General features: G+C 61.9%; 4 protein-coding genes across 5 annotated transcripts in view; 2 read left to right on the forward strand and 2 right to left on the reverse strand.

Annotated features, from left to right (window-relative positions):
- Positions 1–18,872: 18,872 nt before the first annotated feature.
- GAL (galanin and GMAP prepropeptide) lies at positions 18,873–23,846 on the forward strand. The gene is made up of 6 exons (XM_036027599.1): positions 18,873–19,009; positions 19,233–19,313; positions 20,015–20,069; positions 21,898–21,984; positions 22,311–22,394; positions 23,608–23,846. The coding sequence occupies exons 2-6, from the start codon at positions 19,233–19,235 to the stop codon at positions 23,718–23,720; spliced, it is 420 nt and encodes a 139-aa protein (XP_035883492.1). The 5' UTR covers positions 18,873–19,009; the 3' UTR covers positions 23,721–23,846.
- A 1,968-nt stretch (positions 23,847–25,814) lies between these two features.
- Positions 25,815–39,842, reverse strand: TESMIN (testis expressed metallothionein like protein). The gene is made up of 13 exons (XM_036030027.1): positions 39,713–39,842; positions 39,030–39,564; positions 37,240–37,386; positions 35,201–35,321; positions 33,372–33,445; positions 32,103–32,341; positions 31,867–31,983; positions 31,182–31,284; positions 29,797–29,949; positions 29,420–29,642; positions 28,557–28,645; positions 27,789–27,934; positions 25,815–26,483 (listed from the first exon to the last, which is right to left on the reverse strand). Exons 2-13 carry the CDS (start codon positions 39,501–39,503, stop codon positions 26,294–26,296), a joined length of 2,076 nt encoding a protein of 691 aa, XP_035885920.1. The 5' UTR covers positions 39,504–39,564; positions 39,713–39,842; the 3' UTR covers positions 25,815–26,293.
- A 2,322-nt stretch (positions 39,843–42,164) lies between these two features.
- On the reverse strand, positions 42,165–89,165 carry CPT1A (carnitine palmitoyltransferase 1A). 2 transcript variants are annotated; one of them, XM_028515390.2, is made up of 19 exons: positions 89,016–89,165; positions 77,176–77,329; positions 74,691–74,830; positions 71,337–71,508; positions 69,119–69,220; positions 68,135–68,272; positions 67,628–67,705; positions 65,477–65,584; positions 64,715–64,802; positions 63,521–63,716; positions 61,457–61,645; positions 60,816–60,921; positions 55,894–56,010; positions 54,294–54,458; positions 48,954–49,088; positions 47,370–47,522; positions 46,429–46,542; positions 45,464–45,556; positions 42,165–44,352 (listed from the first exon to the last, which is right to left on the reverse strand). In XM_028515390.2, exons 2-19 carry the CDS (start codon positions 77,314–77,316, stop codon positions 44,266–44,268), a joined length of 2,322 nt encoding a protein of 773 aa, XP_028371191.1. In that variant the 5' UTR covers positions 77,317–77,329; positions 89,016–89,165; the 3' UTR covers positions 42,165–44,265. The 2 variants fall into 2 exon arrangements, with proteins under 2 accessions (XP_028371191.1, XP_028371192.1); XM_028515391.2 differs by having other exon boundaries at positions 77,176–77,326; positions 89,016–89,149.
- Positions 89,166–104,645: 15,480 nt separating this feature from the next.
- Positions 104,646–107,385, forward strand: part of IGHMBP2 (immunoglobulin mu DNA binding protein 2) — a 5,037-nt gene continuing 2,297 nt past the window's right edge. The window contains exon 1 of the mRNA XM_036030028.1: positions 104,646–104,720. Coding sequence (XP_035885921.1) covers positions 104,646–104,720 — 75 coding nt within the window. The remainder of the gene's footprint in view (positions 104,721–107,385) is intronic.

Genomic DNA, 107,385 nt, shown 5'->3' on the forward strand with positions numbered 1-107,385 from the left:
GGGGGGGTGTGACCCAGAGATGGGGAGGGAGCGAGACCCTGGTGCCACCGAGTGCTCCCAGCCCCCCGACAGGCCAAGGGAGGTGAAGGGACAGTGTCCCACACACCCACCCCCACCCCCAGAGGGAGGCCAGGAACCAGCCCAGCTGGGGGCCCGAGGCAGATCCCGTGGGTCCTGGGCCTGGCCGGGGCCTGCAGCCGCCACGTCTGGGTGCCTGTGGGTCACAGTCCAGAGCAGGCGCACGACGCTGCCCCTATCACCGCCCTGTCCAGGGAACATGCCCCCGGGACTGACCTCCCCAGTGGTGGCACGGGTCCAGCCCTCTGCTCCGCGTTAGGGACTCTGGGCCTCCCGCCAGGGCCGGCCGGTTTCCCGGGGACATCCCCACTGGCCCTGGGAAGTGCCCGCCCTGTTTTGTGCCCGTTCCACGGGGCCCACCTCCCTGGTTTGCAGGACGGCCTCGCAGCCCCGGCTCAGACCCGCTGGCAGCTGCTCGTGTTGGAGCATCTCCCAACGGCCGCTTTGTCCTGTGGCGCCTTTTGATGACGCGGAGTTCGTACCACCGAGCACATGTGTCGACGCGCGTGTGTCCGTGTGTGCCGGGAGTTCTCAGGGGTCAAGTTCACACTGCAGTCGGTCTGCACAGGCACGGCACCCACATCCGGGCTGGCTCGCCCCGACCTTGAAGGCCACCGTTCCCTCCTCTGGTCCCTGTCGCCGGTGGAGGCTGGTGTCAGTCTGACTCTTGTTTACGACTGTACGTGTTTTCTCTTCTCTGGAAGCTTCTGGAATGTTCTCCCTGTTCTCAGGGTCTGCAAGTCCTCTCCGTGTCCAGGTGCGGGTTTGTCCAGGAGGCGGCTTCCCTGGGGCTCGTGGCCGTTCCCGTCCCGGAACCCAGGCGTCCGCTCTGTCCGTGGAAGTCTGTCTCGAAGTGACTGGGAGTGCGAAATGGCGCGGCCTCTTCGGGAGAAATCCTGGCCGTTCCTCACAAGGTTGACGACCGTGGATTTGCCCCGCGAGCCAGCGATGCCCGCCCTACGGGTAGACCTGAGAAAACTCAAAATGTGAATCCACGCGAACACTTGTCCGTGGCAGCGTTATTCACGGGAGACAAAAGCAGAAGCAGCCCAGACGTGCAAATGCACGGAGAAGCAAAGCATGACCTAACCACACGACGCGGCATTCACTGGCCACAGAAGGAATAAAGTGAACAATAACAAGAAAACCAACAACCGGGTTTGAAAACGAGCAGAGGGCCCGGGCGGGCGTTCCTGCGAAGAAGGCGTGCGCGTGGCCGATGCGCCCGTGAGCAGACGCGCGCGTCCGTCAGCAGTTGCTGGGGAGACGCAGACCTGACCCCGAGGAGACGCCGTATCGCGCCCCTTGGTTTGGCCGCCGCCCAGACGGAAGGGCGAGGGCGGACGGCAAGGACACAGCAAGCGGCGGTGAGGACGGGGCGCCCCGGGTGGCCGGTGCACAGGGCTCACGGCGCCACCGCGGCGGGGGGGAGACAGACGGGCGGTTCCTCGGAAAACACACGTAGAGCGCCCCCCCAGCGGGAGCCAGCGATCCCACTTCGGGGCGCAGACGAGAACTGCAAACAGGGTTAGCGGAACACTTGCACACCCCGTTCACGAGAGCATTCCTCGGAACGGATAGGGCACAGAGGCAGCCGGGGTCCACCGCGCCCCCCACGCACAGCGGGGTGCCGCTCGGCCTCAGGCCGGGAGGGAGACCCGGCGCCGGCTGGCACGTGGAGGGCGCACGAGGGCGGCAGGAGCCGCCAGGCAGGCAGGCCCGGACGGACCCTGGGTGTGAGCCGCCGCGGCCCCTCGGAGCGGAGCCGCGCCCCGTGCTGCCCGCCCTCCTCCAGGCGGCCCTCCCTGGGCACCCCCCCCCCCCCCCCCCCGCTCCAGAACATTCCCAGCTCACGTCCTTCATTCTGGCAGATAGTCTTCAGATGCGTTTTTAATGGCGTCAAATGAAATTTAAATCTCGTTAGGCGACGCCAGAGCCGATTGATCGGAGTATCCATCTCCATTTGCCTTAGCGTCTTCGAATATTGAAGTCACCGCGGGGAGCAGAGTAAAGGAATGAAAATGCAAATGGCGTGGCTGGAGGCGTGCGCACGGGCGGTGGCGGCAGGTCCCCCTCCCGTCGCCCGGAGCCCGGCCCCTGGCGCGCCCTCGGCCCTGCGGGTCAGCCTGTGGCCAGCGCCCGCACTTCTAGGAGGACGCGGAGGAGTTCGGACAGACTCACAGCCGCGGAGGAGCCCGTGTCTCAGCCTCTGACACGGGAAAACCGCGCCCGCGTGTGACCGCGGAAACGGCCGCCCCAGAGCGTCCGCCTGTGTCCCGGGCGCGGGGAGGGCAGCCGTGGTCGGCCCACCGGCTCCGATGGTTTCAGCACAGACAGGCCACGGGGGGCTTTCCCCTGCCGATGGAGGGGGAGCTCGGACAGAGCCCCATCTCCAGGCACGGGCGGCGTCGGTCGATGTTGGTGCGCGAGAGGTCCCTAGCTTCTCTCTGGGAGGTGGGGGGGGGGGGGCTGCTGCTCAGCCTGCTGTGCCCCCGGCTGGGGCTGCAGGCAGCCCCCAGGGGTCTCCAGGACCGCGTCACCAGGCCACAGCTCAGCGGGACAGAGGCTCTGCAGCGGCCCTGACGAGATCCGTGGAGCCCGTGACATGACGGGGGGCGCTGCCCTTCGGGGCTCCCTGGGGTGGGGTGACAAACACACAGGTCAGGCGTCTGCAGGAGCAGGAGTGGCTCCTGGGGACAGGGACAACGCAGGGGCAGAGACGTGCAGCTGTGGCTGTGTGCTCTGGATGGAGTAGGTGCCCCCCCCACCCCTGCACCCCAGGGCGAGGGCACTTGCAGTAGATGGGGCTTTGGGAGGGATCAGAGCTGGTTGGGGGTCCTGGGGCAGGGCCCCGTCATGGGCTCGATGACGTCGTTAGAAGAGACCCCCTCAGGGAGCCTGCTGTCACTTGCTCCTGCTGGCCCAGACGGTCCCTGCACCCACAGGGCGGCCACCCGCCCACTGAGAGAAGAGGCCTCAGCACGAAACTACCCTAAAGCACCTTGACCCTGGACTCCGGCCTCCAGGCCTGTGAGAAACGGACACCTGCTGGTTTCAGCCCCAGACGAAGACTCTACTCTGTGGGGTGGTGGGCCTGGGCACCTGGCCCAGGGGGCCAGCCCGAGCTCGGGGTCCCTGTTTCTGCAAAAGCCCTGGGGCCTGGCTGTGGCCAGCTGCCCAGCCCACCACAGGGGGTGGGAAACACCCCAGGGGGGCATGGCCTTGGGCGGGGGGGGGGGGGCCGGGGACGAGGGGCTGCCCTTGCCAGGAAGCAACCCTTCCCCACACAGGCAGTGGGGTGTCTTTAGCCAGAATGAGTCCTTGTTGCTCTAAACGACCCCCTGTGGCCTGCGGGGCTGTGAGGTGTGGGGGCGTCTCTCAGAGAGGGTGGGCTCAGCCAGTCAGGGCAGAAGGCAGGCAGAAGCATCTCCCCGCTTCATGACGCTTTCAGGCAATTGGCTTTTTTAAAAAATAAAAGTTCATTTGCTACATATGATTCAATTAGGAGCCCTACCAGGCATGGTGATGCTTTTTTAAAAGGGCAAAAATAACCCAATAAGTCAAATTCGATTTGGCAAACTGAGTTCGTATGTTCTGCAGAGTGGTGCGGCCGACAGCTGCGGGCAAGGCTGGGGCAGGCGTCGTGCAAGAGAGCACAGGACTGGGGCTGGGTGGGCAGGGGCCCTGGGGCCAGGGGGACGGCAGGGCCACCGGTTGGAAAAAGGGAAAGAGCCACTCGGACCTCCAGTCCCTGCACAGGTGACATGCAGGAGACACCCCCCCCCGCCCCTCCCTGGGCAGGTCCCAGCTCAGGATCCTGAGATCGGGGGGCAGAGACCCAGGCAGGGCCTTGGGACAGAAAGGGTCTGTCACACCCAGAGACACACACCAGACAAGCGCATGCACACCAGCACACATGCAGACACGCACACACATGACACCAGCACAGCCACGTGTGTGCATGTGCTCACGGGGGTGAACATGCACACGCCCATGCGTGCCGGGGGGTGTGTCCGTGCGCACTCACACGGGCGGGCAGGGCTCTCCTCCCGTCTGATCTGAAACGGCCTGGGGACCGAGCTAACACCTGCGTCTGCCTCTGTGTCTCAGCCGCATGGGGACTGTCTTGTGGCTGCAGGTGACATCTGTCATGGTGGGAAGGGGGCCGGGTTTGGGCCTGGAAGCCAGCCGCTGGGCCCGGCCTCAGCTTCCCCGCCCGACACGCCGTGGGCAGCAGCAGCGTCCCGGGGCCCCGTCAGCCTAGAACGTCAAGGAGCCGGATGGGACGGGCCTCTCCCACTGGGAGCCCCAGGACTCATGTCTGTGAAATGTCGGACACCCGTCCTGGGGATGTCGTGCCTGAGCAAGCAGAGCCGATGTCCCCGAAGACACACTCTCTCAGCAGGCTCCCGGCTGCCTGGGCTCAACCAGTGATCCTGGGCTCAACCAGTGATCCAGGGCAGGTGGCAGAGCCGGGACAGACCCCGGGGTGGGGCGTTGGCAAGGCCAGGGGAGGCGGCGGGCTGACCTGCTGTGTGCGCCCCCACCAGCACTCCCCCGCCTGAGGGCCTGGCTGTGAGTCCTGGCTCCGCCCTCTCTGGCTGGTGACCCCTGGCAAGTCACTCCACTTCCCTGAGCCTCTGCGCCCTCACTGCTGAAGCAGGTTAATGGTTTCAGCTCCGAGTTGCTTGGAGTCTCAGGGGGTTGTAACAAATGGACTTGAGGTAACAGGTTAAAAAGGAGGTGCTGTTCAGGGTGAGTTTCTGGGACCTCAGGGACAAGAGAGCAGCGGGGCCTCGGGTAGCCCTGCAGTCGGGGACACAGGAATCCCCAGCACTTGTTCTGTCCCTGGTCTCTTACCTTCCTCCCTGCGGCTCCATTGCTGCCGTCCCCTCCCAGCCTCCTGAAGGGCAGGAGGTGGCATTCCTAGCAGGGAGCTTTCATTCTTCGGACTTGGCCTCTTGACCTTAGTCCCAGTCCCAAATTCTGAGGGAGGAGGTCTGAACCCAGTATGAGTGAGGTGCCTGACATACCCAGACTCCTCCCATGACTCCTGATTTGGGGGGACCTCATGACACAAAAAGGCTGCCGGGCACCGGCCCAAGCAGGTGAAGAGGGTAGGACATGGGGTCACTGAACTGGCGGGTAGCCCACACAGCGTATGAGATTCAGAATTTGAGCACAAGTCGGAGTAAGTCCAAACTCTCGGCTTTTAACTCCTGCCCTGGGCTAGGTTCCCTCCTGTGGCAGCCGGTTATTGAGGGAGAAACCTTGGGAGGAACCTGAAAGGAAGTGAGGGAAGCAGACGGGGCTGGCGAAGAGGCCAGGTGAGCCTCAGCCTGGTCCATGGGGGCTCTGAGGCATCAGTGGCCTCACAGGGTTATCCCATCCCCGAGGAAGAAGTTGAATGTCGGTCCCTATTAGGGTCGAGCAGAGAAGCAGGTGGGCCTCCCGGCCTCTCTGAGCTGGGCAGGCCCCAGTGGCAGCGAGCAATTCTGCAGGAAGGGGGCAGCAGCGAGCCGGAGCACTGGAGGCTGGGATGCGCGCACCGCGGGTGTGGTGTTCCCGCCCTCAGCTCCCAGGCCTGGGGCTGCAGATGGCGGCTGAGGGACCGGTGGCCGAATTGTGCCGGGGGCTGGGGACCATGGGTCGGTGCTGGGCCCCATGGGTCGGTGTTGGGCCAGAGCGGGGAGGAGAGGAGGGAGAGGGTTCTGCACTTGGTTTGATCTGGGGAGCCCTCCCCTGCCCCATTCTAACGTCGGTGTGCCCCCAACTCACCATGGTCCCCAGCCCCCAGGGAGAGGGACCCTGGGAGAAGGGCACATGCCCAACCCCGGGACTAACCACCCCAAGAAAACAGAGACCCACGCCCCGCGCCCTGGGCCTGTCTGAGCAGGACAGCCCCTCATTCGGATGGAGCGCGCAGGGGCGAGGGGTGAGGTGGGGAGCTCGGCGGCTGCAGATCTGAGCCGCAGCCCTCACTCGACAGCGCTTCCGCCGCAGCGCGCGGGCTGAGCCTCGCCCCAGCCGCAGGGGGCGTGATGCGGGGGGCTTGACGCCGCTGGCGGGGTCGCGCCACCCGCGTGCCTCTCCGGCGGGCGCGAGGTTCTGGAATAATGGGGAAGCATTTGGGTCGTTAAAGGGCCCAGGCGCCGCGGATCATCCACGCTGTGTCCGGCTCCTGGCCCGTCCTTGCTTTCCACCTGGAAGGTGGTTTCGGAAACCTGCAGAAACGGTCCTCCAAACGCCTTTATGGGGGGGGGGCGGGGGGGCGGATTTGTAGGGGATTGCTGGACTTTGAGGATAGTTATTCTTTCTGGTCATTTATTTTCACTTTAAAACTTCGTGGTGAAATATATGCCTCATAGAACTGACTGCCGGATGCATCTCCAAGTGCACGGCGCGCTGGCGTTAAGCACGCCCACTCACACCGCTCTGAGACTGTCCCCACCATCATCTCCAGAACGTTCCATTTTCCCAGACCAAACCTCTGCCCCCATTAAACACCCATTCCCCGGCCCGCCGTTCTGTCTCTGTGGATCTGACCACTCGAGGGGCCTCGCAGGAGCAGAGTCCTGCAGTATTTGCCCTTGGCCGTCGGTCCGTCTCACTCCGCGTGACGTCCTCAGGCCCCGCCCCCGAAGCCGGTGGTGCGATCCCCTCCCCATTTCGGGCTGACAGTCCGCTGGGTGGACGGGCTGCCGTGCGTCCGTCCGTTCTCTGCCCGCGGACACGTGGTCGTTCCCACCTCTGGGCTCCGGGCGAGCGCACCCTGCCGTGCGGGCGGTGCCGAGTGCCGGGCCCACGTGGTGGCAGGCCCCTGCGCCCTCTCTCTTCACCGCGAGGCACTTTGCCAGCTGAAGGGGAGTTTCTCCAACGAGCTACAAACTGGCAACATGGCTTTGCAACCCGGTTTCGCGATAGAGCGAGCCATCTGCCGCATTTGGGACCAGAGGGCAGCCCCCGCCCCTTGGAAGCTCCCCCACGTGAGGGAGCCTGCACCCCCTTCCCATTCCCAGGCCACCCCGGCTCCAGAGGCCGGCCGGCCGGCCAGCGCCTGCCCCCACCGGCCACCTCGGCCCCTCCTGGCTCATCAGCCCCTCGGGCTGGATCCGCAAAGGAGCCCTCAGATGAAAGGGCCTCTAATGGACCCCCTCATGCCCGCCCCCCCGCCCCGGCCGGGGGAGGGAGATCAAACTAGAGTGGCCAAAGGAGCCAGATTACTGTAGTTGAGACACAGAACAAAGAAAGCAGCCGCTAATGCGACTCCAGCGAACTGCACCCGAACGAGCACGGTGGGTGCCCTTGGACTTGGGCGGCCGCGTGGCTTTCATCTGTCTGGAACCTCTACTGGTCCCCGCGGGGCTGGGCTGCCAAGGGCCGGCTGGTTTCCTCCGGCCCCTCCTGCCCCTCCACGCCCCCCCCACACCCCCGCATGCCCCTCCTCCTGCCCCCTCGTGGCCCCCTCCCTGGGGTCTCCCCTTGGAGGGGTCCAGTCTCACTGTCTCATTGTCATGCGTTCTCCTTCTAAGAACGTTCCTTTCTGGACATTTTATCCTTGATGAAAATGCGACTTCATTACTGTATGCTGTTTCCTGGGAGAGGAAGCATTTCAAGATAATTTTGAAACGCGTCCTTGGTTAACAGGCTATAATGCTAACAGTCATGTTCAAGGCTGAACTGTTTTTCAAAAGGAGGAAATAAATGCTCCTTTCCCCCTTGTCACAGCGCCGAGGCTTCAGGTAAGACGGAAGTACCTGGAGGGGACCGTGACACTGTTAGTTATTGAAGCTAATCACCGTTTTTACCAAACGCCTTCTCGTGGCTCAAAACTGGGAATAGCAAACGAGCCTAAATGGGCCGATTCCCGCTGATCCCGCCGTGTTTGGAGGCTGGTGAGCCTGAGGACGCAGAGGGGGGCCTCCCCCCGTGACTGCTCGGCGGTGGGAGCATCGGGGGTGTGCGGCGCCCCCCAGTGGCGGTGGGCCCTGCACCGCACTGTCACGGGGCCACGTGCCGGGCCATGACCGCGAGATGCTTCCAGAGCAGAGACGTAGACACGCCTCCCTGCGTGGTCCCTTCGGGTCCTCATGTCGGGACCCGGGGTGTGGGGGAGGCGCTTCCACCAGGAGGCAGCGGGCGCCCAAGAAACCAAGAGAGGCTGGCAACGCAGCCCCGATGCCCCCGCTCCGCTGGCCTGACTCTGAGGCCCGCGCCCCCTGCAGAGGGGGTGCGCATAGGCTGGGACCAGCCAAGAGCGGGGCCTGTCTCTGGATCCCCCGCTGCTCTAGACCGGAAGTCCAAGTGCTCCGCCCGCAGGGGGCAGCGGACGCTCAGGCCCCAGGGTGTCCTGGGAAAGCGGGGCCCAGGCAGGTGTCATCAGCAGGGGGCAGGCCGCACCAACCAAGGTCCGGCACAGAGCGGGAGGCTGCTCTCCACAGTCCAACGTGGGAACTCCCGGTGCCCCGGGGGAGCGGAAACCAGCAGGTGGACGGCGCCTCTGCCTGGCCCTGCCCAGCTCCTGACCCCGCCCCTGCATCCAGGAAGCCCGGCCAGGCGGCCTCGAGTGGCGAGTGGCGGGGTCCGCGCAGAGCCAGCGCTCGCTGCTGGCTGGGGACACCGGAGGGGGGTCTGTCGCGGGCACCTTTCATATCAGTGTTGATTTTTGAATGCATCATCCACCCACGAAGCTGCGGTTTTGTTTTTTTAATAAAAGAGGTAAAACCTTGGCCCGTTGTTACCTGGATGGTTTCTGTTCTGATTTCATCACTGAGAATCAAAATAAATGAGAGGGGGAGAAGAACCCTCAAACATCAAAAAATAATTTTATTTTCCTGTTTTTATTTTTACAAAGAGTTTATTTATCTTTTACAGAGAAGGGAAGACGGAAAGAGAGGGAGAGAAACAGCCATTAGTTGTCCCTCGCACGCCCCCAGTGGGGGCCCTGGCCCCACAACCCAGGCCTGCGCCCTGACCGGGAACCGAACCAGCAACCTTTGGGTTTGAAGGCCGGCACTCAGCCCACTGAGCCACACCAGCCAGGGCACAATAATTTCATCTTCTGAATGCACACGGGATAATAAGTGACTCGGCGGGGGCGGCGGGCGGGGAGGGGGAAGGCCGGCGAGCAGGCCGTCAGCTCGGACGGCCTCCCTCGTGAGCTGAGCCCGCAGGAGCACGTGCCGCGCGTGCAGGTCTCCAGCATGTCAGCAACACGTGAGTGGGCGTGGCCACGCTAGCGTCCCGGGGGACGCGCCCTGCACGTCTGACGCCTCAAACCTGGAAGGTCACGCAGCAAAATAACCTCCGGACAGGCCTACAGCAACGTCCCGGAGAAGCCCCTGAACTGGGTGACAGCTGCGGGGCGTTAAAAATCACAAACGCTTCCACACCTGCCGGCCGACAGGTGGGGCCCATTGCACCGCCCTTGCATGGGGGCGGAGCCTGTGACCCTGTAACCATGTGGGCCCATTGAACAGGCCCATCGAGTGGGCCAGGTGCGGCTCTGCCAGGCGCAGGCCTCTCCTCCCTCCGGGACTCGGGCTCCGAACTGAGAGGAAGCCCCGGCAGGCAGCCGCGGGGGGCGCGGCCTGGCCCGTGAGTCCGTGGTGTCAAAGTGGATGCACCTGCCCCGGTTGAGCCACCAGGCGAGGCTTCAGGCCCCAGAGACCAGCAGTCCCTGCCGGATGCCACCCGCGCTGCAAACCCCGAGCAAATAAAGCTTGCTTTAAGCCACGAAGTCCGGGGGTCGTGTGTTACGTGGCAACGAGTAGCCGGGAACTCTCTGGCCACGGGAGGCTGGGGAGCAGATTCGGCTGGACTCCGGGATGAGCAGTTGCTGGGACCAGCCTGGCGGCCGGGACCCCCGGGGGGAAGGTGCTGCTCCCCCCCCCCCGTGTTTCTGCCCAAACCACAGCAGCGCCCACACCCACCCCACGGCCATGCATGGCCTCCCCCACAGACTGTCAGCGGGGGACCGGGGTCCTCAGCGGGGGTAGGGGGGGGCCGCTGCCACCTGGGCAGCTGGCAGGACAGCTGTGTGGCGCTCTGGGAAAGATGGCCTTGGCCATGGTAATTGGCGTGTCCTTCCTTTGGGGAGTCATCCTGCCTCTTCAAATATAATCACGGGGCTGGAGAATTCGATTGTTGTGCCTCGTCAGTGTGTGGCGGGGGGAGAGCTCTCCCCGCAAAGGACCTGTCCGCCGACTTCCTCCCAATTCGCGCTCCCGTCCGCTCCCCCACCCCATCTGGCTTCTTCTAAACCATATGGCGCGCACGGTGGCCTCTCATTTCCTCAGAACGGGACTCGACAGCTCACCCCGTGACGAGAAGCTCGGCCCTGGAGGACGGGGGCCCCCACAGGCCCCACCGAACCCTGGCCGCTAGGGTTGCCCACGGATGCCGGGCACCGGTGAAATCTGAATCTCAGATAACAGTAAAGAACATGTTAGGGTAACGTGCCCCAAATACTGCATGGGACGCACTTATTGTACTCGGAGCTTAGTTGTGGTCCATCCGAGACTCCAATGTAACAGTGGGTCCTGTGCCTTTGCTCCCCAGGGGTGCCTGAGGGGCCGTTTGGGGCAGGGGGGGCCGGAGCAGGTGCGGGGCAAGTCCGGGAGGGCCCGACGGGGGCGGGGCGTGGGCTGGGACAGCTCCACCAGGCGGGCGGAGGGCGAGGGGCAGCAGCTGGCAAAGACATGGTGAGAACAGAGCGACCGGCCGTCCTGGTTTGCTCAGCACGTCCTGGGGACCCCTCAGCCTCACACACACCGGGATGGTCGGTCACCCTAAGTGGAAGGACAGTCTAGAGCAAGGAGTCAGCAAGTGCAAAACCACGGAGGTGAGTTTGCCTCCCAGAAACGCCCTGGACCGTCCCCTCCCCCCGCCGGTCAGACCCTCCCTGCAGGACCAGGACCGGGGCAAGGCGGGGGGAGGGGGTTGGGGGGTGGTCACTGCCTCGGACACACAATGCTGGGCAGGGTGGGGGGGGTGCCGAAAATCAAGAAAAATATTTCAGTGCAATACTTGCAAATGGAAACAAATGTACAATATCCATGATGACCAAAATGTCAAACGTAATAAAGTCCTTCAAAAAGTTCAGTGTGGACTCACCGCAGGACCCAGTGATTCAGCTCCTAGACAGACACCCAACGGGCGGAAAACGGGTGCCCCGGCCGTCCGTGGTGGTGGCGGCGCTCACAGCCGCCAGAAGCCGGGAACAGCCCGCGTGCCCAGCAGCCAAGGCACTCATGCCTGTGGCCCTCCCGCAAAGCGCAATGTCCTTCAGCCAAAAAGAAAAAAAAAGGGGGGGAACGAGGCCCTGACACCCAGGACGAACCGTGACACCACACTCCGCTCCTCGGCAAGAGCCAGACCCGGAAGGCGCCCCCCACCCCGCACTGGGAAGGGTCCCCTGAAATGCCCAGAACAGGCAAGTGGGCGGGTGGCCCCCCGCAGCCCGCAGAGCCCCCGGAAGCGAGCTGGTTTTCCTGCGGTGGACACGGCCTGGAGTGTGGGGGGTTGACAAGCAGCCCCGGTGAACGAGCGTGGGGAAGGCTCGCCGGCAGCCAGCCCGGGTTCGGGGCGAAGGGCCCCCGGGCGGGGCCGAGCCCTTCCAGCAGGAGACTCGGTGTTCGCAAGGAGCCGAGATGCCCACAGCCCGGGTCCCCTGTCCCCGCTGCCAGCTCTCCATGGCGCCTGACTCCGGACGGCGTGGCAGGGGGGGTTCGTTCGGCCCCAGGACACGGACGCTGCCGGTGCCTGTCCCTGCCCAGGGACGGTCGGCAGGGTTGTGTGCCTGACCACAGGGGACAGTGGGGGTCCTGCTCCAGAGAGACCGCTGGGACGCACCAACGACAGCGACCAGGTGCGAGGAAAGAGCACAGCAGCCGTTTGGCCTGCTTTTTCTTTTTTATTGCGTGTGTCGCTGCAGTGAAAACGGAAACACCGGGGAGAGAACACGGGTGCCCGGCTGCTGGGGTCCCTTCTGGGAGCAGGGGAGACAGAACTGGCGTTCCTCACTTTAAAAGCTCTCCAAAAAGTGATATGATGGTGGGTGAAGGGCACTGCTTCGCCCTGCTGTGCCTCCTGCAAACACGACACCCCGGCACTGAGCACTGAGGGCTGGGTGCTGGGGGCCTTCGAAAGGGCGCGCTCGGGCCTCAGCGGGGCAGCTCACCCAGCTGGAGCAGCTCCCCAGCACGCCAAGGGTGAGGGCTCGATCGCCGGTTGGGGCACATGCGAGAATCCACCAGTGAGCCCTGGCTGGTGCGGCTCAGGGGACTGAGCGCCAGCCTGCAAACCGAAAGGTCGCTGGTTCAGTTCTCAGTCAGGGTACATGCCTGGGTTGGATTGTGCAGGAAGCAACCAACTGATGTTTCTCTCCCTCCCTTTGTCTCTCCTTTCCCCTCTCTCTGAAAATAAATAAATAACATGTTTAAAAAACAGTAATCAGCCCTGGCTGGCGTAGCTCAGTGGATTGAGCGCGGGCTGTGAACCAAAGTGTCGCAGGCTCGATTCCCAGTCAGGGCGCATGCCTGGGTTGCGGGCCATGACCCCCAGCGACCGCACATTGATATTTCTCTCTCTCTCTCTCTATCTCCCTCCTTTCCCTCTCTAAAAATAAATAAAATCTTTAAAAATATATTAAAAATGTTTAAACAGTAACCAATGAATGCAAAAGTGAGTGGAACAACAAGTTGATGTCTCTCTCTCCCCTCCCTCTCTCTAAAATCAACAAATGTAAGAAAGAGAGATAGGGGTTGTCTGCCAGGGCCCAGTCCCTTCTGCATCAAGTCCCGGGAGCTGCAGCCCGGCCCCACCCCCGGCAGGCGGGAGGGGAGGGGGGCCAGGAGGGCTGGTGGCAGATTCCAGGCCACACGGCTCACAAAGAGGCCCCACCTCCGCACTGGTCTCCTCGTTCCCCCAGAACCACCTGCAGGCGAACCTGCGCGGAGGCAGACCGGCGGCCGACCCGGCAGGGACCTCCCGCCCCTGCGGGGACACAGAGCCCGTGGGGAGGGAGCTCTCCCAGCCAGCTGGCTCCCCAGCAGCTTGAGCCAACAGCCGCCAGCGGGCCGCTGCTGTCTCAGGGACGGAGCACTGAGCTGGCCACAGGCCAGACTCGGTCACCCTCTGACTGGCCCTGGCCACGGCGGACGCAGGCGGGTGCCCTCGGCTCACAGAGACACGAAGCCACACGAGGAGGCTCAGAGCAAAGGGGAGGAGGGAGCAGACGCTGAAGAGACACGCAGGACCCGCGGACACAGACCTCACTGCTGCTGGGGTCCCCCGGGGGTGGCAGGCAGTGACGGGGAAGGCACAGCCTACCCTGACTGGGCGCTGGGGGGGGGGGTCCGTGTTTGTGCCAGCGCCCGGCCCGCCCAGTGCTCACTGTGCCCCTCTGCACGTGGGTTCCTCCTCCTCCCCCAGGCTGTTGCGGGTCCCAGCGGGCAGCGGGACGAGGCTGCCTTTCCACAGAGCTCAGGCCCCAGGGGTGAATGGCCCCTTCTTCTGACACGGCTGCCCCCCTCTGCCCACCCCGCCCCCTGCCCTCTCCCTGCGCACCCACCTCCCGTCAGCCTGCCGCGGGCCTGACTCAGAGCCAGGGACAGGTGCAGCCACCCAGGGCCCGCGGCTGAGTCACCAGCTCCCGGCACCCTGGCTCCATCCCGCCTGAGCCACCAGGAAAAACCCGGTGTGTGAGTCACCCCGGGGCGAGCTGGATTCCTGGACTCCCAGCAACAAGGCCCCCTGGGAAGCTTGTCTGGATAGGGGGGAGGGGCCAGAGGGGTGGGGCGGGGCGGGGCCCCCAGGGGCAGGTGTGAGGGCAGAGCCGCGGGCAGCACTGGAGGACAGGGCGGGGGTGGGGAGCAGGGAGAAGAGGGTGCTGTGGGTGGGTTAGGGGAGAGAGAGGTTGGTGGCTGGGGGTGGGGGCGGCCAGGGTGCCTCAGCCAGGGCCTGGGACACGTACAATCACCTTCCAGGACAAGGGCCCCTCTCTGCTCACCCGAGGGTTCACACGGAGTCTGTGTGGGGTGGGGTCGGTGCAGGGTGGTGGGCTCCGAGAGAGGTCCAGTGGCCCCCAGCACAGCTGCCGTCCCTGAGTCCTCCCCGGGCCCCCGGGCCCCGTTCACACATCGCCCCGGGAGGGGCCAGCAACTCTGCCGGCCCATTCAGTCCCGTCTCGGTGCCAGGGCGGCAGGCACCGTGGGTGGGGGTGCTCCGGACAGCACCCCAGGGGACACGGCCTCGAGATGAGCGGGCCCCACGGAACACCGACGATCCAGGTCCTCCACGCGGCTTCTCCCGGGGGAGCCCGGAAACGCCGGCCGTGTCCAGCGGGCCGCCAGGCGCTGGGCAGGGTGAGGAGACTCGGGGTCTGGACCCAGTGTGCCCGTGGCTTATTCCAAGTCCTGCAAAACCGGGCAACCGAGGGGACGGTCGCCTTGGGGACCCTGGACCCTGATCTCAGGGGAGGGGCACCCCGAACCCTGATCTCAGCGTCCATAAAAAGGCCCCATCTGCAGCTGGACGTGACTGTGCCCAGCAAGGTGTCTGAAGAAGCGGCAGGAGGGGTGTCCCCAAAGGCCACCTAAAGGGAGGAGAGAATTCTCTCACCAAGTGTCCCCAAAGCACTGATGCCTGCGGTCCTACCCCGCCCCCTCCTCAGCCTGCACCCTCGTAAAAGCGCCCGACCCTTTGGGTCGGCTGGGGGAGCATGTATTCACACGGATCGTGGACCCCGCAGCGGAGTCGCGAAGAAGAACCCGTCACTCCAAAACCCACGCAGGGCATTAAAGGGGCCCCCACGGCAGCCACCCCCTCATGGCGCTGTTTCTGAGCCGCAGCTCAGGGCACGCTCGTGCCGACGCCGACCCCATCAGTGGAGTGGGGGGGGGCGGGGTCAGCGGGAGGGAAGTCAGGGAGGGGAGGCTCAAGGACACGCAGACCTCGCCGGGTCCCAGACCAGCCGGCTCTGGGTCGTTGTGACCGTTGGGCCGTTTCCCCACCTCTCCAGTCCTGGGGGGGTGGAGCGGCAGTAGGCAGTGCCCATCCACCATCCACTCTTCCGAGCCTCCCCCTTTTTGAGCTCCTCACCAGCACCGGAGGAGGGGGCCTCCCTCCATTCATTCACGTTCACTCATTCACTCATCGAACACGCGTGGCCGGCTCTGCCTGAAACACCGCCCTAAACACGCATTGTTCCAACTGCACGTAATAGAAAACCCCGCACAACAGCGGCGTCAACGCCTGGAGGGGGCAGCCTGGGACCCAGCCTCCCTCGGCCTCGCTGTCATTCAAGATCATCACCTTGTGGCCCAAAATGGCTGCTCAGCCCCGGCCCTCACACCCGCCTTCCAGGCGGCCGGAAGGAGGAAGGGAAAAGGACCTGAATGGGCACCTAGCCCTCTGTGCTGGGCCCCACGGGGCCAATCCTGTTCACCTGTCAGGTCAGGCTGCCTGGATCAACAGACCTTCCCGCGACAACAGGGCGGTTATTTGCACAGTTGCTTTTCCGTGTCTGGGTCTCCCCGCTGCAGTCCAGCGGGCAGAACAGGCGGCAGCTCTTTGGGTCTCTCCGCACCCTCGCCCTTCCTGCCCCCGCCCCCCCCCCCCGCCGGCTTTCTCCGCGGGAGTGAACGGGACTTCCAGGGGGAGGCGGGCCGCCTCAGCGCGCCCGGGGAAATCACGCTTTCTGCTTGATCTCCATTACGCTAATGGCGACCCATTTTGTCTGTGACACACCGGGCCGTCTTCGAGAGGACACGCTGACGGCGACTCCGGCGGGGTCATCGCCGAGCGCACGGAGCCCATTAGCACGCGGCCGCGGGTCCCCGCACAGCCTGTGCCGGAAGCCGGCCAGACGCCCGCCCCCTCCTTCGTCTGGAGCCGCAGCGCCTCCTCGCTGGGTCGTGCCGCCCCTCCCCCGCCCCTCCCCGGCCAGGGTCCCCACACAGCCCAGGCGCAGGGAGAGGCGGCGACTGTGGTGTCCCCCAGAGAGGGTCACGGTGAAAGCCCGCGTGGACGGAGAGGAAGCAGCTTGGTTTTGAGCTCGGCTGTGTTACTGTTCGGTGTGGCTTTGTCCACCGGACCCACCGTGCCCGTGTTCCTGCGACACGCGGGAACAGCGGCCAGAGGCGGCGGCCGGTCACTGCGCGTTCTCCTTCTCCAGCTTGCGGCCACGCCCCTCGGGTCTGTGCAGCGCCCCCGCCGGCTCCCGGGCAGTGCCTGCCGGGCACTCTGGAGCCTTCCGCCTCCGGGAGGAGGTCTGGGGCTGTTTGGAGAAAATTTGGACGTCGCTTGACCAGGGTGGGACGAGTGTCCTGCTTGTGGGCAGGGACCACCGCCTCACCCCCTGTGAGATCTGAAGGTTGGGGCGGGGGCGTTTCCGGACCCAAGTTTTCAGGTGCAGAATTCTGCTCCTTCAGACTGAGTGGCCGGTCCCTGGACAAGGACACGGAGAGCAGAGGGGGCCTCCAGCTCTCACTGATGGCGGGGAGCATGCACCCTGGGACCTAGGGGAAGGAGAAATGGCCGAGGGGGACCGACGGGCACGGGACGAATGTGCTCTTGATAGGGGACTCAAAACTTGGAAAATTTTAGCTTAAGGTAAATAGCCATAAATCTAGCAAGTAATATGTATGTGAAGCTCTTTGTTTCAGAAACTACAGATAAGGCCCATCTGGCGCCCGAGAAGCAGCGGCTGACCTCCTGGGGTGCTGGCTAGATATTACCACCTGGGGACATCCGTCCAGGGAAGAAGCAGGTGACTACCCCTGCCCCTTGGAGACAGCGAGTTGCCGTGGATAAAAGTGCTGCAGCTGCGAACTTCAAGGACTCTCTCTCACTGACTTCTTTTTTTGTCTTCCTCAACCCCCCTTATAAAAGATCTGGCCAGGAAAGAAAGGGGAAGATGGGTTTGTTAGGGTAGGAACCCGCCATCTTCTCGGATCGCCCGCCATCTGAATAAAGCACCTATAAAAGACTCAATCGCTGTCATTGTTTATTGGGTTTGGTAGTGACGGACAGCCCGAACGCCGGTGCCTTTTCCGGTTACACTCTCAGAAGAGCAGCGAGTGTTCCGGGGTGACGGCAGGACCCACCCACCCCCAACATCCGACCGGCAGTTCTCGAGAGGTGGTGGCCTTTGTCAGGAGTTCGGGCACCCGTGCCTGGCCCCTGCCCACTTCCCGAGGCCACCTACGTCCGAGGGCACAGGGCATGACAGGGCGTCACCTTCACGTCACTGATGAACCGCAGAAAACTGCCCTCCACTGCCCTCCCAGTGCGGGGTGGGGGGGGTGCCCCGGATTGGCCGTGGGCTTCTGGAACCAGCCTGTGAGTCCCGGTCAGGCCCCCCGCCCCTGACTGTCCTCCCAACTCAGGCTGCCAGAAAAGGGAGTGACTGGGAGTCAGGCCGTGCCCTTGAGAGCAACCCCATCGCCCCCGTGGCAGCCAGGACCCCGGTCCTGGGACCCCCCCCCCACCAAGCCAGTCTCCCGGCCAGCACCCCTCCTTGCCCGCTAGCACCCCAGGCAGGGCCTGCTCCCTCCCAGCCAGCCAGCCGGCCTAGACCAAAGTCCTCGAGCACCCGTGCCCTCCCTCACCCACATGGAGGCCGATGGCTCCCCCTGGGGGTGGCTGGAGCTGTCGGCACAAAGGGTTGGTGAGAGTGACACGTGGGAGAGGTGCAGGGCAGCGTCACAGCCCCAGTCCCGGACCCCATGCGCGCCCGGTCCCCGACGACACCCGTCAATCGCACGCCCTGCGCGCCGCGGCCTTCCGGTAACCGGCTGACTGCTGAGCTCAGGCAGCGTTCCGCCCGCTGGCCTCATCCTTCGCGAGAAGCCTGGGTGCCCGGTGTCTGTGAGCCAGCCGGGCAGGGCCCCCGAGGGAAGCCCAGGAGGGCCGGTTGCTGCCTGATTCCTGGGCCACCGGCCACCGCCTCTTCCTGCTGCCCTGCCCACCTGCCTACCCCTTGGTCACCCTGTGCACCTCCCCCCGCCAGCCCCCCCAGGGCTCGACCACTACCCAGCCCTGCTCAAAACAGCTCTGTGTCCTGAGCCCGGGCACCAGAGGGAGAACACTGGCAGGCACCCGTTCTGAGCCAGCAGTGCCCATGGGGTGCAGGGGCTGTGGGAGGGGATGGTCTCCCAGTGCCCACAGCCCAACAGCCATGGCTAGTTTGCCGCCTTTTAGCAAACCAGGACCGGGGTTTGGGCACCTGAAGTCCACTGGGCACCTAGAGGTGGAAAAGCCAGGTGCGAGCAGGCAGACGGGGTGCCCCGGCTCTCCCGCTGGGCCTGGTGCGACTGGGGGGTGGTCCTGCCCTGCCTTCCAGGGTCCCTGGCCCTGCTGCTGGTGGCTTTCCTGGCAGGGGGAGCTGTGTTGGGCTAGGGGCCTCTGTCCCGGCGGGGACCAGGGTCCTGGTGATGGGAGGGGGCTCCCCGCCACAGCAGTGATGCAGGATGTCCAGGCCTCTCCAGGGCGGGTTGGGGGGCTTTCTGTCTGGGCCCATAGGGGTTCTCCATTTAGAGTGACGGGGTCTCTACCGCGAGGGGCTTGGGCAGGGGGTCTCTCCGCCATGCCCGCCACCCTTCCTCTCAATACAGACCACTGCGCGGCCCTCCCGCGAAGCTTGGAGCCCCCCTAAAGAGCCATTGCGGGCACTCCCGCCCCCATCGGGCTGCGGTGAGGAAGGCGGGAACTGAGCCCCATGACGTGGCCGCGGGGCCCGGGAACGCGCCGCTAATGCCGCATAAATAGCAGCCCCAGCGGCTGCGGGCCCGACACGTCGAGGGAGCCCGAGGCCGTGACCTGCGGTGAGCGCCCCCAGCCCGGCCCTATTTGACCCACGACTCGACTCCGGGACCGCCGACACCCCGCCGCCAGGATACAGACACAGCCCAGACCGCCGCCGTTCAAGGTACCCAGTGCCCTCGGGGGCCCAGCGGGGGGCGCCCCCTTTCTTCCAGCCTGCCGGCGGACGCTCTTGGGAGCGCGGCGCCTCTGCCCCGTCCCCTGCCCCTGTCCGGGCACCAGCCGCAGGGGGCGCAGTCACAAACCGCTCCGTCCTCATTGCCCTGGGTCCCGCCCGGGTGGGCTAGGTCCGAGCTCCGCCCGACGTGCCCGCGCGTCTTCCCCTGCAGATGGCCAGAGGCGGCGCCCCCCTGCTCGCCTCCCTGCTCCTCGCCGCGGCCCTTTCGGCCTCCCTGGGGCTCGGGTCACCGGTAAGTGCAGGGCGGGGACAAACGTTGGCCCCCCAAATCGTGTACCTTCTCAGGGAAGGGGGGCGATCAAATTAGCAGCAGACAGGGCAGCGCGTGGGCGCTTCGTGCCAGGAGCGGAAAGTCCGGCTTCGGGCGTTGGGCTTGGGGGGAGGGGCACGGAAGATCCAGGCCCGGCGGAGACGCCCCCTCCTCCGGTCCCCGCCGCGCCTCCCCCGGCACAGACAGCGCCGCTGCGAGCCAGGCTGCACTCCCCGAGGGTCCCTTCCGCGGCGTGGAGCCCGAGCCGGCCGCGCGTGCTCCGCACCACTTGACGCGAGCGAGGAGCCTGTGGTCAATGGGTCACTGGGCAAAGCAGCTACGAGTCCGAGTGCCATGTCGCAGAGAGCGTTTGGGGGGCGCACCTGGAATGCTGGCCGTTTCCCTAAGTGCACGCGCTGCTCTAATTCCTGCCTCTTGCCGGGAAAGCCGGTGGGCTCAGGCCCCGCCCCCCGCCCCCCGCGCCCCGCAGTGCCACTCAGCTCACCGCGAGCAGGCACGACTCCCGCACATTTGCGGTCCCAGTCTCGCGGTTGCTGCGGGTCGGTGACTCCCCGGGGACCCTGCTGGGCGGTGCGAGCAGAAGCTGCCTCCGGGGCTTCTGTGGGCGCCCCCAGCCCGGGCCCGGCACAGCCCCGCCATCGGACCCCTGTCTCCCGCTTCAGGTGAAGGAAAAGAGGGGCTGGACCCTGAACAGCGCCGGCTACCTTCTTGGTCCACGTAAGTGACGCTGCGCCCAGGTACCTCGCGACACTGGCCCGGCTCTGCCGGCTGCCCCCATTTGTGTTCGCTGCGCTCCTTCTGGAAGGTGCGCGGCCAGGCGTCCCTCTGATCCTGCGCCGTCGCTGCGTCGGTGGGACCGAGGGAGACGCGGCGGTCTCCGCACTTTGAGGACGGGTTGAACCGCGTAGGTTAATGAGCGGTGCACCTGGCGGCCCCTAGGGGGCGCCCGTCCCCGCTCTGGAAGGCGGCCGGCTCTGCCTCGGGTTCTGCAGCAGGTCCCCGGGCTGTGCTCCTCGCCCCCTGTACTCAGCTCCCTCCTTCCCTGGCTCCGGGAGGAATTCCTGGCATTCCTGGCCGTGACCCCATCTGCCCCACCCCCAGCCTGGAGGCACCTGGCTTGGCCTTGAACCCTGACGGGTCCTGCAGCGCCTTTGCTCCCATCCCCCAGGGCTGCCTCTGCGTTTAAACCGCTCCGGGAGCTCTGAGCTCCCAATCCCGCGTTTAAACACGAACTTTCTCCAGCCGCGGAGGGTTGTCAGCCCTCGCCCGGGGCGGCGGGGGAGGGCCGTTGAGGGCGCGGAGATGACGAACACTAGATGCGTCACAGGCAGGATCTGCGGCGTGTTTGGTCTCAGGTCCCACGGGGTCTTTTCACTGGTTCCGGGGGCGCACGTTTTCCTGAACCCTTTGCAGCCCCAAGCTCTCCCCCTCAGAAAGCACCTCGTCCCTGGGTGCCACTGACGCAGACAACAGCAGGAACCCTTCAACCGAAACGCTTCACCGTGTGCCTTTGGAATATTGAACAGTCACGGGGAAGGCTTTGCCTCCTGAACGAGGGAACGGACCCTTCCCCACCGCTGAGTTTACCGCCCCCTCCCCCGCCCAGGGGCTGGGCTGCCAGGACCTGTCCCCTAGACTAGCTACTTGCCAGAAGTCTGTACAACTTAACAGTCTGCCCTTGACCTCTACGGTCCACAGGGACACAGTGGCAAGCAGAACGGTTCGCAGCAGACACCCCACCCGCTGTCGGACGGGCGGGCTCACTTAGCCGTTCTTCCAGACCGAGTGCCAAGGAGGACGATGCCTCTGGGGAAAGCAGCATCTTCCTTTGTCCGCCGCGCATACAGGAACTCAGGCGCCCGCCCTCACCCCGCTCTCCTCCTTGGTCCCCCGGCCCACCGCCCCGGGTCTAGCCCCTTCTCCTCACTGCAGGCCACTTGGTTGGTTGAGAGCCCTCATTCTTTCTTCCAATAGTTTCTCTTAAAAATTCATTTGTTGATTTGAGAGAGAGAGGGAGAGAATGGGAGGGAGAAACATGGATTTGTCGTTCCACTTAACCACGGGCGGATGCTTGCGCGTGCCCTGGCTGGGATGGGAGCCACAACCGTGACGTGTCCGGCGACACGCAGCCAGCTGACTGCCTGGCCCGGGCCCCCCCCCCCCCCCCGCACTGTCTCCGTCTCTCTGTCTCTCCCCGGGCCCCACCGGGCCGCCAGAGTGGTCTTTGGGAAGTAACAACCTGATTACATCAGAACCTCAAACCCTCCCGTGGGCCCCCTTGTTTTCGGGGATGTAGGGCCTCAGCCCCTGTCGTCTGCCGGTGCCTCCTGGGGCTCCTGCTGCCCCAGGCCCGAGTTCCCCGGGCACCCCCCCCCCCACCGTGGACCACGTCCTTGCCTCTCCCGTGGCCCCCACGCCGTGGCCCCAGTTCTGCAGGCGGCTCTGTGAGCGCTGTGGGGGCCGGCAGCCCTGCGTCCCCCTGGGGGCGGGGAGGGTGTGAGCACGTGACAGCCTTCAGCAGCTGTCCTCTCTGGTCTGGGTGCAGATGCCATCGACAACCACAGGTCCTTCCACGACAAGCTCGGCCTCACTGGCAAGCGGGAGCTCCAGCCTGAGGTCGCCGCCAGGTCAGGTGAGAGGACGCCAGCCCCGGGGCACCGAGTCGCTCCTCCGTCCGTGGCCTCCAGGCCCCACGGGGCGGTGGTCCCAGGCTGGCCCTGCCACAGCTGCCCGCTGCCGGGAACAGAGACCACAGCGCCTGGGAGTGAGGTCTCGGGAAGCACGGGGACAGCGGAGAGTCCTTCTAGACTTGGGACCCCAGGAGAGGGACCCCGGCACCACGGAGATGCCTTCCCTCGAGGGGGACTCCCTGACCTGGGTGGGGGGCTGTGGACAGTGCTGGCGTGAGCCCCAGAGCACCGGGGTGGGGGGGGGGGTTGTGAAAGGCGTCCCTTTCAGGTTTAGGAAGCCCAGACAGGCGGCTGCCCGAGGGCGAGGCTATGCGTGCCTTAATGGAGTTCCTGACGTTCTTGCACCTCAAAGGTGAGTGGATCACGACTGATTTACATTCCCCTCTGGGGACCCTGGGCTCCCCAAAAGGAAGCCGGTCTGGGAAGCGTTCCCCTGACTTCGGTGACCAGTGACCCCGTACGCGTGAGGTCACCCTCTGGGCTGGTGTCACAGGGCTTGGGAACTGGGACCAGGCACTACGGGCTGGGGTTGCTGCCGCTCCCGCACTGTCCCTGGGGAGGGTCATCCGACCACCTGGCACCAGGGAGAGAGGGCCTCGGGGTTCAGCTCACGCCGTGGGATTTCTGGCGTGGCCACAGCCGCCGTGGCTGCGTGGCCGTGGTACCCACAGGTGCTGTACACCAACAGGTGCCCAGATGTCAGGGTTCGATTTCTCCTTGCACCTGGGGCAGGCTGCATTGAAATGAGTGGCTCTGGACCCTGCAGATGCCGTGGGCGACGAGGCCTCCCCGTGGGCCCCTTCATCCCCCACATTTTTGTCTGAGCTTGATGCTTATCGCCCCTGCAGCAGCGAGGGTCTGGCCTCAGCCAGGTCATCTCAGGTCACACCACCCCCCAGGGCTCGGCCAGCCGGGTGGGGACAACGGGGAGAGGGCTCTCTGATGCTCTGGGGGGAGAGACATTTGGTTGTCAGGGCCCACTGGGCGCAATTCGGGGTGAGTGTGTGCGAGTCAAGGCTGACTCTCCGTTCTGTCTTGAGACCTTTGTGTCCCAGCCGCACTGCCTGGGTTGAAAGTGGGAGAGGGAGGCGGGCAGGTGGGGGAGGACCCTTAAGGCCCAGTTGCTCTTCCTTGGGAGAGGGGGGCTGGGGAGAAGGGCGTAGAAATCTCGGGATGGAGTCCCCACGTCCCTCTGCGGGAGCCGGTGGGGCCCCCGGGGAGACTTGCATCATGGATCCCAGCAGCGGCCCACCGACTGACTCTTCCTGGGCTTACTGTGCTTTCCTCTGTTTGGTGTTTTGAGTTTTGTAACGTGGAACTTTTTTCATGAGGAGATGCCAGCTTTTATTGCTCAGGCAGGAAGTAGGCTTCCTCAAAGCGTGACTCTCAAACTCTGAGAGTTGGGAATGCATGCTAAGTGGGCGGGTGCGGGCGGCAGGCAGGGAGTGGGAAAGACCAGCCGGGACCTGGGGTCCGAGCCACAGGAGCCCTGTGACATCCGGCTGTCCTCTGGGCGGCCGCAGGGGGCGCCTCACCGGGGTGTCCCATCCCTCCTCCCTTTGCAGAGGCCGAGGACGCGGTGCCCGCGCTCCCAGCGGCCGAGTCCTCGGAAGACACGGAGCAGGCAGTCCCGCGGTCGCCGGGCAAGCTCATCAAGTCCAGTGAGGTCGGACTTTAGGGGCCGGGCCCGCGGGCCCACTGGCCCGCTGGCCCGCTGGCGCAGGGGGACGTCCGTGCTGCCTGCTCTGGAGCTGTGTGGTCACCCCCTCGACGCTCCCTTTGCTAATTACTTTGAGCAGCAAAATAAAAACCAGCAAGTGCTCTCGCGGTCTCTTCTTCCCCGCGCCGGTCTCGCCCCGCCCCCGCCCCGCCCCCGCGCTTTCACGGAGGAGCCCAACTGCGACCACATGTGTTCGATCGGAGTCTCAACAACAGACCCCGCCACCGAGAGCCTCCCCGACACCCCTGCTCTGGTCTCCGCGGGTCCGGGAGCGTGGGGCCCTGTCCCCGCGCAGGCGGCACACACAGAGCCGTGCAGGTGAGCCGGTCCCTGGGGCGGAAGCGCAGAGCGGGCTGCACCCCGCGCCCGCGGGGGGCGCTGAGGCTTCAGGGAGAGGGCGCGCCGCAGCGCGGCGGAGGAGGGGTCGGTCGGCGTCGTGAGGGGGCAAGTGAGGAGCAGAAAAGAGGGAGCAGGCAGGGTGGAGGCCGGGAGTGGGGGTGCGCGGGGCCCAGGTGGGACGGCGTGTGTGCCGAAGACCTGAGCTGTTCCGTAGACCGGAGACGCGCGCCACTCCGGGGTGCGGGAAGCTAGCACGTGGGGACGCCTCCACGGCGGGCAGCGAGTGGCGCGTCCCCTGCGAAGGATGACAGTCACACCCCAGACCCGTCCCACGGTCGGTCGGAGCCGCAGGCCCTCTGTCGGGTCACGTGACGACGGGGGCTCCCTGGGTTGGGCGCAACCGAATGTCCTTGCGCCGGGGCGGCCCGCAGACTGCGGCGCTGGGCGTCTGCGGACCAGGCCTCCAGCGCGCCCCCGGCGACTCCGGTATGGCCCCGGCCTGAGGACGGCGTCCGAGACTGCTCTGCTCCTGGAGGGTGGGCACGGGGTGGGGGCCTGAGCCCTTGACCCCCTGCCCCTGGTCCCTGACACCAGGCAGCATTCCCTCCTCCCACGGCCGCTCCGGGCGAGCTCCGCCCCCCTGCCCTTTCCCTAGACGGCGGGCTGTGTGGTCCAGAATCCGCACTCCGGCCGGGGCCACACCTCCTGCGCCCGGTCTGGCCCAGACCCGCAGCCTTCCGGCGCTCCCTCCAGCCCTGTCCCTCTGCTTACTGTACCCAGTGTGTCACCTGACCCCGGCTCAGCTGGTTGGAGTGTCGACCCATAAACCAAAATATTTCGGGTTCAATTCCCAGGCAGGGCACGTGCCTGAGTTACGGGTTTGGTCCCTGTGGGGGCAGGCGTGTGGGAGAGGCGACTGTCGGATGGTTCCCCCCACATGGGTGTTTCTGTCTCCCTCCCTCCCTCCCTGCCCCCCTCTCTCGAATCAGTGAGCCTGTTCTCAGGGGAGGATAAAAATAACATAAGTTAACTAGAAACTTTTAATGTCCTGTGTGGCCAGCAGGTGTGGCCGTTAGCAGCACTGTGGGGAAGCCCCCATTCCCGGGTCCTCTTCCGGCCCCAAGGGCGAGGGGGTAGGTGGCCAGGGCAGCAGCCTGTCCTACTCTGTACTGGCTGCTGGGGGAGGAGGGGCTCCCGGAGCCACGGGCCCCGCCCCCAAGAGCCCACCTTCTCACACTGCCGTCTCCACCCTGGCCTTGGCCTCAGAGTCCGCGTTGGGACAGGAGAGGGGGCCCAAACAGAAGAATCAGGTGCCGGGACTCAGCTGTTCCCAGTGCAGCTCCGCCCGCCCCCTCGTGCAGCTCCCGCTCACCCTCGGGTGGGCCGGCGCTGCCGCTGCTCCGTCCGTCCCACTGTGGGTGGAAGGGGCGTCCCGGCGTCGCCTGAGGGGCCAGCGCTAGTCCTTTACTTCGGGAATCATGACAACGAGACATTTGAAACTTTTATTCCTCTTCGCTTTACAACAGAACCGAAAGGGTCACCTCACTAGCCAATCTTACCTGCTGGCTTCGCAAACTAGTTACTTGAACCACACCCGCCAACAACAACACTGTTACAATGGTCATTATGGGGCGTTCGAGTGGGCGCTGGTTGGGGAACCGGGTGATTCAGCCCCACACCCCAGACACTGCCGGGGCGGCCGTGCGCGAGGGTCCCTGCCTCTCTGGGGACGTGTCTGCACGCAGATCCTGCGGGTGTGCAGCCGTCCCCTGGGGGTTTCAAGCCGTGTCTCAGCGGCCCATCGGGGGACTTGGTTTCTAAATAATTTGGGGGAAATCATATGGCTTTTCATGCAGAGACACGTCCAGAGGAAAACTCCCGAGGGGGACGCGGTCAGTAGGGCCGGGCTCGCCCCCACCCCTGGGCCCCAGGCCCACCCGCCAGCCTCCGGGGTCGGTGCAGACACGTCGCCCAGCCCACGGGGCCCACACTCCCCGCCGTGGCCCCACAACAACGGCCGGGTCGTGCCTGCCCTCACACAGGGGCCCCGGGGGGCTGGCCCCTGGGAGACCGAGTCTTTGTGTCCCCGGTGCGGAGGGGGAGCCTGACCTCGCTGGTGTGGCCGCTCCCCCAGACCTGGCCTCCGTCCTCGATGCGCCCCCTGCTGGCACCGCGTCCCACCGGGCTCTGCTCTACTCCATGGTCAGCCCTTTGGACTTGAACTCGGTGTGGAGGATCTGCGACAGGCACCTCCCGAACTCCTCCAGGATCATCTGCTGGGCCAGGCCCTCCGGGCGCTGCGCCCGCTCGGCCTCCTCGCCCTGGGCCAGCAGGCAGGCGCAGGTGGCCTCCACCACCTCCCAGGAGATGCACGAGGACCGCCTGTGGGGATGCGCCTGTGAGCCCTGCGGCAGGGGCTCCGCCGCGTTCAGACACTGTACGTGCGAGGGGACAGGCCTGTCTCGGCACTTTAGAGCATGGCACTGGCCAAAGTCGAATGGTGCCTCCCTAATACTGGAAGCTATTCCCGGGAATAACATCAAGCATTACTTTTAGAGGAAAAACATAGAGGAAGGGAAATCTGTCAGCTTCTTGACATCCCTCTCGAGGTAGATCCGCCCACAAACCCTGAGGCCCTGGCCCCGGGCTGGGCAGGAGGAGCCCTGCAGACGCACCCTGGGCCCGGGCCGGCTCAGGGTCTGCACGGCCAGGCTGGGCATAGGCCTCCCACCGCCCCACCCCCGGGGCCCAGGAGCCAGGGAGCCCCAGGAGCCCTGAGGCCACCCTCGTCTGCCACTCCTGGGGACACACCGGCCTCCGAGGGCCCCGAGGAGCCCTGCACAGGGGCCCACAGGCAGCTGTGGTTGATCCCATAGGACGGGCGATGCCCCCGCCCCCACCCCAGCCCCCTCCGGCTGTGTGAGCGCCGGAGCGCTCCGGGAGAATGCCCACAGGGGGCTGGGCAGAGCCGGGCTGCGGCAGCAGTCAGTTGGTCACCGGGACTGGCTCGGGTCTCCCCGTCCAGCCCGTCCCGACACCACGCACGGGCGTGTGCCGAGGGCGGGAGAACGGGGCGCCCCTAGTGGAGAGGCCCGCGGGAGGCGGCGACACTGCCACGCGCCACCTCACGGGACGTGCAGCCACGTCTCGGCCAGCGTTCACAGACAAAGGCCCCGCAGGCTGTGGTGGTGCGTGCTGCGGGCGTCTCTCTAACCGACCCTGAGCTTGGCTCTTCGACAACGACGTGAGTCAATGGCATCTGCGTGCAGAGCCGTTCTTTAAAGTGGACGGTCTGGTCCAACACGGTAAGACCCCTGGCCAGCCTTGAGGCCGTGAGGACCACCACAAGGCTGCCGACTAGGACAGCGGGGACACCTGCAGCCCGTGTCCCTGCGGCCCTGAGCCGTGGCTGCAGGCGGCGAGGGGTGGCCAGGGTCTGCTGTCTGGAGGCCACACCCTCGCCACCGGGGAGCCCTGCAGGGCCCCCGCTGAGAGGACAAGCAGGACAGGGCCGCGGGGCCTCCGAGGGAGCTGCCGGGTGGTCAGTGTCGGTCTGGCGGGGGCCCCGGGGCCCTGCCCCCCTCCCCGGCGTGGCCCCGCACACTCGCCCCCCACCCCACCCGCACAGACAGACTCTCCTCCCAAGGCAGCCGCCTCCCCACAAGGAGGGCCGCTCAGGGCGCCCACCTCTCGGCTCTGCATGGCGGCCGGCCGCCCTCGGCGCCTCCGGTCTCCGCGCAGGCAGGCACGGCCGCCGGTGCTCTCCGCTCTGGGCTCTCCGGGTAGCTCCTGCAGCCGACGCACTTGCAGACCGAAGAGCACATCACTGTGGCCTGGTGGCAGAAAACGCTTCCGTGAAGCGAGGCTGCCCTGCTGGTCATCAAACAATGAACCGATTCTATCTGGGCTAAGTAACTGTTTATAGTCTATATTTACACGTGTGCAGTTCCCACACCAAAGAAGGCCCTCGTGTGCGGAGGGCAAAGAGCACGTCCCCACGTCCCCACGTGGCACCGTTGTGGGGACGCACTGGCGTGCCGACGAGGGGGTGGGGAGGGGCTTTGGAAGGCTGGGTGACGTGGGTGGGAGTCCCCAGGGTGCTCTCTGCCTCCGCTGGGCACTCAGGGGAAGCACCCCCCCCAGAACGGGGTTCGAAGGGAGTGCGCGTGCGGCAGCTGGCGCGCCGTCCCAGCCGGGGCTCACCTCTTCCCCCTGCTGCGGGGGCTGTGCGGCCCCAGAACACGAACCCACGGGGGGGCGGGGCGGCTCCCGGCTGAGCCCCACAAGCCTGGGTCCAAGCCTTCGCCCACGCTGGCCCCGGGGGCTCCTGTGGCCTCGCCGTCCCCACCCTGGCGCTCCCCGCGCAGCCCCGCGTCTCAGCGGGGGGCCCGGTGTCCTGAGCGGAAAGCTCCTCTGGGAGCTCTGGTTGCTCTGCTGCCAGGGGCCGCGGCTCACCCACGCCTCTCGGCGTCCTGGCTCTGCCCAGGTCTCGGCTGCGCTTTCCAAGTCCGAGCCGGGGCACAGTGGGACCTGCTTGCGCAGATCTCTGGGCACAGGCTCCAGAGCCGGTGCGGGGGGGGGGGGGGCCCCCGTCCGAAGCCTGACCGTCCACGACCCCCTTCTAGAGGGAGACCCACAGCTTCCCTGCTGAGAGGCCGACGCAGCCGAGAGACAGCCCCTGCAGGCGGTGTCTCTGCCCAGCGCCAGCAGGCCCGAGGGTCCTGCCTCTTCCTCTTCCCTCAACAGGAAGAACAGAGGGAGACAAGGGAGGGGAGACGCTGAAGGGAAAGCAAGCCCCCCACGGCCACGCGGTCTCCGGGGAAAAGCTCGCGGCCGTCCAGGAGCCGGTCTGCCCCCGGGAAGGCCCCCCCGCTTCTCGCCTCTGAGGGGCCGCGAGCCGGGCTGAGCCGCCCACCCACTCCGAGCACCGCCTGGCGTCCGCCTGGGCACATGTCCCCCCACTCTGCTCAGGGAGGGGGAGGCCCACCGCTGGAGGCACCGGTCTGCCGGCCATCGTGTGTGGCTCCCAGGGCCAGAGCCACAGCCACGGGGCAGACTCCCACGGGCCACCTGGGCCCGTCTGCTTGATCTCTGAGGCACGTAATCTCCGTTACAGAAATGAGTCCGCCCGGCCGGGTGGCTCAGGGGCTGGGTGTCGCCCTGCAAACCGGCTGTTCGTTCCCGTCAGACTTCCCTGTGGCCGCCGCCCCTGGGACAGAAGTGGCTCCTCCCCGTGACGGGAGCACGTGGCCCTGCTTGTCCCCTCCCGACGGCCACCGCACTGCCAGGCTCTGGCTTCCCCTGCGTTTGGGAGTCACTGTCGTCCGATGTGGGAGGTGAGCGGGCGGTGAAGGGGCCGGAGGAGCGCAGTGCCCGTGTGGACGCGTCTCCTCCCCCCGAGTTTCTGCCGCTCTCCCCGAGACCGTGGGCTCGGCCCTGCCAGCAGCTCGCGTGCACTCGACACTCGCTGCGCCCCAGCGTCTCCACGGGGTCCGTGTGCGTGTCGCCCGCAGGGCAGCCCCGGGGGCGCCCCTGCGCAGCCTGAGGCACCAGAGGCCGAGCAGCAGGTGGCAGGTGACGGACCCCGACTCCACGGCCCACTGAGCCCAGGTCCCCCACTGTGCTGTCCCTTCCTGCAGCGCGGCCGCTCCTGTCCGGCTCATTTACGTGTTTCCCCTGTTTACCTCCCCTGTACCCACACACACAGCTGCCCTCGCGTTTCTGGTAACACAGGGAGTCGGTGCTCGTCACAAAGACCCGGGAGTCGCCAGTCGCAGCGCAGGCCTGCCGGGAGGGTGGCGCGGGCCGGGAGCGAGGCTGCCGCCGGGTGGGGGTCCATGGTGCAGGCCTGGGGGTGGGGCACGGTGAGTTCGAGCCGGCCAGTGCCCCAGGAAGCCCCCCAGGTCAAGCTGGAGGACCTGGTAGCCCTCAGAGACTCCCTCCCGGCCAACACGCCCCCGGTGGGAACCGCCAGTACGATGCCACGTCGGTGGGTGGCACAGCGCCCCCTTCCGTCCAGCTCCTCCCTCGGCGCGGCGCCCGCGGCTCTGCTCCTCCCGCCGCACTGCCGTGCGGTGTTGCCCCATGGCCGCCCCTCAGCGCACGGACCCCTCGACCACGGACGGGCACCCGGGGGTGGGGCCGCGGTGAGTGGAGCCGGCGAGGACGCTCTCAGCCAGTCCGGTGGACACGCACACTCCTCCCCACGCGCGGGCTGTGTTTCCGGGACAGAGCCGCTCCTGGTCGCGGAGCAGACGAAGGTACGGCTCCAGCCGCCGTCGCCACGCAATCCCCCAAAGCGGACGCACCGCTCCGTGTCCCCCCACAGTGCACGGGGCGCCGCGTTTTCCAGCCGAGCGTTTCACTCCGAGGGGCCGGCAGGGCCTGCGCCCCCACAGAACGTGCGAGGGGGCCCAAGTCACCTGTCCGTCATCTTCCGCCCCGTGGGTCGGGCTGGACCAGAGCTGTGGGTTGTTTCCAGCTGACGGGCCCATCCTTCAGGAGGGGGTTAAGTGTTTCAGACGAACAGACCGGCCAGGGTGCAGGGGGACAGTCTCTGGCACACAGGCGGCCCGGTGGAACCTCCACCGCCCTCTGGGAGCTGGGGCGCACCCGGCCGTGTCCTGCTGCACTGGGCCCACAGGGCTGGTGGCCCGGGAGGGAGGGAGGGAAGCCGACGGTCTCCTGTCACCGGGTGCCCAGGACCACAAATAAGATGTTCGTGATGGCTGAGAGCCCCCCGCCCGGCCCCCGTCTCCTCTCTGCTCAGTGGACCAGCCACATGCCCGTGGACGGTGCCCCCAGCGTGGGCCTCCGCCGCACACCCGGCCCACGTTTCTCAGACCCAGACACAGGGCGGCCGCACGTTCTCACACCAGGCCCCTGGGGGGCCCGCAGCCGCCCCCGCCGGAGGAGGGAGGGCTCTCGGGGCCCCTTTCGGGAGCGGAGCCCCACTCCGTGCGGAACCAGCCCGAGGGCTCCCCCTGCATCGGAAGGAAGACTCTCCAGAGACGGTTTTTGTAAGCACCTCAAGCACTTCCAACCCTTTTGGACGCCCGTGTTTAGTGGGACGCTATCTACCTTGATGGCCTTCAGCCGCTCGGTCCCGAGACATAAACTGTTGCGGCAGTTGCAGCCGCTGCAGCGGCTGCCACAGTCCCCGGCGGCGAGGCAGTCGCAGCACCTGCGGAGACAGCAGCCCGGCGTGGCGGCGGGCACAAGCGTGTCGCCCAGAGCGCGTGCGGCCCACACGACTCGTCTGTGACGCCCCCCGGGCCGACCGGCCGGCACCGCGCTCCCCAGGGACTCACCCAGAAGGGAGGGAGACCCCTCAAAGCATCGGCCCCTCCCGGGGGAGTTTGCAGAGCCATACAGCCTCCTGGCAGCGTCCGTAGGAGGCCGGGGCCACCCCCACACCCCCACCCCCACCCCCACCCCGCACTGTCCGGGAGCACGGCAGCGGGCTGGGGGCATCAGGTGGTAAGGAGCCATCTTCCCATCAACTGTCCCCACCCTCCCGCCCGACACCAGGCTGTGCGGGGGGCGTGGGGGGGGAGGCAGTTCGCCCCTTGGCCAGGCCTTGACCGGGAGCGGACCTAGGGGCCTGGAGGCCGTGCCTGGTCTAGGCGCTGTTGGGCTGCACCCCGTCACTGTGGGGAAGAGGGACGAGTGTGGGGGGGCACGCAGCTGGTTTTGAGGCGGTCACAAATGTGCCCGCGAGGCCTCGCAAAGCCCGGAAGCAAGAGCCGGCCGCTGCCGTCCTTACCCGGCCACAGCTGGCTTGGGCGGCACCCCGAGGGCTGGTCCCGCGGGGAAGGCGGGCCCGTTGGCTGCGGACGCGCAGGCGGCCTCACCGAGCTGCGGGGGTGAAGGCACGCGTGTTCTGAGTCGGCCGTGTGCGTTACAAGTCCCACCCAGTCAGCCCCTCCACCCAGAGAAAAACGGCCCCTTTTCTTCCAGAGCTTTCCATCACAGTCCCTTTACGGCCTCGTCCGGACTTGCCCCGGGAGGACCAGGAGGACCGCACCAGCCCCCAGCAGGCCCCAGCGCAGGCCTGGGTATCCCGCACGGGACCCCGTATCCCCACAAACCCGCAGGCTCTTGGCTGTCTTCACGGGCACCCGCCTCGGCACCGGTTCAGGCTGAAAGTCAGCATCCCGACTCCTCCCTCTCGCGTCCCACACCCAGCCCGTGCACGACACAGGTGCCACCCCCCTGCCACTGTGGGCTGAGCCACCGTCCTGAGACCGCAGATATTAGAGGACAGCTGGGTCCCTGCCCTCACCCCCCGCCCTCCTCTGCGCCAGCCCCCCGGGGGCACAGTCCCTCCACCCTCTCCTGCTCCTGCGCCCTGGCCCCAGCGGCTCCCCCTGGCTGCCTCCACAGCAGGCGTGACCCTGTCTGTACTGCGCTGGTCCTCGCCCCCCAGTCTTCCTCCGCTGGGAACCCCCAGGGCTCAGGCCCCCCGGCTGTAAGACTGTGATCAAGGCCCCCTTCTGGACGGAGCCGGCTGGCACGCCGTGTGCAAACTTGGAGCCTGCCTTCCTCCCACCAGCCCCGTCCCTGATGCCTGCCCTCCACGGTCCCAGCGTGCAGCTGCTCCCGCAGGAGGGCAGAGTCGTGTGTTTCATTTTGTTTTGGGGGTTCACTTCCTGTTTGCTGGCTGAGGCGACCTTAGCCGCTCAGCCCTGCACCCGCCGGTGGGAGGGGTGATGCCCTGTGTGTGCTGGGCTTGTCCTGGTGTGCAGCTCACACACACACACACACACACACACTCACGAGACCCCCATAGCACTCACGCTCCCTGTGGACATGCACGCACGCATGCACGCCCCGAAACCACGGGACGGTGACAGTGGCTGGCCGCCTGGGCCGGGAGTCACGGGAGGCACTCCTGGGGCGGTGACGTTTTGCAGCCGGACTTAGGGAAAAGTGCGTATCTGTCTTACAGTTGTCCCTGCTACATGCACAGTATGGGCTCATCACGAACACACGTCAAATCTCAGCAAAGCGTTTCCCTAACACTGGGGGGTGCTGGTGGCAGGACCACAGGGGCAGAACAGTGGCCTGCAGGCCGAGGGGAGGACGAGACAGTGTCACGGAGGGGTCAGAGGTTCATGCCCTGGACTTGGGCCGCCTGGCCGGCGGTTCCCTGTCGGTCTTTAAATGGGGGACGGATTGTATTGCCTGAGAAATGCCACCTTTGACAATCGACACTTCAAGAGCCGATAATGCCCGACTGGGGTTTTAAAAGTTAAGATGATGACTCACTTGTGTGATGAGGTTCAGTTTTGCTGGCACGGGCAGGAGGCGTCCTACCAGGGCGGTCACTGGTCTGGGGCCGTCTGCAAGGAGGACAGTGAGAACCGGCTGAGGCCGCGCATTGTCTTCCCGCCGCTCGCACACGGAAGGAAGCACAGAACCGAAAATGAGCCACGGATTATCAGGTGCAGTCATTTACACTATCTTCATCCTATTTATGCTTTCATTCTATAAAAAGCTTCCAGGTCAATGATTTTTTTTACCCCTCACACCCTTTTTCTTTGCCATGAAGCCACTGAGCTGGAGCGTCGGGGCCAGGCTGTGCGGGTCCCCGATGCTGGTGGGAGCCCCACCCACTGCACCTGCCCCCCAAACGCAGCCAGAAGCCCAGAGCTTTTGTTTTCAAGAAAGCACAGCGACATCTGTTGGTCACCAGGTGAACTACTTCCAGTTTGTGTGTGTGCTTCTTCCAGCCCTAAGGTGTCCAGATGTCAATGTTTATTAGGCTATTTGGACCCAACTTTGTAAGGACTGGAGCTGACTGATAGGTGTTTCTCTGGCCTGAGGGCGCCGTGAAGAACACCCCTGAGGCACGAGCGGCCTGTGACCTCGGTGTCTGGGGCCCCGTGGAGGGAGAGCCGGGCTCGGTCTCCTGAACCGCTGGCCAGCAGAGCTGGGGCTCGCGTGGCCTCTGAGTGCTGCCACCTTGAGACCTCGGTCGGCGTGCGGTCACTCTAGGGTGACGTTTGCAGCTCCGCGCAGGGGACTGGGCAGGGCAGTCGTGATCGGACGGCAAGGAAGCAGGTCTGGCGAGCACCACCCAGACCCTCCCCTTCTGCGCTCTGCAGGCTTCAGGACCTGCCGGGCGCCTGAAGGAAGGGCATTAGGAAGGAGCCCCTCTCTGCCCGTCTGTGCGGAGGACGGGGTGGCCCCCACCCACTGGAGCCCAGAGCAGAGCCCCGAGGCCCCGCCCCGCTCCTGGCGGTGGGGCAAGGCCGTGCCTGGAGGGCGTCCGGCTGTCCCGGGGTGAAGGGACCACCCGGGGGACCAGGAGCCACACTCCTCCTCCTCCGTACCTTGGACTCCAAAGGTCCCTTGAAATGACATTTGGGTTTAGTGTTGACTTCAGTTTGGGGCAGGTCAGCGCATCATCTGATAAGGAAATTTCCTTAACATTTAATGAGAAAATCATCCCGGTTAACCCAAGGTTTAGGAGGACTCAGTTACATTACTGTCTACAAAGAAATGTGGACAGTAATGTCTGGTTTTAGAGAACTCATGTCTAACTTCCGGGAACACACCCCTTTGAATCTTCGGCCCCCCACGAGGCCTTCAGGATAGCCCACGTGGTGCGGGTGTGCCGCTTGTTACTCTCGGGCCGGCTGGAAAGGGTTCTGAGTGAACGAGCGCCCCCCGTCAGCACTTGTGCCACAGCTCCGTCAGCTCGAGGCGATTCCACAAAGACGCTCGCACTGAGCGTTAGTCCACAGCACGCCTGAGCAGCGGCCTCCCTCCCGACCTGGGGAGGCCGGCGCTTCGGCCCGGCACCGCCCGGCGCGGCCACTGGTCGGCGTGACTCGTCACCCGCCAGGCCGCAGAGGCCTCTCAGCCGGCGGCGGCAGGGGACGGCGCCCCGAGAGGCTGAGGCAGCCGGTGCCGCGCACAGACACCAGCCCACGAACACACTTTCTGTTCCTGGCTCACTGCTACGGAGTACGACGTCTGCCGGATCGCCTCCTCAGCATCCTAACGACCCGGTTCACTTGTGTTTCCCGAGCACGGCCACAGCACGGTCCCCGACCGGCACACGCAGGCCGTGTCCTCGGCCGGCTCCGTACCTGCCTGCGGAGACTCGCCCGGGTCCTGCCCGCGTGGGGCCCAGTGGAGGGCCTGCAGCCCCGCCGCGCCGGAGCCGTCCAGGCGCAGCACCGGGGCGCCGCCCCGCAGCTGGCACAGCACCTGCAATGAGAGGCGGTGGGCGGGGCGCCGTGTGGGACGCTGGCCGGTCACGTGAGCCCACGCACACCGCCGCAGTCTGAGGGCACAGCGTTACCCCGGGGCTTGAGCTTCCGTGGAAAACGGCAGGCGGCAGGTCTGCGGTCCACCTGTCACTCCACGACGACACGCTCTCGGGAGGAACTGTCCCGCGAGACGTGTGGGTGGGCCGGCGGGAGTTCCCGCCCCGCCCTTCTCTGCAGGTGGCTGACCCGTGGGGCCGGGCACGGCGCCCCTTACTGCCCAGGGTCCACGTGAGCAGAGAGCCCGCCGAGCGCCCCCCCGCCCCCGGCCCCACCGAGCTCCAGGCAGTCCCACCGAAGACCGCGTGCCTGGGCTCCGTCTCTGCGGCGGCCGCACACGTAGAGAGTGTTTTCTCACTTCACGACCACTGTTCTTTCCTGCCCCGCGCACACACTGTCACTTAACACCTGGGTTTTTTAAATGTGTGTTAATTTTACCCTCTACGAGAACAACCTGGAAAGGTTAATGCGAGGACGGGAAAGGTCTAAGAAGCCCCGTCAAGACCCCTGGGCCTGACCCGCACTCTCAGACCGCCCGCTCGGGCCCGGCCTGTGAACACGTCGCCCGTGAGCCCGTCACACCCGTCGGGCCCAGGCCAGCTGGAGCCCTCCCTGTGCGCAGTCCTGTCCCCGAGGTCAGAGGGCGGCGGCTTCTGCCCCCACACAGCGCCCAGCCTGACCGCAGGGGCTGTGGTGCTGCTGTCGGGCTGCCCTTGGGAGTCCTGGGGGGAAAACCCCAGGGGCCGCGAGGACCACCGTGGCGGAAGCCACACGTGCAGAGCCTGCGTTGGTGCGGCGCCGACCCCGCCCACCGCAGACCTGGGCACTGCCATTCCACTCGTCTCCGGAGAGCTGAGTTTCAGCCATGCGCACGCTCGCGCCCACAGGCACACGACACCGGGAGACAGGCTCAGGGGGACCCTCAGGCCCCTGCCCATGTGCAGTTGGGGCTCCGCCCTGCCCCCCCCCCCCCCCCCCCCCCCGCCACAGTCCCTGGAGGAGAGCCCATCCGGCTTGCTGGCCCGCAGGCCTGACCGGACCACAGGCAGAGCGGTGAGGGGTGGAGGCGTCGCTGCCAGGCTGGGCTCCGACAAGCTCTTCCTCCAGCATCCCCGCTGAGGCGCACCCCTCAGGGCCACGGCCTCTTTTTCAGGGCCAGGATGCTGGTGGCAGCAGGCAGGCCGTCCTGGGGGTCCAGCTCTTTGCTCACTGGAAGCTGGGGGCGGGCCCCCTGGCTCCCCTCCTGGCCCACCCTCACCACTAGTCCTGGAGGCCCAGAGGCCCCCTCCCAGTGCAGGCCGGCGGAGCGACACCTCTGTATGCTCATCTGTATGTAAGTGGAGAGGAAAGGAACGCCCGGCCTACAGGCCTGGTAACTCCTGAGGGTTGAAGGGAAGCAGCACAAAAACCACAGCTGTCCCCACCGGCTGTCCTACGGGAGTGTCAGTCCACACTGTTGGGACTTGGGGCGGGGAGGGAGGGAAGCGGCCGTGCCCTGCAGCCCCGCCCCACCCCCCTACCAACACACCAACCCGGCCACTGAGCGGGCGCCAGTCCCCAGGTCTGGGGACCTCACTGAGGGATGGGACTGGTGGTTGCCAGCCTTAAAAATACAGCCCGTCCCCATCTGCGCTCGACTTGCTAGGACCGGCAGAAAGGAGGCTCTCCGCGGTGAAAGGGGCCTCAGGAAGGCTCTGCTTCTGCCCCTCTGGGTAGATGAGAGACCAGAAATGCTGGCGCGACAGTCCGGCAGGGCGGCAACCAGCGACTGAGACCCCCGGCACTGCCGGCGGCCGAGCCCCAAGTGCTGGGGGCCGCACGGGCCGCACGAAGGGCCACGCTCTCTTCGGCATCATTACCACGGGGCCGGTGTCCTGGTGAGACGCGCCCGAGGCGCCCTCCGCCTCCTGGGACGACCGGAACACGCGGGCCTCCGGGCACAGGGGGTTCTGCAGGGCGGCCTCCTCCGGGATCTCACTGGCACCCCCTCCTTCCTTCACCTCCACCTGGAAAAGCAGTTGCTGCCTCAGAAATCGTGTCGTGGACACTGTGTCCAGCAGGGGCAGGAGACGTGGAAGTCTCGGGGGAAGTGACGTCGTCAGACCAGAGTGTCCTCACCCTCCCCCTGCCTCCCTCCCTCTCGCTTTTCTCCCTGCCGGGCAGCAGGCCCTGCGCCGGCCGCGCTGGGGACCGAGGGCCCCGAGAGGACACCCTGGTTGCCCAGTGCCCCTCAGGCTGCCCCACAGCCCCCACCCCACGGGCACTGGCAGCCGAGTGGGGCCTCCCGGAAATGCCCGCCCTCGGTCCCTATCCTCAGAGCAGGCGCACCAGGCTGCGTGACATGTCCCAGCCTGTCGTTTGCCTGTTCCCGGCGAGGCCGCAACCCCTGACCCCTGCTGCCATCTGAGCAAACGGGATGCAGCGTGTGACGTGTTGCCGACAAGTTACAATGAAACAGCAACGCGTTCCTGGGACAACGCCGCTCACTGCTAACGAGAAACAGCGAGGGCGGGCGTGACCGCCAGCCTCGCCTTCCAGCTCTGCTCCGGCCGGACTGTCACACCGGGGAGAGGCCGGGAGCGGGGACCGACCCACGACATTACCGCACGTCGGTAGGATTTTTAAGAACTAAAGGGTCTCTTAAAAAAAAAACAACCCACCATCAGCACCGAGGGCTTTAAGGTCGGCGTGACCGTGAGGTTCGTGAAGCACGTGAGGAGGCCTGGAGGCAGCAGCCGACTGGCGCTGCGTGGCCCCCACCCGGCCCCCGGCCCGCTGCCTGTGAGGGGACAGGCGGGTCTTTCGGAAAGGCGTGGGGGACCAGCTGTGCTGCGGCTCCTCTCAGGTGGGTGGGGGTGTGGTGGGGGCCCCAGCCAACATCCCCCCCAGGGGCAGGAGCTGTGCTGACGGAAACTGGGGGGCCGGGGAATGGAACCCACTGTGGGTCCGACGCAGTGGGCCCGGCTGCCCCAGCAGCGTGGGGCGTGAGGGCTTCAGCTACGGCACCAAAGTGGTTTCACGGCCGTGTGATTAACTGCACTCCCCAAACTGGACGCTTTGGGGGCCAGCATCCCCGTCCTTGGGATCCTTTGCCTCCTATAAACGCAAATGTGCTTGGTTTCCGCAAGAACACAGCAGAAAACTGCCAGTGGTTTTCTGCAGCAGAGGCGGGCAGCTGGCGGAGAACTCGAGGGAGTGTGCCGGCCTGTGTTACACCCGCCCGGAGAACAAAGCAGCATAAACGCCAAGAAGGGGGAATGCGGGAACCGGAGCCCTCCCCGGCATGGCATCTGTTGTCACGCACCCCAGTGACGGACAGACAGGGCTCCTTTCTGGAAGCCAGGGACAGCAGCCACCAGGTCAACCCACTCTCGCACGTCCTGTCCCTGGGGTTGCCTGCCCTCTGCAGGGTTAGGCTGGGTTTGAACCAGGGACTCAGGCCCGGATCCACCTTCAGGGAGAATGGCTGGCTGGCTGGCTGGCTGGTGCATCTCAGACTACAAAGGGGCACCCCCTGTTTGGAATGAGAGACTCCAACCAGGGGGGCTGCCACTGACACAGGAAATCTGGGGTGCAGCCAGCACAGCCTCACGACCCTACTCGGGAGGGCTCCAGGGGGTTCTGTGCCTGTTTCCCACGCGGATCTTACTGGAATCACCCGGACACCGGCGTGGGCGGCTCCTTCCCGCGCCCAGGCGCCCAGGGGCACGATGGCAGGGCTCCCGTGCGCGGTCCGCATGGGGGACAGGAAGTGCACGTTGTAGGGCTGCGGGGGTGGCGCTGCGGGGAGCACCGGGTCCTCCAGGGGGTCGAGGTCGGGGAGCCTCGGGAACTCCCCGAGCATTTCCTCCTCGCTCTCCTCCACCAGGAGCTCGGCTTTGACCTTGGTCTTGCAGTCCCCGCTCAGCGGGGGGTTGAACGCGTGCAGCAGGGGCCCTTTGGGGCCCGCGGCGCTCAGGTACGGGTCTTTGAGCACGTGGAACTCCTCTTCCTCGGCCCCGACCACCGCCGCGGCCTTCAGGGGCATGTTCTCGGACACAAACCCGCCGTCCGCACCGAACAGGTCTGGCACCATCGCCTCTTCGGGGCTGGACATGCCGCCGAGCAGGGCGCCCTCTTCCATGTCCGCGGACGGGGCCCCGGGCGGCGCCCCGGGCCAGGCGGGACCAGCGCGGGCCGCGCACCTGCAACGACGCGGCCCGGTGAGGCGGGTGCCGCGCCGCGCCCCCCCCCCGCCCCGCCCCCGCGGCCCACCGGCTGGTGGGGGAGGGGCCCTGCCGCCCGGGGTGGGGGTGGAGGGCGTGCGCAGGGACCCTCTGTCCCCCTCCCCACCTGCAGACCGGACCCGGGCCCTGGGGACACCCGACGGTGGCTGGGGGTCTCAGGTCGGGAGGGACCCCGAGACAGGCCTCCTCAGAGGGACGCACGGACAGCTTCGGGCTGCGAGAGCGCAGGTGGCCGTTGACGGTTGAGGAAGGGGCGGAGTCAGGGATAGAAGTGGGCGTGGCCGGGAAGCACGAGGCAGTGGGCGGGGCTTGGAGGGACGGGTGGGCGTGGTCAGCGGTGGATGGGAGGGGCCGGCAGGTGGGTGGGTGTGAGCGGGGCCAGGAAGTGGGATGAAGGCCCAGGTTAGGGAGTGAGACGCAGGGACCCGCCCAGTAGGGGCGGGGCGCTCGGAGAACAAACGAGGACCCGGGACCGGCTGTCGCGCGTGGAGGTGGGCAGGGAAGGGCACTCCTGGGCTCAGCAGCTCCAGGCTCAGGTGCGGACACTGAGGCCCTCTGGCCTGCCTGACGCAGCGCTGGTGGGACTCGGTAGCCTGACTTCTGACCTTAGTCTTTCAAATGTACCTTTTCTGCCCCCACGCTCAGCAGAGCCGGTGCGGGAGCTCCGCCAGTGGACCGAGGGCCGGGGCCTTGTGGCCGCATCTTCCCGGCGGAGGAGCACACACCACACATCCTTGGTGCTGGGGCTTGGGACCAGTCCCCGAAGACTGGGGATCGTCCCTAGTCAAGTTCGAGCAACCCAACGTGGACCACTGGCGTAGGGGGGTGGAGTCTGACAAGACCTGGAAGTAACAAACAAAACTCACGCTAATGGGCCGCACTCTTTGGGTGCGGAGCGAGCTAAACCCGCCCTTCAAAGAGGAGCCAACACTGCGATGAGTGCAAGCTCGTGCAGGGCGGTGGCCTGGCCTCCCGGGCCCACCCAGCGGTCTGACAGGCGTTCTGGGGACGGGACCCGGGGGCCAGGGGCAAGGACAGATTCGCCATAACTCCCGGGGACCGTTTCATGTGCTAATAATATGGACTGGGCGAAAATTAAAATGTGAAACATCAACTTCCCAACTTCGTTTTTTTTTTTAATTTTAAATTTTTCAAACAGCCAAGACAGCGACACTGTACACCACCACCTGGGGGTACACGTCAGCATCAAGAAATCCCGAGAAGATTGTCTGCGGCTGAGATTCCCAACGCGAAGGGACGACCTGAGCTGTGCTGGGGCTTATCTGAGAACCCAGCCTGGGACGCCCCAGCGGAGCTCCGAGGAAATGCCATCCCGTGATCCTTGTTGGAATTCCCCTGCCACGTGAGTGACCTGAAGCACGTTCCCAGCAGCCAGCGCATCACCGATGGGACTGGGCGTGAAGCCCACAGCTTGGAGACCTCACTTCCCAGGCACCCCGGATGGCTCTCGGGGCTTCTGGTGGAAGCTAGGAGAGCTCTTTGTTACGTTATGTAAACATAAGCCCTCCGGCTGGAGCATTTAAATGCCAGATAAAGTTGACGTGCCCTCGGACACCACGGACACCACGCTGTCGGCCGCCTGCTGCCTTGCCAGGCGGGGTCGCCGTGAATGAAGTCTTGTCAGCCCTTTCCCCGGGATCTGCATACCGGTGTGTGCGGATGGCTCTACCCTCATTTTAAGGCTGGAATCATCGCCTCACATTGAACTCAGGTGAGTGCAAGGGCAGGGCAGGGTGCAGCGTGGGCTCCCCAGACTACAGGGACCTAGAAGGCCGCTCAACACAAACCCAAGAGCCCACATAAGAATGTGAGTGGCTTGAATAGCCTGAGCAAGCACATCACCCCCGTTCATTCATTCATTCATTCACTCACTCACTCACACAGCAGACATCTGTACCGGGCAAGCTCCCAGGTGTCAGGTGTCAGGCATCACGTGCAGCAGGCTCCGCCTGCACCTGGACAGCAAGCCCGTCCCGCGCTGCCCCTAGCTGCTCTTCCAGCCCTGCTGGGTCCAACTCGGCCAGGCCTGTTTCTAAATCAGCCCCCCTTCCTGGGCCTGCTCCTGTCCCCTCCTCCAGCCTGACCCACCCACGGTGACGCCCCATCTGCCCTGGGCGCTTACACCCCTTTGACCGGCTCTCTACCTCCTCCCACGGGAACTCGATCTTCACCCACAGTCAGAACCCGGTGGGGTCCCCGCTGCCCTCCCGGCACCTAGAACAGTGCCCCGCGCAGTCAGTCAGTAAGAACTGCTGAGGAAACGGAATTCGTGCATCCACCAGGCAGATAGATGGTTACGGCTCAGCTGCTCTGCATCAGGTGCTGCTCTGGGCACAGGACAGGGAGCGGGTGAAGGAGTGGAGGCAGAGGGAAGACCCACAGGCCCACCGGGCAACCGCCCTCCCCGTCGGCTCTGCCCCACCCCAGGCCTCTTGTGCATTATCCTGGCCTCTCACCTTTGCCCCAAGTGTCGCGTGCTCGGTGCCTGACTCATAGCCTCCTCATTAACAGAACAAAAGAGACAGAAACAGACACTGTGGTAGGCTGGGATTAATGTTTTTATCAGTGGCAACACTCAGGCTGCGTTTCTAAGATTTACATCTGAAAGAGCAGGTTGTATTTACAAGCGACTCACAGTCCGAGATTCAAACCCCAGCCCCCCTCGGCGTGAGACCGAGGTTTGTTCCGAATTAAATTAAACACATAATACTCTCACCTCTGCCTTTTCAACATGTACAGTAAAAATCCACTCTCCTGTCCTTTAAGGAATATAAAAATTGCATTGACAACGGCACTGATTTGCAAAAATATTTAAAACCTGAGAGAGAAGCCCAAATAGATCTGAGTGCTAACACGTGGACGTTTGAAGAACGCTGGGTGATACAGACTGGTCAGTGGTCAGTGGTCAGTGGTGCATGATTCAGGTGGCTGTGGGGGCCGACGGGCTTTGACCGGAAGCCCCGCTGCCCGAGGCAGAGGGGGCTGGGGCGTCCACACCTCCCCCTGGACTGAGTACCCAGATGAGTTGGGGACCTTCATACTATGGGTTTTTTTTCTTCTCCTGTTCTCACTTCTTGCTTTTAAGAGAAAAACATCTTTGGCCCATCGGGTGGGGGTTTTGCATTACGACACAGACGTGAATAAACGTGGTGAGCTCCGGGCCGGCACCTGCTCCTCGCAGGCGGTGTGGCTCCATCCTGCGACCCCCAGGGGCAGGGGTCCCCAGGGGCGAGCCCAGCCAGGGCAAAGTGGTCAGAGAAATAAATACATAGTTGCTTTAAGGGACGGCCAAGCTTGTCAGGACTGCCTGGAGACAGTGGGTCACTCGTTTCAGGATCCTTTCTTTTTACATGAAATACCGAAGACAATTCAGTGCATAGTTTTGGCCACTCCCCCTTTTTTTTTTTTTTTTGATAAGGCACTCCTGTCGAAAGGGTAGGCTGTGTTAAAGCCAGCACTCATCACCTGCGACATTGCAGCGGCCACCAAGATGACCCGGTGCGCCGTGTCCCCACCTCCTTTCGAAGCAGAGGGGTCTTCTCTCTCTCTCGCTGGCGGGGGTTAGAAAGCTCTCTGCCTGGCGCCTCGGCACTGCCCTCTCCCGACCATTTATTTGGAGGTTCCTCTTCCCTTTTCTCAAGTTTTGCTCCTTTCCCAGGGGCAAAGGTCACGGCCAGCTTGCCACCAGTTCGGGTACTACTGAGGCACACACCGTGTGTCATTGGGCAGGCACTGCACGAGACGTGCAATGTCTGAGCACCCTACCCAACGCCCCCCCGTTTCTGACGCACGCCCACTCTCAAAAGGAAGGCAGCGTGATGGGGGAACCCACACAGCGGCCCCCAGGGGGCGCCGGGCTCTCTAGGGCTGGGGGAGCCACAGAAAAATCCTAGTTAGGGTGACCCACTCGGTGAGCTGAGAAGGAGCGAGACACCTACAATTGCATTTACTTATTTACAAAATAAGCCCCTCGTCCGGCCTCCCTCAGGCCGAGGGCCTCCCGTGTGTAAGGCACTGGGCCGGGGGCGCTCGCAAGGCCGGGCACCACACATGCGCACACGGCAGCGCCTGAGGCAGACGGGCGCTCAGGGGCGAAGGCTGTTTCCGAAAGCACGTGTCACACGCGTGTCCACGACGAGCCGTTACCATCTCCGACTGGCTCGCACAGCCCTCTTCTCCCGGGACAGAACAGGGGCTTGCACCAGTCGGACACAGCGACACGCCCCTCGGTACCCGGTGCTGGGCCGCCCCCGGGGAGGTGCGGCCACCCCCGGCAGCACGTGCTCGGTCACAGCCCCCCCGGTTCCTTTCACGAGCTCCGTGCAGTTCTAGTCCCTCAGTAAACACGAGCGGATGCGAGGGCTTTCGGGGGCGCTTCCGCAGACGTCCCCCGAGTCGGGGCCCGCCTGAAAGGCGCGGGGGGGGCTGCTTCACGTGGTGGAGGCTGCTGTTCCGGGGGGAAAAGAAAACAAAAACAAAAAACAAAAAAACACCAAACCCTTGACGGCAAGAACACTTCTGAGTTTCTTTAGAGGAATGTTCCACCCTGGACTACGATCGGGATTAAGGGCGATTTCTCATTTGGTTTCCGGTCCGGAGAGCTCCCTTCCCCTCCCGGCGGTCCACGCGGGGCGGGGGCTACTTTCTGGAGTTGGTGTGGAAGCCGAACAGCGTGATGATGTCGGCCATGGCCTGCCTCAGGTGGCGCCCGAAGCGGTGGGAGTCCTGGCGGGCGGGAGCAGAAGAACAGACGGCATTACGGCCGGGCGAGCCCCGCGTGTCCAGCCTCCCCCGCCCCCCCCCGCCCCGTGACCTGACTCAAACGAGGAGCTGCCGGGCCTCTGCTCGCCGAGGCTCTAAGTCCGGACCTCACACCTCAACCCCTACTACGTCGCCCGTTCTGGAGAGACGCGGAGGGTTGTCACGGAGCTACCAGGCTGGGGGGCGTTTTTGACGTCCAGCCATCAAATTCCGCACAAAGCACAGGACGTGCACGGACTGCGGTCTCCTCTGTGAGCGACCCTGGCGTGGCTCGTCGGGCGACGGGTGTGCGACGTGGGACCGAGAGGACGCACATGAGGACGAACAGCGCCGTGCCGTGTGCGTGTTTCTCGGCACGTGCACACGAGTCCTCTCCCCGGTCACAGGGTCTGAAAGCGACACAAACTCTCCCCCACCGAGACCCGCCACCACTGCTGCAAGCAAACGTAAACGTTCCACCAGGTGAGACCCTTTCTTTAAAAACGAGATTCACAGAATTTCCAAATTCATTAATTTGTAAAGCTCCAGAGCAAGTCCAAGTCCATAAGCGAACTGAAATTTTGTCAAGTTAAGGATATGCTCCCCTTAAAAAAGAAAACACGCCCTGGCTGGTGTGGCTCAGTGGATTGAGAGCCAGCCTGTGAACCAAAGGGTTGCCGGTTCGAATCCCAGTCAGGGCACATGCCTGGGTTGTGGTCCCGGTCCCCAGTAGGGGGCGTGGGAGAGACAACCACACACTGATGTTTCTCTCCCTTTCTCCCTCCCTTCCCCTTTCAAATAAATAAACTCTTTTAAAAAAAAGGAAAGAAAAAAGAAAACAATAGCCCTGGCCGGGTAGCTCAGTGGGTTAGAGCATCGTCCGGATACACCAAGGTTGCGGGTTTGATCCCCGGTCAGGGCACGTGCAAGAATCAATCAATGAATAAATACATCAATAAGTGGAATAACAAATTGCTATTCCTCTCCCTCTCTCTCCACCCCTAAATTCAATCAATAAAAAATGTTTTTTAAGAAAGGAAATGGTAAGAACACCCTGTCCTCTGAGGAGTGGGGGGCAGGGGTGTTGGTGTCTCACCGTCTCTGGGCAGGAGAACTTGGAGGACACGTGGAAATTGATGAGGTTTTCTCCCACCAGAATGTACGACACGCCGTAGCCGTCGTCAGCGACCTGCAGGACACGGCAAAGGCGACACGTGAGCTCCGGAAGCGAGACGAGGGCCAAGGGGGCTCTCCAACAGCCTGACCCCGGGCCCGCGGCCGACCCTATTCCCACGGCCTGCGGCCCTCTGAGCCGCACCACGGCGGGCAGTCGGCCAGGACAGGCACCTCACGGACGGCGCCACAGAGGGGGCCGAGGAGAAAGTGGTCGGTCCGTGTCCCAAGGACGATGGGGCGGTGTGAAGGCACCCGCTCCGTCCAGGCGGGAAACGTGGGGAAAACACCAGTCACAGAGCTCAAAGGGCCGAACTCGCCCCGGGCGGCCTCGGGGCCGTGGTTCCACAGAAGGGGCCGGCCGGCCGGCCCGTCCACCAGCCCCGTGACGGCTCCGTTAGAACGTGCTCCCAGGTGTGACTGGGAGCCCCACGGGCTCAGGTGCAGGCGCAGGTCTGCAAAGGCTACCGGGGGCAGGACTGGTCCTGAGGGGGACAGAGCCCCAGTCCAAAAACCTGTTCAAAATTCAGACTTCTAGCCCTGGCTGGCGTAGCTCAGTGGATTGAGCACAGGCTGCGAACCAAAGCATCGCAGGTTCGATTCCCAGTCAGGGCACATGCCTGGGTTGCAGGCCACGGCCCCCAGCAACCGCACATTGATGTTTCCCTCTCTCTCCCCCCCCCCAAAAATAAATAAAAAATTTTAAAAAAATTCAGACTTCTAATGATGACCAAAAAAAAAGTACTATTTGTGGGGAAAAAAAACCAAACACCCCTCTGTGTTAACAACGGCCGGGGTTCCTTTCCCTCCCAGGGCTCTGAGCGCGGACGAGCCGGAAGCCACGGGACTGGCCGCCCCGCTCTGCCCGGAGAGGCCCCGCTCACTCACCGGCCCGAAGCCCCCTCCGCTGGACACGTACTCGGGGTTCCTCTCCAAGTCGAACAGCTCCACCTGCTGCTGCGGCGTCTGGCTGGTGGACAGCCTCCAGGGCTCGGACAGGACCTGGCGAGAGAGACATGGAGCGCTCCAGCGACACCTGCCCCGGCCCCGGCCCCCGTCCCCGAGGGGCCCCGGCGGGGGACAAGGGCAGGCCAGCTGGGTCTGCCACTGTCTGGTGGGGCCAGTGCACCTGCAGACAGGCCGCGGGGCAGGGGGGGACGGCGGGCTGGAAGGGCCGACACCAGCGAGAGGCGTCTCCAGCAGCAAAGGTGGCGGACACATTAACATTCACAAAGCGGGGCGGCCCGGCCGGGTGGCCCAGTTGGTTGGTGCGTCGTCCCGTACGCCAAAAGGTTGTGGGTTCGATTCCCCGTCAGGGCACATGCCTAGGTGGCAGGTTGGATCCCTGGTCAGGGCGTGTGTGGGAGGCAACCAATCTATGTTTCTTTCTCTCAAATCAATAAACGTATCCTCAGGCAAGGATTTAAAAAAAAAAAAGATCACAGTGGGGGCTGTTTTGAAAAATCTTCCAGCTGCGTGTTGAACACAGCCGTTCCTAGGAATTACAGTTCATACAACTGAACACGCACTCTCCACCACGAAGGTGATAGATGCTCAGAGCACGTCATTTCTTCCCTATTTCAGGGCACTTTACTGTTGTCTGTGCTCTGGAGGCTCCTCATGTGCGGGGGCCCGCAGGGACGATTGCAGCACAGGGCACTCCTGGGCTGAAGACGCACATTTTCCGCTGAGGCCGGCGGAGCCCCGAGGCCTGCTTGCCGCGCCGGCCCCACCCGTGAGGCCGTCCCAGGGACCCGGGGGGCGGGGGGAGGGCTCTGGTTCAGGCCGGGAGCCGGGGTGAGCTGCTGCAGGGGAGAGACACGACGTACCTCCTTCAGGAAGGGGGACTCGACGGCGAGGTACTTGGACACCACGTAGAGGCAGAAGAGGTGGCGGTCGATCCCGGCGCCGGTCATCGCCAGGCGGTACAGGTGCTGGTGCTTCTCACAGGCCATCTTGAACAGTCTGAGCCTCTGCTCCACCTGGGGGGCAAAGGGCGCGGAGTTCCGGGCTGTGCGGCGCAGGCCTGAGCTCCGAGGTGAAGGTCCGGGGCCCTTCTCTGCAGGGCCCACGGGGGGCTGAAAACCAGGCAACTGGGGATGGGGGGAGGCATCTGGGAGAAAATGCCAAGGGGACCTGCCCACCGCCTGACAGCCTCTCCCCCAGGTTGTGGGGGGAGCCCTTCGGGGGTCCTCTGGGCAGCCTACCTGGTGGCGTTACATCTTTTACACAAATGAGACCTCTCACGTAAAAACGGTAACAGACTCGGCCCCTTGCAAACAGAGCCAGAGCTGCCGTGGGGGGGGGGGGGGGGGGGGGTACCGACTGCGTGTCTCGTGCTTCAAGCCTCGGGGACGGTCAGGCAAGGCCAAGCAGCCTCCGGGCTGAGCCCAGAGCCGCGAGGTGTCCCCCGGGGAGTGCCTGTGACATAGGTAAGGAAGCAGGGACTGTGCCCGCCCCACCCCCGATGGAACCTGGGGGGCCCCCGTTTAGAACCAGCGTCACCACATTCACGGCACCGAAGACACACCTTCTCTGCAGGGACGGGACCGTCCCCCCATCCCACAAACACCCCCCCTCCGTCTCCCGTCCAAACGCCGTTGGGGCTTCTGCCTGCCCGGGGCTCCCCCTACAGCTGTTCTTTCGTGGTGCAAAGCAAAGGCTCGCGGCCTCTCACGCCGGCCGTTGTGTTTAGGGTAACGCCGGGCAGGCAGGGGAGCGACAGGGCCCCCGTCTCTCATCTGGAAGTGAGATTCTGTCTGCAGTGTTTCCGTGGGTCGTAACCACCCCTCCAAGGTGGTCCTGCTGACCACCCCCCAAACCAGCACTGCTGGGCCTTGCGGGCAGCAGCTGCTGGGGCTCTGCCAGGCCATCCACAGGAGGAGCAGAGGCCCCCTGAGGGCTGCGCCCGCCCACTGCAGGGAGACCCTGACCCCCGCCCTGGCGGAGCAGAGCAGGGCGGAGGGCCCTGGGCATCGGCGTCAGCACCTGTGCTTGGCTGGGCGCACCTGGGCTGAGCTCGGCTGCGTCTCTGTCCCTCGACCCACGGACCTGACCCGATGATGCTCCACAGGCGACCGCTCCCCAAGGCAGCAGCACACGGGGGGCCCGAGCATCCGCCTGCTCGGGGCGCAGTCACCCCGAGTGGAGGGCTCCCCCGTTCTCGCCACCGAGACACCCACAGCTCGGCCTGAAGCCCCAACCGTTTCCGGCGCCTCGCTCACCTGCACGCACCGTCCTAATTTGCAGACTCTCGGCGGGCGCAGCCTGATCCGCAGGCGTCACGGAACGAGAGGACGGGCACGAGTGTCCCCCTCCCCCCGGGTCCCCGTGGCTACGTTCTAGCCCTCCCCAGCCCCGGGGGGAGGCCGCAGGACAGCAGGGGCCGGGCGCGGAGCCGCCGCGCTGCTCACCGTCCGGTGGGGGTCCATCATGGCGAGCACGAAGCTGCAGGACTCCGAGGTGCAGGACCGCACGGTCTCCGTCCTCCCCTCGCGGAACAGCCGGGTCATGGAGGCCTCGTAGGTGAGGCAGAACTTGCCCATGTCCTGCGTGCGGAGGAGAAGGCGCGTTCATGCAGGGCCCGCGGGGAGGGGGTCGGGCGAGCAGGGAAGACCCCACGCGGCCGTCGGCTCGTGTTGAGTCGCCGCCCGCCTTCACACAGGGTTACAGGGCAGCGGGTGGCGGAGGCGGCGTTAGCGTGGCGAGGCCGGGGGGCCGCCCCGGCAACCCAGGTTTCCATCCCAGAGGCAGCGGGCGCCGGGGCGCGGGTCCCCGAGCTGCACACGCCCCCCGAGTGCCGACGGCACACGTGGCAAGCAGGCCCGCATGCAGCAGTCTGCATCACTCGAGGGGGGGGGGGTGCTGGCAGCAGGCCCTCCACCACGTTTGGGGGCCGTGGGAACACCCGCTGGAGAGATCGGGGCTGCCTGGGGGCGGGAGGGCAGGCAGCAGGACTGCCTCGCAGCAGGCCCCCCCCACCACGGGAGGGGAGGAGGAGGGGCGGGGAGGGAGCAGCTGTGGGACCCGCGGAGGGGGTGGGGCACAGGTGGGAGGCCCCTTTGGGACACTCTCGTTTTCTCGGTGAAACAGGTCACCTGCTGGGTAAGGAGGGGAGGAGGTGCTGGGAGTCCGACAAGGGGTGTGACCCGGGCATCTAGGGGCGCAGTGGGGGGCAGCCCAGTCCCCCAGGATCGCTGCTTGTCAGTCTAGGGAGATGAGCCAGGAGCTCGGGGTTTTCGGCAGCTCCCCGGGAGCGGGCTGAGAGCTGGTCTGAACCCCAAGGGGCTCCGCTGTGCTTGGGGCCACAGGGCTGTGGAAAGGGACAGGGGCCTCAGGCTGGGGAGGAGAGAAGGGGGGCAAGACGGGTGGGGGCTGTGATGGGGCCCAGGACCAGGACGAGGGGTGGTGGCAGGCAGGAGAGCGGGCGGGCTGGGGCGCGGCGATGACAGCCTGGCGAGGGTGCAGCGAGGAGCAGCAGGGGCGGGGGACAGGGACGGAGTCCCAGCAGCAGGGGACATCCCACCGCAGGCACCGCACCGGGAAATGACCAGTGCCCCGCCCAGGGGGCGTCTGTGGCTGCCAGGGGCTCGGGGGGGAGCGGGTTCCCAACACGGCCGGGACCCGGATCGTTCCTGATGCACAGCACCTGGGCTTTCTTTTGGGTGCAGCCTGGCGCGGGCCCTGGTGACCCCACCGTGGCGGAACACCCCCGGTCTGCAGTCCAGACCAGTGAGGGCCCCGCAGGCTGCTGGGGCTGCCGGTGTGCGGGGGGCTCAGCGCCCCTCTGTGCCTGCACCCCAGCCCCTGGTGGTCCCCACGGAAGGCTTCCCCGTGCCCCAACAGAGAACACCCGCTCACAGCACCCGTGCCTGCCACGCCCGCCACTAACATTCCCCGATGGGGCCCGAGCGGGTTCTAACCCCTCACTCCTTTCCCCGGTGAGCGGGGTCCAGGTTGTGTACCCCACATGCCTTGCGGGGAGCTCCCTGCAGGCCCCTTACTGGGGGGTGGGGGTTGTTATGAATGAAGCAGTGGGGAGGGCGGAGGGAAAGAGGAGAAAAGGCATTTTAGTGTAAATCTGGCATTTTAGTCATCTAATAAAGGTTAACTGGAGGCCCAGGATGCAGTCAGTTCCTTGAAGTAGCTCCCCCGTCACACGTGAATGCCGTGAAGTGGCCAGCACCCTCATGCACCATTCCCACAGCTGAAAAAGGCCAGCCGGACCACCTCTGGGCAAACGCGAAGAATGTTAGTGCGTTCGGACCCTCGCGGAGCCAAGCCCGAGACGCCTGCAGCCCCCAACCCCCACCCCCTGCACCCGCCACAGCCAGCCGCCGTCGGGCACCTGCCGCCGCCGAGGCGTCCCGGAGCCCAGCGGGCAGGACGGAGGGACAGCGTCTGCACAGACACAAGCACACGAGGCGTGAGGCCACGGACCTGGCGCGCAGCAGCCGCACCACCGCTGCCCAGGGCTGGCGGGGTGGGGCGGGCCGGCCCGGGGGCCTCCTGCACCCCGAGTCTCCTCGGGGGAAAGGAGATGCGGCCGGAGAGCAGGAAGGGAGCCACCTCGGGCCGAGACCAGGGCCCCTGCCCAGTGTCTTCGTTCGGTCAGCCGTGAACTACGCGGCCACGGGCGTCTCCTCCTCCTCCTCCTCCTCTGGGGCTGGCGAGGTCCCGGCACCGGGCCCGTGGCGGCCAGTAGGACCGCGCACGCCTCTGCCGTCAAGGAGCACACGGCCTGGCGGGAGAGCTGGACAGGGTGTCACGCAGTGAGGGTGGGCGCAGCACCGAACAGAAGGGACGCAGGCCTCACGGGGGGAGCGAGTGCAAAGGCCCCGGGGTGGGCAGGGGCCTCGCCGGTTCGAGGGGCCGCGTGGCAGGCGGGGAGTGAATGGGGCCGTCGTGGTGTCGGGGGCGGGGTGGGGGCCGCCAGGGACCAGGCCGGCGACCACGAACCTCCGGGATGTGCGGACTTGGAGAACGTAACCGTTTTAACTCCCACTGACCTCAGCCGGGGATACCGCCCCAGAAGCACCGGCTACAAACCGCGGGAGTTAGGAGCGGCGTCTGTGACTCTGAATAGAAAATCACAGCTATTTCCACACCCAGGTACGGTGGTTGCACACGTCCCAAAACGTCACCTATGTTTATCGCTGCTTCCAAGTTATAGTGGTCACCAAACCAGCCCCTCGAAATCCAGCGCCTCATTAGATTCGCTGCACCACGGAGTCATGTGGACTATTCTGACATCTGCACTTTAAGGACCTGCTTACAGCCCAGGTCAGCCGGTGTGCTTCCTGGTACGCTTTAGAAACCTCATTCTGGGAAGGGGTCCCCAAGCTGCCCAGGGGGTCCAGGGACAGAGGAGGTTCAGAAGCCTGGGGCAGATCCCGGGGCCCGGCAGGACGCCGGGATCTGTGCCCCACCATGGGGAGGCCCAACAGCTCCCAGCTGGGCAGGACGCCGGGTCTGAACCTCAGCTCCCCCGAGAGCCCTGTCCCTACGGAGCCGGCGCTCAGCAGAGCATACACTGGAATGTTCCGGGCGGGCCGGCCGGTGCGGCTCAGGGGCTGGAGCACCGGCCCGTATCCCGAAGGCTGTGGATGGGAGGCAGCCGATCAACTGATCGTTGATGTTTCTCTTTTATATTGATGTTTCTCTCCCCCTCTCTCCCTTTCTCTGCCTCTGAAGTCAATAAACATACAAATAAGTAAGTTTGGGATGGATGGATCTCACATCTTCAATGGGTCACTCTAATACATCGGTCATTTTTCACAGACGGAGCGCTGTGTGAGAAATTCCCGTAGGGGAGGGGCCCAGAAGGAAATCTTGATGACCTCCAGCCGGCGGGCAAAGAACAGGTGCACGCACTTGGGTTCCTAAAACAGGTGTGCTTTAACTTTTAATAAGTAACCTGAGCCCCTGAAGACTAACTGTGATGACATACAGGCTCGTGCAAAAAAAAAAAAAAAATCAGAACAGAAAAACCGAAGAAAATCAAGACCAGCCTTCCCCGCCCATCTCGCCGTTCGAGACTCTGCAAATCACGCAGCCGCCGCGGGCCGGCTGCAACCCAGCGTTCTCTGCAGGACCCCGGAGACCCGTGTGATTGTCTCGTGTCACAAAACACTGTTCTTCTTTGGGTTTTTTCTCAGGTGATTAAAAATGTGAAACCATTCTCAGCTCAAGGGCCAGGCAAACACAGGGGAAGGGCTGGGCGTGGCCGGTGGCCAGAGTTTGCCGGTCGCTGTGACGACCCAGTGACTCTCACACCCCGCCGTGGGGGGGGCCTCTGGGTGTGTCTTCACGGCACAGACATTGTTCACCCGTCCCCCAGCACCCCCTGCAGAGAGCCTCAACCTAACGAGTGTCACACCGACACCCCTTCCGACGGCTGCGAGTTCTCGCCGAGGGGCCCGGACACACAGCTCCGGGACCCTGCCCCGAAGGACACGTCTCCCAGTAGAACTGTGGGTGCTACATGCCTTGGGCTCCCAGGAAGGGCGAACTTTCTGTGCGTCACTAGCCGTTGGGCACGCTCTTCTCCTGTGAGACGAGCACCCACCTCGGCTCCGACTCCATCGTTCTATTGGGCTGTTTACCCCCGCCCCCAGCTGCAACCTCCAGCCAAACCGTCCGACCCCCATCACTACCCACGTCACCCCCCGCCCCCCCCCCCAGGTGAACGTCTGCTTCCCCGCACACCACGGCAGGGAACCATCCCGGCCGCACCGCACTGCACCTTGCAAGACTGTCATCCTCCAGTCCGGGTTCTAGGCTCTGAAAGTCTGGGCGTCACCCTGCCTCCCCCTCATCACCTGGGTTGTTCAGGGTGTCACCGGTCCTCCGTGCCCGTTCGCTCCCCCAGAGGGACCGGAAGATCAGGCGACCGACCTCCTCTCCTAAACCTGCCGCCACACCCCTGAACGTGTGTGACGCGGGCAGACCCGTCCATCTCTGGGATGCTGGGTTTTCAACCCCCCTCCCTCCCGCTTCCAGGGCCTCTGGGTGAGTCCACCCCGGGCCTCCTTTCCGGGCCACCCCCCATCCTGAGAGCTTTTCCTTGCGTGGACGCACGGATGTTCCTCCTGCACGGTCACCCGTCCTCGTGGGGCTCCCGAGGAGACCTTCTGGGGCAGCGGAGCTGCCCCTGCTTTCTCGGGGCTGCCCCCACGTCCTCACCTCTAACGCCCCCTGCTGGCTACTGACCCGCAATGGCACTTGTCACGTGAGGGAGACGGGTCCCGGGAGTACAAGTTACCAGGGACGGAGGTGTGGCATTTTTAGCATCTGTCACGACGGTTTCTTCTTCTACCTGATCACATGACTCAACCTGTTACCGGGTTTCCAAGGGACACACCACCCTCCCGCCACCGGCATCGGCGGTTGCTGCTGGTCACGCTTTCCCTGCCCTGGCAGAGTCTACCTGCTGGCGCTGTGTAGGGTTCTCTGCATCTACAGTGATGAGCAAATCCAGGCCGTGTCCAAGGTCAGAGACGCCCAGTCATCTACCCTCAGTGCTTCCGCCTGACGGTGTCCTCGGAGTTGGAGTCTCCCCTTTCCAGAGCAGGGAGACCGCCCTGTGCTCCCAGCCCGGATCCTCCCTGCCCTGTGTGACACGGGGCACGGCCACGGCCAGGGCCCGACGGGGCTGTGCCAATGCACCCGGCCCGGTGACCCCCAGTGCAGCCGTGGGGTGCCGGGGCAGGTCGCCTGGGCCTGTGTCCCTCCCGCCCGCCCGCGGCGCTCACCTTGTAGTGCGCCAGCTGCAGGGCCAGCTGCACGAAGGCGTCGGGGCTCGTGCGGCATTTCTTGATCAGCCCCTTTCCGAAGGCGTCGAAGGGAAAGGAGTGGAAATCCACGTCGTCGGCCAGAAGGTTGGCGCTGGCCAGGGACGTCTCTATCACCTCTTGGCACTGGGGGGGCCGGGGGGGCAGGGGGAGAAAAAGGTTTTCCTTGTGTGTGGGGGGAGGTGGGCGGGGCACACGGACCCGTCCCCAGAGGAAAACGCAACCTCACTCTCTAGGTGGCTGACAGGGCCGAGGCTCAGAGGTGTTGTGCGGACGGCGCCTGAGGACGGCGTCCAGGGGCCACGGCGTGTGAACAACACGGCACCCACTCGCCCGAGGAGCCGCGGGGGGGGGGCCCCCACACTGGCGGGACTCAGGAGGCACACGGGCTCTCTGGCTCCCGGTGGGACCCCACACGGCACTCCCAACGGCCCCAGGGCTGTCTTGTAAAATCCACAGTGGCGATCGAGGAACCCGTTAATAAAAAAAAAAAATGGACGGTGCTCCAACCACGCAGTGCACACAGGCTGTCACACGGTGAAATGCCGCGGCGAGCCCTGGCCGGGTGGTGGCTCAGGGGGGTCAGTGCCGTCCCGACACGCCAGGGTTGCGGGTTCAGCGTCCCATCAGGGCACAGACAAGAATCAACCGCTCAACGCCTAAATAAGTGGAACAACAAACTGACGTCTCCCTCTTTCTCTCTCTCTCTCGTATCAATGTTTTTTTGTAAATGAAAAAGGAGGAGCCTTAACTACAGATCACTGAGTAGAAAAAGCCCATCTGAAACAGCAGGACAGCAGCCCCCAGGCCCGAGACGTTCCGGAACAGGAAGCAACGGGGATGCCTCGGGGTGAAGGGACACCGCCGGGCAGGGCCGAAGCGCCGGACTCGTCCCTCTCAACACGGACCACGGCTTCTTGGGCCCCAGAAGTCCCTGCCTGGGTCGGACGAGCTAGGATGTGACGCTGCACACCCTCAACTCCCTGCCCGAGGGGGCTGGCACCAAACGGACTACGTCTGAGACTCCTTAGGAGAAACAAACATCAAGTCACATTCGTGACTTCAGAGTGTTTCAACTCCAAAGGAGGTGACTTTGCTTTTCCCTGTTTCACAGTGACCTGTTGCTGAGTCTCAGCCAGAAATCTCCCTGAGGACCTCTGCTACGATCTTCCAAGGGAAGAAGAAATGCTTCCTGGGGTTTCCAGGGCGACAGGAATGCCTCGGCCCCCCGCGGCGGAGGGTTTTACTAAAAACCCCTTAGCGCCCTGGCTGGCGGTAGCTCAGTGGATTGAGCGCGGGCTGTGAACCAAAGTGTCGCAGGTTCAATTCCCAGCCAGGGTACATGCTTGGGTTGCAGGCCACGGCCCCCGGCAACTGCACATTGATGTTTCTCTCTGTCTCTCTCTCTTTCTCCCTCCCTTCCCTCTCTAAAAGTGAATTAAAAAAAACCCCTTAGCGAGGCGAACGGCAGCCTCTATGGGCTTCTGCTGAGCGGCGGTGGGCGCTCAGGAGGAAAAGCCCGGCCCGCGGGTCCCGGCCCCGGGGGGCGAGCCGCACTCACCTCCTCCGGGATGTCCCACTGCAGCCGGGTCGGGGGCGGGATGTTTGGGTTGGTGTCCCCTTTGCAGTGCCCGTCCTCCAGGTAGCCCAGCTGGAAGCTGTCTGTGGACATCACGTACTGTCGGGGGCGGGGAGACAGAGACGGGGCGTCAGAGGCGACCTTCCAGCTCACGGTGCGACCCGGGACGTGTCCTTCCCCCGCAAAACAGACATGCCCGTCGTCAGGACGTCCGGGCAGCCGCCGCGGGGACCTGCTCACAGCCCGTGGGGCATGGAGGCCCTGCACGAGGCCCAGCCGGGACCCACGCGGACACGAGCGTTCTCTGCTCGTGCGTTGCAGAGCTGGCAGAGAGGGCCAGAGGGGCCCCACTGCAGCGGGGCTGGGCTGGCGGGGCCAGGCCTCGGCAGCGGGCATCTGACACCACGCCCTGTGTGAGGCCGCTTGGGCCGCCTCTGGGCCCCGGCTGCGGGAGGGCATTCTCCGGGAGCCGTCCGTGGAACATTTGCGTCTAGACGGTAAAGGTCTGTGGTGCACCTGCGGACACCAGGCCTCAGGGAGCGAGGGGAAGCCGCCCGTCCCAGCGGCCCCTCCCCTGGGGCTGGGACTGCAGGGCGGTCGGGAACACCCTCTTCCCACAGCTCATTCCACAGGGCCTTGCTGAGCACCTTCTGCGGACAGTGGCCCTCCTGAGCACTGAGACCGCAGGGTGGACCACAGACAAGGATTCCTGCCCTTCCTCGGCCAGCGAAACACGGCCCCCTGAGCCAGCGAGGCCAATCCTGGGCTCACGCTCAGGACAAATCAACACGGGTGTTCACGTAAGCCCTGTGCACAAGTGTTCACAGAGGCAGGGCTCACATGGTCAGAAGTGGAGCTGACCCAGACGTCTGTCAGGCGATGAACGGAGGAGTAAAGGGTGGTTCGTCTACGCAAAGGAGTATTATTCAGCCCTGAAAAAGGGCAGGGTGGCAACACGGCCTGATAGTCAACGCGCCAGGCGAGGGGCCAGGCACAGAACACCACGTACTGTGTGGTTCCGTCTCCACGCAGCGGCCAGACTCGGCAGGTGCAGAGACAGAAGGGAGATGCGCAGCTGCCAGGGGCTGGGCGGGGGCAGGTGCAGCCCATCCGGGGGGGCCGCCAAGGGTCCCGGAATTAGTGCAGGGGCCACACGACCGCCTGGTGTCCGCACGAACCCGCTGCACGGTACGCATCAAGAGGGGGAGTTTTATGGTCTGTGAATTCTCTCGAAAAGTAATTTAAAAATATCTTTAAGTACATTTTATTGACTATGCTGTTACAGTTGTCCCATTTCCCCCCCTTTATGCCCCTCCGCCCTGCACACCCCCTCCCTCCTGGATTCTCCCCGTTTAGTTCACGGGTCATATGTGCAAGTTCTTCAGCTTCTCCACTTCCTACACTGTTCTTACCTCCCCTGTCTGTTTCCTACCTGCCATCTGTGCTTCTCATTCCCTGTACCTTTTCCCCCTCTCTCCCCCTCCCACTCCCCTGCTGATAACCCTCCATGTGATCTCCATTTCTGTGGGTCTGTTCCTGTTCTAGCTGTTTGCTTTTGGTTTGGTTGTTAATAACTGTGAGCTGGTTGTCATTTCACTGTTCACATTCTTTATTTTCTTTTTCTTAAATAAGTCCCTTTAACATTTCATACAATAAGAGCTGCGTGATGATGACCTCCTTTAACTTGACCTTATCTGAGAAGCACTTTATCTGCCTTTCCATGCCAAATGAAAGCTTTGCTGGATAGAGTCATCTTGGATGTAGGCCCTTGCCTTTCATGACTTGGAATACTTCTTTCCAGCCCCTTCTTGCCTGCAAGGTCTCTTTTGAGAAATCAGCTGACAGTCTGATGGGCACTTCTTTGTAGGTAACTCTCTGCTTTCCTCTTGCTGCTTCTAGGATTCTCTCCTTCTCTTTCATCTTGGGTAGTGTAATGATGATGTGCCTTGAGCTGTGCTCCCTTGGCTCCAGGTTCTTTGGGACTCTCTGAGCTTCCTGGACTTCCTGGAAGTCTATTTCCTTTGCCAAATTGGGGAAGTTCTTCATTATCTGTTCAAATAAGTTTTCAATTTCTTGGTCTTTCTCTTCTCCTTCTGGCACCCCTGTGATTCAGATGCTGGAACATTTAAAGTTGTCCTGGAGGTTCCTAAGCCTCTCCTCATTTTTTTGAATTCTTGTTTCTTCGTTCTGTTCTGGTTGGATGTGTATTTCTTCCTTCTGGTCCACATTGTTGATTTGAGTCCCAGTTTCCTTCCCATCACTATTGGTTCCCTGTACATTGTCCTTTATTTCACTTAGCATAGCCTTCACTTTTTCATCTAATTTGCGACCATATTCAACCAGTTCTGTGAGCATCCTGATCACCAGTGTTTTGAACTGTGCATCTGATAGGTTGGCTATCTCCTCATTGCTTAGTTGTGTCTTTTCTGGAGCTTTGATCTGTTCTTTCCTTTGGGCCTTTTGTTGTTGTTGTCTTGGTGCACCTGCTATGTAGCAAGGAGCGGAGCCTCAGGTCACCAGGGCGGGGCAGCCCACGTGGCTGTGTTGTGGCAGTGTATGTGGGGGAGGGTCCGAGAGGAAACAGTGGCACTTGCTCTGCTATCTGCCAGTTTTCAGTCACTTCCCCCACTACCCACAAGCAAACTGGGTCCTTCTAGTGCTGATTCCCAGGTGGGAGGGTTGTGTACATTCTAGGACCCTGTGGGTCTCTCCCATGAACTCTCCCGTGAGGCTGGGAGTTTCTCCCGCTGCCGCCGCAACCCCCACAGGTGTTTTCACTCAGAGGTTTGAGGCCTTATTTCCCTGCTGCGACCCTGGGTTGCGTGGTCTGTCTCCCTCCCCAGTTGTTCCTCCCGGTTTATCTGCACCCAAATGTGGGTCCACCCAGTCTGCCAGCTGCCGCCGCCTTGCTGTGCATCCTCTCTGCCCAGCTGCCCATCTCTGCCCCTCCTGCCGGGCTGGGTGAGTGTTTCTTCTCAAACTCCTTGGCTGTCAGACTTCCGTACAGTTCGATTTTCTGGCAGTCCTGGTTGTTTTTTGTTTTGAAATTTGTGGTTGTCCTTCCTTTGGTTGTGTGAGGAGGCACAGCGTATCTATCTATGCCTCCGTCTTGGCCGTAAGTCCAACAAAAAAATATTTTAAAAAATGGAATCCCTGCGTGCAGGGAGCCTCCCCACCTGTGAGGGAGGTGACCAGTCCACCTGAGGCCAGACGGCGACACTGTCAGATGGCGAGGGGCTCTGGGGGGTCGGGGGGGCCCACACACACACGTGCAGGCGAGGGCCACGCAGACCAAGCCCTGAAGGGGCACCGCCGTGTCCTCGCTGCTCGGCGCTGGAGCCCAGCGTCCAGCACGCTTGAGCGTCAGCAACCCACCGAGGGCGACCAGAGCCCAACTCGGACCGGACGTGTCTCTGTGGTCGCCCATCGCCGCCCAGGCCCCTCCGACCCGGCACGGCACGGCCCCCCGGGACACCAGCTCAGCCTCCACTCGCTGGGAGACTCTGGGCCCCCCCCCCCCACCCCTGCACGGTCCCTGGAGCCGCAGGTCATCCCGTCAGCTGGGCTGTGACCATCGTTCAGTCTCACCACCTACAACGGGTCACTCTGGTCTAGGACGAAGTCCCTGTGCCCACTTACCTGGAGCACCCAGGACATACCCCTGACCTCCTCACTCTCCAGGGGCCTCCCCACTGCCAGGCAGGTGCGCCCTCCGGGCCAGAAACAGCTTCCAGGCCCCTGTGGCCCCGGGTCCTGGGACGGATTGTGGTGCTCCGGGGGGAGGTGTCCAGGGCCCTCCGGTGCTGCCCAGATGGCCGGCGGTTTGACATTTGCCGGCTTCCCAGCTCAGAGGAGCTCCGAGCCTCTGCTGGTGCCGGCAAAGCCTGGCGGTGGCGAGGGACCCTCGGTACTTGGCTGTGGTGGCGGAAGCCTGTCTCGGGACCGCGCCGCTGTCTTAAAGGCTGGCCACGCTGTTTTCCCCTTTCCCGTACAGAAAGCCGCCCCCGCCGAGGGAACGGCGGTTACCTTCTGCCAGCACTCCAACCAGAGGTTAACGCGGTCAAGAGAAGTCAAGGAAGGGGTGACGGGGCTCCTGACCGAGTCTGGAGAGACGGCCGGGGACAGGGACACTGAGATGAAGTGGGGTCACATGGGGGCTGGTCACAAGGGAAGAGTTCTGGGCAGAGAGCAGGCGCCAAGGCCCTGCGGCAGAACACAAGGTCGCTCTACAGTCCGTGTAGCCCCAGAGGGAAAAATGGGCAGATACAGCCTTGTAAAAAAGTGTCTAGTCCTGGGGGGTATGGTTCAGTGGATTGAGTGCTGGCCTGTGAACCAAAGGGTCACCGGTTCGATTCCCAGTCAGAGCACATGCCTGGGTTGCAGGCCAGGTCCCCAGTAGGGGGCGTGTGAGTGCCAACCACACACTGATTTTCTCTCTCTCTCTCTCTCTTCCTCCTTTCCTTCCCCTCTCCCTAAAAATAAGTAAATGAAATCTTAAAAAAAAGAATGAAATAATGTAGTAAAAGGCATGCTGTGTTTTCATAAGCCAAGGTTTTCAGATGCTGGTCTTTACCTGCCCTACAACCTGGCGGAGCAGGAGAACCTAGGCGACACAGCCACGGGTGGTTTCATTCAGAACAGGCGGAGCTTGGGTCTGCCCTGCCGTCGCTGCCCGTTCACCGCCTGCGCTCCACCAGCAGGTGGCACCGCACGTGTTGCCAGGCGAGGGACCCGACGTGGGGGAGGGGCTGCCACGAAGCCTTGGGTCCGTGTTTCCACAGCACACGCGCAGCGCCGACACATGCTGGAAACGCTTACCGCGGACCCGGACAGACACCCCGGAGCAGAGGTCGCTCTGGGGCCGCACTCCCCTCCCCGGTCCGGGGACGCCCGCGGGAACTCACCTCCCAGAGGTGCCCCATGATGGGGGCGTCCGCCCAGGAGTGCTCGGCGTTCAGGCCCATCTTCCCGTTTTTGAAGACGATGAACGTGAAGGACTTGTCAAACCACCTGCGGGGAAGCAGACGTGTCTGGGGGCATCGGCGTTTGCAGGGAGAAAACCAGACAAACGCCGTGACCGGGTTTCCTGCCGGATGGGCTCTCGGTGGACTTCGCCCCGGCTCCTGGGCAGTTCCCAGGGGCCATGGAATCGCCGGTGTGACCACAGAGGCACACGGCAGATGCCGGACACAGAGACAAGGGCCAGAAGGACAGACAGACACGGCATGGGAACGAGTAAGGCAGCTGGGAGAGAATGCGGGCTGCACATAGCTGCACCCCCCCGGCTGGGCAGGCGGGACCCCGCCTGATGGATGCGGCACGGCCACGTGGGCCGGGCCCCTGCACCCACGCTGCACCAGCACCCCCACACGGATGTGGTCGTGCATGGGGGTGGGAAGAATCTCAGACGTCAGACTGTGTGTGTGTGTGTGTGTGTGTGTGTGTGTGTGACAGACAGGCAGACACGGGAGGCGGGTCCGCTGCACGTCAGGCCCCTCCCGGGCTCCTGGGCAGGCCGCCGCCCCCCACGCGGCGAGGCCGGTACCTGTCGGAACACCTGCCGTGCAGCAGCGACTTGGCGTAGGAGTCCATGGACGTCTCGGTGTCCTCCACCCTGTAGCCCTGCTCCGTGTCATCCAGCGTCACGAAGAACGCCGCCTTCTCCACCGTGTCCAGGGACTGCTTGTTCTTGCCGCTCGCAAAGTGGGCCTGGCGGCACCGGGCCCAGGGCACCCTGGGGGGAGGGGGGGCGTGCGCGGTCAGACTGCAGCAGTCGGGGGGTGCCACCTTGCACGTGACGTTTTGAAGGGACCCTGTTCTTCCTAGGTGTCACGGGCTTTTAGGGGCTTCAGGAAAAGGACCTGTCTGGGACCGTCCTGAGGAAGTCACAGCCGGGGCAGGTGGGCACCCCCCCACACCGGGCTCTGCTCTGAGCCGCGCCCCCCCGGAGGGCTGGCACACTCATCTATGCTGCCACGCCCAGCTCCCAGATAAGGAAACTGAGGCACAGAGATGGGGTCACAGCTGCTCGCCGGCAGAGAGGGATTCGAACCCACGCCAGCCTGCCCGAGGCCACACTACAGATGACACAGGACATCCCGTGATGAGGGACGCCACACCCAGCAGCCAAGTTCAAGGGGTTCTTTTCTGTCCTGTTTCACGTGGGACACAGGGACCTGACCCGACACCCGCCCCCCTGGAGCCGTCCCAGCCCGGGCTCCCTCTGACGGTCACTCGGGCCTCACCAGGTCCTGTGCCCCTGCCCGCCCTTCCAGTCCACGGTCATCCGGCCAGTCTCCGGCCCTCTTCTCTCCCCGAGGGCGTGGCCGTGGTGCCCATGGTGCCAAAAGGCCCATCAACACGACGGGTCCCAACATGGCCCGGCTGTGACCGCTGCCCTCCACAACAGGTGACGACAGTGGTGACAGCGTGACTAGACGCACTCGGGGTCTGTGGGCTCGGGCAGCCAAGATGGACAGCGCCCCACGCGGGCAGCACCAGGGCTGGGCGCTCGCTCACTGAGTCCCGGGGAGGGAGCGGTGGCCGGCGCCCCCACACCACCTGCACCCAGTCCACGGCCCCGCACACACTCAGCACTCGGGACGGGGGCTCATTCCCCAGGACACCCCCCCCCGTCCCTCCTGGCTGAGCCCGTGACCCAGGGGTGGCCGAACTCTCCCGGCTTCTCGGCCAGGCCTCCCCTCCCACTCACACGGCTGCACCCCGTCCTCCCTGCACCAGGGCCCCCGTGCGTGTCCAGGGGCCCCGGGACCAGAACTGTCCCGTCGATCAACTGGGGTCGCTGCAGCCTGCAGGGGCCCCTTGAACGGCCACAGGATCGTGCTCGAATGCCATCAGGGTCACGGGACCCCTCCTGCCTCAAGTCCCCCCCCTCCCGACCCACCCCACAGTTCCCTGCCGCCTCTGGGTGCCCTCGCCCGGGGCAGCGTCCTCGTCTCTGCAGAAGGGTCTCACCACCTCACTCCTAACGCCGGGTGACAGCGCCACACGGCTGTACCTCAGGGGCTCTGACGGGGATGACACTGTCCCCCTGTGACGCTTCAGGCCAAGTCTGAAAACAGCGTGGCTGGTCTCAACGAGGGGGCTGCCACTGGCCTCCAGCGGTCGGGGCCGGGGGTGCTCGTCATCACCCCCCAGTGCACGGGGCAGGGACCCCTGAACAATGATCTGACCCCCACTATCTCAGAGGCGCAGCTGAGACACCTGTCCTGAGCACCTGTGCCAGCTGCGTCCCCGGGCCCACATTGTGTGACCCCTGGGCGAGGCAGGAGCGAGCCGGCACAGGCTTCGGTTTAAACGCGTTCTGGGGCCTAAATCCCACATGAGGCCGCCCGTGCAGAAGCCCGACTCCTGACTTCTCTGTCTCGGGCCCCGGAAACCACACGCGCAGGCGGCCAAGGCTAGCCGAAGGCGCGGTGAGACCTGCCCCCTCGGAACACAGCCGAACCAACCAGCGCCCTCGGCCCATGGGGCGCCCCCCCCCAAAGGGGCCGCGGACACATGCCTCCTCCCAGACGGGCCCCCGGGACGGGAGAGAGCCCCGGGTGCCCCCTAGCCTGGACCCGCCCCTCGCAGGGGAGCCGCCCACCTGTCGCCCGCAGTGAGGGCCGCCAGCTTCGCCTCCCCGGCCTGCGGCTCCGACGGGTCGTCCAAAATCCGCTGCATCTGCTGCTCGATCTCCCGGGGCCGCAGCAGCCTGCCGTCGTGGTACAGCCAGACCTTGAAGTAGCGCCCCTTGTGGAACACCACGATGTGCTTGCTGTCCCTCACGTGCTGGATGGTGTCTGGGGGCGGGGCGAGACGCGGGACCGCAGCGCAGGTCAGAGGCGGGGCGAGAAAGGGGCCCACGGGCCGGCCACGCCCACACCTCGGCAGGCCACGCCCATGCCTCGCCCCGCCCGCCCCCACTGTGCTCACGTGTCCACCGCTCACGTCTGCAGAGGGTGGAGCATGACGTCAGAGCCCAGAGCCCTGGGGCCAGGCGTGTTGCCCCGGGCCTACGACTCTCAACCTCTACCCCCGCCCCCGCCCCGAGCCTCCACTTTCTCATCTGTGACATGGACCCCGTGGTCACAGCCCCCAGGCCACGAGCAGGAGGAAGAGACCGTGTCTCGTTCCCGGTCTTAAAGGAAAAGCTCTCAGTGGCGGGCCGCTGAGGCAGTCGGCTGCGGACCGCATTGCGTTGAGCGCATTCTTGCCGCTGTTACTCAACGCGGCGCTAGAAGTCCCAGCCAGAGCACTTGGGCAGGAGAAAGGAGCAGGCGCCCCAGTCGGAGCGGAAGGAGGAAAACCGTCCCTGTGTACCGATGACGGGGTGTCATGCACAGAAAACCCTCCGCAGCGGTGCCCAAACTTCTGGCGGCTCTGGGCCGCCCTGGAGGAAGAAGAGTCACCTTGGGCCACGCGTTCAAGACATCGAGACACGTCGTCACAAAAAAAGTCTCTCGATGGTTCGTTTACGATTTTGTGTTGGGCCAGGTTCACAGTCACCCTGAGCTGCATGCGGCCCGCGGGCTGGACACCCCTCCCCTAACACTCCACCCCAAAACTGTTACAACTAATAAACACATTCCGTACGAAGCGGCAGGACGCAAACACCAGGTGCACTCCTGTGCAGTAGTAGCGAACTCTCAGGAAGAGAAACGAAGAAAAAGATCCCGTTTACACCCGCGTCCGAACAACCACAACACTGGGGACGCACCTCACCCGGGGGAGGCGGCAGTGAGGCCGGTCCTGAGACACGAGTGGCCGGCGAGAGGAGCGCCCCCACCCCAGCACTCACCGGTTTCCTCGCCCGGGATCCGCGACGTGTTGAACATGCGCTCCCACTGGGCGGAGCAGAGCGGGATGGTGGACCCCAGGAGAAGAATCTGGGATACAAAAGGGTGTCTCTCACACACACAAACTCCGCAGGGGAAAGAGAAGGGACAGGCGCCAACACCAGACACGGGGCGCCGGACTCGCATCCCGAGCCCACGGCGTGGCCTGGCTTAACTGTCCCCGGACCCATAAGGAATGGCTGCTCCCCGGGGCTCCGGGCTTCCATGGGGCGTGCTGGACCTCCCAGGGCCCAGCCCCCCGCGCTGTCGCCTCCTGAGGAACGCACTCTGACCAGGATCGTATCCACCAGCCCTTCAGCCGAGGGCTGCATTTACAAAAAGAGTGCCCTGCCCCTCTCCAGTGGGTCACCGGCTGTACTACTGTCCTTCCAAGTAAACAAGAGTGTCTTCGAGAGGCAGATGACAGAAGTGAGTGCATCAGACCAGTTACAAAAACAAATGAGCAGTGGCCAAGGGGGACAGAAGGCAGATCGGGGGGGCACCTGGTGGGTGATGGGTGTGGAGGGGCGCAGTGAGGGACAGGGGACAGGGTGGCCGAGGGCGCAGAGGCAGGGGGAGGGCTTGTGGAGGGAACAGCTGTGTCCATGCCCCCGAGTGTGGTATCAGGTCTCCATGGGAACTCGCCAGCCGCGCAGGGACACGACTGGACCCCCGTGAGGCTGGTTTCGGAAGAACTGGCTGGGAAAGGGGGTCCGTGTGCTCACCGGTTTGAGCTCCTCCCGGTCCAGCTTGCGCCTGTACAGCAGGATGGCGTGGATGGCGTTGCCCGCCCTGGCGGCCTGGATGTGCGTGGGCGTCACGTACAGCAGGTCCTGCAACGGGACGCGGGTCAGCGCGGACAGAGCTCGCGGGGGCCCACGGGCTGCCTGAGCACGTGGCGGCCGTGCTGACCGCACGGCCCGGGGCCGCCCCTGAGCTGCTGCAAAACCACTGTCGTTTCACTTCCCGAACTTTGCCAGTTTTGCTTTATTTTATGGATTTGAGGAAAAGAGAGAAAAACATCGATTTGTTGTTCTACTTACTGATACACTCACTGGCTGGTTCTTGCGTGTGCCCTGACCAGGGATTGAACCTGCAACCTTGGTGTATCAGGACAACACTCTAACCCACTGAACTACCCGGCCAGGGCACACATTTTATTTTGTTCATGTTTTAGAAGAACACAAACCCCCAAGTAATCTTTGGGCTAGTAAAGGTAACAGTGTGAGTGTGTGTGTTTCTATATGTGTATATATTTAAAGATTTTATTTATTTTTAGAGAGAGGGGAAGGGAGGAAGAAAGAGAGCGAGAGAAACGTCAATGTGTGGTTGCCTCTCGCACGCCCCCTACTGGGGGCCTGGTCCACAACCCAGGCCTGTGCCCTGATTGGGAATTGAACCGGCGACCCTTTGGTTCACAGGCCAGCACTCAATTTACTGAGTCACATCAGCCAGGGCAGGTAACAGCATATTTTTAAGTTAATTTTTAAATGAACACAATTCAAATTGAAAAAAATGATGGAAGTACTTTGTCCCACATATCCTTGTAAAATACGTAAGAGGAAAACCAGAAATAACAGACAATCGGGCAGTCAGGGAGCTTCCTGCATGGGAAGCAGCTGCGGGAGAAAGCAACCTTCTGGATCGAGCACGCCAGTGCCCACGACTTCCTGACCCTTCAGTCACGTTTCTAAAGGTCACCTTCCACGCCTGGGAGAGAAGGCCTCGGGGCACGGGTCTGACTGGACCGAGAGAGTGTGTCCCCGCCGGCGTGGGAAGGACGGGCCCGCGGCGGGCAGCTCCCGTTCCGAGAGCCCCGGGCACCAGGCCCACGGCTGTGCCGTCAGTCTGAGAGTGTTTCTGGTGGGGAAAACAGCTAAAAGAAAAAGAAGAGAAAAATTTAACAAGGGGGCAAAGCAGAGGGAAAGAACAGGCGATAAAGAGAAACAGAAAGAAAGATAAGAGGAGGTAAAGAACAGAGGGGGGTCCTGGCCGGGGGGCTCCATTGGTTCGGCGACATCCTCGAACACTGAGGTGCAGGGTTCCGTCCCCGGTCAAGGCGCGGGTGAGCACCAACCCATGCATACGCTCACTAACCAAGAGGAACAACGAACTGATATTTTTCTCTCTCACTCTCTCAAGTCCTTGAAAAATGAAAGAGCCCTGGCTGGTGTGGCTCAGCAGGTTCGGGGGGCTTCCCCCCACCAACCGAAAGGTCCGACTCGATTTCCCGGTCAGGGCCGAGGCCTGGGCCACAGGTTCAATCCCCCGCCGGGGCCCCTGGGAGAGGCCACCATCAACGTTTCTCTCTCGCATCAACTTTTCTCTCTCTCCCCCCACCTCCCCATCTCTCTAAAAATAAATAAATAAATCTTAAAAAAAAAAAGAATAGCAAGGGAAAGAGAATGAGTTTGACTCACCAGTCATTAAATGACGCCCTAGAAGCCACACTGAGGGGCTTCTAACAAAATAATGACACGCGCCCCCCCCCCCCCCAGGCCACCAGTGTCACAACAGACCAGACGAGTGATTCTGTGGTGTCTCAGGGCGCGGGACAAAGCTCAGCAGTGGGCCGGCTGGTGGCCGACGCTGACCGACTCGCTGCCCCTGAGCCCTTCACGCCACGGCGACCCTGTGACACTGTGTTTACTCTGCGCTGTCAGGAAATCGGGCGGGGGCACCCACTCCAGTCGGGAGGAATGCCTGCTGGCCACGGGGGCATGTTTGTGCCCTTGAGCTGCCTCACCCTGGTGTTACCAGAGCCGGTCCTGTGGCTCTCCCGTGGGGGCAGCAGGTCCTGGGCTCCCCGGTGGGCGAGAAGCCTGGGGCGGAGGGAGCGGGAGGGGAGGGGCCCGGGCCGCGGCAGGAAGACTCACCATCGCGTAGTAGTTGCTGTTCACCATCAGTGGCCCCCGGCCCCGCAGGTAGATGTACTCCTCCCACCAGTCGCTCACCTGTGGGTGCAAACACGGGAGCTCAGCGAGGCAGACCCGGGGTCCCTGGGGGCGCACAGAGTGCGGCCAACCGGGGAGGGGGCGTGGGAAGTGGACTTTTTTAGGTCGCAGTGCAGAGCCGGCGGGGCGGCCGCCTGCACTTCACAGCTGGTTAAAAAAAAGACCTGGTGGAAAGAGTGATCGGCTGCCGACGTTTCTTAACGATCCATACGACCCCAGCTGGCGCCCCGGCCCCACTCCTGGCCCCCCCCACCCCCCGCTGGTTTTGCCTGGGTCCCAGGGGGCGCCTCTCCTCCACGTCTGCTGCTCCCCAAAACCCGGCCCCCCGCCACCGCCGCCGCCGGGTTCGCATGCAAACGCCCCCCTCGTGCACTGGCCGGCGTTCTCACCCAGAGCCCACCGAGGAGACCCGTGCGTGTGCGTGCTTACGTAATTGGTTGCCCACCAGGACTTCAGCTTCAGGTACCACTGCAGCCTGGGCCCCAGGCTGACGGCGAAGTCTTCGGCGAGAGCCGTCATCCGCCTGAAGTCGGCTTCCTTCATGAGCGGCCTCACCGACTCCAGGTACTGGGGTTGGGGCGAGCGAGAGGCACGCAGGCCAAGTCAGAGCCCGCGGCGTCCGCAGGGAGAAGACCAAAGACACGGCGTATCGGAGAGCAGCTCCGGTCTTCCCCCGGGGCTGCCCGTGCTGGCCCCACGCTACAGATACATGCTCTAGGGAACTGATAACTAAACAATTAAACCTTTCATCCTAACGGGCCAGCACACTCCCCCCGTCCTGCACCGCCGGGGGATCAGCCAAGGGACATCCAGGTGAACAAGGCCCTGGTCAGTGAACGAGGCCACTGCAGGGGTGACCCTGATGGGGCTGGTGACCAGGGCTCCGTCCTCACCTCGGCTGCGACAACTACAATGCGCGATGACAGGGGGGACCTGAGGGGGGGGACAGGGACCATTACGCCACCACAAGGCCAAGGCCCGGGCTCCAGGTCCAGGGTTTTTACAACACTGGGAGTGGACTTCCTGCCACAGAGCTGTCCCCTTACAAGTGACTAACGTGGTCCCTTGGGCGTGAAGGATATATTAGCCCCGTTTAAACAATGAGTGGAGGAACCCAGCAAAAGCACTGAGTGAATCTGGATGGAGGGGGATACATCTCAATGCAGCTGTTTAAGAAACTTGCCAAGTGGCATCTCTATCGAAGGCGACACCTTCTATTAAAGCACCTACGATGTGCTGATAGGTCGGGGAAACGACCTCCCAGAACAGCCCCCCGGGGGCCGATGGGAGCACCACGCTCAAGCGGCGGCCAGTGAACTGACTGCCACCATTGAGCCCTGAGCCTCAATCCCACAGCCGGCTGGCTGGCATTTCCCAGGGGCACCACCCCCGAGAGCGCGCAGCCGCACCCACCCTGGTCACTGTGTCCCTCACGGCGGGGACTGGCAGGCGCGGCAGAGACGTCTGGAAGCTGTACAGCATGGGTTTGCGGCCAGAAAAGATCTTGATCATAGCCTAAAAAAAAAAAAGGAACATTAAAAAAATTGAGACGAGCCCCAGCTGGCGTAGCTCATCGGATTGAGCGCGGGCTGCGAACCAGGCATCGCAGGTTCGAGTCCCAGTCAGGGCACATGCCTGGGTTGCAGGCCACGGCCCCCAGCAACCGCACACTGATGTGTGTGTGTGTGTGTGTGTGTGTCTCTCTCTCTCTCCTTCCCTTCCCTCTCTAAAAATAAATAAAATCTTAAAAAAAGAAATTAAAAAAAAAATTGAAGCCCTGGCTGCCGTAGCTCAGTGGATTGAGCGCGGGCTGTGAACCAAAATGTCGCAGGTTCGATTCCCAGCCAGGGTACATGCCTGGGTTGCAGGCCATGACCCCTAGCAACTGCACATTGATGTTTCTCTATCTCCCTCTCTTCCCTCTCTAAAAATAAATAAGTAAAATCTTTAAAAAAAATTGAGATGACGCTAAGGATCTGAAATTAGTTCTCAAGGGTCTCCCTGTGTCAAACGAAAGCCCAGTGGCTCTGACAGACGCTGCAAGGTGCCCCACCGGGTCCGGGAGCCGGGCTCTCCCGCCAGGGGCCTCCTCGGGCACCCCGGCACGGCGGCCCGACTGCCCTCCTGCAGGTGGGCTCACCCACCTGCTTCTGTGGGGCTCTTGGTTCAGGATTGGCTCAAGGCTCTGAGCCAAGGTGCCTGGACCGCAAGCCAGCCCCAGAAGCAGTGTGTGGCCCTGCGGTCATCGTCAGTGGCCCCTGGGGACAGCCCATTTGCCCGCCATCGGCCCTTGCTTTCGGCTGCAGTGACCTGAACTTGGTGCAACAACTGGTCATCTCATGCTGACCAGACCTCAGAGGAATTTCTGGGGCTTGTGAGGTGGGTGTGTGTGTGGGGTGATTCTTGACAACGAGGAGCGCTGGGACCCAACGGGACGTCCGCCTTGAGTGTCACCTGCGGGGGTGTCACCTGTTTGGGAAGGTGGGGGAGACCGCCCGTGTCTGCACCTGTTCTGCGTGTCCCTTTCTGCTTCCCTGGGAACCGGAACGCTCCATCCGAGCACCAGTGGAAGTCGGTCTGGGAAAGACCGACGGGCAGGGGCATGCGGCGGGATTGCACACAGGGGTGCCCCCCAGACCTCCACCGTTCGGGCCCCCGGGGGGCTGGGAGGGTGCCGATGAGCCGGCAGACAGAGCTGGCACTGGATGAAACCGGCACAAACAACTCCGCACACGGCCCATGAGTGACTCGGGGGCCCGGTCGGACTGGTCAGCGGGAACCCTGACTTCCGGTTAGAAAAGCGACAAAGACGCTGGCCAGGCAGCTCAGCTGGTTAGAGCACCTTCCTGATACGCCAAGGTGGCGAGTTCAAGCCCTGGTCAGGGTACATCTAAGGGTCCACCAGTGAATTGTATAAAGAAGTGGAACAACACACCGATGCCTCTTTCTTACTGTCTCAAGAAAAAAATCAACTGAAAATATGTTTTTTAAATTCTTTAAAGGAAAAGCTACAAAGAAGCGAACAGGTGGCACTTTTACTTCGTGGGTGACCCAGAGGACTGATCTAGTGGGCATTCACGTACGATGTTTGGCTCTCCCAAATGTCACTCAAAGCAAATATCCTGGCCCTGGCTGGCGTGGCTCAGCGGATGGAGCTCTGGCCTGCGAACCAAAGCATCGCTGGTTCGATTCCCGGTCAGGGCACAGGCCTGGGTTGCAGGACATATCCCCAGTAGGGGGTGTGCTGGAGGCAGCCACACATGGATGTTTCACTCCCTCTCTTTCTCCCTCCCTTCCCCTCTCTCTAAAATAAATAAGTAAAGTCTTTTTAAAAAATCACGTTATAAAAAAAAAGAAAGAAAAACATCCTCTGGCCCAAACTTCTGAGTCATGGTGAACCCATCCTCTCCAGCAAGCAGAGGTTGGCGCCTGAGTCACCAGGGGTCAAAGGAAGAACAGGTCCCGTGAGGGTCCCCACGAGACTCTAGGCTGAGGGAGACAGGGCCGACCCAGAAGGACAAACGGCACCATCTCGCGGGTCTGCAACCGTCCGAGTCACTGACAGCGAACAGAACAGGGGCCATGCAGGGCGGGGTGGGGCGGGGGGCCGCCGGCGCACGGGCTCGGTTACCATCCAGACTTTGGTGGTGCGGCTCATCTTGCCGTACTCGGCGAACATCCAGCCGTGGTAGGACAGCAGCACCTTCAGGGAGTAGCGCATGGTGAAGATCAGGGCCACCCACAGGCCCGTGCCGAACAGCACGCCGCTGACCACCTGCTTCGTCTGGCTGGACATGCAGCCCCTGCGGGGCAACGAGACAAGCGGGGAGCACGTGAGCGGCAGGGGAGGCTGCGGGGGCCGGCTCCGCCAGGCGCCACATGCCATCGAGGCCACCGCGGGCTCCTGAGGTCGCTGAGGACACGGCAGACCCGGGGTCGGGAGCCAGAGTCGGGCCTGACGAGAGGGGACGCACAGCCCGGCCCCACCGTGGAGCCCTGGGCAGTCTGCTTCCGGCCTCAGTGAGAACCGGCCCCGTCCGCGTCCGCGACCCTCAAAACGAGCCGAGGCCGGTTCCTGTCACGGGGGGGAAATGCACAACGACCTTCAGGGTCTCAGGACGATGACAGAGGTGACACTCCAGGCTGCAGGCTGCGGCCTGCCCCCGGGGACGAGGGCGGCCAGCCGTCCCCATCCTACCCCCTATCCTGTGCCTCAGACGTCCCTCTGGGTGTCACCGTTGCTGACACAGGACCCAGACCCCTGGGCCAAACGATCACCTCAACTATTCGCAGCACGCGAGCTCGGCGTGGGTGGAGGCAGGGGCACGGACCACGCGCACACAGAGAAGCTGATGGTACAGAACGATGTTTTAAATGATGAGGACGATATGTTTTCATCGGTGGGGGAACGTGATGTATTTTTTTTAAGATTTTATGTATTTATTTTTAGAAAGGGAAGGGAGGGAGAAAGAGAGAGAGAGAGAGAGAGACATCAATGTGCGGTTGCTGGGGGCCATGGCCTGCAACCCAGGCATGTGTCCTGACTGGGAATCGAACCTGCGACACTCTGGTTCCCAGCCCATGCTCAATCCACTGAGCTACACCAGCCAGGGCTGGAACATGATCTATTTCACAACAAGGATGGGACTTGAGTAGAGATGCGGCCGTTCGCACGTCTTCATGGTTTTGCTTTTAGTTTCCGTTGTTTGGAGAAGGGCAGGATATTTACAAAACAAAAACGAAGTGGGCCTCAAATTACTGAAGCCACCAATGTGCCACGTGAAGGCGTTGCCAGTATTTGGGAACCGCCAATTTGACGTTTTATAATAAAGTGGCATAGGGACACTTCTTCCAGGTCAAATGCATTGCTTCAAAACAGATCTTTCTAGCCCTGGCTGGTGTGGCTCTGTGGATTGAGCACTGGCCTGTGAACCAAAGGGTCGCTGGTTCGATTCCCAGTCTAGAGCACACGCCTGGGTTGCATGCCAGGTCCCCAGTGGCGCGTGCGTGAGAGGCAACCACACACGGATGTTTCTCTCCCTCTTTCTCTCTCCCCTCCCATCTCTCTATAAATAACTAAAACCTTTAAAAAACAAGCAACCTGTCTTTCCAGAACCCGTCAAACCTTGCGTTCAAGTTGAACTGTGGCCTCTACTCGACACCTATACGTTCTTTTTCCACAGCCTCACCCACGAGCAAACCTGGGGGTAGGGGTGTGAGAGCCTGGCTCCGAGATGATCTCCGTTTCAGACGTCGAACTGCCACGTCACCGAAGGAAAAAGACACCCGTGCTCACCCAATTCACAAAACCCACAGAGCACTCTAGCATGGCCCGTAACCCAGTCTCTCTAAACCTGGGACCTGATGGCCCAGTTTCCACCACTGGGGTTAGAGGGACAAAGAAACAAATCTTACAAAGATCCAGATTACCGGGGCTTTAAATAGCGACACCCCCAGGTATAATCCAGTGTTAAGAGGCGGCCCACGGTTGAGAGTGAATTAAAAATCTGGGTCAGGCCCACGCCAGCCCGAGAAGCAGGTGAAACAGCACAGGGTTCGGGCCGAGCTGTGTGCGGGGGATGGGCCGGTGCCCCTGGGGGACTGGGGACTGGAGGGAGGAGAGAGCCGAGGGTGCCCAGGTGCCTGCCTGGACCGCCCCACCCCGCCAGCAGGCCAGGGAATCGGGCAGGCGTCCGATGCAGGCCTGCTCCCCCCAAAACGACAGGGAGTCTTTATTCGGAGCCCCGGATGCTTGTAAAGGCACGAGCCAGCGTCCCCAAGGCCTCTCAGCCCTGTGGGCGACTCAACTGCCCTTGAGCCCCAGGGCTGCTGAAAGAATGACATTTAAAATCAGAGGCCCTGGCTGGCGTAGCTCAGTGGATTGAGCGCGGGCTGAGAACCAAAGCGTCGCAGGTTCGATTCCCAGTCAGGCAACATGCCTGGGTTGCAGGCCATGACCCCCAGCAACCACACACTGATGTTTCTCTCTCTCTCTCTTTTTCTCTCCCTTTTTCTCACCAGGGAGGGAGATGCTCTGAGGTCCCCAGAGCACTTAAGCGCCTCTCGCTAATCCGCTCTCAGAAAAACACCGAGACCCAGAATGATCCGCTCCCAGTGAGAACAAGAGCCTGTTTGTCACAAGTTTTAAAAATTCACATCTCTGCTCTGGCCAGGTGGCTCAGCTGGTTTGAGCATCATCCTCATATGCCAAGGTTGTGGGTTCGATCCCCAGTCAGGGCACAAACAAGAATCAACCACCGAATGCATAAGTAAGTGGAACAACACATCTATGTCTCTCTCTCTCTCTGTTTCCCTCCTTCCCTGCCTCCCTTCCTCTCTCTCTAAAAATCAATAATAAAAAAAAAAAAAACCCTGCCCTGGCTGGCATAGCTCAGTGGATTGAGCGCGGGCTGCGAACCAAAGCATGGCAGGTTCGATTCCCAGTCAGGGCACATGCCTGCGTTGCAGGCCATGGTCCCCAGCAACCGCACATTGATGTTTCTCTCTCTCTCTCTTTCTCCCTCCCTTCCCTCTCTAAAAATAAAATAATTAATAAAATAAAATAAAATAAAATCAGAAAGTCAGCCAGATGCTGACCTAGGCAGAGGACCCGAGCTCCTTTCTGTGGCTCAGGCCAGACCCCGCAGACCCAGCCCCAGAGCCAGGGGTACCCATGGGCCATGTGTCTCGTCCCTATATTATAGGACCCCGGGCCCACACACGCCGCTCCTGGCCTGAGAAACAAAGCCCGGCGGTGGCTCTAGGATGTGGGGACCATCCCTCCTCTGGGAACGGGCCGGGAACGGTCACAGGCGGTGGGAGTCGGAACAGCAATCCAGCCTCGGGGGTGGGGAGCAGATGGAAGAACAGGAGCGAAGCCCAGAACAGCGACAGTCGCGCCACTCGGAAAGACACAAGCAGCAGCAGCCACCGAGACACAGAAAGTAACCCCCGGAGCACCCGAGGGACAGAGGGGGGTCCTCACGTCGTGTCAAGGGTCCGGCTGATCTTGGCGATGATTCCCAGCGAGGGGTCGATCTTGGCGTACATGGTCGACATCACGCCCACCACCACGATGAACCAGCTGGAGGGGCTCGCCGGGTACACGCCGGTGATGATGCCATTCTGGAAGGAGACGCGCCGTGAGCTGTCGGGCGGTGGGGCCGGCCCTGCTGCCGCTCCCCCCCAGGGCCGCCCCCCTGCCGCCCAGCTCCTCCCCTCCACGCCACGAGCTCTGCCTCAGTTTCTCCAGGTGACCCCGGGACACTAGAATCACCGAGAAGCTAGTTGAACACAGATCCCCGAGCTCCACCCAGACCAGGGAATGACACCCGTGGGTGCAGGCCGTCACGGAGCCAGCCAGGAAGCCCTCTCCCCAGTCAGCTACACCTGCAAGGCTGAGACCCCTCTCCAACACCACCCCCTCCCTGCTGGGCCAAGAAGCCGCTTAACCCTGGAGTGTGTACAGGGGACCTCAGTCCACGTCAAAAACGTGCTGTGAAGTCTTCATCCAAGCCCTCCCACGCCCCACAGAACCCCCACAGAGGAGCAGGAAGGGGGCTGGAGGAGAAGGAATCAACATTGGCAACACTGTATGTAACGACTGGAAACTGGGAGGTGGGGCGGCGTCTCTTAACTTTTCTGTGTGTTTCAAAACTTCCAAGTACAACCAGGTGTTGCGGAAGCCATTCGTGAGAGTGATTTGACCAACGGACGAACAGACTCCCAAAGCACCCCAACAGGGGCGGCTCAGGGGGCGGGGCGTCATCCCGCAAAGTGACCGGTCCCTGGTGTGGTCCCCGGGGTCCGGGCACAGGCCTGTGGTATGGACCGGTCCCAGTGGGGGCGCCTGAGACTGGCCAGCGTTTCCCTCCCCGCTCCCCTCCCTCTGAACATAAACTGATACAATCCTTAAAACAAACACAGCAACTAGATCTAGGGCTGGGAGCTTTATCTGAAGGTCTCGGCAGAGAGCTGCACCCTACTGTTTGTTACTTCCCTCGGCTTTCCCACCACTGTCGAGAGGGAAGAGATTGGGGGTGGGGGTGGCGGTCAGCTAAGTTAAAACGCAGGGAAGAAGGTTCTAGATAAGGTGCCCACCCCCTGCAGCTGCTCTGACAGCCCCCTGGCCCCCCCCTCCTCTGAGCGATCACGGGGTCCTCTAAGAAACCCCTCGGCTGTGTGCGGCTCCACCTCGTTGGACACCCTGTATTCTCCCGTGGGTCGGTCCTGCCCCCACACCGGGAACCACATCACCGCTGGGCTGCCATGATGGCCCCCCTCCCCCACTGCCGTTCCTGTTTCCCACCACTTGGAGGAGCCCTCGGCGAGGCCAGGGGGCAACCTCCGCTCCGCCTGTAGGGGGCGCCCTGCTCCACTTGTGGTGCCAGGTTGGGGATGTACCCCACACCCCCCCCCAACCCCCTGCTGAGCCCCAAGACACCTGCCCTGCCAGGCCCACCTCTGAGGTCACTGCTGTCACCTACTCTGGCTCCCGGGCCTTCCGAGTCCCTCTAAAAAGGAAGACGAGGCTAAAAATACCACCTGTACCATCTCCCCCTCGGGGGGGCGGCATTCCCTTCTGACTTGAGATCAGGCGGATCTTGCCCTTCGATCTCGCTTGAACTTTAAAAACAAACTACATTAGAAACAAGATACGTGCTTAAAACAGTGAGTACCCTATTTTGCCGAGTATAAGGCACTCCCATGTACACACATTTTTGGCCCCAACTTTCAGGAAAAACATTTTCCATGTTAATTGTTTAGGTCATTGTTTTATTTACACATAAAACTAATTATCGTATTCCAGGGTGTTAATTTGCATGTGGACACCATTATTGCTTTCTAGAGCTACACTTCTAATGCACGGGTATGAATAAAAGAAAAACATTTTTATAGATAATGGAATTGGCACTACCCATGTGCCATGTGCATCCTTACATTTCTCTCAAAAGGTTGGGCAAAAAAGTGCACATTATACACGGCAAAATACGGCCCATTTCCTCTCTTCCAGGTAAATGGGATGGAGGCTGTGAAGGTAACTGCCCTTGAATTTGTGTGCCTCTGTGCCCGAGTTCGGCTATTTTACCGGCGAGGTGCCTGTGTAGCAGCCCCGCTGCGGATTCTCACAGCCGGGGGACCACGCTGCCTCTGGAAGGCGGGCCGGGTCTGGGCTCCGAGCAGGACACGCGGGCTCTCGTCCTCATGTTGTGTCCGCGGAGCAGGCCACCCCCTCCTCGGAGCCCTGACTTCCTCCTCTGCCCGACAGGGCGCCCCGAGAGCCTTCGGGAATCCCTTCGTGAATTTGGGGAGCCGATACACGTGAGCGTGCCCCATGAGCCCTCAGCACCACAAAAATACCGATCGCGTGCCGGCTACCCCTCTGACCGCCTGGAAGTCCCCCCCGGGGAGGGGGGCGGCGCTCCGAGCCCCAGGGAACGCAGCAGAGGTTTAACCCCAAGTCTGCAAACCTTGAATCGAATGAACTTCTTCTTCCAGGAATGCAGTCCAGACAGGTAGATCTGCTTCAGGGCCTCGTGGCTCAGCCGCAGGTCGATCCCGTCCGGGGTGACCGTGAACTGGAAGGCCACGGCTTGGTGGGCTTCTGCCATCTTGGGCGGTCTGCTGGGGAGGGCGGCAGAGGAGGGACCGTCTCACTGGAGGTTAGAAAAACCCGTCTGTGGACGCGTGATGTGTCCTGGATTGAAGCTGTTCTCTCCCCCACTGAACGGATTTCACACGCTTCATTGATGGACCCGATTTTGTGGCTCCAGGGGCCGCCCCACCCACGCCCGCTCCCGCCCGGCACACACACAGCCGCTGCCCGTGCTCAGAGACCCTGGGGTCATCCTCGGAGTCCGGGAGCGCCCGGCCCCCTGGAGGCCACACACGAGTCCTCCGTGGCCCTGAACCCTTCTCTCCCGGTGAGAACGCAGGCCAACGAGGAACGCCACGGCCTCTGGAAAACCCGCTTTAGGCACCGCGAAAACCAGACGGGCAGAGCCGGCGGAGGACTGGAGGGAACTCGAACTCTACCCCACAGCTCGGGGGGCTCGGCTGTCATGGGAGCACGCACCCCCACCCCCACGCACAGTGCCCGGGCCGGCTGCAAAGGGGAGCACACTTCCTCTGAGCTGGTTCGGAACCCACGGGAGGGTCTCTGTCCCCCGTCATCCGGGCTCCTGTCTGCTTCCCCCCGTCCTTCCAGGCACACGCGGCCCCACAAGCCTCCCCATCCCCTCCCAGCCGCCCCCACCTCTGCCGGCCCCCCGGCCACCTTCTGGAGGGAGCAGATGCACCCTCTCCTCTCCTCCCGGGCTGCCTGCACAGAGCACCACGTGGGCAGCTAAGGGAGGAATAAACCGACCCGAAACCATCAGAAAAACCTAAAATTAAGCCCTGGCTGGCGTAGCTTAGTGGATTGAGCACCGGCTGCGAACCAAAGTGTCGCAGGTTCGATTCCTAGTCAGGGGACATGCCTGGGTTGCAGGCCACAGCCCCCAGCAACTGCACATTGATGTTTCTCTCTCTCTCTTTCTCCCTCTCTCTCTCCCCCCTCCCTTCCCTCTCTAAAAATAAATAAATAACATCTTTAGAAATATATTTAAAAAAACTAAAATTGCACGTCTGGGCTTTCTTGGCACACTTGGTTTTTCCTGTTTTTATCGACTGCAGCCTGTCAGGCCCAGAGGGGAGACTCATCCCAAAGACACCGGGTAACAGAGGGCAAACCGGCTTGACCTGCGGCCGCTCAGCGCACACAGCACCCGAGGAGGCCCTGGGAAGGCGCCCGGCTCTCGTTCATTTGTGTGTCCGGCAAATATTGTCGTTTCCGCTCAGCCACAGGCAGGCACGAAGCTCTGACACACGCTCCAGCACGGGTGAGCCCAGAAAGCATTCCGCTCCGTGAGAGAAGCCACACACGCAAGGCCACGCCACGTGCGATTCCATTTCCTTGAAACGCCCAGAACAGGTAAGTCTATGGGGACAGGGGGCACCTCGGGCTGGAGGGGGTCGTCACCGGGAGGGGATGGCTCAGAGGGGAGGGCTTCTTTGTGGGGTGACAACACTGTTCTCCAAAACCAGCCGTGGTGACGGCCGCATGGACCTGTGACCACCACGGCCACTCTCGACAGGGGGACTCTATGGACGGGAATTACACTCCAACAAAGCTGTCATAGAAGGAAACCCACCGCTTCGTGAGCCCCAAGGGTTGCGTCCTTAACATTCATGCACCTTAACCCCCCCACCCCCTGAACCCCAGAATCCAGGCTGGCGGGCGGGCGCACCTCCTGTCCCCTCCCTCGCGTGTCCGCCCTGGTGCTCCACTCACACTGAGGACCCCTCCAGGCAACGGTCACCTCGAGGCACGAAGGGCGACGGCCGTTACATGGTTTGGGGCGTCCTTCTGCACCATGTTTATCAGCAAGCTGTGGGCGCTACCTTTTGGCAATACACACTGAAATAGTTACCCGTGCGATTTTATTTTTTATCGAGTCTGAGATTGGCTGCAGAATTACTGGAGGGAGGGAGACTCAGATGGACAGAGGTGGGGGGTCCACGGACAGAGGTGTGACGTGGCCGGGGGGCGGGGGATGAGAACCGGCAACCCGACAGGGGTCCGCAGCGCTGGTCTCTCTTCTTCCGCGTGCTTCTGCTCTGCTCTCATTTCTCAAAACACGTTCGGGGAAACCAAACCTGCCCGGGGCAGTGGGCGCAAAGTCCCACACGGGGAGAGCACTGTTCCAGGCTCCCGGCCCTTGGAGTGGCCCCGGGGGCCCGCCTTCTGAGCAGCACGCACCTCACCCGCCAGCCACGCAGGGAGCTGAGCCGCAGCCCGCGCCGGCCCACAGCGTCCGAGCGGTGACGACACCCGCCGGACTCGCCCGGCTACCTGCACCCGGCTCATCAGCCAAAGGGGAAGCAGGCGGCTGCCTGTCGGGGTGGCGGCGCCCCTGCCCCCCCACACCAGTGCGGGGGACACCACCTCTGCACTGACTGCGGGGCGCGAGTCCCGGCTCCCCCCCCCCCCACCCCGGTGGATGGATGCGGGTGCAGTCTGGCATCTCCCGCCTCCAAGGCCTGAGACAGACACCAGAGCACCTGGTGACAGCTGCCAGTCACTGGGCCAGAGGGCCCCAATGTCCCTAGAACTAGAACTAGAGACTCTTTCTTTCTTTCTTTCTTTAATATTTTATTTATTTATTTTTAGAGAGGAAAGGGAGGGAGAAAGAGAGAAAGAGAGAGAGAAACATCAATGTACAGTTGCTGGGGGCCATGGCCTGCAACCCAGGCATGTGCCCTGACTGGGAATCGAACCTGCGACACTTTGGTTCGCAGCCGGTGCTCAAGCCACTGAGCTATGCCAGCCAGGGTGGGACCTTTTCTTTATACGGAAACACAGGGCCAAGGTCAGCGGGTGAAGCCATTCACCCCACTCCTGCCGCCCTGGAACCCTAAAGAATGAAGGGCTCCCGGAGCAGTCTGAAAACCCCTGGGGCCAAATGTACAAGGTGCCCCACTTTGACCGGTGCCCCCTGGCCAGCTGAAAGCCATCATGCCCTCCGGATGGGACGCCCGTGGAGATGCCCCTGCGAGGCAGCCTCCCGGCGCTGGCCTGAGTGCCCAGGACTGAAAGGCGGGGCCCCCCCCGGCAGTGCCCCTCCCATCCTGGCCACTCCACCTGCCAGGTGAGCAAACCCCGGCCAGGGGAAGCACCTGGAGAAAGGAGCCAAGCAGTCAGTAAACATGGGGACAATAAGGCTTTATTATCTAGCAGGACTGTCCTCCGTCTTTGTTTTAAATGACGCACGCGTACCGCAAACACGGAGGAACACGGTGATGCCTGTGCTCCCCTCCCGCAGGGCACGCACGCCAGTGCTTGGCAGGCCGACCCGAGGCCGCGGCCTCCCCGGAGTCACGGACACTGGCACCTGGGAGCCCCGGCCCGCGGTGAGAGGAAGGGCCCCGGGGCCAGCTGGCAGGCCAGGCCGAGTCTGGATCCGGGCCACCTGCATGGGACAGCTGGACGGCCTCCCCGCTGCATCCCTTCGGCCTCCCAGGAAGGCAGCGAAGGGCGTGGCAAGGCTCCGAGGGTCAGGTAAGCAGGCCCCCTGCCGCATCCTCTGAGCTGGGGTCCCCATTCTGCTCTGGGCCCCTCTGCCTCGCCCACGGGCCTTGCCCAGGGCTTTAGCTTCTGCCTGAGCACTCGCGGCACCAGGACCCCAGCACGTCTCCATGGACGCCAAAACACGTCAACGGGACTGAGTCTCGCCGTCTCCCCCCACCCCTCCCCGCCATGTCTCTCACCGTAGCAGCTCCGAGGTCGGCCAGCCGGCCGAGCCTGGGCACCAACGCCCCTCACCCCCGTGTGGGGTGTGCCCCCCCACACATCCCCACCTGGCTCTCTCTACCTGAGTGGAGAGAGGTGGCTTCCCTGGGGACAGAGCCATGCAGCACGACTGCTGGGAGCCACCTGCACCGACCGTGCACCTGAGCCCGGAGTCACCAGATGGCTCCGGGGGAGCACAGGTGTGCTGGCAAGAAGAGCAGAGAGCGCCCTGGCCGGGCGGCCCAGCTGGCTGGTGCATCGTCACGGCACGCCAAGGTTGCCGGTCAGTCCCTGGTCAGGTGCGTGTGCAAGAATCAACCGGGAAGGCATCAGTAAGTGCAGCCACAAATCAAAAAGGAGAGAAAGGAAAGCAGAGAAGAGAAGGGGAAAGAAAGGACCCAGAGAAGAACGGAGAAGAGAAAACAGAGGCGGAAGAAAAGAGAGCGTTCACCTCTTCCCAGCCGGTCGGTCGCTGTCCCCTCAAACCAACACGAGCTCGCCCTGAAGACACAGGGGGCTGAGCCCCCGGGTCTGGCTGGGAGCCAGGGAAGGCCTGGGGGACCGTTCCTGACCTGAGGCCACCCCCCGCCGGGCTGCGCACCTCTGCTTTCCTGTGGTCCAGAAATCACTTCTGCTGGAGGCGGCAGCGGTCAGAAGCCTGGCACAGACCTCCGGCCTGGAACACACCTGGGGCCTGAGCCCGTGGGCAGAGCGTGGGAACCAGGTGACAGGCACGCACGCCACCAGGGAGGGAGATGCTCTGAGGTCCCCAGAGCACTTAAGCGCCTCTCGCTAATCCGCTCTCAGAAAAACACCGAGACCCAGAATGATCCGCTCCCAGTGAGAACAAGAGCCTGTTTGTCACAAGTTTTAAAAATTCACATCTCTGCTCTGGCCAGGTGGCTCAGTTGGTTCGAGCATCATCCTCATAAGCCAAGGTTGTGGGTTCGATCCCCAGTCAGGGCACAAACAAGAATCAATCACTGAATGCATAAGTAAGTGGAACAACACATCCATGTCTCTCTCTCTCTCTCTCTCTCTCTCTCTCTCTCTCTTTCCCTCCTTCTCTGCCTCCCTTCCTCTTTCTCTAAAAATCAATAATAAAAAAAAAACCCTGCCCTGGCTGGCGTAGCTCAGTGGATTGAGCGTGGGCTGCGACCCAAAGCATCGCAGGTTCGACTCCCAGTCAGGGCACATGCCTGGGTTGCAGGCCATGACCCCCAGCAACCGCACATTGATGTTTCTCTCTCTCTCTCCCTCCCTCCCTTCCCTCTCTAAAAATAAATAAATAAAATCTTTTAAAAAACCCCTACACCTCTGCGCTATTTCAGGGCTGTTCCCTACACCTTCCCAAGCGCCTCCTCCAGGTCACCTCGCCAGGCCACCCCTGGCCTGTGAACACCCAGTCACAGCTGCAAGGCCTCTGTCCTCCTGCCAGCCCCCTCCCGCTGCACACGCGGCCTGGAGCACCCTCTCCCAGGCAGGGCCCGCTCCGGTCAGCCTGCGAACGGCGGGTGAAGAGAAGGCCGGGCCGTCCCCAGGCTGACTCGTCCGAGCCCCCTCCTGCCCGGGGACACAGGACGTGGATGACAGAAGGGCTCTGTGGAAGGCGACCTCACCCAGCGAGCTGGTCCCAGACTCCTCACCGGGCAGGTCGCAGTCGGGGGCATGACGCCCCAGGCATGTAACTTTTTTTAAAATGATTTACTTTTTATTGATTTGAGAGAGAGAGAGGGAAACATGGATTTGTTCTTCCACCTGTTGATACACTCACTGGTTGCTGCTTGTAGGTACCCTGACCGGGAATCGAACCCACAACCTTGGCGTTTCAGGACGACACTCTACCCAACTGAGCTACTCGGCCAGGGCCAAGCATTTAACTTCTTTTTTTTTTTAATTTTTCTTTTTCTCTGTTGCCTGAAGAGATTATTTCTTTTTTTTTTAAGATTTTATTTATTTACTTTTACAGAGGTAAGAGAGGGAGAAAGAGAAAGAGAGAGAGAGAGAGAAAAACATCAATGTGCGGTTGCTGGGGGCCGTGGCCTGAAACCCAGGCATGGGCCCTGACTGGGAATCGAACCTGCGATGCTTTGGTTGACAGCCCGCGCTCAATCCACTGAGCTACGCCAGCCAGGGCCAGGCATTTAACTTCTTAACAAAAGGTTTACCTATTTTTTTTGAGTTGTTGCTTCTCCACGTGCTAAAAAGGGCAGACAATTTCTCTGTAACACTACAAGATTTGTTCTTTTTTAGCATTTTTTAAATGTTATTGAATCTGGAGACAGAGAGAGGAGAGAGGGGAAAGGGTTTATCTTCGCCTTCCTCGAGCCCTGTCTGTGGTCGGTGCCCACCTGGGCGAATGCGTCTCCGAAAGAAGCCGCCGCTGCCCCCCAGAGAGGGCGCATCACCTCATTAGCGAAGTCCACAGGCCAGCGGGCCCCTCCGCCAGGCTGGAGGTGACAGGCCAGGCCCTGTCATCGGATGCTCCCCTCGGCCTCCTTCAGCCCCTCCTTAATCCCAAATGCACCCAAGAAGCTGGGGGAGGACCTCTCGTCGTCTGGGGCAGCTGAGACCTCGCTCTGGGGAGTAGTAGGTCTTCAGATTTGTTCACATAAACTCGTAAAAATGTGCTGCTGTTTCTTCCACTAACAGAACCCACAGTCTGCCCGTGACACGTAGCAGGTCGCCCTACTGGCAGGTGGCTGTCGCTTGTTAGCGACTCTTTCAATCCCCCAGCAGCATCACATATCGGCCGCTGCAGGACACGCCTGCAGCCCCATTTATTCCCGGTGGGATCGCGGGGCCCACGCCCGCCCGCCAGCACTGGCCGTGGAACAGTGGTCTGGGGCGGAAGCGCCGCCACGCCCACTCGGCTCCGGAGAGACCACCTTCCACTGCACGCTGGGCCCCGCGCCTCCCGGCAAAACCCGCAGGTCTGGGCGGTGTCTTCAAACGTGTTCCCTTCGCCCTGTTGTCCACCATCCATTCCTTCTCGCTAAAACCATCTGCCCCAGGGGTGAGCGGCCTGCACACCCTCACACTGGCCGGTGAGAAAGAGGCTGTTCACAAGATGGGCCTGGGTCCCACCCAGAAAAGGACAGCCCCCCGGCGGACAGAGGCCACGTGGTCCCTAACCAGGTCTCGGGTGGTTAAGGAAAATAAGTAAAAGGTTATTAATGCAAAGTGTGACGCCAGATTTTAGTGCATGCCCAGGTAGAGGTGTGGGGCTCACCTCTGTAACACAGAACAAGAACACCTGGCAGGTGACAGCAGCAGGCTGCCAAGAACACAGCCTTTGTGGTAACCAGGATGCATGAACATGTGTGGTCGGAAGTCTTTCAACACGGCCTTGAAAATCAACACATCGGGAGAGAGGTACATGGTAGGAGGGTCGGCAAGTGGGTACAGGTGCACGTGGGCAGGTAGGCAAGGCACACAGGTTTCGTGCCATTAACAAGGAAGACACAGAATATTCTTTCTCCCGAACTCTTCGGCATGTGCTAGACAATGAAACCACGTTTCACCTGCATTGGCTTACGTAATTCCCACTAGAAGCCTAGGAAGGGGTACTTTTCAAAAAAAAAATTTGTTTCTGATCTCAGAGAGAGAAAAGGAAGGGGAGAAAGAGGAGAACACATCCCTTTGTCGTCCCACTGACTGATGCAGTGACCAGTTGATTCTTGTGTGTGTCTGGACCAGGGACTGAACCCACAACCAGTCTAAGCCCCCGAGCTGCCCAGCCTGGGCTGAGGAGGGGACCGCTGTTTCCCCCCTGTGCTAAGGAGAAGACCAAGGCCTGGCTATCAAGGCACCTGCCCAAGGTCACCGCCGGCAAACAGCAGAGCTGGGGATCAGCCTCAAGTGCGACTCCAAAACTCACGTTCCGACCCACCGGACGAAGCGGTTACATAAGCCACCTAAGAAGACTCCCATCGAGGCTCCTGAAGTCGCAGCACAGATACGAAATTAGGTCACCCTGTTGGAACCGACAGGATGTGATTGCAGCCAGCAGTAAAACTATAGTAACTACAAACACGGCGGTGCCAACTCCGAGATTACTCGCGCGCCTTCTTCCCGCTAGCGTTGCACAATCCCCTGGACCTGCCTCTGTTCCACCCGGCGGACAGCAGGACGGGGACCGGGACCGTGTCCCCCACCGGGTAAGCGATGGAGCTTGGAACCCTCTCAGACAACGTCGCCCCCAGGAAGCGACAGCTCAGCACGGCGGGGTCCGGGCAGGGTCCCTCCAGGATCGCAGCCCCGGCCGGCACCGGGGAGAAAGCCAGAGGGATGGCGAGCAGGCCACCGCCCCTGGGAAACCCCCGAGGGGGGGGGCATCTGCAGTGTCGCTTTTCCTGGAGGGCAGAGCAGTTATCTCCCACAACACCTGCAGTCCCAAGGGCTCCCACGTGTGGGAGCCATGCCCCTGCCACATGTGGCTACCACGGTAGCATCTGGGAGGGCAAGGCTGCTCACGCATGCTGTAGTCTGTCACATGAATATCCGAATGCTGCTCTGGCTCGTGGAAACGGGGAAGGGGGCAAGTCTAGGAGCCGCGTAGGGGGCAGTGGCAGGTGGGGCTGAGGAGCCAGGTGTGGAGAATCCAGGATGACCCCCAGCTTCCTGAAAGGGGGGGGGGGGGGACCACCACATGGGTAGTCTGGAAGATCCTTTTCCTTATTACCCTAAAGAACTCGACGTCCAACAATTCATCGACAATCCATCGGGAGCAGGGCGGTAGCCACCCGATTTCCCAACCCTCAGGTGACGCCCGTGCTGCCACCTGCCGAGGAGGGAGGGCAGACCTCACTGGGCGACACCAGTTCTCCCAGCCGTCTGCGTCCAAGAACAGTCGGAACGGAAACAAAACCAGCCCAGAAGAAAAACAAAGGTGGACACTGCGTACAGTGGAGGCTCCACTCAGTCACCCGAAAGGGTCGAGGCGGCCTCGGTCCAGGGCCTGCTGGGAATCCACCTTCCACCTAATATTTGCTTGGGGTAGAAGGTGAAGTTCACCCAAGACAATGAAATAGTACAAATCAATAAGGAAAGCACCATTCGTGTTAAATAACTGTTTTTTAAGCACTGCTAGTACAACCTGACCTATTTCTAGAATCGTCTGAGAAGCTGTCAACCCTGGTGCGCTCTGCAGAGGGAAACCGGGCGAGCGAGGAGGCCAACCCTGCGCAGTGTCCCCCGTGGGGGGGACCCCCTCCCCCCTCCCCCCTCACACCACACCATGAGCTCATCGGGCTTCAAAAGTGAAACGTTCTTGCGGGAAAAAGCACAAGTTCGGCCGAAGCCACTCAAAGAAAGTAGGGGCCGCGGTAAAGTATGAGATTATTTCAGAAACACATTTTAAACGGACTAGTTTAGAGAACAATTTCATTCTTAAAAGCACCACCACTTCCGGAATGCGAGTCCAGGCTCCCGCTGGCAAGAGACCTCCGGCCTGCCAATAATAACCATGCAGAGTGACTAAACATTTTTTCCGGCACGGAAAAAAAAAAAAAAAAAAAAAAAACGTTCCTGATCAAAGTGCAGAACCAGCTCCGGGCCGGAGCGAGAGCGCGTTTCCGCCTGCCACCTTCCCACCGCCCTTGGGGTTCGGGCTGTCTAATTGCTCGCTCGGAACGCGCCCTCTAAGGCTGGGCCAGCGACTGCGCCCCAACGCGCCCCGCCCCCCCTCCACCACCCGGCCGCGGGCGTCACGTGACGGCTGAGAAAAGTAGGGGAAAGGTTTAGCGCGAGCCCCGCCCCCCGGCTGGCGCGACCCAGGCGCTCAGATCCTGTTCCACCCGCCGCGCCTGGGGAAACCTTCCGGAGCTTACTGGCGCGAGGCGACAGCGAGCGAGTCGCAGCGCCTCTTCGTGGGAAGGCCAGGTCCCGCGGGGTCAACCTGGGGGGGACAGTAAAGAGCTTAGTGTGCTTGGTGACATCCCACACCAAAAACGCAGCACCGCGGCGCCCGCGAGCCGGGAGTGCGTCGGGTAGGGGCTCGCCGCGATGCACAAGGAAACATTAATTAACGGTGTTTCTATGAATGGGCACGCAGAGCCGGGGTTGCGTAAGCGCAGGCTCCCGCCCGAGAACTCCCCGAAGGCCATCGCTGGACCGCCTGGTGACCAGTGGGCCCGGTCGAGGCCAAGGACGACAGCGATGCCGGGTTTCTTCCTTTCACCTCCGGGTTACACCGTTTGTTTTCAGTACAAACTGGAAAGGTTATTTTGGCCTGTGGACAATGCCAGTTTCTGCTCCTCTGATACAAAGCCTGCGCACTCCGAAAGATGGCCCTGTTTTCTGTGTGATTCAAACTGCTGTTCAGATGGAGATCAATGGGCAAGGTCCAGTGTAGCCTCCCTGCATCGGAAGGAAGCCTGACATTTGCTTTCGAAAAGAGTCCCTGGGCACACAGCAATCTAAAAGCGATATTCCCTTCCAATCAGATACACCTGACCTCCACCCCTGGCATTATCTGCATTCATGCCCTCATCTATACTGCACTCACTCGCTCACTGCAAGTCGCCTTCAGGAACTCGGGGGGGGGGGGGGGGGGTGATGCTTGCTGGCATAATTAAGAGACCGGTGTGTTCGGCCATATTTTATTCACTTGCTTTGTGGTTGATAAGGAAGTAAGTATGCCTGGATATCTGGAATGACCAGAAACCGGACGCCTGTGCAAAAAATGGTGAAACGAAATACAAGTTCAAAGGTTAAACTGCTTTTCATTTTATTCGATAACTTAACAAAGTTACCAGTTTCCTACAAAAATCTGCCCTTGGAAATGTTAACAATTCCTGGAGCACAGGGGACGGAAAAGCCTGTCCCGAGTTGGGAATCTTCAATCTGTTCTGTATTCAAGCTGGTGACTGACTTGGGATTTTTTTTTGGTGCCGGTGTTTTTGTTTTGTTTTTTAAAGATAAGATCAGCCGTCATCTTTGTTCCCTCCGTCTTTCATGAAAGCCAACCACCATTTATATATTACAAATGACGCTGACCCACACAGCCTTTCCACCAAAACGAAAGGAAGGAGCTGCCGGCTCCCCTGAGGAGTTGGGGTTAGGGGCTTGCGGGAGTCAGGCTCGCAGCCTAGGTCTGTCCAGGTCACGTGACGCGCCCCCCCCTACCCCCGGCGCAGCCGCTCCGGGGTCCCGCGCGACCTTGGGCAGGTTCTTTGCACCCACCTACCATGGACCGTGCGTGGCCCGGGAGAGGGTGGGGCACTCGCCAGTGGGGACCCCGGCCCAGCGCCCTCATCCCGTCCACCGCGGGCGCTCCGACCACATCTGCGGTACCCATGCCTGGAGTACCGGCGCCAAGGGCGTGTCCCGACGGCTGCAATGCGGGGGAGGGCCCTGGGGGGAGGGGGAGCCGAGCGTCCCCAGACTCCTGCACCCGACTGTTGCAACCCAGACCTAATCCACCCCGCAGAGTGCGGTTGGATGACGTTGGAGAACGCCGGCGACCCGAGTGGCCGGGGCCGGAGGCGTCCTGCCAAGTCCGGAAAATCAAGCATCCCTCCATCTGTCTCCCGCACTGTACCTGCCTGCCGGTCGGTCGACGCCGGGGTGGACCCCTGGACTCGGGACTCATTCTACTCCTGGGAAGTGGGGTTGAGGTGAGGCTGGGACGGAAGCCGGTGGCTCGACCGGCCTTTAGCCGGAGGCATCTTGCCAAGGCCAGAGGGTTGAGCATCCCCTCCGCCAACACAAGGGACCCGCCCGATTGCAGACCGACCACGGGGAGGACCCCAGACCCAATACACTGAGGGGGTTGGGGAGTCGCTATCCCGCTCGGGTTTCGGGTTCTCTACTGACCCCACCACCCGAGAGGAATACTGGGGGTTCACCTCAGCGCCCAGGCTCCGGCGGCCGCCCCCTACCCTACGCCTGGGTCCGGGCCACCGCAGTCCCCGCCGCAGCCCGCAGGGCGGCGCCCGCCAGCCCTCCCAGAGGCGTGCGGCTTCGGCCCGGCCTTACCGAGTCCGGGGACGGAGGCGCGCGGTGGCTGCGGCGGCGGCGGGTGGCACAGCAGCGAAGTGAGCGAGCAGCGATCCGGCACCGGGGGCAGGAGGGCCACGGGCGAGGCGGATTGCCTCCGACGCCGGCCGCCGCGGATTGGCTGGGGCGCGGGCGGGCGGTGACACCCGACTCCCAGCGGGCCGTGGGCGGGGTCTGGGCCGGGCCGGGCCTCGGAGGGGCGGGGCCTTGGCGGGGCGTCCCCCAAGAGCGGGTTAAGTGAGGAAACCGGGGCCCCCACCCGTGTTCACCACCTCAGCCTTCACCAGCATGGGGCCTAGGGCGAGATTCTTCACCCTATGAGCCTCGGTTTCCTCATCTGAAACATGGGCCAACTCATGGGCCATACCCGTCAGAGCGCATAGCATGGTGCCCGGCTCCTGCCTGCCCGTCAGAGGCATTGCCCTGGGTAATCCTCACGGCACCCCTATAAATAGCTGATCCCAGCGCGTGGGAGGCGGGGGTGCAGCGGGGGGGGGAGGTGAGGCTCACTAAGGTGCCCATGATCACACAACCAAAAAGACGGATCCGACATTGGTCCCCTGGTTAACCCCAGGGTCCACGCTGCCCCAAACTGGACCTTATCCTCAACAGATGATGCGACCCAGAGACAGTGTGTCTCGGTGGGCCAGCACGCTAACGGGAATTCCGATGACCTTTCTAAGACGCCTCCTCATCTAACTGGGATAAAAAATAACCTCCCTGCCAGGTTTCGGTCAGATTTCATCAACTAATTGTACAGGCACCTGAAGCATAGCAGATGCCAGGGAAGAAATGGCTGGAGGTGCTGACAGAGTAATGGAGAGGCAGGTGCCCCAGCTGAGCTTGGGAAAGGGTCCTGGAGTAGAGACCACGCAAGCGATCCCAGGGGTCTGGGCCGAGAGCCGCCGCAGGCACCCACAGAGGGACTTGGGGAGACCCGCCCGGGGAGCCACCCCTGCATCTTGGTTCTCAATGTCGCCCCCAGGCCCCAGCAGGCAGGCTTGCATACAGCAGGTGCTTCACACATGAAGAAAGTTTTATGAAGAAAGTCTCCACTCCCCTATAAAGGTCACCTCCCTGTTGGCGATGGAAAACCTGCTCTGTCCTCTCCTTCTGTCTGATGTGTGGGGTCGGCACCACAGAAGGGTTCGGGAAAGAACATGGGAGTGCTGTCCAGTTCCCACCGCCACCCCACCGCTGCAGCCCACCGTTGTTGGTGCGCGGTGTCCAGACGGTGCCAGCCAAGTCGTGGGACTTTGGGGGGGGGGGGTGGCGGTGACAGGAGCTGTGACAGAATTCACACTGAGGAGAAAGTATAGAGAAGCCAGTTTGCACTCACCGCCCAAGAAAGGAGAGGAGCACAAGGGGAGATGCACCAGCACGGAGGGGCGGGGGCCTTGAGCCCTTGTTGGAATGTGATTGGGTTTGAAAAGGGTGGGGGTGCTGTGGCGAGGCCCCTGGGCTGTTGGGGCGACAACAACATAACAGAGGCTGCAGCTTGTCCCACCGCGGCTGTGGGGAGTGTCAGTTCTGTTCTGGTTCCCAGTCATTTAATTTCCAGTCCTGGGGACAAGCTCAGAGGAGCAAAATGGCCGTGGTGTTTAACACGGTCCCGGGCCTGCTCGGCTGATGGAGCCCCGAGAGCAAAGGGGCTGGCTTCGTCCTTTTGTAAGATCGCGGTGTTTGTAAGACTTTTGTTTTCACTTGGCTTCTGGCGTGGACAGAGCCCCCTGTCGAGGCTGCGATGACCTGCGTCCTTCGTAGTGTTTGCCCCGTGGTGAGGACTTGGCCCCGCCCCCCCCCCCCCCCCCCCCCCCGCATTGCAGGTATGAACAGAGCGGCACCAGCCTTGGGGTCGGGGGTAAGACACCGGCCTCTCTCTGTTCATCCCTAGAAGGGAAGCAACCTGGTCCACGGGCAAGCACACAAGAACTTTCGGCAACATTTTGGTGCCACTCGCTGAACTGCCCTCTGGGGAAGCTTACTCCCACCCACTCCCACCCACTCCCATGGGTGGGAGTGCCCTTGTCTCCGGAGCCTGGTGGTGCTGCCTGTCCCCATCCCTTTGGTTAATCTTTGCCAACCCTAGAGGTGGGGGCAGGTAGCTCTCCTATTTTAATGTGCACATCGTAGGCCCTGACAGAGCAGCTCAGTGGGTCGGAGCGTCACCCCAGCCCAGGTTTCGGGTCCCCCCCCCCCCGCCGCATCAGGGCACACACGGCGGTCGGCCAACGAACGGGCACCACTGGGTGGGACTGCAAATCCATGTTTCTCTCTCCCTCTCTCTCTAAAACCAACACATAATAAAAAAAAAGAAAGCCCTGTTAGTGTGTTGTTCATCAAACCATCTTTTTCAAAATCAACATTTTGTTATTTCTTTGTACGTAGAAGTTGGCCTTGACCCCTGCAGATTTGGCCGCCGGAGAAGGCAGGTGACCCCGGGCAGAGAACACCTGCCCCAAGCCTCGCTGCACCTGCCCTGGCCCTGCCGGGGTCACCTGCCTGCCTCTCCCAGCACTTGGGCCTTCCTGGCTTGTGCCTCCGACCCTGGACCGTCACCCTCTTCCCAAATGCCCTTCCTTCCTGTCTCGGGAAACCTGGTCGCCTGCAGGGTCTGGGCCCAAGGTCACTTTCTGCCTCCCTCTGAGCTCTGTCACACGCCCCGCTGGGATTGGTTCAGAGTCCAGTGTGCTTCCAGCGTCCTCCGGCAGCCGGCGGGGTCCTGTTCCCCGCCCTGAGCGCCGCCTGGTGCCACCTGCAGACGGGGCGGGGCATGGGCCTGTTTGGGTCAGAGCGCCAGTGCCCAGTTCACCTGTGCCCCAGTGACTCCCGCTACCCCCCCGGAAGCGCCTGTGTCCTCCCCTGCCCTGCAGCCCGGGTCTGCGTGTCCCTGGCCGTGGGCGGCGGGGCGCAGCGGGGGAGCCAGACCCCAAGGAGCCCAGAGCCCTGTCCCATCTCGAGGTCCCTCCGGACCCCAAAGTATTCCCAAGTCAGCCTCAGAAACTAAGGAAATCTTTCTTACGTGTTTTTTTTTCCCAATTCTTCCCTAGTTTGAAATGAACATATTGTAGCAGCTTCCTATTATAGCTATAAGGAAATCTTTTTAAAAAATTTTAAATGCATATCATGTTTTTATTATCACTAAGACATGTCCCCTGTTTTACTCTAAATATATATATATATATATATAGATCTATATAGATATATAGATCTATATATAGATCTATATAGATATATAGATCTATAGATATAGATCTATATCTATATCTATATATATATCTGTATGGAAAATTTTAAATATATAAAAAATGAACGAGGCTAGTGTAATGAAGTCCCTTATAACAAAAACTGAACTTCAGCCGTGACGAGGCCGGGTCCAAGGTGTTTGTCTGTGCCCCCCCCACTCCCCCTGCCCCCCACTAATTTCTTTCAAGCAAACCTAGAAGTCCTACAGTTTGGGCCCAGTAGTTCTTGAGCACGAGTCTCTGAAAGGTAAGGGTTATTCTTTGAGAACCCGACCACGACACCAGTGCCCCCACTCCCCCGAGAGTGGAGGAGGGATGCCCCAGAGCCCGGTCTCCCCACAGAGCCCTCGGGCCTGCCAACGGCGGGGCCCAGCCCTCTCTCCCCTGCCAGCCCCTTTCTCGCCGGCAGCGCCCTGCCGGTTCCGGTCCAAGAGTGTGTGCGACGTTTCGGAATGCCGCTGCCATCTCCCATGGGAAAGCATGTTGTAATCTCAGAGTTCTGCTCTGCCCTCCGCTCCCCAGGGCTCTGAGCCCCTCTGAACTTGAACCTTGAACCCCTGGAGGTGGGGAATACAGTAGCGGCTGTTGCGCGTTAGGGTGGCAGTAATATTTGCTAATAACACTATTTGCTCAGCCAGCACCCCCGGGGGTTGGCGAGGACAGAGTGGGGTAAGACGGGTGCAAGCACACGGAACAAAGCTGGCGACAGGAGCTTGCAGCAACGATGACAACGTATTCCTCATGGGGCAGGCTTGCCCTCTGACCCAGTGATCCTGCTCCCGGGTGCACACTGGAGAGAAACCAGGGCTCGTGTCCGCTCGAGACTCCCCGGGGATGCTTACGGAAGATTCGCTCCGGCGGACAAAACCCCAGAAACCGGTCAACGTCCCTCCACGGCGGAGCGGATAAATAAACGGGGGGTTCTGCACAAAGAGTAACAACAATAAGCAGCAAGACACACCGGGCATGGCCGGACCCTGCCCATCAGCGCGAAGGAGAGCCAACAAACACCACAAGTACAGGCACCGTGTGTCCGGCAGGTGAGGGATGCCGGCCCAACCGACCGAGCCCCGCGAAGGCCAGCCCAGCGCAGTCCGACCCGGAGCCGTGCGCTCAGGGTTATGCACGGGCTGCTCCTTGCTACCCAGGTGCGAGGCCTCAGCTTCTCAATGGAAGACCGTTGAGAGAGGAGTGGGGCCGTGACCGTGAGCGGCACGGGCGAAGCCATCTCGGTGGCCAGGAAATGAAGAGGAGGTGACGAGGCTGAGACACCGGGATCCCCTAGGGAGACGGCAGAGTCAGGATGAGGGGAGCAGGAGAGGCTGGCTGCGGGCAGAGGCGGGAGGGCCTCCTGCGGGAGTGGGAAAGGAGGCCTGTGGACCCCCCTCCCCCCATTCCTCCTCCCCTCCAGCGCAAGGAGCCCACTTGGTTTCTTCCGCACCTGGACGCACCCACCACCCTCAGAGACCAGGCCAGAGGCCAGGGCGGGGGCTGGAGGTCCGCCCAGTTGGGAGGCATCCCGGTGACTCAGTCGGTGCCCAGAGTGCGCACGCCGGGCCGCCCGTCAGGCGGGTGCGCCTTGCCGCCTGGCCTTGGCCTCCGTTTTCTCACTTAAAAAAACATGAGGAGGACTCAGCCCTGGCTGGTGTGGCTCAGTAGACTGAGCACTGGCCCACGAACTGAAAGGTCACAGGTTCAATTCCCAGTGGAGGCACACACCTGGGGCCAGGCCTCCAGTTTGGGAGCAAGCGAGAGGCAACCCATCAGTGTTTCTCTCACACACTGATGTTTCTCTCCCTCTCTTTCTCCCTTCCTTCCCCTCTCTCTAAAAATAAATAAAATATTTTTTTAAATGAGGATTTAGCCAGTTTTTGGTGGCTACAGACTTTCTCTCCTAGAACCCAATATGTCCACATAAACATTAGTTAGGATTATTATTTTCTCTCTGTGGAGCCCATGGAATTTTTCATTTTTTAATTTATTGATTTAAGAGAGAAGAAACAGCGGTTCATCGTTCTCTGCATCCATGCATTCGTTGGGGGACCCCCATATGCGCCCGACCTGGGATCGAACCCACAACGTGGGCACATCGGGGCGGTGCTCTGAGGAGTCCAAGTCTGAACAGCTTTTGTCTGCAAACAGGAAACTTACTTCCTCGTTTGTCAATCAGGTGTGCGCACACCTGCCAGGCGGAGCCCACTCCTCCAGCACATTCCCACCTCAGGCCCCGGGGCCACCAAGACCCCACACCAAGACCCTGCAACAAGGGGGGTCGTGCCAGCCAACAGCCAACAAGTCGCACCTGCTGGGTGAGTGTGAAACCCCTTTCAGGCTTTTTGAAGAGGTCAGAATAGTTCAGAGGTCACCATGGGGACCTCTTCCGATCCCACATGGCCAGTGTGCCCTCGGCCCAGACCGGAGCTTCTTGGTGTGACCACAGTGACCCGCTGGGCATTGATTGAGCAGGTGGCATCTTCCTGGGTGCACCCTGAAGTTGGGGTCTTGACTGGCCCACAGCTGGGGCCAGGCCAGCCCGGACGCTAGGCCTCGGGGGCAGACACGGGCTGACATGCTTACAGCTCGTTCAGCAGCTGCCTGAACATCCGTCCACGTGAGAACGTGACAGGAGGCTGCTGCGTCAGGATGCGGACAAATCCTCGCACTGGGGACCGGCAGCTGACCCGGAGTCAACGGTTTTCAGACTTTGTGGGGAGGAGGGGGCCTGCGGGTCGCTGACCCTCTGGAGCCCTGAGGACAGCTCCCTACGCTGTCCCCAGAGAAACGCACAGCCTCATGCCCTGGGCACTGGCCTCGTCCAGGTGTGGGCTTCCCGAAGCCCATTACGGACTCCTGCCCCCACGGGGTAGGGAAAACGAGCCGAAATTGGGAAATAGGGCAAAGAGGGGGGTGGTGCTGGAAGATCCTTCACTGGCCCGGCCCCACGGGCCGCCCCGGGACCCGCTGGCGGCCCCTTCCCTAGGGAGGTGTGCCTGTGGCCCAGCCCCGCGCCATGCCAGCAACTGGGTGCTAATGGCAGCTTTTGTCCAACAGAAATGCAGACGGGTTCTGGCATCTGAGGAAAAGTGTCCCCACAGCTATGGCTTATTGCCCTGGAGGAAAAACTCAGAGTGCGTCTGCCTTTCTGTGTTGGGAAAAACCCGCCAGTGTTTCCGCCCTACTGCGTTCCTCTCCCAGCGTCCGTCTCCTCTGTAGCTGACACAAGACACTTCGCTTCTGCCGCTTCTGCTCAGAAACTTGCAGAGGGGTCCCCACACCCACGATCCACTCCGCTCGAGTCCGACGCTGTCTGCCCCGAGACGGCGTGAGAGCCCACAGGTGTGGTCCCGCCGGACTGTCCCTCCGCCCCCTCTCCCGGGGCCACGGGACCTGCCTCCCAAGACCCACAGTTTAGTGTGGCGCCTTCCCACCTGCAGAGGCTGCTGTCCGCAGGTCTCACATGCAGTCAAACGTTCCCCTCTCCCTCGAAAAACACCTCCAAGGCGCGGGGAGCCCTGGCTGCTGCGGCACGGTAACACTGTCTCTGTTTTGTAACCCCAGCAGGGGACACTCCCGGGTTCTGAGTTCAGGGTGGCGCGTGACATTTGCTCGCCTTGCTCCCAGGTACCCGCTGGGGTGCAAGGGCCCCCTGGCTTCTGCCCCCACCGTCCCCTCCTGCCCCTGGAAGGTCTTCCTCGTGTCCGAGGGGCTCAGGAGGGGCAAATACATGAGCACATCTGTGGCCCCTCCTCCCAGGGGCAGGAGTTTTAAGTATTCCTGGAGTGCCTGCTCTGTGCCAGGCAGCAAGCTGGCAGGGGAGCGGCTGCAGAATGGGGGTCCTAGGGGTCCTCTGCCCGTCCCGTGTCACCCGGCATCTCCTCCTCCAGCCCATGCACAGGTCCTCGGGAAGCTCACTGACCCGCCCCCCCCCCAGCACCTGCCACCTCCCCCACACCCCATCCTCTGCTGCTTTTCACTGTTGCCCCGAGTCCTCTCCTGAGATCCCTCTCCTCCGGAACCTCTGAGGCACCCCTGCCTCAGATCCTGCCCCCCACCGGGGACCTGTCCTCCCACGTTCTCCTTCCTCCTGCCCCCAGCCTGGATGTGGCTCCGATCGACCCCCCCCCCCCCGCCTGGGTGCTGCCTCTGTCCCAGCCTGGCCTGCCTTCCTTGGAGCTCCCGCCCTGCCACCCAGCGTCCCATTCTGATCCCCCCAAATCCTCACGCAGCAGGGCCACCGCAGGGAGCTCTAACCAGCACTCCTGGCTGGCCGGCCCGCACGGCGTGCTGGAGCTCACCTTCCCATCTCATCGCCTTGGCTGCTGCTGCACTCTGCGGCCTCAGGCAGAAGCAGCCACGTCATCGCCAGGCCCAGCGCAAGATGAAAATGCAGAGACCCTTGTTCCGGGATTAAGAATGTCGAGACAGTGACCACTGAGCACAAAGCTCACCACAGGCCCTTCCGAGTGTTGGCTTTGTGCAATCGGACAGCTTGCACGCCCACGAAGCTGGCCGAGTCTCCAAACCACCTTGCAAGGCCCACCCCCGGTCTGCGCTGATCCGGTTCCACGAACGTCTTCCACTGAGGACCTCGTCCCACTTCCCGCCTCTGGGCATCTGATCGTGCTGTTCCCGCTGTGTGGAATGCCGTCCCACCCGCCTTTGTCTTTGTGCCTAGCGGTGGACTCGGTGCCAGGGAGGCAGACGGGGTAAACCAGGACACTTTCCAGATGCTCAGGGGCATCTGGGTTCTGCCTCGGCGGCAGCCCTGCACAGCCGCGAGGCCCAGAGCAGGTACATTTTCCTCATGGCAAAATGGGGCAACGAGCAGGTGGTGCCGGATCCACGTGGAGCTCTGCCCACAGCCCTTCTCCCTTTTAAAAACATCTGCTGGGCGACATGAGTCATAACTCGTGTATACTATGAAATCCAGCCTTTAAAAGTGTACGGTTCAGTGGTTTTCACTGTATACACAAGGTTGTGTAACCGCTGCCACAGTCTAATCCCAGCACCATTTCCCAAAACATGCTCCCCCGAAAGAAACCCCGGCCCTGGCAGCGGCCACGCCCCCCCGCCCCGCCCCCAGCCCCTGGCAACCGCCAATCTGCCGCCTGTCTCTGTGGGTTTCGCTGGTCTGGACAATTGCTATAAACGGACGAAGACGCGCTGGGTCCTGGGTCCGGCTCATTCGCCGAGCAGGTGTTCGAGGCTCGCCCATGTTGCAGCCTGCGCTTCATTCCCTTCTGTGGTGGAGTGACCCCCCACTGCTGGACTGACGGCGCTTTGGTCGTCCACCCGCCTCCTCACAGCTCCCACTCCCCAGCCCATCCACCTGCTGGGGTGCGATGGGGTGCGACGGGGTACGGAGCTCCCACTCTGATCTTGACCCTGAAATATGACCCAGTGGCTGTCTCCTTTTCCACCTGGAAAAGGCTTACTTAACCTTCAAGGTCCAATTCAGACACCAGCTGCCCCAAGAAGCCTCCCAGATGACCCCAAATAGTTTGATACCCGCTTCCTCCTTCCTCCGGGTCCTCTCACAGGGTCTGGTTCCAGGGCACCCGCCTCTTCTAAGATCTGAGGGGCCTCCCTCGCCCCACTCCAGATGCAGAGATGAGGCGAAGTCCCCATTTCTGACGACCCAAACGCGGCCAACTGGCCAGAACTTTTGTGGAAAGGAAAACAGGGGGATTGGCTGGGCTCTAATTGGCTGCCAGATAAGCTAATTGTTTCCTTTAAGTCACTTGCTTTCGATGGGAGGGAGGGCGGATTTCGGGGGCTGGGGGTGGGGTGCTGGGAGAGGAAGCGACAGGCCCGCGCAGCGGGAAGGTGAGCGGGGAGCTGCGACCCGAGGGAGCGGTTGCAGTTAAAATCCGCCCAACTGCCCTGCACCCTTGAGTTTATATTTTTCCTCGCAGGAAGCTCAGCGGACCATCCCAATACTGCAGCCCCACCCCTGCTCGTCTGGGTGCCCGCTTCAGGCCCGGAGAGGTGGGGCTGATGCCCAGGGTGCGGCCAAGGTCCCGGGCACCGTGCGCAGCCGCGGGTCCTACTGTTGGGGGTCGCTAGAGGTGGGTGGAGTGGGGGCCCCCTGATGCCCGTCCCCCCCATATCGGCTTCGTCCGTTCTTCCCGCTTGCTCTGGCTCCTCTCCCCGCCCCTCCACAGCCCAGTTTGAGTCCCAGGCTCCCTTAAAGCCCCTCTTTTGCGCACGAGGAGGAGCTGAGGTGAGAGGGGAGGAAGACCGGGAGGCGCGCTAGACGCTCCGCCCCGGGTCAGCCTGAGTTGAGTGGGGGAGGAGACGGGAGAGGGCGCGCGGGGATGTCGCCGCGGGTCAAGGTCGTCCGGGCCCGTGCGCGGGGCGGAGTCAGACTGCAGGAGGGACCAGCTCACGCGGGCCTCGTTACGACCTCTCCCGTGGCTGACGCCGGGCGGCCAGTGGGGAGGGTGGGGGCGGCCCGCGTGCGCTCCCGCGGGGGGAAGGCACCGGGCCCCGAGCGCCGAGACCAGGGAACTCGGATCGCGCCCGCCCCGCGCCCGTACGCGCGCGGAGCCTTCACTTCCTCGTCTCCGCGTCCGCGACCCGCCGCGCGGCTTCCTGCTCCGGGTGCCCGGGGTCCGCCCGGCCGCCTACCCCGGCGGCCCCGCTGCGCCGCGGCCAGCGCCCCCAGGGGCTGCGGCGGGAGTTGGCCTCCGGAGCTGGCGGCTCAGGCCCTTCTTTTTTAAGTTCTAAAATTACGCAATTTAAGCGGAGTCATTTGGAAAAAGAGAAAACGCCGAACTGTAAAACAAAAAGCTCTTAAAAATCGCCTGAGCGCTCACTACCTGATAACACTCGGCTGCGTTTCCTTTCGATCTTCGGCGCTACTTTGTATTTCTTGAGACTCCCATTTCGTGCGTTTCTACAAAATGGAAGCCGTGTGGAAGAGAAGCGTTTCCATTCTGTTTTTTCTTGACGGAACGTTATTGATTTTCCTCAGGTAGTAAGTGCATTCCCAGGGATAAATAGAAACTAGTCAGAAGCCCCGGGTCACCAGCTCCCTCCCACCCCGCACCCAATTCCCCCACCCAACTCCCCCCGGCTCTGGAAGTAACAACAGTCAGTCTGCTGCAGGTTCTTCTAGATGTTTTCTACATTTGACATCACATAGTTTTATTTTAGGGATGTCTTTTACATAGAACAGACCAGGTTACATATATAGTTCTGAAACCTGTCCCCCGCTCCCTCCGTCCCCTGCGGTGTGTATTGGAAACCACCTGCCCCAGCCCTACCTCCTTAACTGCCTTATGAGACTCCAGGTGGAGGGCGTGGGCACTGGTGTCAGGGGCTCTCTGTCCTTTTGATAGGGGCTTAAGATTTGTAAAGTTTTAGCTTAAGGTAAATAGCCATACAGCTAGCAAGTAATGTGTATGTTAAGCTTTTGTTTCAGAAACTACAGATAAGGCCCATCCTGGCGCCTGAGAAAAAGCAGCGGCTGACCTCCTGGGGCGCTGGCTAGAGATTACCACCTGGAGACATCTGTCCAGGGAAGAAGCAGGTGACTACCCCTCCCCCTTGGAGACAGCTTATTGCCCGGGACAGAAATGCTGCAGCTGCTAAATTTCAAAGCTCTCGCTGACCCTTGTTTTTCCTCCCCCAACCCCCCTTATAAAAGATCTGGCCAGGAAAGAAAGGGGAAGATGGGTTTGTTAGGGTAGGAACCCACCATCTTCTCGGATCACCAGCCATCTGAATAAACCTCCTACAAAAAATTCAATCGCTGTCATTGCTTATTGGATTTGGTAATGACGGGCAGCCTGAACGCTGGTGTTTTTTCTGGTTACACTTTCTCACTTTCAGTTTCACTCTAGTCTCTCTGGTCAGCCATTCACCCCCAATGTGTGTCCCCAGCAGCCCCGAGCGCCAGACCTCTCCCAGGCAGGGGAAGTACAATAACGACCAGAGCAGATGCCGCCCCTCGGGGCCCCTTTCTACAGGGCAATGAACAGAAACCCGGAAGGTGGCTGAGGACGGGGTATCGTGTTTTGGAATAGGGACTATGTTCAAATCGTTAATATGGTTCAAATATCAAATCAATATCAAATCAATATAAAAAAATGTATCTGGGGCACCGGACAAGGAGACTCCTGATTGGTCACAGTGCTCTCTTATCTGTCGGGGGCAAAGCTGGTACACAATGTCCTTGGTTGGTTCATCCTTGCCTGACGCCTGTGTTGGTGGCCAAGCTGTCCTGGAGCCCATTGGAAAAAAAAAAAAAAGCAAAAAACAAAGTACCCGGGGAAAAGTCTTCCCCACCCCACCCCAGCTGACACAGAGTAACCACTAGTACTGGTTTCCTAGGTTGCCCTTCCGGAATTTCCCGTGAAAACACCAGCAAACGGGACTATGTGTGTGTATTTCCTTCTCCTTTACGGGAAAGGAAGCTTACGGCAGCCCCTGCCCCGTGTGCCTGTTTTAAAACGTACTTCTGTGTCTTGGTGCTACTTTCCTGTCACTGCCGGTTAGGTTGCTGGTTCCTGCGTTGTTTGAGGTTACAGCGTGTTGCAGCGTTTACCGTCCCACAGTGTACACGTCCTTGGTGACACCGGTGTTGGCCGGCATGCGCCCTGCAGCCGGGGCTGCAATCCGTAACCGTGTGCAAAGGTCAGTTCTTCTGCCTACAGGTCCATCCTGCAGGGCAGGGCGGATTCTCAGAACCCCAGTCAAGGCCACGTGGGCACACAGGGTCGATGTCCACACGGCCTCACGCTCTGTTTCTGCATTAGCCGGGGTTCTCCGGAGGAGCAGAGCCATCAGCATATTGGAGTTATGTGTTACTTTAAATATAATGCAATGTAAATATAATGTAAAGTAATATGCTAATGCAATGTGTTATGAGGAGTTGGCTCCCGCAGTGTGGAAGCAGATGAGCCCCCAAGTCCTCAGCCGGCACGCAGAAACCCAGGGGAGCTGGCGGGGAAACTCCAGCGTGAACCCGGGAGGCTCCGGACCCTGGAAGAGCCGATGTTCCCGTCCGAGTCCGAAACGGGAAGGACAGTCGATGTCCCACTCCCCGGGGAGGCGGGAGCCTCCTCTTTCTCAGGGGAGGGTTGGCCGCTTTGTTCTGTTCCCGTCTTCAGTGCAGGGGACGGGGCCACCACGTCAGACAGGGCCATCTGGCCCATGTCAGTGTCATGGTTAGACCGCCCAGGAGAACCTGTCTGTCTGTCCGGCGGTGGGTCCTTCCACCGACTGAGCTGCAGTAGGCAGGGTCTGGCGGAAGGAACCCCTGCTGGAGTGTGCTTGGCAGGGCAATAATCTAGGTGTGAAAATGTATAGTTTTAATTTGAACATTTCACCTACAATGTGATATGGTGTGCTTGAGTGAGATATTGTTATGTTACAGAGTTACGTGTGTGTATGATTTTGTAATAAAAAGGGTGTTGTTTGTGCTGGATTTTAAATATATGTATATATGTATACACACACAGGCATACACATATACATATATACATATATTTTTTAACCAAGTGTTATTTATTTATTTATTTATAAATACATTGTATTGATTATGCTATCACAGTCGTCCCATGTCCCCCCCTTTATTCCCCTCACTCCTACTCCCACCTGCATCCCCCCTTTAGTTCACATCCATGGGTCGTACATATAAGTTCTTTGGCTTCTGCATTTCCTACACTATTCTTACCTCCCCCTGTCTATTTTGTACCTACCATCTGTGCTTCTTAGTCCCTGTACCTTTTCCCCCTCTCTCCTCCTCCCACTCCCCGGTGGTAACCCTCCACGCGATCTCCATTTCTGTGATTCTGTTCCTGTTCTAGCTGTTTGCTTAGTTTGCTTTTGGTTTTGTTTTAGGTTCAGTTGTTAATAGCTGTGTTTGTTGTCATTTTACTGTTCATATTTTGTCATTTTACTGGTTTTTTATCTTCTTTCTCTTAGATAAGTCCCTTTAACATTTCATATAATAGGGGCTTGGTGATGATAAACTCCTTTAACTTGACCTTATCTGACAAGTACTCTATCTGTCCCTCCCATTCTAAATGAAAGCTTTGCTGGATAGAGTCATCTTCGATGCAGGTCCTTGCCTTTCATGACTTGGAATTCTTCTTTCCAGCCACTTCTTGCCTGTAAGGTCTACTTTGAGAAATCAGCTGACAAGTCTTGTGGGAACTCCTTTGTAGGTAACTGTCTCCTTTTCTCTTGCTGCTTTTAAGATTCTCTCCTTCTCTTTCATCTTGGGTGATGTAATTATGATGTGCCTTGGTGTGTTCCTCCTTGGATCCAACTTCTTTGGGACACTCTGAGCTTTCTGTAGTTCCTGTAAGTCTATTTCCTTTACCAGATTGGGGAAGTCCTCCTTCATTATTTATTCAAATAATTTTTCAATTTCTTGGTCTTCCTCTTCTTCTAGCACCCCTATGATTCGGGTATGGGAATGTTTAAAGTTGTCCTGGAGGTTCCTAAGCCTATCCTCATTTTTTTGAATTCTTGTTTCTTTGTTCTGTTCTGGTTGACTGTTTCTTTCTTCCTTCTGGTCCACACTGTTGATTTGAGTCCCGGTTTCCTTCCCATCACTGTTGGTTCCCTGTACATTTTCCTTTATTTCACTTAGCATAGCCTTCACTTTTTCCTCTAATTTTTGACCAAATTCAACCAGTTCTGTGAGCATCCTGATCACCAGTGTTTTGAACTCTGCATCTGATAGGTTGGCTATCTCCTTGTTGCTTAGTTGTATTTTTTTCTGGAACTTTGATCTGTTCTTTCATTTGGGCCATTTTTTTTTCCCTCAGGGCGACTGTTACATAATAAGGGGTGTAGCCTTAGGTGGTCACCAGGGCGGGGCAACCCACAAGGCTGCGTTGTGACGCTGTATGTGGGGGAGGGTCTGAGAGGGAACAATGGCACTTGCTCTGCTCTCTGCCGGTTTTCGGTCACTTCCCCCCCTGCCCACAAGCAAACTGGGCCCTTCTGGTGCTGACTCCCATGTGGGTGGCCTTGTTTACATTCCAGGATCCCGTGGGTCTCTCCAACGAACTCTCCCGTGAGGCCAGGAGTTTCTCCTGCTGCCGCCGCAACCCCCACAGGTGTTTTCAGTCAGAGGTTCGAGGCTTTATTTCCCCGCTGGGACCCTGGGTTGTGCGGTCTGTCTCGCTCCCCATGTGTTCCTCCTGGTTTATCTGCATTCAACTGTGGGACCGCCAGGTCCACCAGCCGATGCTGGTCTCTGCCTCTCCTGCTGGGCTGGGTGAGTGTTTCTTCTTTAACTCCTTGCTGGTTGGACTTCCATACAGTTTGATTTTCTGGCAGTTCTGGTTGTCTTTTGTTTTTTAATTTGTTGTTGTTCTTCTTTTGGTTGTGTGAGAAGGCACAGTGTGTCTGCCTAGGCCTCTGTCTTGGCCGGAAGTCCAGTTTTCTGGTTCCAAGTGTGTCTTTTCAAAACAGCAGTATCAGGGTGTGGCCCCCACATGGCACCACCCACCCGTCTGCGTGAGCGGTGTCGAGCTGTGCCACTTTCGGAGCTGTGCCGCGGTTGCCACGGTCATTTGTAGAAAACTTTCATTGCCCCAGAGCGAAACGCCTGGCAGTCACTCCCCAGTGGCCCCAGACCCTCCCAGGTTCCAGCAACCACAGACTCATCTGTTGGGTGGGTCAAAACGCCCCTTATGTTTTCCCCTCCCACAGCTGGAGGGGCGCTTGGTTGTCTTTAACTTCATTTCAAACAATGTTGTTAGATTGTATTCTGACAGCTGTCATGTCGGCTGTGCATTTAACGAAACTTACCAAAATTGGTGAATTTCTGTGCAGCCATGTTGATATGGAGGACGGAAGAAAACATGCCACATTTCTTCCGCTTTATTATTTCAAGAAAGGTAAAAATGCAATCGAAGATGCAAAAAAGGATTCGCGCTGTGTAAGGAGAAGGTGCTGTGACTGATCGAATGCGTCAAAGGTGGTTTGCGAAGTGCTCGGTCCTGTTGACATTTTGGCCAGATCATCCTCTGCTGTGGGGCTGTCTCGTGCATTGGAAGACATTTAGCAGAGCCCTGGCCTCTCCCCACTAGCAGCCGATAGTAGGAGAGAGCCGACATACTCAAAATACCCAAATCCATGAAGCCATTGGTGGAAATGGAAAATGTGTCTTTTATGTTATGGAAGGAGTGAACGGACTTTTTGGCCCACCCAGGGCTCTGGGTCCGGGTGGACTGGCCTGGCCTGGACGGTCCCCGTGCATGTAACTGTCTAGTCCGTGTCCTCCTGCGTCTGGCTCCTAGCACAAGGCACGGTGTTCTGAGGTTCATCCACGCTGTCGCGTCTTCACGCGTAAGATAGGAACACTAACACTTACCATGTAGACGGTTACGAGAACGACATGGTTAAACCTGGGTGTCCACTTGACCGGGCCGAGGGGTGCCGAGAGAGCAAGACCTCATTTCTGGGTGTGCCTGTGAGGGTGTTTCCGGAGGAGATGAGCCCTCGAATCAGCCGACTGAGTAAAGAAGGCCCCCCCTTGCCCTCACCAACATGTGTGGGCCACCCCGGAACGTGCCCCTTTGGCCTGAGGATTGCCTTGGGCTGATTAGTGTCAAGAAACGGGAGACTCGGGACATTTTTCTCTTTCCCCTTAACTGCCGAAAAGAATCTCGAAAGAGGGTCTGGAGCAGGAAGAGAGCCGTTGCTGGAGATTTCTACCAAGTGCAGCAAGCTGGAGGCGTAACTTAGCCAGACCAGTTCGGCGGCATTCCTCTCGGTGTCCCTTTGTGTCTAAAGGGCCCGGAGGCTGAAGGAACGTTACCCGCCACACCTCTGTTCCTCCAGCTCCAGGGGAGATCCAGGCCCCGCCTCCTCTCTTCAGGCCCCGCCTCCTCTCTTCAGGCCCCGCCCCCTCAGCTCGGATTGGCTCACAAGCTTCAATCGCCCGCCTGCCTGCGGGTCTGCTGTTCTTTTTTTTACTTATTTATTTTATTTTATTCATTTATTTTTTTAGAGAGGGAAGGGAGGGAGATAGAGAGAGAGAGAGAGAGAAACACCAATGTGCGGTTGCTGGGGGTCATGGCCTGCAACCCAGGCATGTGCCCTGGCTGGGAATTGAACCTGGGACACTTTGGTTCCCAGCCCGAGCTCAATCCACTGAGCTATGCCAGCCAGGGCTAGGGTCTGCTGTTCTGATGGGAACCTCGTGCGTCATTAAATGTTTTTTTTTCTGGTTAATCTGTCTCACGTCAGTTTAATTATTAGACCACCCACGAGAGTCAAGGAAAAGTTTTTTTCCCCAACACCCGAGTAGAACAAAAAGAAGGCGCAGGGAGGGCGAGTTTTCTCTCTGCTTGAGCTGGGACGCGCACCTGCCCCGGCCCAGGACATCGGTGCTCCTGGCCCTGTAACTTCGGATTGGGGTTTGTACTGTTGGCTTTCCCGGTTCGCCGGCCTCCAGCTTCGGACCAGAACCATCCTTTCCAGGGGTCTGTGGCGTGCAGGTGGCAGATGGTGAGACGGCCTGCACAACAGCGAGGGCCCTGGCGCCCCTTTCTGTGAGTCCCCCCCCCCCCAGGAGCTCCTGGCTCTGCTCCCCCGGAGAGCCCTGACTCATCCAGCGGCATTGTTTTCGGGATTAAATGTGGTAACTCATGCGGATTACCGGCACGCCGCTGGCCGGCGGCACGCAGGGGATGAGAGGTGGGGACCGAGGGGGCGGGGCCCGCCTACCTAGCCTGCCCAGGTGGGCAGCGCCAGACACCGCGTGCAGTAGGAGAGGGCACTGGAGGGAAGCCACGCCCCTCTCCAACCTGCTGCGGGCCACCAGCCAGTCACCTGGAAACTGACCTCACGGTGACCTCCCACACCACGTCCCCTCCACTCGCCACTCTCTGCTCAAGTGTGCACAGTTCCCCAACACCCCTGCCTGGTGGGGTGAGACCACTAACAGCATGAACACGTGCTGTGCCGGGCCTCGTCCCCAAGCAGGGCCGCAGCTCGGCCTCAGAGGGACTCCACCCACCGTGACTGCGCGGCTGGCGCCCGATACACGGATGCGGTGCCCCGTGTGGGCAGGTACTTTTCATGAGTGGAGCCTGCGGGAGAAATCAGCTCACCCGGACGATTTTTTCCAACATTCACACATTCGTCCAGTCTTCCATCCATTCATTCTTCCATCCACGTGCACAGACTTTATTAGACTATTTTTGTGATTTATGTGTTCTGCATCCTCCCCGGGTTTCTAAGTGCTTTACCCACCATCATTCTACTCCTTTTGCCGACAAGGAGACTGAGGCAGAGGCAGGGGAAGCAACCGGGCCCGAGACCGCGTGGCTGAAGGGGGCGGAGCTGGGTGCCGACCCCAGCAGACGGGCCAGGGTCAGTGACCGCCCTGGTCCGTGCGGACCCACGGCGCCGGGCTCCACCCTCCCAGGTCTGGAAGACCAGCGGCACCTTGTCGGGTGTGCGCCCTGGGCCCGGCTCTGCGCAGGACCGGAAGCTAGGGTGACGTCATCCTCGTGCACGCGGAGCTCGGCCTCCCGGGGTGGGGGGGCGGGTAAACCCAAGGCCTTGGCGAGATTTTGAGCCCGTCTCCCGCTCTGGCCGCACCTGGGGGGCAGGACGGCCCCCCGGGCGTTCGAGGTACGGCTGTGGCGGTGAAGGAAATGGGTCCAGGAGGAGGAGTTCGGGTCTTGCGGTGAAGGAGAAATGGCAGAACAGCAGCCACTGGGTTGGACGTGGAAGGAAGAGGGGTGGCCGATGCCGCTGGGTCCTAGCTGGGGTGCGGGGGGAACACCGGGCTGGGGTCCCCGGCAAGGCTCCCAGCCCCGGGGAGAGAGGACGTCTTCCGGAAGAACTCTCGATCGCATCGCCCCCTGGCACGGGCCTCGCGTGGCTGCCCAAGAACGGCCTGTCACCACCTGAGGACCGTTTGTGGTGGATTCAGACACCCACGCACTCACTGGTCCCCTTTGGGACACTCCCGCTGAGGTGGCCCCCTCCCGTGCAGCATTTGGCAGGGATGGGGAGGGGGGGCAGCAGTAAGGGCCTTGGTGTACTGGGGGTGGGAAGGGACACTTGTCTGCTGTCACCAGCCCCTAGGGCACCTGACAAGAGGGACTTTAGGTTCACGCACT

Source organism: Phyllostomus discolor, chromosome 6 (assembly GCF_004126475.2).
Source record: "Phyllostomus discolor isolate MPI-MPIP mPhyDis1 chromosome 6, mPhyDis1.pri.v3, whole genome shotgun sequence".
NCBI lineage: Eukaryota > Metazoa > Chordata > Mammalia > Chiroptera > Phyllostomidae > Phyllostomus > Phyllostomus discolor.

Excerpts from the sequence above, each read along its gene's own strand:
- GAL (XM_036027599.1), top strand. The coding sequence starts at position 19,233 with ATGGCCAGAGGCGGCGCCCCCCTGCTCGCCTCCCTGCTCCTCGCCGCG. Across the intron at positions 20,070-21,897 it reads CGGCTACCTTCTTGGTCCAC|ATGCCATCGACAACCACAGG; the intron begins GTAAGTGACGCT and ends GTCTGGGTGCAG. Across the intron at positions 22,395-23,607 it reads GACGTTCTTGCACCTCAAAG|AGGCCGAGGACGCGGTGCCC; the intron begins GTGAGTGGATCA and ends CTCCCTTTGCAG.
- TESMIN (XM_036030027.1), bottom strand. The coding sequence starts at position 39,503 with ATGGAAGAGGGCGCCCTGCTCGGCGGCATGTCCAGCCCCGAAGAGGCG. Across the intron at positions 31,285-31,866 it reads CCCAAGCCAGCTGTGGCCGG|GTGCTGCGACTGCCTCGCCG; the intron begins GTAAGGACGGCA and ends CTGTCTCCGCAG. Across the intron at positions 29,950-31,181 it reads AGCGGCTGAAGGCCATCAAG|GCCTGCACCATGGACCCCCA; the intron begins GTAGATAGCGTC and ends CCCCACCCCCAG.
- CPT1A (XM_028515390.2), bottom strand. The coding sequence starts at position 77,316 with ATGGCAGAAGCCCACCAAGCCGTGGCCTTCCAGTTCACGGTCACCCCG. Across the intron at positions 71,509-74,690 it reads AGCCGGACCCTTGACACGAC|GGGCTGCATGTCCAGCCAGA; the intron begins GTGAGGACCCCC and ends GTTGCCCCGCAG. Across the intron at positions 54,459-55,893 it reads AGTGGGACATCCCGGAGGAG|TGCCAAGAGGTGATAGAGAC; the intron begins GTGAGTGCGGCT and ends CGGCCCCCCCAG.